Source organism: Bufo bufo, chromosome 1 (genome assembly GCF_905171765.1).
Source record: "Bufo bufo chromosome 1, aBufBuf1.1, whole genome shotgun sequence".
Classification (NCBI taxonomy): domain Eukaryota; kingdom Metazoa; phylum Chordata; class Amphibia; order Anura; family Bufonidae; genus Bufo; species Bufo bufo.
Window position 1 is genome coordinate 813,008,416 of NC_053389.1, and position 128,815 is coordinate 813,137,230.

The 128,815-nt window shown below is 46.1% G+C and overlaps 1 protein-coding gene across 2 annotated transcripts; it reads right to left on the reverse strand.

The window, feature by feature from the left end:
- Window positions 1–29,544: 29,544 nt before the first annotated feature.
- Window positions 29,545–112,555, reverse strand: LOC120986586 (very-long-chain 3-oxoacyl-CoA reductase-B-like). Of its 2 annotated transcripts, XM_040415248.1 has the most exons (12): window positions 112,484–112,555; window positions 112,304–112,388; window positions 103,320–103,366; window positions 103,170–103,245; window positions 101,465–101,575; window positions 100,908–100,975; window positions 100,119–100,163; window positions 96,808–96,842; window positions 78,714–78,795; window positions 74,308–74,373; window positions 57,684–57,833; window positions 29,545–29,896 (listed from the first exon to the last, which is right to left on the reverse strand). In XM_040415248.1, exons 1-12 carry the CDS (start codon window positions 112,508–112,510, stop codon window positions 29,780–29,782), a joined length of 909 nt encoding a protein of 302 aa, XP_040271182.1. In that variant the 5' UTR covers window positions 112,511–112,555; the 3' UTR covers window positions 29,545–29,779. The 2 variants fall into 2 exon arrangements, with proteins under 2 accessions (XP_040271182.1, XP_040271181.1); XM_040415247.1 differs by having other exon boundaries at window positions 29,546–29,896; window positions 112,304–112,551.
- Between the last annotated feature and the right edge of the window lie 16,260 nt (window positions 112,556–128,815).

The following is a 128,815-nucleotide window of genomic DNA, read 5'->3' on the forward strand; positions in this document are numbered from 1 at the left end:
AAAAGATCATCAACTGAATTTGGCTGATACATCAACCATCCACAAAACAATCTACAGTCAGGTCCATAAATATTGGGACATCGACACAATTCTAACATTTTTGGCTCTATACACTACCACAATGGATTTGAAATGAAACGAACAAGATGTGCTTTACCTGCAGACTGTCAGCTATAATTTGAGGGGATTTACATCCAAATCAGGTGAACGGTGCAGGAATTACAACAGTTTGCATATGTGCCTCCTACTTGTTAAGGGACCAAAAGTAATGGGACAGAATAATAATCATAAATCAAACTTTCTTTTTTTAATACTTGGTTGTAAATCCTTTGCAGTCAATTACAGCCTGAAGTCTGGAACGCATAGACATCACCAGACGCTGGGTTTCATCCCTGGTGATGTTCTGCCAGGCCTCTACTGCAACTGTCTTCAGTTCCTGCTTGTTCTTGGGGCATTTTCCCTTCAGTTTTGTCTTCAGCAAGTGAAATGCATGCTCAATCGGATTCAGGTCAGGTGATTGACTTGGCCATTGCATAACATTCCACTTCTTTCCCTTAAAAAACTCTTTGGTTGTTTTTGGAGTATGCTTTGGGTCATTGTCCATCTGCACTGTGAAGCGCCGTCCAATGAGTTCTGAAGCATTTGGCTGAATATGAGCAGATAATATTGCCTGAAACACTTCAGAACTCATCCTGCTGCTTTTGTCAGCAGTCACATCATCAATAAGTACAAGAGAACCAGTTCCATTGGCAGACATACATGCCCACGCCATGACACTACCACCACCATGCTTCACTGATGAGGTGGTATGCTTAGGATCATGAGCAGTGACTTTCCTTCTCCATACTCTTCTCTTCCCATCACTCTGGTACAAGTTGATCTTGGTCTCATCTGTCCATAGGATGTTGTTCCAGAACTGTGAAGGCTTTTTTAGCTGTCGTTTGGCAAACTCTAATCTGGCCTTCCTGTTTTTGAGGCTCACCAATGGTTTACATCTTGTGGTGAACCCTCTGTATTCACTCTGGGGAAGTCTTCTCTTGATTGTTGACTTTGGCACACATACACCTACCTCCTGGAGAGGGTTCTTGATCTGGCCAACTGTTGTGAAGGGGGTTTTCTTCACCAGGGAAAGAATTCTTCGGTCATCCACCATAGTTGTTTTCCGTGGTCTTCCGGGGTCTTTTGGTGTTGCTGAGCTCACCGGTGCGTTCCTTCTTTTTAAGAATGTTCCAAACAGTTGTTTTGGCCACGTCTAATGTTTTTGCTATCTCTCCGATGGGTTTGTTGTGTTTTTTTCAGCCCAATGATGGCTTGCTTCACTGATAGTGACAGCTCTTTGGATCTCATCTTGAGAGTTGACAGTAACAGATTCCAAATGCAAACAGCACACTTGAAATTAACTCTAGACCTTTTATCTGCTCATTGTAATTAGGATAATAAGGGAATAACACACACCTGGCCATGGAACAGCCGAGAAGCCAATTGTCCCATTACTTTTGGTCCCTTAACAAGTGGGAGGCACATATGCAAACTGTTGTAATTCCTACACCGTTCACCTGATTTGGATGTAAATACCGTCAAATTAAAGCTGACAGACTCCAGTTAAAGCACATCTTGTTCTGACTTTTATGACCGGTCAGTCACGCTGAAAACTGGTCTAAAATGGATTTCTGCCCATAACTCTACACAGGAGAATGCCCGTCCAATAATTGTGGGCTCATTTTTCAGCTCTCAGTATTGGGGTCACAGGGTTACCAAACACGGGGTGTCCACGTGACCCAATCAGAACTGATTTTCTGAGCCAGGATTTAACATAAGTGGGTGTTTTTTGGTATGTGTGGCACCGTCACCACCTGACCGTTAAAATGGCGTACCTCAATAATCTCTATTGAGCTGTATTTTCGAGTTATGACCGGAGTAAGATTTTGGGATTTTCCCAATGACAGCGAGGTATGGAGAGAAGCTTGCCCCCACTTTCCGGAAGCGTGCCCCTATCCTATCATAAAGTAATAAACCCCTTTAAAGCTGTCCACTATACAGGCATGTTTATATAAGTGTCGTGGAGGCCAGTAATCGTTGTCACCTCTGGGTCAGGGACTAAGAAGTTTATGGCAGTGGTCTGGTTTTGGATGTGGGGGAAGATGAAGAGGGAGAGAAGGGACAGTTATTTGTTTGAATAAGGGGGAGCTCCGAGTCCCCAGAACACAGGCCAAGCACTCATGCTCAGTGTGCCACATATAGAGCCAAAAATCGTAGAATTGTGTTGATGTCCCAATATTTATGGACCTGACTGTATACTTTTTGCTAAGGAGAAAAATAATGGTTGCCCTCTACAAGGCACAAAAAATCTGAAGTTCCCCACCATGACAAAAGAGAAATTGCATCAGAACTTTCCTCCATAAACCAGACATTACAGTCGACCAGAACATCCAGAAATATCAAAAACTGAATATCTACCAAAACATTTCCATGAATCCCCCATAAACTAAGGACAAACCATTCTTTCAATCTACAAAAAATTTTAATTGACATTTGTTCACAATAAATAAATAAAAAAAGCCACCACCAAGGCCAGTTCTAAACAAAGCAGAAGGCTACCAACATCTACCAAAATGTCCACACCACTGTAGCAATACCCCTACCTACAAACATTTTCTAAAAACATATCTCCACTTCTCCGCAATGGCAAAGAATTCACTTACCTGTAGGCTTCGTTGGACACCAGACCCCATGGTTCCTACCATGTACCTTACCCCCCTTTGCCCCAATATGTTATGGTGCATGCAGGCCCTTAACAAAACCTCTAGGAAAGCCGATGTTTTTCAAGACTGCACGTCACCTGAAGGGTCTTGAATTCACGTCCACTCTGGCTCTCTGTGCAGATAAGATAATGATATTTAGTCATGAGGTTGGAGGGTTCTTGAGCTGACTGGACAAGCTCCACCAGTTTACTGTGGATGTTAAGAGGGGGAGCTCATAGGGACATTGTGGAAACTAAGGGATATTAGAGGCAAGAGTTAGCAAAATGTGCAGTTATTTCCAGTCTTACACCATTTAGAGGTCCCAGCCAAGTACTGTAATCTGATGCAAATTTTCCAAACACAATTCTATGGTGGAAAATTTGTAGTGGTTTTATAAATAAACCTCATGGCATTGGCTGTGATACTGTTTAATCTTGGTAGAGCAGTTACACTTGGGCACTATATGGCTTTTTTTATGTATGCGAGTATTAAATGTTTTAAACTGTAGATTGCACAGCATCATGCGGTGCAATAAGGTTCTATCTGGGCACTATGTAGCTCTTTTACGTTTGCAGTGTCACTGTTGTACGGATGCTATAGGTCTGCTGTATGGCAGTATTATCTAGTACAGTGATGCCCAATCTACGGCCCGCGGGCCACATCCGGCCCGTGAAGCTGTGTCATGCGGCTCGTGCAGTGTCCAAAAGCAGAGCTTGCACACAGTTGCAGAAGAGACGCGCCGGTGCCGCCATTCCTAATTATACTGTAGGGCAGTACTATTATTAGTTTTGCGGCGACTTAAGACCCCAACTCCCCACACCGGCCCGTACAGACCACCTCTGGACTCTCAGCCAGGCATCAGAGCACATCGATGGAGAAGGTGAGGACAAGTCAGATGGGAGCAGGAGGTCTATGGAGGATGTGACTGGCGAGGTGTGGTAGTGGTGGCAGTGATTGGACCTGAGCCTATTTCTTAATATGTGATCACTATGTCTGGTGCCCGTGTGGGCCGCCTGGGTTGCTCCTCAGGACGCGCTAAGCAATATTAATGAGGGAGAGAGGACTCATAATATTGCAGCACAAGCAAAATTTATTCCATGTCTAGTGCGGGCCTCAGACGAAAAATGGTTGGGCACCACTGGTATAGTGCAACAACACACTATTTGGACACTTTATAGATCAATACATCACTGCTATTACACCAGCAACACTATGTGATCATTCTATGGATTTATATTGGCATCCTAGTATTATGAAATGTCCTACTAAGATAAAGATAAGCATGAACTGGATTTGTCAAAAATTTAGAAAATTTCTTCTGCCAAACAAATCTGAACTTCTGACGATTCACTTTGGACAAATCGCATGAAACTGTGCTCGCCATCTTACTTTTACAGGGCAGAGAAATTTTATTCTGCTGTATGATATTCTCACTTATGTCTCGTTTTCTAAATGTCATGAAGTTCTGTTCTATAACATTTAGCACTTCTGGCCAGCTGTCCATTTTTCCCCTCAAAAAAGTGTCATCTTCCATAATCTCTCAAAAAAAAGCCATTCATGCCTGTGTTGGAGAATGTGTGTCGCTCCTAGAAATTGTCGCAGAGCAGCACAAGGTGCACGCCAACCTGGGCATGTGGAGCAGCTGTTACAGGCATGGACAGGTCTTTCTTGGTCCACTGGGTCTATGTTTGTCGTGGCAGTGTCAGTGCAGCACAAGGCCAGGTCTTATTGACAGCTCCAGATTTGTGTCAGTCTGTTTCCCACATCAGGCACATTTTTACCTCCTCCATATCCTCCTCAATGAAAATCTGCCCATCCCCAAAAGAAACAGGGCAGAGCATTGCTTCCACTATTTTTGCCCATTCTTCTTTGCAAAATAGATCGCGCTCAGTCAGATTGGATGAAGAGCATCTGTGAATAGCAATTTTCATGTCTTGCCTCAGATTCCCCATTGGATTTAGGTCTGGACTGTGACTGGGCCATTCTAACACATGAATATGCTTTGATCTAATTCAGGCATGCTCAACTTGTGGCCCTCCAGCTGTTTTAAAACTACAACTTCCACAATGCCCTGCTGTAGACTGATAGCTGTAGGTTGTTCGGGCATGCTGGGAGTTGTAGTTTTGCAACAGCTGGAGGGCCGCAGGTTGAGCATGCCTGATCTAATTCATTCAATTTTAGTTCTGGCTGGATGTTTAGGGTCGTTGTCATCCTGGAAGGTGAACCTTATAGCCTATATAGTCTTCCCAAATCGACCAAGGGGTGCAACTTGTCTCTCACTATATTGGTATATCTGCAATATAGTCCAGTTTCAACAGATGATCAGTATGTCCTTGCTGTGTGATGGGAAACCTGAATTTTGTTGCTCCCACCACATGCAGAGAGGTCTGTAGCCTCAATGTAAGTGCATTTACCTACTCTGCCGGGTGCCCGGAACTACTTCCTCTGTGGCTGTTTAACCTTCTGTAGAATCCAGTAGCTTTTTCCCTTAAAGGGCTTGTGCAAAAAAAAAGATGGGGGGGGGGGGGAGTAATTTGTATACTACAAATTACAACCTGTTCTCACATTTTCCTATTGGCTCAGTATGTTATTAGGTTGATTCCAAAGTGAAAGGTCACTGGTTTGAATTTAGGAGCAGCCATGAAGAACATTTCCCAAGAAAAGAGAAACAGCATCATCCATCTCATCGATAACGGTATCTTGGCCAAGAAAATTGCCAAACTGCATCATGTGAGCACCATGAAAGTTGGAAGAATACGAAATGAGGTCCGTCCATCAATTCCAGAGCCGAGAGGTGGACGTCAAGGCAAAATATCAGAGTCAACAAGTCGGCTCATCATAAGGTCTATCAGTTCTGGTGCGACAGACACGGTAGTGGAGGTGGCTCTTATGCTTCATAATAGAGAGATCACAGACATCCATGCAAGCACCGTGCGACACGCATTACACAAGTCTGGAATGGTGGCCAGAAAAAAGGTGAAGAAGCCTCCACTTCAATATCGTCATAAGAAGCGTCAGTGTATTTGCAAGGCTCTGTGGAAAAGGTTAATGAATACTGAGAGACTGTTAGGACTTTGAATGAGATACTGGTAATTTTCCACAGCTGGAGGAAAAAACCCAGACTTGTTTACCACCGAAACCAGACAGCCTGACCTTTTGAATGTCTGGTTTTGCTATTATTATGTCTGGAAACTTGTTTTTGTCTGGAAAAACTGCTGTGTCATCGCCATTGAGGCTCTAATGTAAGACAGAAAGTGTTACAATGTATCTGTTTGTGCTGAGCTTCTCCACTCCACCCCTCCCACTAGAAGGTTCTAGTCTAGATTAGGCTACTTTCACACTAGCGTTCGGGGCTCCGCTCGTGAGCTCCGTTTGAAGGGGCTCACGAGCGGCCCCGAACGCATCCGTCTGGCCCTAATGCATTCTCAGTGGAGGCGGATCCACTGAGAATGCATCCGTCTGCCAGCGCTCAGCCTCCGCTCCGCTCAGTGAGCGGACACCTGAACGCTGCTTGCAGCGTTCGGGTGTCCGCCTGGCCGTGCGGAGGCGAGCGGATCCGTCCAGACTTACAATGTAAGTCAATGGGGACGGATCCGCTTGAAGATGACACTATATGGCTCAATCTTCAAGCGGATCCGTTCCCCATTGACTTTCAATGTAAAGTCTGAACGGATCTGCTCAGGCTACTTTCAGACTTAGAAAATTTTCTAAGTAATAATGCAGACGGATCCGTTCTGAACGGATGCAAACGTCTGCATTATCGGAGCGGATCCGTCTGATGAAACATCAGACGGATCCGCTCCGAACGCTAGTGTGAAAGTAGCCTAAAACTGTATTTAAGGAGAGCAGTCAGAGCCCCTAGTGTGCTGCAGTTACGGACCAGTGCTTGGAGGGAAGACTCATGCCAGCTTTCATGAGTAACCAGAAGAAGACACTGAGATGGGGACGCTGAGCCACAGACCATGGGTCACAAGCCCTGTGACCAAGGAGCCACCCGGACTACTGAGCTACCTACCGATTGTGGGCCTTTGACCAGGATGCCAGCCTTCTGAAGAGAGAGAGGGACAGCTAGCTCAGTGCTTTCCTCAGTATCAAACCCTTCTTCTGCCAGGGAGGAGACTGGAGAAGCCAACTCTATGCCTTGCCTGTATTCTTTTGCACCTGAATTCCTCCAGTGAAGAAGCACCCTGATTTACTGCAGTCCCTGACTCTCTGGACTTATATTCCATTGGGGTGCACCAGGTCTTACCATCCCTTCTGGAGTGCAGCAACATGTGGTGACACCTCAATGGTGTCCGGGGGACCCAGCGTAGTGTTGGGGCCACCCCAAACACAGCCACTGCAATTGCACCATCAACCATGCATTTACCCATAGCTGTATACACTCACCTAAAGAATTATTAGGAACACCATACTAATACAGTGTTGGACCCCCTTTTGCCTTCAGAACTGCCTTAATTCTACGTGGCATTGATTCAACAAGGTGCTGATAGCATTCTTTAGAAATGTTGGCCTATATTGATAGGATAGCATCTTGCAGTTGATGGAGATTTGAGGGATGCACATCCAGGGCACGAAGCTCCCGTTCCACCACATCCCAAAGATGCTCTATTGGGTTGAGATCTGGTGACTGTGGGGCCATTTTAGTACAGTGAACTCATTGTCATGTTCAAGAAACCAATGTGAAATGATTGGAGCTTTATGACATGGTGCATTATCCTGCTGGAAGTAGCCATCAGGGGATGGATACATGTTCTCATTCTGTTTACGCCAAATTCGGACTCTACCATTTGAATGTCTCAACAGAAATAGAGACTCATCAGACCAGGCAACATTTTTCCAGTCTTCAACAGTCCAATTTTGGTGAGCTCGTGCAAATTGTAGCCTCTTTTTCCTATTTGTAGTGGAGATGAGTGGTACCCGGTGGGGTCTTCTGCTGTTGTAGCCCATCCGCCTCAAGGTTGTGCGTGTTGTGGCTTCACAAATGCTTTGCTGCAGACCTCGGTTGTAACGAGTGGTTATTTCAGTCAACGTTGCTCTTCTATCAGCTTGAATCAGTCGGCCCATTCTCCTCTGACCTCTAGCATCCACAAGGCATTTTTGCCCACAGGACTGCCGCATACTGGATGTTTTTCCCTTTTCCCACCATTCTTTGTAAACCCTAGAAATGGTTGTGCGTGAAAATCCCAGTAACTGAGCAGATTGTGAAATACTCAGACCGGCCCGTCTGGCACCAACAACTATGCCACGCTCAAAATGGCTTAAATCACCTTTCTTTCCCATTCTGACATTCAGTTTGGAGTTCAGGAGATTGTCTTGACCAGGAGCACCCCCCTAAATGCATTGAAGCAACTGCCATGTGATTGGTTGACTAGATAATTGCATTAATGAGAAATAGAACAGGTGTTCCTAATAATTCTTTAGGTGAGTGTATGTCAGTGTCACTCTGACATTATTTAGTATGTATCTGGGGTTGTGGGTCGTATTAATCACCTAGGCAGGATAACGATGCAACTGTCTATTCTTTTGTCCACAATGTTACAGCAAATGCAGATAAATGGCCCGGATAAGCTGCACCCCTGGACACTTGGGCGGACACCCTCCGAGATCCAGTCCTAGATATCCCAAACTGGGACCCGTAGTCCCACTGCCCTGTACCAGGCTCTAACCACTGTCTCCCAATGTTTTAGGTTGTCCCATAGCTTAATTATCACCCACTGGTATATTTTGCAGTCACAGCCGATGCTTATCCAGACCACTGACACGATGTCCAAATCATGTAGATGGATCTAACTGCAACAACCCCATTATCTCCCAGTTAATGTCCTAAGTACCCCAATACTGACTCCGGATACAATTGCTCACTGTTTGCAACAGAATGCTATTGGGGTGCTGGCAATAAGCCTATAAACTGTAGAACAAAGTTTGTTTTTTTGTTTTCTTTTTTTTTTAAGTTGGCTGAATTTCTTTGTCTTGAGAGGGGTTTTGTAAGGCAGAACTAGCTGCCAGCAGCAGATGTATTAAATGCAGACCAGCCCCAAACCCTCTCAAAAATTTCACCGATCAATTTACCTAAAATCTACTCAAATCTCCCTATTCTCTCGCTGTAGAGTATTTAGTACAGCAATATTACTGGGTTGTGTCTGCAATTGCTTTTTGTCAGACACTGCCACAAGACACAGCCTTCCAGTTCAGAAGCTGAACACAGAAAGGTGTTCTATGAGCTCAGCAAAGGACATTCCGGAATTTTGCCCCTGACTGGCTGATCCAGGCTGTCAGCCTCTGAGCCAATCAGGTCAAGCCCCCCCACACTTCATCCCAGTGTCATGTAGCTCATTTTCTCACTCCATCATGCTTTTACCCACCAATATTTACAGTAAAATGGCGCTGAACACCGTTCTTATGCGATTTATCCAATACAAAATCAAAAACGTTTCGGATTTTTTTGGCGGACAAACTTTGGTGAAATTCTAAATCAATCTGATTTGTTTGGAATCGATTGGCTCATCTCTCATTTGGAACCAAATCAAATCTTTTGATAGATTTAATAGAATCGGACATGAGAAAAATTTCAAGAAATCTGCTAATCTCTGTACTAAGTTATTTGCAGAATTAACAGGTAAATCAGCTCAAAGCTGTTATGGCGGCACTATAAATAGTCCACTCAGTCGTATTAGTCTTATTCAAAAGGTTATTCGTGAGGTATAAATAATGCTCACTCTTTTGAAGCTTTGCTTGTATTTTTCAGTCCTTTTATTCATATAAATAAATCCCTATAATGCATAGTAATCCTGAGAACTCTGAACTGATTGCTACCCCACATTACAATACAATAGCTTTATATGCAGATAGAGTCAAGTGCTCCAATATATTCGCGATTGCGCTAATCGGCAGTGATTAGAATATTTTTTCGCACTACGTGCAACTTCCCATTTAGCAGGTCTGACTACAGATTACTGATCGGTGCACTAAGTATTCTTGTGAACTTGACATTGCTTCCTTCTCATTGGCCCACAAGCAAGAAGCAGAGAGGAATCATGTGTTCAAATGGAAAAATATGCCGAATATTCGATATAACGAATATATAGCACTATATTCAAAATATTAGTGAATTCTCGAAGGGGCGATATTCGCGATAAAAATTTGCTATTCGAATATTCGTGCTCAACACTTATTAATATTAAAAATAATAATAATAATAATACAGAGGGGGAAATAATAATAATAATAATACAGAGGGGCCAGTATTAGTGTTGATCGAGCACCAAAGTGCTCGGTTGCTCTGGCCGAACACATCAGGATGCTCGGGTGCTCTACCGAGCACCCGAGTAGAATGGAAGTCAATGGGAGAACCCGAGCATTAAACCAGGCACCCCCTGCTCTGAAGAGGGGAGGGTGTCTGGTTCACATGAAAAGGTCAGAAATTGATGGAAACACCACCGAAATGGTTCGGGAACAGCATGGGGAGGATGTCTGGATGCATCTTGGACTCCCAGGTCGCTGCTGGGAAGTTGTTCGATGTTGTCCGAGTAGTACGCCAATTTTACAGACTGACAATAATACGCACCAAACCGAAGATAAAATCGATTTTAGAGGAAAAATTGTTAGGAAATGTTCTTTCCTGTATATTTACTTGTATATAAAGTGCAAGTGCTGCCAAAAATTACAAGGAAGAGGCACTCCGATACAACCTGTATATCACATAAAGGAGGGCCTTATTCACATTGTGGTACAATAGTTCAGGTAGTGGGACTCCTACACTCATAAAGTCTATGCACTAAGTGAAAAGGCTGCCAAAAATTACAAGGAACCGGCGCTCCAATACACCCTTTGTTACACATAAAAGAGGGCATCATGCACACCCTTGAAAAATTATGATTGATGGCCTGCTGGTGACCTTCAAAAACATTTGGAGAAAGGGCCTGCTGATCTGACCATCTAAAACATTATGGGCGAGGGCCTGCTGCCGAGCTGACCATCTTAAACATTATGTGTGAGGGCCTGCTGCTGAGCTGACCATCTTAAACATTATGTGTGAGGGCCTGCTGCTGAGCTGACCCTCTAAAACATTATGTGTGAGGGCCTGCTGCAGAGCTGACCCTGTAAAAGATTGTAGGTGAAGGCCTGCTGTTGAGCTGACCCTATAAAAAATTATATGCGAGGGCCTGCTTGTGAGCTAAACTTGTAATAGATTTTAGGTGCGGGCCTGCTGGTGAGCTGACCCTGTAATAGATTTTAGGTGCGGGCCTGCTGGTGAGCTGACCCTCTAAAACATTATATGCAAGTTCCTTCAGGTGAGCTGACCCTGTAAAACATTGTAGGTGAGGGCCTGCTGGTTAGCTGACCCTCTAAAAAATTATATGCGAGGATCTGCAGCTGAGCTGACCCTGTAACACATTATATGCGAAGGGCATTATATGCGACGAATAAGCATGTTGATATGATGGAAGAGGAAGATGAGAAAAGGAAGATTCAACCATATACCCTTTTTTGTGGCGGAAGGGGTGTATGGGAATACAGTGTATTCAGTACATTATAAACAACACATTTAAAGTGCCTTTATGTTCAGCCGCTTTCCTCTGGTGGAGTCGAGAAGTCATGGTCAATCCAGGCCTTGTTCATTTTTATAAGAGTCAACCTGTCAGCATTTTCAGTTGACAGGCGGATACGCTTATCTGTTATAATGCAACCAGCAGCACTAAATACACGTTCAGGCAGACGGCAGGGCAGGCCAGCACCTCCAAGGCGTACAGCGCCAGTTTGTGCCACGTGTCCAGCTTAGGCCTCTTTCACACTTGCGTTGTTGGGATCCGGCATGCACTTCCGTTGCCGGAGGTGCCTGCCGGATCCGGAAAAACGCAAGTGTACTGAAAGCATTTGAAGACGGAACCGTCTTCCAAATGCTTTCAGTGTTACTATGGCACCCAGGACGCTATTAAGGTCCTGGTTGCCATAGTAGGAGCGGGGAGCGGGGGAGCGGTATACTTACAGTCCGTGCGGCTCCCGGGGCGCTCCAGAATGACGTCAGAGCGCCCCATGCGCATGGATGACGTGATCACATGGATCACGTGATCCATGCGCTTGGGGCGCCCTGACGTCACTCTGGAGCGCCCGGGGAGCCGCACGGACGGTAAGTATGCTGCTCCCCCGCTCCCCACTACACTTACCATGGCTGTCAGGACTTTAGCGTCCCGGCAGCCATGGTAACCACTCTGAAAAAGCTAAATGTCGGCTCCGGCAATGCGCCGAAACGACGGTTAGCTTAAGGCCGGATCCGGATCAATGCCTTCCAATGGGCATTAATTCCGGATCCGGCCTTGCGGCAAGTGTTCCGGATTTTTGGCCGGAGCAAAAAGCGCAGCATGCTGCGGTATTTTCTCCGGCCAACAAACGTTCCGTACCGGAACTGAAGACATCCTGATGCATCCTGAACGGATTACTCTCCATTCAGAATGCATTAGGATAATCCTGATCAGGATTCTTCCGGCATAGAGCCCCGACGACGGAACTCTATGCCGGAAGACAATAACGCAGGTGTGAAAGAGCCCTAAGACACCCAGTAGTTGTAAGGCACTGAGGGATCATTGAGGACGCTGACACGGTCTGATATGTACTCCTTCACCATCTTCCAAAATTTTTCCCTCCTTGTGACACTAGGCCTCGCATTAGGGTAAGGGTGCTGGCGGGGTGTCATGAAACTGTCCCAGGCTTTGGAGAGTGTTGCCCTGCCTCTGTTGGAACTGCTGTGTGTTCCCCTTGTCTCCCCTCCTCGGTTGGCCAAGGAAGTACGGACTCTGCAGCCAGCGTTGTCAGATGGAAATTTTTGGAGCAATTTTTCAACAAGGATCTTCTGATATTGCACCATTCTGCTCGTCCTCTCCACCAGCTATCTTTGAAGCCGGGGTCGAGAAGTGTGAACATCCAGTAATCAGTGTTGTCTAAAATGCGTATAACGCGCAGGTCGCGGGAAAGGCAGCCTAACATGAAGTCAGCCATGTGTGCCAGAGTACCAACAGGCAAGACTTCACTGTCGTCATCAGGAGGATCACTCTCAATCTCCTCATCCTCTTCCGCCCACCCACGCTGAACAGATGAAATTAAACTTCCATGGGTACTACCCTCTGTAGCGGAGGCAACTGTCTCCTGCTCCTCCATGTGAATAGCGTAAGCTGACTAGAAAGGCGACGACCATGTTGCAGCTGGTATTCCACTAGTGCCTCTACTGCTCACAAAGCCTGGCCAACATGTGGAACGTGGAGTTCCAGCGCGTGCTCATGTCTCACAACAGCCGGTGAGCTGGCAATTGCAAGCGCTGCTGCAGCATTGACAGACCGGCTGAAACTGTCGATGACTTGTGGAAATGGGCACACACGCGGCGCACCTTCACCAGTAGCTCAGGCAAATTGGGGTAGGTTTTGAGAAACCGCTGAACCACTATGTTTAAGACGTGGGCTAAGCATGGGATGTGTGTGAGCTTGCCGAGCTCCAAAGCCGCCACCAAGTTACGGCCATTATCAGACACAACCATGCCTGGTTCTAGGTTGAGTGGCGAGAGCCACAGCTCAGTCTGGTCTCTTATCCCCTGCCACAACTCTGCGGCGGTGTGCTGTCCCCTAAGCATATCAGCTTCAGCACGGCCTGTTGCCGCTTCCCCACTGTAGTGCTACACTGCTTCCAGCTACCGACTGATGACTGATGACCGGAGGTGGAAGTGGAGGAGGAGGAGGCAGAGGAGGAGGAGGAGAAATGGGGGTTGGAGCCACTAACGTAGGTGCTGACGGAAACCCTGATCGACGTAGGGCCCGCAATTCTTGGCGTCGGTAGCACCTGTGCCATCCCAGGGTACGACTCTCTCCCGGCCTCCACAACATTCACCCAGTGTGCCGTCAGGGAAATGTGGAGTCCCTGGCCGAATGTACTTGTGCATGTGTCCGTGGTTAAGTGGACCTTCCCAGTAACTGCGTTGGTCAGAGCTTGTGTGATGTTACAGGACACATGTTGGTGTAAGGCGGGCATGGCACACCTTGAAAAATAGTGGCGGCTGGGTACTGCGTAACGCGGGATGGCCGCCGACATCAGGCTGCGGAAGGCCTTAGTGTCCACGAGCCTAAATGGACACATTTCCATGGCCAGTAATTTGGAAAGCTGCACATTTAGTGCTATGGCCTGTGGGTGGGTGGTTGGGTATTTGTGCTTGCGTTCAAATGCCTGGGGTAAGGACATTTGTATGCTGCGCTGGTGGTGCTTGTGATGGTCCAGGTGCAGGACTGGAGGCATCCGGGCCTGCGCCTTGGACAGGGGATTGACCAGCACGTAACACAGGGGAAGAGGAGGCAGTGGTGTGACCCGCAGACACAGATTGTGGACCCAGGCGTTCGGCTCACCTATTACAGTGCTTTGATGCCATGTGGCGGATCATTCTGGTGGTGGTGAGGTTGCTAGTGTTCACGCCCCAGCTAATTTTTGTATGGCACAGGTTGCAAATTACAATTCTTTTGTCGTGCGCACTTTCCTCAAAAAAGCGACAGACTGCAGAACACCTACCCCTTGGCAAGGGAGATTTCCACAAGGGGGTGCTCCGGAGAACAGTTGCGGGCCTGTTTGGTGTGGCCCGCCTTCTCCCTTTTGCCACCCCACTGCCTCTTCCAGTCTGTTGCGGTGCAGAAGATCCCTCCCCCTCTGTACTGCTGTCCTCACTCGGCTTTCCACCTTCCCAGGTTGGGTCAGTGATTTCATCGTCCACCACCTCCACTTCCTCACTCTGCTCATCCTCCTGGCTTGTTGACCTAACCACTACCTCAGTGATTGACAACTGTGTCTCATCCCCTTATCAACCTCTTGAGACAGTAATTCCTGTTGAGTTATTGGCAACTGTGTCTCATCATCATCCACCTCAATAAACAGCAATTGCCGTTCACCACCGTCATCCTCTTGTGATTGTGGATGATCAAGAGTTTGGGAATCAGGGCACAAGATCTTTCGCTCTTCAAGCGTGCTTGGCGAGAGGGCCAAATCAAGGAATGGCGCTGAAAAGAGCTTCTCGGAATATCCGAGTGTGGGATCACTTGTTTGCCCAGACTCTCCATGGTGGGAGGAAGAAGGGTCAGGGTGAGGATTCTGTTGACCAGACTCTTGGCTACTGAGACTGGACTTGGTGGAAGACAGGGTGGTACTTAACCGAACTGGAAGCATTATCTGCTGCAATCCAACCGACCACATGGTCGCACTGGTCTGACTTCAAGAGTGGTGTCCTGCGCCGTCCTGCAAACTGCGACATAAAGCTAGGTATCGTGGATGATTGTTTTTCTTGTGCCCTGGCAGCAGGCACAGTTTCACAGGCACAGATGTGGCGCAGCTAATGTCACTGTCAGAAGCGGACACTGTGTATTCAAAAAGTACACTGGATGTCACAGATATTTTTTTGATGCACACACTTTCCACTGGAGATGTGGCGCAGCTAATGTCACTGTCCGCAGCGGACCCGTCTACGAAAAAAAGGACACTTCTGGCCCCCTCCATGTTAAACCAGCCATAAACGACACTGACACGTATCTTTCTTTATAAACTTTATTGTCATTGTTGGATGGTAGTCGGCCACAGCTATTTATTAACGGCATAAACCTAAACCAGACCCGTTCTATCTGCCGGCCGCTGGTCTCCCAGCGGGCAGTTACGCCAATTTTCTTATTCCAACATTTAACTCTTCTTTACCTGCCGCCAGCTGTGACTTACACAATCTTCCCCGAAGTTCGGGCCATAAACACATGACACTCCAAAACCTTCTGAAACATAAAAACCTGCTAACCGAGAAACCATCTTCGTACGTAACCACATGAGGGATGGAGGGACACAGCGCTTCTGCCAAGAGGAAGATGAGGGGTGGGACAGAGCATTTTATACGCCCAGAACACTATCCGCCCCTTCCTGTACAGCCGGATTTCCACATTAACCCCACAACCACTGGATTAACTCTGACCAGCCACACCAGGGGTCCGTAACTACCCCAAACGGGATAGGGAACACGGGGGGGGGGGGGGGGGGGGGAGTCTACATCACAGGAGGGTATGTCCATCCAAATATCTGTTTTGGGGGGGTGGATATAGAATTTGGCCCACACTGCCGCAGACCGGCCCCAGACTTCAGGTCACACTGTTTGTGTCCTGAATTCTGGGGCCTCACATCCATCTACTACATTATCTGTACTCAGAGAGTTATCACTGTGTTATCTGTGGTGTTACATAGGACTGCAGGTGACATCTACTACATTATCTGTACTCAGAGAGTTATCACTGTGTTATCTGTGATGTTACATAGGACTGCAGGTGACATCTACTACATTATCTGTACTCAGAGAGTTATCACTGTGTTATCTGTGGTGTTACATAGGACTGCAGGTGACATCTAATCCATTATCTGTACTCAGAGAGTTATCACTGTGTTATCTGTGATGTTACATAGGACTGCAGGTGACATCTACTATATTATCTGTACTCAGAGAGTTATCACTGTGTTATCTGTGATGTTACATAGGACTGCAGGTGACATCTACTACATTATCTGTACTCAGAGAGTTATCACTGTGTTATCTGTGGTGTTACATAGGACTGCAGGTGACATCTAATCCATTATCTGTACTCAGAGAGTTATCACTGTGTTATCTGTGATGTTACATAGGACTGCAGGTGACATCTACTATATTATCTGTACTCAGAGAGTTATCACTGTGTTATCTGTGGTGTTACATAGGACTGCAGGTGACATCTAATCCATTATCTGTACTCAGAGAGTTATCACTGTGTTATCTGTGATGTTACATAGGACTGCAGGTGACATCTACTACATTATCTGTACTCAGAGAGTTATCACTGTGTTATCTGTGGTGTTACATAGGACTGCAGGTGACATCTAATCCATTATCTGTACTCAGAGAGTTATCACTGTGTTATCTGTGATGTTACATAGGACTGCAGGTGACATCTACTACATTATCTGTACTCAGAGAGTTATCACTGTGTTATCTGTGGTGTTACATAGGACTGCAGGTGACATCTAATCCATTATCTGTACTCAGAGAGTTATCACTGTGTTATCTGTGATGTTACATAGGACTGCAGGTGACATCTACTATATTATCTGTACTCAGAGAGTTATCACTGTGTTATCTGTGATGTTACATAGGACTGCAGGTGACATCTACTACATTATCTGTACTCAGAGAGTTATCACTGTGTTATCTGTGGTGTTACATAGGACTGCAGGTGACATCTAATCCATTATCTGTACTCAGAGAGTTATCACTGTGTTATCTGTGATGTTACATAGGACTGCAGGTGACATCTACTATATTATCTGTACTCAGAGAGTTATCACTGTGTTATCTGTGGTGTTACATAGGACTGCAGGTGACATCTAATCCATTATCTGTACTCAGAGAGTTATCACTGTGTTATCTGTGGTGTTACATAGGACTGCAGGTGACATCTACTACATTATCTGTACTCAGAGAGTTATCACTGTGTTATCTGTGGTGTTACATAGGACTGCAGGTGACATCTAATCCATTATCTGTACTCAGAGAGTTATCACTGTGTTATCTGTGATGTTACATAGGACTGCAGGTGACATCTACTATATTATCTGTACTCAGAGAGTTATCACTGTGTTATCTGTGGTGTTACATAGGACTGCAGGTGACATCTAATCCATTATCTGTACTCAGAGAGTTATCACTGTGTTATCTGTGATGTTACATAGGACTGCAGGTGACATCTACTACATTATCTGTACTCAGAGAGTTATCACTGTGTTATCTGTGATGTTACATAGGACTGCAGGTGACATCTACTACATTATCTGTACTCAGAGAGTTATCACTGTGTTATCTGTGGTGTTACATAGGACTGTAGGGAACATCTACTACATTATCTGTACTCAGAGAGTTATCACTGTGTTATCTGTGATGTTACATAGGACTGCAGGTGACATCTACTACATTATCTGTACTCAGAGAGTTATCACTGTGTTATCTGTGGTGTTACATAGGACTGTAGGGAACATCTACTACATTATCTGTACTCAGAGAGTTATCACTGTGTTATCTGTGGTGTTACATAGGACTGCAGGGAACATCTACTACATTATCTGTACTCAGAGAGTTATCACTGTGTTATCTGTGGTGTTACATAGGACTGCAGGTGACATCTAATCCATTATCTGTACTCAGAGAGTTATCACTGTGTTATCTGTGATGTTACATAGGACTGCAGGTGACATCTACTACATTATCTGTACTCAGAGAGTTATCACTGTGTTATCTGTGGTGTTACATAGGACTGCAGGTGACATCTAATCCATTATCTGTACTCAGAGAGTTATCACTGTGTTATCTGTGATGTTACATAGGACTGCAGGTGACATCTACTACATTATCTGTACTCAGAGAGTTATCACTGTGTTATCTGTGGTGTTACATAGGACTGCAGGTGACATCTAATCCATTATCTGTACTCAGAGAGTTATCACTGTGTTATCTGTGATGTTACATAGGACTGCAGGTGACATCTACTATATTATCTGTACTCAGAGAGTTATCACTGTGTTATCTGTGATGTTACATAGGACTGCAGGTGACATCTACTACATTATCTGTACTCAGAGAGTTATCACTGTGTTATCTGTGGTGTTACATAGGACTGCAGGTGACATCTAATCCATTATCTGTACTCAGAGAGTTATCACTGTGTTATCTGTGATGTTACATAGGACTGCAGGTGACATCTACTATATTATCTGTACTCAGAGAGTTATCACTGTGTTATCTGTGGTGTTACATAGGACTGCAGGTGACATCTAATCCATTATCTGTACTCAGAGAGTTATCACTGTGTTATCTGTGATGTTACATAGGACTGCAGGTGACATCTACTACATTATCTGTACTCAGAGAGTTATCACTGTGTTATCTGTGGTGTTACATAGGACTGCAGGTGACATCTAATCCATTATCTGTACTCAGAGAGTTATCACTGTGTTATCTGTGATGTTACATAGGACTGCAGGTGACATCTACTATATTATCTGTACTCAGAGAGTTATCACTGTGTTATCTGTGGTGTTACATAGGACTGCAGGTGACATCTAATCCATTATCTGTACTCAGAGAGTTATCACTGTGTTATCTGTGATGTTACATAGGACTGCAGGTGACATCTACTACATTATCTGTACTCAGAGAGTTATCACTGTGTTATCTGTGATGTTACATAGGACTGCAGGTGACATCTACTACATTATCTGTACTCAGAGAGTTATCACTGTGTTATCTGTGATGTTACATAGGACTGTAGGGAACATCTACTACATTATCTGTACTCAGAGAGTTATCACTGTGTTATCTGTGATGTTACATAGGACTGCAGGTGACATCTACTACATTATCTGTACTCAGAGAGTTATCACTGTGTTATCTGTGGTGTTACATAGGACTGTAGGGAACATCTACTACATTATCTGTACTCAGAGAGTTATCACTGTGTTATCTGTGGTGTTACATAGGACTGCAGGGAACATCTACTACATTATCTGTACTCAGAGAGTTATCACTGTGTTATCTGTGATGTTACATAGGACTGCAGGGAACATCTACTACATTATCTGTACTCAGAGAGTTATCACTGTGTTATCTGTGATGTTACATAGGACTGCAGGGAACATCTACTACATTATCTGTACTCAGAGAGTTATCACTGTGTTATCTGTGATGTTACATAGGACTGCAGGTGACATCTAATCCACTATATGTACTCAGAGAGTTATCACTGTGTTATCTGTGATGTTACATAGGACTGCAGGTGACATCTACTACATTATCTGTACTCAGAGAGTTATGACTGTGTTATCTGTGATGTTACATAGGACTGCAGGTGACATCTACTACATTATCTGTACTCAGAGAGTTATCACTGAGTTATTAGTGATGTTACATAGGACTGCAGGGAACATCTACTACATTATCTGTACTCAGAGAGTTATCACTGTGTTATCTGTGATGTTACATAGGACTGCAGGTGACATCTAATCCATTATATGTACTCAGAGAGTTATCACTGTGTTATCTGTGGTGTTACATAGGACTGCAGGTGACATCTAATCCATTATATGTACTCAGAGAGTTATCACTGTGTTATCTGTGATGTTACATAGGACTGCAGGTGACATCTACTACATTATCTGTACTCAGAGAGTTATGACTGTGTTATCTGTGATGTTACATAGGACTGCAGGTGACATCTACTACATTATCTGTACTCAGAGAGTTATCACTGAGTTATTAGTGATGTTACATAGGACTGCAGGTGACATCTACTACATTATCTGTACTCAGAGAGTTATCACCGTGTTATCTGTGATGTTACATAGGACTGCAGGTGACATCTACTACATTATCTGTACTCAGAGAAGTATCACTGTGTTATCTGTGATGTTACATAGGACTGCAGGGAACATCTACTACATTATCTGTACTCAGAGAGTTATCACTGTGTTATCTGTGATGTTACATAGGACTGCAGGGAACATCTACTACATTATCTGTACTCAGAGAGTTATCACTGTGTTATCTGTGATGTTACATAGGACTGCAGGGAACATCTACTACATTATCTGTACTCAGAGAGTTATCACTGTGTTATCTGTGATGTTACATAGGACTGCAGGTGACATCTAATCCACTATATGTACTCAGAGAGTTATCACTGTGTTATCTGTGATGTTACATAGGACTGCAGGTGACATCTACTACATTATCTGTACTCAGAGAGTTATGACTGTGTTATCTGTGATGTTACATAGGACTGCAGGTGACATCTACTACATTATCTGTACTCAGAGAGTTATCACTGAGTTATTAGTGATGTTACATAGGACTGCAGGGAACATCTACTACATTATCTGTACTCAGAGAGTTATCACTGTGTTATCTGTGATGTTACATAGGACTGCAGGTGACATCTAATCCATTATATGTACTCAGAGAGTTATCACTGTGTTATCTGTGGTGTTACATAGGACTGCAGGTGACATCTAATCCATTATATGTACTCAGAGAGTTATCACTGTGTTATCTGTGATGTTACATAGGACTGCAGGTGACATCTACTACATTATCTGTACTCAGAGAGTTATGACTGTGTTATCTGTGATGTTACATAGGACTGCAGGTGACATCTACTACATTATCTGTACTCAGAGAGTTATCACTGAGTTATTAGTGATGTTACATAGGACTGCAGGTGACATCTACTACATTATCTGTACTCAGAGAGTTATCACCGTGTTATCTGTGATGTTACATAGGACTGCAGGTGACATCTACTACATTATCTGTACTCAGAGAAGTATCACTGTGTTATCTGTGGTGTTACATAGGACTGCAGGTGACATCTAATCCAATATCTGTACTCAGAGAGTTATCACTGTGTTATCTGTGGTGTTACATAGGACTGCAGGTGACATCTAATCCATTATCTGTACTCAGAGAGTTATCACTGTGTTATCTGTGATGTTACATAGGACTGCAGGTGACATCTACTATATTATCTGTACTCAGAGAGTTATCACTGTGTTATCTGTGGTGTTACATAGGACTGCAGGTGACATCTAATCCATTATCTGTACTCAGAGAGTTATCACTGTGTTATCTGTGATGTTACATAGGACTGCAGGTGACATCTACTACATTATCTGTACTCAGAGAGTTATCACTGTGTTATCTGTGGTGTTACATAGGACTGCAGGTGACATCTAATCCATTATCTGTACTCAGAGAGTTATCACTGTGTTATCTGTGATGTTACATAGGACTGCAGGTGACATCTACTATATTATCTGTACTCAGAGAGTTATCACTGTGTTATCTGTGGTGTTACATAGGACTGCAGGTGACATCTAATCCATTATCTGTACTCAGAGAGTTATCACTGTGTTATCTGTGATGTTACATAGGACTGCAGGTGACATCTACTACATTATCTGTACTCAGAGAGTTATCACTGTGTTATCTGTGATGTTACATAGGACTGCAGGTGACATCTACTACATTATCTGTACTCAGAGAGTTATCACTGTGTTATCTGTGGTGTTACATAGGACTGTAGGGAACATCTACTACATTATCTGTACTCAGAGAGTTATCACTGTGTTATCTGTGATGTTACATAGGACTGCAGGTGACATCTACTACATTATCTGTACTCAGAGAGTTATCACTGTGTTATCTGTGGTGTTACATAGGACTGTAGGGAACATCTACTACATTATCTGTACTCAGAGAGTTATCACTGTGTTATCTGTGGTGTTACATAGGACTGCAGGGAACATCTACTACATTATCTGTACTCAGAGAGTTATCACTGTGTTATCTGTGATGTTACATAGGACTGCAGGGAACATCTACTACATTATCTGTACTCAGAGAGTTATCACTGTGTTATCTGTGATGTTACATAGGACTGCAGGGAACATCTACTACATTATCTGTACTCAGAGAGTTATCACTGTGTTATCTGTGATGTTACATAGGACTGCAGGTGACATCTAATCCACTATATGTACTCAGAGAGTTATCACTGTGTTATCTGTGATGTTACATAGGACTGCAGGTGACATCTACTACATTATCTGTACTCAGAGAGTTATGACTGTGTTATCTGTGATGTTACATAGGACTGCAGGTGACATCTACTACATTATCTGTACTCAGAGAGTTATCACTGAGTTATTAGTGATGTTACATAGGACTGCAGGGAACATCTACTACATTATCTGTACTCAGAGAGTTATCACTGTGTTATCTGTGATGTTACATAGGACTGCAGGTGACATCTAATCCATTATATGTACTCAGAGAGTTATCACTGTGTTATCTGTGGTGTTACATAGGACTGCAGGTGACATCTAATCCATTATATGTACTCAGAGAGTTATCACTGTGTTATCTGTGATGTTACATAGGACTGCAGGTGACATCTACTACATTATCTGTACTCAGAGAGTTATGACTGTGTTATCTGTGATGTTACATAGGACTGCAGGTGACATCTACTACATTATCTGTACTCAGAGAGTTATCACTGAGTTATTAGTGATGTTACATAGGACTGCAGGTGACATCTACTACATTATCTGTACTCAGAGAGTTATCACCGTGTTATCTGTGATGTTACATAGGACTGCAGGTGACATCTACTACATTATCTGTACTCAGAGAAGTATCACTGTGTTATCTGTGGTGTTACATAGGACTGCAGGTGACATCTAATCCAATATCTGTACTAAGAGAGTTATCACTGTGTTATCTGTGATGTTACATAGGACTGCAGGTGACATCTACTACATTATTTGTAAAAAGGGGCTTGGTCACAGGTTGGGGGGGAGGGGCGCAATACTTGGCTTGCTCCCGGTGCTGGCAACCCACGCTACGCCACTGGGTCGTGGTATACTACAGGTGGAGCAACAGTGGATGACTGAAGGCACTAAAAATAGGACAGTCACTGATTTAATGTCATGTTTGCTATATTGTCTGATTGATAAAAAATTCAAAGACCACATGGAATGTAAAAGGATTTAATCATCCTCAATAGCGACCATAGGAATTCAGAGAACTACTGTGCACGAGTAATGCAACTGCCCTGGATGAGAGTGCGGTCTAACAGTCCTGTGCTTGAGATTACAGTAAGAAGGAAAGTAGTACATGGAAACTCTACAGGTATGGCAAACATCAAAACCAATGCTTTATAGCAGCTCATCTGTTGAACAGAGCTTGGTAGTAATATGGTAGCCATATTTTTGAACATAGGGGGAGGTATTACCGGCAGTTATATTCTTGTACATAGGAGCAGTATTATAGTAGTTATATTCTTGTACATAGGAGCAGTATTATAGTAGTTATATTCTTGTACATAGGAGCAGTATTATAGTAGTTATATTCTTGTACATAGGAGCAGTATTATAGTAGTTATATTCTTGTACATAGGAGCAGTATTATAGTAGTTATATTCTTGTACATAGGAGCAGTATTATAGTAGTTATATTCTTGTACATAGGAGCAGTATTATAGTAGTTATATTCTTGTACATAGGAGGCAGTATTATAGTAGTTATATTCTTGTACATAGGAGCAGTATTATAGTAGTTATATTCTTGTACATAGGAGCAGTATTATAGTAGTTATATTCTTGTACATAGGAGCAGTATTATAGTAGTTATATTCTTGTACATAGGAGCAGTATTATAGTAGTTATATTCTTGTACATAGGAGCAGTATTATAGTAGTTATATTCCTGTACATAGGAGGCAGTATTATAGTAGTTATATTCTTGTACATAGGAGGCAGTATTATAGTAGTTATATTCTTGTACATAGGAGCAGTATTATAGTAGTTATATTCTTGTACATAGGAGGCAGTATTATAGTAGTTATATTCTTGTACATAGGGGCAGTATTATAGTAGTTATATTCTTGTACAGAGGAGCAGTATTATAGTAGTTATATTCTTGTACATAGGAGCAGTATTATAGTAGTTATATTCTTGTACATAGGAGCAGTATTATAGTAGCTATATTCTTGTACATAGGAGCAGTATTATAGTAGTTATATTCTTGTACATAGGAGCAGTATTATAGTAGTTATATTCTTGTACATAGGAGGCAGTATTATAGTAGTTATATTCTTGTACATAGGAGGCAGTATTATAGTAGTTATATTCTTGTACATAGGAGCAGTATTATAGTAGTTATATTCTTGTACATAGGAGCAGTATTATAGTAGTTATATTCTTGTACATAGGAGCAGTATTATAGTAGTTATATTCGTGTACATAGGAGGCAGTATTATAGTAGTTATATTCTTGTACATAGGAGCAGTATTATAATAGTTATATTCCTGTACATAGGAGCAGTATTATAGTAGTTATATTCCTGTACATAGGAGCAGTATTATAGTAGTTATATTCTTGTACATAGGAGCAGCATTATAGTAGTTATATTCTTGTACATAGGAGGCAGTATTATAGTAGTTATATTCTTGTACATAGGAGCAGTATTATAGTAGTTATATTCTTGTACATAGGAGCAGTATTATAGTAGTTATATTCTTGTACATAGGAGGCAGTATTATAGTAGTTATATTCTTGTACATAGGAGGCAGTATCATAGTAGTTATATTCTTGTACATAGGAGCAGTATTATAGTAGTTATATTCTTGTACATAGGAGCAGCATTATAGTAGTTATATTCTTGTACATAGGAGGCAGTATTATAGTAGTTATATTCTTGTACATAGGAGCAGTATTATAGTAGTTATATTCTTGTACATAGGAGCATTATTATAGTAGTTATATTCTTGTACATAGGAGCAGTATTATAGTAGTTATATTCTTGTACATAGGAGGCAGTATTATAGTAGTTATATTCTTGTACATAGGAGGGAGTATTATAGTAGTTATATTCTTGTACATAGCAGTATTATAGTAGTTATATTCTTGTACATAGGAGGCAGTATTATAGTAGTTATATTCTTGTACATAGGAGCAGTATTATAGTAGTTATATTCTTGTACATAGGGGCAGTATTATAGTAGTTATATTCTTGTACATAGGAGGCAGTATTATAGTAGTTATATTCCTGTACATAGGAGCAGTATTATAGTAGGTATATTCTTGTACATAGGAGCAGTATTATAGTAGTTATATTCTTGTACATAGGAGGCAGTATTATAGCAGTTATATTCTTGTACATAGGAGCAGTATTATAGTAGTTATATTCTTGTACATAGGAGGCAGTATTATAGTAGTTATATTCTTGTACATAGGAGCAGTATTATAGTAGTTATATTCTTGTACATAGGGGCAGTATTATAGTAGTTATATTCTTGTACATAGGAGCAGTATTATAGTAGTTATAATCTTGTACATAGGAGCAGTATTATAGTAGTTATATTCTTGTACATAGGAGGCAGTATTATAGTAGTTATATTCTTGTACATAGGAGCAGTATTATAGTAGTTATATCCTTGTACATAGGAGCAGTATTATAGTAGTTATATTCTTGTACATAGGAGGCAGTATTATAGTAGTTATATTCTTGTACATAGGAGCAGTATTATAGTAGTTATATTCTTGTACATAGGAGGCAGTATTATAGTAGTTATATTCTTGTACATGGGAGCAGTATTATAGTAGTTATATTCTTGTACATAGGAGCAGTATTATAGTAGTTATATTCTTGTACATAGGAGGCAGTATTATAGTAGTTATATTCTTGTACATAGGAGCAGTATTATAGTAGTTATATTCTTGTACATAGCAGTATTATAGTAGTTATATTCTTGTACATAGGAGGCAGTATTATAGTAGTTATATTCTTGTACATAGGAGCAGTATTATAGTAGTTATATTCTTGTACATAGGGGCAGTATTATAGTAGTTATATTCTTGTACATAGGAGCAGTATTATAGTAGTTATATTCTTGTACATAGGGGCAGTATTATAGTAGTTATATTCTTGTACATAGGAGCAGTATTATAGTAGTTATAATCTTGTACATAGGAGCAGTATTATAGTAGTTATATTCTTGTACATAGGAGGCAGTATTATAGTAGTTATATTCTTGTACATAGGAGCAGTATTATAGTAGTTATATTCTTGTACATAGGAGCAGTATTATAGTAGTTATATTCTTGTACATAGGAGCAGTATTATAGTAGTTATATTCTTGTACATAGGAGCAGTATTATAGTAGTTATATTCCTGTACATAGGAGGCAGTATTATAGTAGTTATATTCTTGTACATAGGAGGCAGTATTATAGTAGTTATATTCTTGTACATAGGAGCAGTATTATAGTAGTTATATTCTTGTACATAGGAGGCAGTATTATAGTAGTTATATTCTTGTACATAGGGGCAGTATTATAGTAGTTATATTCTTGTACAGAGGAGCAGTATTATAGTAGTTATATTCTTGTACATAGGAGCAGTATTATAGTAGTTATATTCTTGTACATAGGAGCAGTATTATAGTAGCTATATTCTTGTACATAGGAGCAGTATTATAGTAGTTATATTCTTGTACATAGGAGCAGTATTATAGTAGTTATATTCTTGTACATAGGAGGCAGTATTATAGTAGTTATATTCTTGTACATAGGAGGCAGTATTATAGTAGTTATATTCTTGTACATAGGAGCAGTATTATAGTAGTTATATTCTTGTACATAGGAGCAGTATTATAGTAGTTATATTCTTGTACATAGGAGCAGTATTATAGTAGTTATATTCGTGTACATAGGAGGCAGTATTATAGTAGTTATATTCTTGTACATAGGAGCAGTATTATAATAGTTATATTCCTGTACATAGGAGCAGTATTATAGTAGTTATATTCCTGTACATAGGAGCAGTATTATAGTAGTTATATTCTTGTACATAGGAGCAGTATTATAGTAGTTATATTCTTGTACATAGGAGGCAGTATTATAGTAGTTATATTCTTGTACATAGGAGCAGTATTATAGTAGTTATATTCTTGTACATAGGAGCAGTATTATAGTAGTTATATTCTTGTACATAGGAGGCAGTATTATAGTAGTTATATTCTTGTACATAGGAGGCAGTATCATAGTAGTTATATTCTTGTACATAGGAGCAGTATTATAGTAGTTATATTCTTGTACATAGGAGCAGCATTATAGTAGTTATATTCTTGTACATAGGAGGCAGTATTATAGTAGTTATATTCTTGTACATAGGAGCAGTATTATAGTAGTTATATTCTTGTACATAGGAGCATTATTATAGTAGTTATATTCTTGTACATAGGAGCAGTATTATAGTAGTTATATTCTTGTACATAGGAGGCAGTATTATAGTAGTTATATTCTTGTACATAGGAGGGAGTATTATAGTAGTTATATTCTTGTACATAGCAGTATTATAGTAGTTATATTCTTGTACATAGGAGGCAGTATTATAGTAGTTATATTCTTGTACATAGGAGCAGTATTATAGTAGTTATATTCTTGTACATAGGGGCAGTATTATAGTAGTTATATTCTTGTACATAGGAGGCAGTATTATAGTAGTTATATTCCTGTACATAGGAGCAGTATTATAGTAGGTATATTCTTGTACATAGGAGCAGTATTATAGTAGTTATATTCTTGTACATAGGAGGCAGTATTATAGCAGTTATATTCTTGTACATAGGAGCAGTATTATAGTAGTTATATTCTTGTACATAGGAGGCAGTATTATAGTAGTTATATTCTTGTACATAGGAGCAGTATTATAGTAGTTATATTCTTGTACATAGGGGCAGTATTATAGTAGTTATATTCTTGTACATAGGAGCAGTATTATAGTAGTTATAATCTTGTACATAGGAGCAGTATTATAGTAGTTATATTCTTGTACATAGGAGGCAGTATTATAGTAGTTATATTCTTGTACATAGGAGCAGTATTATAGTAGTTATATCCTTGTACATAGGAGCAGTATTATAGTAGTTATATTCTTGTACATAGGAGGCAGTATTATAGTAGTTATATTCTTGTACATAGGAGCAGTATTATAGTAGTTATATTCTTGTACATAGGAGGCAGTATTATAGTAGTTATATTCTTGTACATGGGAGCAGTATTATAGTAGTTATATTCTTGTACATAGGAGCAGTATTATAGTAGTTATATTCTTGTACATAGGAGGCAGTATTATAGTAGTTATATTCTTGTACATAGGAGCAGTATTATAGTAGTTATATTCTTGTACATAGCAGTATTATAGTAGTTATATTCTTGTACATAGGAGGCAGTATTATAGTAGTTATATTCTTGTACATAGGAGCAGTATTATAGTAGTTATATTCTTGTACATAGGGGCAGTATTATAGTAGTTATATTCTTGTACATAGGAGCAGTATTATAGTAGTTATATTCTTGTACATAGGGGCAGTATTATAGTAGTTATATTCTTGTACATAGGAGCAGTATTATAGTAGTTATAATCTTGTACATAGGAGCAGTATTATAGTAGTTATATTCTTGTACATAGGAGGCAGTATTATAGTAGTTATATTCTTGTACATAGGAGCAGTATTATAGTAGTTATATTCTTGTACATAGGAGGCAGTATTATAGTAGTTATATTCTTGTACATAGGAGCAGTATTATAGTAGTTATATTCTTGTACATAGGAGGCAGTATTATAGTAGTTATATTCTTGTACATGGGAGCAGTATTATAGTAGTTATATTCTTGTACATAGGAGCAGTATTATAGTAGTTATATTCTTGTACATAGGAGGCAGTATTATAGTAGTTATATTCTTGTACATAGGAGCAGTATTATAGTAGTTATATTCTTGTACATAGGAGCAGTATTATAGTAGTTATATTCTTGTACATAGGAAGCAGTATTATAGTAGTTATATTCTTGTACATAGGAGGCAGTATTATAGTAGTTATATTCTTGTACATGGGAGCAGTATTATAGTAGTTATATTCTTGTACATAGGAGGCAGTATTATAGTAGTTATATTCTTGTACATAGGAGCAGTATTATAGTAGTTATATTCTTGTACATAGGAGCAGTATTATAGTAGTTATATTCTTGTACATAGGAGGCAGTATTATAGTAGTTATATTCTTGTACACAGGAGTAGTATTATAGTAGCTATATTCTTGTACATAGGAGCAGTATTATACAGTAGTAGTTATATTCTTGTACATAGGAGCAGTATTATTGTAGTTATATTCTTGTACATAGGAGGCAGTATTATTGTAGTATATTCTTGTATACAGGGAATTATTATGAATATGTATCAGGCGGTAGTACCATAGTCTGCAGTTCTCTAGGTTGATTTGTATTATGGAAGTTACAAACAAAAAAAACGAATACAACAATTATTTTTTTCCTCCTTTCCATACAATGTAATTTATTTCTGATCTGTAGACCACTTGTAGGCATAGCATTTTCTTCTTCTCTCTTCTACTTCTGCTTTTCTCTCCTTTTCGCCTGTATAGATTTTTGCGCGTTCTTAGCAAATATTCCCATCAGTTTGGAGCCGAAGAGGTAGTCTGATGCAATTAGGTTCAGAATGTAACTCTGCAGGAAGAAGTTGTAGCCATTAGAATGTGAGCTTATATGTCCTCAATTTACAATTAATGCTGCTAGATGGCAGTATGTGTACTGGTCAGGCTGAGGGGACTGATCGTTCTATCATGCTTTGTTATTATTTATTGTTTTTGTGTCATTCATTTATTGGTACTGTCTATACAGTTGTGTTCAAAATAATAGCAGTGTGTTTCAAAATCCTTCTAATAGCTTTTATTTCCATCCACACAAAGGCATTGGGAACACTACACATTCTATTCCAAATCAAAACATGAAGAAAAATATATCAAATTTGTGTTGTTCCTCCAAAAAATTTTTTTAAGAAAAGTGAATATTAGACTGTTCAGAAAAATAGCAGTGTTTGTATTCTTCTTTACAAACTCAAACATTCACTATATAAACTGAACAATGTTTGAAGATTTTGCTTTCCTTTGAATCCCTTCACTAATATTTAGTTGTATAACCGCTGTTTCTGAGAACGGCTGGACGTCTGTGTTGCTCGGAGTCAACCACCTTCGGGCCCCTGTGAACAGGTAATTCCAGCCCAGGATAATTGAACTACAGTTCGTCTCTATTTCTTGGTTTTGCCTCAGAAACTGCATTTTTGATGTCACCCCACAACCTCTTCAGCACATGTCTTTTTTCCAACAGTGGGACTTTGTGGGGGCTTCTTGCAGATAGCTTGGCTTCACATCGGCGTCTTCTAATTGTAACAGGACTCACAGGTAACTTTAGACCTTCTTTCATCTTCCTGGAGCTGATTGTTGGCTGAGTCCTTGCCATTTTGGCTATTCTTCTATCCATTCGAATGGTAGTTTTTCATTTTCTTCCACGTCTTTTAGGTTTTGGTTGCAATTTTATAGCATTTGCGATCATTTTAGCTGAGCAGCCTATCATTTTCACCAATCCTTTATATGTTTTCCCCTCTCCAATCAACTTTTTAATCAAGGTACGCTGTTCTTCTGGAACGACCCATTTTCCTCATAATTTCAGAGAGAAATGCCCTGTAACCAGCATGTACAACATTTGCTGCCTTCCTTCCTTAAATAAGGGCAATAATTGCCACCTGTTTTTCAAAGAATGAATGACCTCACTCCATGAACTCCACACTGCTATTATTTTGAACATGCCCCTTTAAATAAGTGATTGAATTACAGAGAATCAGCAGCATGCATGTCATGACTGTTGGGTCTGTTGGGTTTCTATTACTCTACTACAGCTACTAGTAAATTATTTGCCATGTAGAAATATAATTTCTACCAAAAACAGTGATTGATCAGGTTAGTGATGTCTGACTGCTATTATTTTGAACACAACTGTATGAAAGGGATGCACATGTATAAAGCAGAACAAGTACAATCAGCATGATCAAGACGAGTTACAAAATTCTACAGAGGAGAGAGGACCCTGCCTGTGAGAGCTTACAATCTACATAGATGGTGGAAGGACACAGTAGGTGAGGGTAGAAGCTGCTGATATGGCGGTATAGAGGCAGCAGGGTCACTGTAGGTTGTAGGCTTGTCTGAAGAGATGGGTTTTCAGATTTCTTTTAAAGGTTTCCATGGTAGGTGAGAGTCTGATATGTTGGGGTAGAGAGTTCCAGAGCATGGGGGCTGCACGGGAGAAACCTTGGAGGTGATTGTGTGAAGATGAGATAAGAGGAGAGGAGAGAAAGAGATCTTGTGAGGATCGGAGAAGGTACCGGGAGATCTGGTCACAGATGTATGGAGGGGACGGGTTGTGGATGGCTTTGTATGTCATTGTAAGTGCTTTGCACTGGATTCTCTGGGCAATGGGAAGAAAAAAGAGACGAGAGACTAACGAGGGTAGAGAGAAGAGAGACCGGAGAGTAACGAGGGGAGAGAGAAGAGATGGGAGAGAGAAGAGACGGGAAAGTAACGAGGGGAGAGAGAAGAGACGGGAGAGTAACGAGGGGAGAGATAAGAGACGGGAGAGTAACGAGGGGAGAGAGAAGAGACGGGAGAGTAACGAAAGGAGAGAGCAGAGACGGGAGAGTAACGAGGGGAGAGAGAAGAGATGAGAGAGTAACGAGGGGAGAGATAAGAGACAGGAGAGTAACGAGGGGAGAGAGAAGAGACAGGAGAATAACGAGGGGAGAGAGAAGAGACGGGAGAGTAACGAGGGGAGAGAGAAGAGACGGGAGAGTAATGAGGGGAGAGAGAAGAGACGGGAGAGTAACGAGGGGAGAGAGAAGAGACGGCAGAGAATTGTAGGTAGTGAGAAGAGACGGAAGAGTAACGAGGGGAGTGAGAAGAGACTGGAGAGTAACGAGGGGAGAGAGAAGAGACGGCAGAGAATTGTAGGTAGTGAGAAGAGACGGAAGAGTAACGAGGGGAGAGAGAAGAGACGGGAGAGTAATGAGGGGAGAGAGAAGAGACGGGAGAGTAACGAGGGGAGAGAGAAGAGACGGCAGAGAATTGTAGGTAGTGAGAAGAGACGGAAGAGTAACGAGGGGAGTGAGAAGAGACTGGAGAGTAACGAGGGGAGAGAGAAGAGACGGCAGAGAATTGTAGGTAGTGAGAAGAGACGGAAGAGTAACGAGGGGAGAGAGAAGAGACGGGAGAGTAACGAGGGGAGAGAGAAGAGACGGGAGAGTAATGAGGGGAGATAGAAGAGACGGGAGAGTAACGAGGGGAGAGAGAAGAGACGGGAGTGTAACAAGGGGAGAGAGAAGAGACGGGAGAGTAACAAGGGGAGATAGAAGAGACGGCAGAGAATTGTAGGTAGTGAGAAGAGACGGAAGAGTAACGAGGGGAGAGAGAAGAGACGGGAGAGAATTGTAGGTAGTGAGAAGAGACGGAAGAGTAACGAGGGGAGAGAGAAGAGATGGCAGAGTGACGAGGGGAGAGAGAAAAGAGATGGGAGAGTAACGAGGGGAGAGAAAAGAGACGGTAGAGTAAGCAAGTAGAGACGGCAGAGTAATGAGGGGAGAGAGAATAGACGGCAGTGACGAGGGGAGAGAGAAGAGACGGCAGTGACGAGGGGAGATAGCATAGAAGGGAGAGTAACGGGAGGAGAGGTGGATTAGTTGGGCGGCAGCAGGGGTGCACCACCAATGAGGCCAGGTGAGGAGATCGCCTCAGGCAGCACCAGGTAGGGGCAAGAGAGGGGCAGCAGAAGGCCATGGGCAATGAGCGCTTTCATTGTGGCAAAGGGATTAGGTTTAGAAATTGGCATTTGGGGGGAAGGGGCGCTGTTTAAGTTTTTGTCTCAGGCAGCAGAAAGGCTAGGTGCACCTCTGGGTGTCAGAGCTGAGGATAGATTGGAGGGGTGTGAGGGTGCTAGATGGGATTCCACTGAGGGGGATGTGACAGTAGTCTAATGATGTCATCTAGGGCCGTGTGAGATTTTGCGCCAGATCTTCAAGCAAGATAACGGGGGTCAGCCCATCGCGAGCAAATGAAGTGAATCAGGTAATTTTTATTTTTTTATTTTACATGCGATCATGTATAAACGTGGCATCTGAGGGGTTCAATGATGGGGGCGGTGCAATCGCTGTTCCCTGTCACTGCACCCACTACAAGTAATTTGTCACAAAGCGATTTTTTTTTTTTTTTATTCGGCGAAGGAGCTGAATAGAATTTTACAATAATTCGCTCATCTCTAGTGATGATCATACTTACCTGGTTCCCACCGCTGGGTCCTGTCTCTGTTGCTCCTGGGCCGGCTCTTCTGCAGGAGCCCGTGCAGAAAATGGGAGTGGTAGTGGCCCTGATGAAGTGTTGTATCATGGTGTACTCCCTCAGGCTGTTGCTGCCTGGCGGGAAGGCGCAGTAGGAAGGTGAAATGAAGAATTGAAGAATGAGGCCAGAAGTAAAAGTATAAAAGTCTTTCATTGCACAGTGTAAAATATAACTTGTTTACATCCAGCAGTAGTTTGTACAAAGTGCAGTTTCTATCCCCATATGAGGAGGTATTCTGACTGGATAAGGGGCAAATAGTAGCACCTCCAATGTGCTGTCTTGCAGATGACTCTCCCTTGAGCATCTGTCTAACAGCTAAACGCTGGCATTTGTGGCTATATGTGTCCACTGTGTAATGCAGGCTTTAAGTTTGTCTGACCTGGCTTTATTTAGATGAAAGGTGTCTGAACCATTGTCCCTCACCGGCAGCAGGGTCTGTAAAGCTGTGGCTTGCTGTTCACTCTGCTGACTGTAAAAGCTGTAGCTTTTCAGTTATCCTGATGCTGTTGCAGTCTCTCTGCAGTAGTAGTCTCACAGGAGGGGAAGAACTGGGTGGTTAACTCTGTCCCTGACAAACATACCGCATCTGCTGGTGTACATACATAACAATAATAAAGCATAACCACTGCAGACATCCCCAGGTCTGGGGTACTGCACTTCCTCTCCCTTCATCGCTAAAATCAACCTCTGTCGGATCTCAAGATCACAGATCTCGTGTAGCCCTGGCCCTATGACTCCGTTATATTGCAACCAAGCTTTGAGCCTGGGATTAGATCCCTCATCGTTTTTGATTAAAACGGTTCACACCGGTTTTCTGAGAATACAGGATGTTTTAACATCAGGGAAGCTGGCTTCATTTGAGGCCTTGCGTACGAGCTCTACCTTTTGTCTGGTCTCGTGGTTAGGATACGCTCAGTTGAGTTAATTTTTTTGGAGCCACGTTCTCCAACACCGTGACTGGTCCTCTGACGGGGTTTGACAAGATGTACTTACAATCAGGGGTTAGAAGGGGTACTTTGTCCGCATTGTATCAGGTTCTCTTAGACTTATGTAGCGTGGACAGGGCCCCATTCTTTGACAGGTGGGAATCTGATTTACAGGTCCAATTCACGAAAGAAGATGTTCTCAAAATATGTATGTTCTCCCATGGAATATCGAAAAGAATTACAAAATTCTCCAAATACATTGCACCATATGTTTCCCTCAGTGTCGGATTTGTGCTGGCGATGCGAGAGAGAAAGGGGTTCTCTATTATATATTTGGTGGAGATGCTATGAAATTTTCTCCTTTTGGGATCGAGTATTACAAGTATATGCCAAATACTCTGATAAGACAATTCCAAATACTCCTCAAGTAACCCTACTCTCTCTTATACCGGGCTCCTTGGCTCAAGTTAAGAAAGGGGTTCTAAGGCATTTTCTGACTGCAGCGAGAATGGCAATTCCCAGGCATTGGAAGACCAGATTTCCACCCTCTGTGAGGGGGCTAAGGAACGTCAGCATATTTTACGTATGGAAAAACTGATTGCGGATCAGCAGGAGAGGTCAGAGGTATTCATGGGTAGATGTTACCCCCTGCTCACTTTTCTGGATTCTTCTGAGTGTCGGAACATGCTGTGACCCTTTTCGTGTACACAGGCTAGGCGGGTGCTCATGACCCTTCCCCTCCCATGACTTCCACTTTTTATTTACATTTTCCATTTTTATGGTATATATACAAGACACATCAACGTCCCAAAATAGCGGAAAAATAGAAGATATATCGCAGTTTTAGATTTTATTGCAGTTAGCGCTGTTTATTATCTATAGAATGACTTTGACTCAATATGTAATTATACATTGTTGCATACTGGTGTGCAAATGCTCAATCCTGATTTACATGATTGTCTGATGCCATATCTACAGTCAGGTCCATAAATATTGGGACATCGACACAATTCTAACATGTTTGGCTCTATACACCACCACAATGGATTTGGAATGAAACAAACAAGATGTGCTTTACCTGCAGACTGTCAGCTTTAATTTGAGGGTATTTACATCCAAATCAGGTGAACGGTGTAGGAATTACAACAGTTTGCATATGTGCCTCCCACTTGTTAAGGGACCAAAAGTAATGGGACAGAATAATAATCATAAATCAAACTTTCACTTTTTTTAATACTTGGTTGCAAATCCTTTGCAGTCAATTACAGCCTGAAGTCTGGAACACATAGACATCACCAGACGCTGGGTTTCATCCCTGGTGATGCTCTGCCAGGCCTCTACTGCAACTGTCTTCAGTTCCTGCTTGTTCTTGGGGCATTTTCCCTTCAGTTTTGTCTTCAGCAAGTGAAATGCATGCTCAATCGGATTCAGGTCAGGGGATTGACTTGGCCATTGCATAACATTCCACTTCTTTCCCTTAAAAAACTCTTTGGTTGCTTTTGCAGTATGCTTTGGGTCATTGTCCATCTGCACTGTGAAGCGCTGTCCAATGAGTTCTGAAGCATTTGTCTAATTATGAGCAGATAATATTGCCTGAAACACTTCAGAATTCATCCTGCGGCTTTTGTCAGCAGTCACCTCATCAATAAATACCAGAGAACCAGTTCCATTGGCAGCCATACATGCCCACGCCATGACACTACCACCACCATGCTTCACTGATGAGGTGGTATGCTTAGGATCATGAGCAGTTCCTTTTCTTCTCCATACTCTTCTCTTTCCATCACTTTAGTACAAGTGGATCTTGGTCTCATCTGTCCATAGGATGTTGTTCCAGAACTGTGAAGGCTTTTTAGATGTTGTTTGGCAAACTCTAATCTGGCCTTCCTGTTTTTGAGGCTCACCAATGGTTTACATCTTGTGGTGAACCCTCTGTATTCACTCTGGTGAAGTCTTCTCTTGATTGTTGACTTTGACACACATACACCTACCTCCTGGAGAGTGTTCTTGATCTGGCCAACTGCTGTGAAGGGTGTTTTCTTCACCAGGGAAATAATTCTTTGGTCATCCACCACAGTTGTTTTCCGTGGTCTTCCAGGTCTTTGGTGTTGCTGAGCTCACCGGTGCGTTCCTTATGTTTAAGAATGTTCCAAACAGTTGTTTTGGCCGCGCCTAATGTTTTTGCTATCTCTCTGATGGGTTTGTTTTGTTTTTTTCAGCCTAATGATGGCTTGCTTCACTGATAGTGACAGCTCTTCGGATCTCATCTTGAGAGTTGACAGCAACAGATTCCAAATGCAAATAGCACACTTGAAATGAACTCTGGACCTTTTATCTGCTCATTGTAAATGGGATAATGAGGGAATAACACACACCTGGCCATGGAACAGCTGAGAAGCCAATTGTCCCATTACTTTTGATCCCTTAACAAGTGGGAGGCACATATGCAAACTGTTGTAATTCCTACACCGTTCACCTGATTTGTATATAAATACCCTCAAATTAAAGCTGACGGTCTGCAGTTAAAGCACATCTTGTTTGTTTCATTTCAAATCCATTGTGGTGGTGTATAGAGCCAAAAATGTTACAATTGTGTCGATGTCCCAATATTTATGGACCTGACTGTATGTGAGATGGCGAAACATCTCTCCTTGTCTGAACATTGTTTGTGTAAATTAAATTAAATGTTCTGGACTGAAATTCTGCTGTTTGGCCACAAGATGACGCTGTTTCCTAAACACAGCTACAGACTGCACATATATCTCCATATTCATGAGAGAGGTGGAGTTTACACAGAGTCTGGAGAGAAAAGAAGGAGGGAGCAGCCATCTTAGAGGGAGGTGAAGCTAAGGAGCTGTGTGAGCAAAGAATCTGATGGCATCCAGGTGTGAGAGCATCCCTCAGTGACCAGAGCTGCAGCTAAGTGAAGCTGATCGTGTCCAAGACCATGATCCTGTCCAGGGGAAGGAGGATTGCTGCCAGGAACGCTGATGAGAGCAGAGAAACAAAGAAACATACACTGGAGTACCGCATGCCTGTTGGAGAGACATTTGTTCTATTCAGAGTCACCATCGGATGCAAAGCAGACCCAGGTTGGTGAGATCGTGTACGCACCTCATTACAGTGTTGGCACCTAGAGACTGAGACCAGGCCTGTAGTTAGATAGGGTTTCTGTTTGTGTCAGGCCACAAGTGTTACTACTGTTCATTTCAAGGACTCCATAACTTAAAGTGAGATTTCACATTGGAGAGCTGAAAAAATTCTCACAAACTCAAGCCAGGCTGGCGTTTTTGCTCAGGGGGAATACTCAGGCACGTGCTACAAGACCAGTTATGGGAGGGGGAATACTATAGAACACTGTAAGATTGTAAGCTGTTGTGCTGCACCGCAGGATAGCCCGTGACACACACCCATACAGTGGTTCTTGTTTTTAGGGTAATAACAGGTAAGGTGTTGCAGTTTAGTTGTGCCTGCCAGTAGGTAAATTACTGCACTTTCCTCTTTCATCCATCGGAGGGCGCCGTGCTGTGCAGCACAAGGGTCTCAGCCTTTAGGCTGGGTGTATGTAAAATTATTGTATGTTACCAGCATTTGTGGTTGTGTTTATTGCCACATTTAAGTAAAATTCTGTTTTGGCAAAAGCTGGTGTTGGGGTTGCTTTCCTTGTTCGTGGCTTCACTGTATCCTGGGGAGCCCACCCCAGTACACGGCTTACATCTTGGTGTAGTCAGCAGGATACAGCGACCCTTATGGACGGCAACGCGGCAGAAAATCTTCCCCCGGCGCCGATCCAGGACCCAGCTCAGGATGTGCCAGTGCAAGGCCAACTTGCCCCAACACCACTGATACAGCTTGTCCCCGCCATGCATGTAGGGTACATCCCCGTGGGGGCACTGTTGCATCATATGCCAAATTTTGATGGTAAAAATAGCACATTGCGGGACTGGACTGAAAGGGTGCTAAGTGCGGTTAGAATGTGTAACCTGACCCCCGAGCTGCGGGCAGAGGTTGCATTGGGGGCTCTAGAGGGTGACGTCAGATGGACAGTGATGGTAAGGCCCGAATCCAAGAGAGACACCCTAGAGAAAATATTCTCCCTGCTGGAGAGAGACCCTGATACAGTACTCCAATGCCCTACAGGCAGTGGCGTACTGCCAATATAGGCAGACCAAGCCGTTGCTATGGGGCCCGCGGCACAGGGGGGCCCGGAGAGCATGAAAGGCTCCGCCCCCTACTCTGCACAAGACAGTGACAGTGTATTCATAGTTTCAGGCGGCATTCTTGAACTTCTCCCTTCGGCTCCAACCCCACCCATTGTTCGGGCTGCATCTCCCTCCCAGGCAAGGATCCTGCTGCTGCTGATTGGCCAGTGTATCAGGCAGCAGGCGCAGCGCAGCCAGGCACACATAGAGACTAGGGTGGCCACTGGCTTCACGGATCTCGCCGGCCACGCCCCCAAAACTTACAAACCACGCCCACCTTCGTGAAGCCACGCCCCCATCGCCTGCCGGGAAACGGGCGGAGGAGAGGTAAGAACTTGTGGAGGGGTCATGGGTGTCCTGGAGGGACAGTAGTAGTTATTAACGGTAACCCCTTTCAGCAGTACCCTATTCACAGTATTTATTAACCCTTTTCAGCAGTCCCCTGAGGGCTTAATAAATACTGTGAATGGGGAACTGCTGAAAGGGGTTAATAAATACTGTGAAAGTGTGAAGGGCCTTCACATAAACCCTTTTCAGCAGTCCCTCATTCACAGTATTTAACCCTTTTCAGTCCCCTCTTCACACTTATTTATTTCCCCCTTTCAGCTGTTCCCAGGACCCACACAGTAGGTATTATTAACCCCTTTCAAAATTACCAGCGCCTGCCCTTCCCCCCTTTGAGCAATCCCCGACGGCCCACAGCACAGACCAGGGAGTACCTCAGCGCAGCTGCGCTCCTCAGAGTCTGTTCCTCCACTTCCTGCGTGGCCGTGCCTGCACAAACCAGAATTGACTGGCGCGATGCAGGAGCTGCCGGACGTGCGACTGATGTCGGTGCGCTCTACGCCGTGATGTGAGTGATCCTTAAAGTGCCCCGTACTCGTCGAGTCTAGAGTCGCTGATGACCACAAAAAAGGAGGACTTCTGGCCGTCCGTCCTGGCCTTGTTCCGGACGGAGGACCAGGAGTCTAAAAACCGGACGTCTGGTCACCCTAATAGAGAAGTGCACTCAGCGTGGCAGAGTTATCCTCTGCGCTCACGTGCTGCCCGCCATCTGCCGCCCGCCCTCAAGACAGTCATCAGCCAGTGAGTGCCCCCCAGCCCTGGCCCATACTGAAGGACTGGTCAGTGAACACAGAAGTGTGCCACAGTAAGAGGACAGCAGCAGACTTAATATAAAGCTCATATATGGTATTGGTTGGATATGGGTATTCTTGATAGGGGGAGGGCAGCAGCAAGCAGTGGGGTTTGGGGGGAAGGGGGCCCTGTAGGATCATAGAGGACTCAGGAGGACAGTGTGCTTTCCCCCCCCCCCCCCCCCCCCTCACTCCCCGGGGAGAAGAGGGTGGAAGCACACTGTCCTCCTGAGTCCTCTATGATCCTACAGTCACCTTGCAGGGGCGGGGGGAGAATATGATTGGAGGCTATGTGCACACTTAGCATCAGCAGCAATGAGTTAAAGGGGTTATCCAACCCCTATAATGCCCCCCAAAATGCTCGGGTTAGGCACCTTACTTACCTCATTCCCCAGCACCCGCATTGCTCCTGATGCCCACACAGCCGCCACTGCCTCCCTCCCGTCACGCAGATTAATACATCCAGCGACATAGGGGGGAGCAGCCAATAGCAGGCCACAATGGGAACGAGCCTCCCTAGCATCGCGGGTGACGCTAGGGAGGCTCATTTCCGACGCAGCCTGCTATTGTCTGCTCCCCCCCATTGGGCATAAGTATTAACTGTATGCGGTGCCTGGGCAATTTGGGGGGCATAATAGGGATTAGATAGCCCCTTTAACCCTTAGGATACCCGAGGTTTTTTCATTTTTGCATTTTATTTTTCCTTCCCTATCTTCCTTGAGCCATAACTTTTTTTTGTGGGAAAACCCCACAATCTTTCCACCTTTTTAGGGGTTTTGTTCCTACAGCTTTACCTTTGTGGCAAAACTGACCTGTGCCCTTCATTCTCTGGGTCAGTACGATTACAACGATACCACATATGTATAGGTTTTTTATGTCTAAATAGTGTAAAAATACATTTACACTTTGATAAAAAAAAATTTTTTACTTTTTTACATCACCATATTCTGACCCCCATAACTTTTTTATAGTTATATGATCTACTGAGCTGTGGGGGGGCTAATTTTTTGCGGGATGAACTGTAGTTTTTATTGATACCCTTTTGGAGTGTGTGTGACTTTTTAAATCACATTTTATTACATTTTTTGGAGTGAGAGAAGTGATGAAAAAATGGCGCTGGTAACAAAGCTGTGTCAGGCTTTACCGCAGTGGGCACAGGCAGGAGGAGTGATATATATGCGGGCTCCTTCCCTGCACTTGTTCAGTTGTGCTCGCATACATATGGCGCCCTGTGCCCACTCTGCTAAAGCCTGACATCACCCATTTATGCCCGACTTTACCAAAGCAGACAGGCAGGAGCAGTGATGTGTGCTGTACATGGCTGAGAGCCTTACTCCCATACAGAGAGAGAATGGATTATAAAGCGCTATAAGCACCTGAATTCAGCACCTATTTCTTAAAGGGACACTGACAGGCCAAATCAGCATATATAGTTAGATATATGACATTGCAGGTCTTATACAGTATCCCCCCTGTCCACCTTATAAAGAGCGAAATATAAAGTTTTATAACCTGCTTGTCCAGTCACTAATCTGCCCAAGGGGCGGCGTTTCATGTGAAAATGCGCCCAGCCACCCTTCCCAACTGCCGTTCTGAAGCCCCGCCCAGCTCATCAATATTCACTTCGCTGGGCGGCGGCCAGAACTCTCCCCAGTCCCGATCCTGCGCATGGGCAATTCAATTGTCCGGGCATCGTTCATGCCCAATCTTCTGCGCCTGCGCCCCGCCGTGGTTAGATCGCGCCTGCGTACACACACAGCCTGCCTGCGTCTTCGAGGCAGCTGCAGCCTCAGCCTCAGCCATGCACTGTTCAGAGCAGCGCTTCAGAGCGCTGCTCACTCACATCGTCAAAGGGGTTAATTATAGACAATTGAATTGCCCATGCGCAGGATCGGGACTGGGGAGAGTTCTAGCCGCCGCCCAGCGAAGTGAATATTGATGAGCTGGGCGGGGCTTCAGAACGGCAGTTGGGAAGGCTGGCTGGGCGCATTTTCACATGAAACGCCGCCCCTTGGGCAGATTGGTGACCGGACAAGCAGGTTATAAAACTTTATATTTCGCTCTTTATAAGGTGGACAGGGGGGATACTTATATGCTTTTAAAAGACTGTATAAGACTTGTAATGTCATATATATAACTATATATGCTGATTTGGCCTGTCAGTGTCCCTTTAAAGGTTTCTAACGGTTTCAGTAGAACATGTATACATTTTTTTATTGGCAAATGGGGGTGTGGCAGGGGAGGAGCCAGGAGGTGGGATGGGCCAGGGGTGGGTAGTGGGCGGGGTTGGGGGCCCAATTCAGACTCTTGCTATGGGGCCCAGTGATTTCTGTGTACGCCCCTGCCTACAGGAGATGCTAAATGAAATACAGTGGCGAGATCCAGAGGCCATGGGAGCCTTCCGGGAGGTGGACTGGCTACTACGAGACTAGTTCATAGTGGGGCTCTCCAACAAGTTCTTACAGGACAAATTGGAAGAGATGACCTAGATGATGGCCAACATGACATTCTACAGTGTCTACCTAGCCGCCGTAGAGAGAGAGTTAGAGCACATGCCTGTGGTGGCGAGAGTAGTGAGTAGCACCCATGCTACAGGGGACCGGTTGGGGTCGGAAGACTCAGAGTCCTTAAAGGATGTGGTCCCGGCCATGCAGACAGAATTGAGAGAACTTCGGATGGAAGTATCCTAGATGAAGGCAGAATCTCCCCGGCCTCGGGAAATGACCCCAGCACCCCGCGCCGCTCCACCCGGGATAACTCAGGCACAGGAGTACGTCAAAAGGGGGTCCGTCTGTTGGGCTTGTCGACAGTACGGCCATATGACCAGAGAGTGCTCAGAACAGATGAAGTCAGAGCCGACATCCTGCAGCGGTACACCAGAAGCTAAGCCCTATGTGAGAAGAACACGACCTGTATACCAGCAGCCTTGTTATGGAAGCAGAGTTGGAAGGCCAGAAGGTATGCTGACTAGTTGATACAGGGTCAGAGTGCACCCTTATGCCTCTGGAGTTCTTCGAAAGACACTTTGGACATATGGTGGAGCCAGAAGACGGGAGTGCCAATAACAGAGAGATGGACGTCCGAGAGATAGTCTGGATGCAGGTACGATTGTTTGGGCAAGATGTCGGCAAGAAGGGGGTCGTGCTGGTGGACCATTTGTCCCAGATAGCAATGAATGTGACACTAGGTATGAATGTGCTGAGAGACCTAGACCATAAACTCTATGAAAAAGAAGGGCTGAAGAATTGACAACGGGCCACCACACACCGGCCAACCCAGAAGGTTCTACAGCAGATGGTGAGGAGCTGTAGTCTGCGAAAGAGCAACATGTCCGGTCGGCCCATTGGACATGTGAGGGTGCCGCGGAGGACCCCGGTGAAGATCCCACCTCAACAAGAACAAATATTGATGCTGCCAGTGGGGGCTGAACAACAGCTGAATGGACTGGCGGTCCTGATTGAGCCCGCTTACCAAGAGGAAATGCAGACTCGCCCACTGGTAGCCCGGGCCCTCACTATTATGAAGGATGGATGTGTGCCTGTACGCTGCCTCAACGTTGAAGACTGGGGCTTCACGATACAACCAGATAGGAGATTAGCCTGGACCTATGCTGTGGAGGTCCATCAAAGGGAGACCCCAACAGCGGAGTGTAATGGTCGAGTGATTACGGCCCGGATGGGGGTGGACTGCAAGACCCTGACTCCAGGACAACAGAAGTTGCTGGAAGACACCCTTTGGGAATCTCAGGAGGAGTTCTCGAGACATGTTGAGGACTTCGGGTGTGCTCCCTGCTCAGATCAGAGAACGTTACCGGCAGATCCCACCTAAAATGTACCAGGAGGAGAAGGACATGGTGGCAAGCATGTTGGAAAACCGGGTGATCCAGGAGAGTCAAAGTCCTTGGGCTGTTCCAGTATTCTTGGTGTGGAAGAAAAATGGGAGTCTCCGATTCTGCGTGGATTATCGGAAGCTGAATTCCCAGACCGTCCGGGATGCCTACCCCCTTCCGCGGATTGAGGAGTCGTTGTCCGCCCTGAGTCATGCAAAGTTCTTCTCAACTCTTGACCTGCCCAGTGGGTATTGGCAGGTAGCGGTGGCCAAGTGGGACAAAGCGAAGACCGCCTTCATCCTACCTATGAGACTCTACGAGTTCAACTGGATGCCATTCGGCCTTTTCAATGCCCCGGAAACATTCCAGCGGTTGATGGAGCACTGTCTGGGAGATCTCAACTTTGAGTCAGTATTGATATACCTGGACGACATAGTAGTGTTTGGGGCCTCCTTTGAGGATCACCTCCAGAAGCTGTGACAGGTCCTAAGACAGCTGTGAGACCATGGGCTCAAGATCAAGCCCAAGAAGTGCCAACTGTTTTGACAGCAGATAGAGTATTTGGAACATTTGGTCACCCAGGAGGGGGTAAAGCCGGCCCCCAGCAAGGTGGAGGCCATCCAGAAGTGGCCCCAGCCAAATACACTACAAGAGGTGCGGGCGTTCGTGGGACTGGCCGGCTACTACAGGAGGTTTATACCCAAATTTGCTCATTTGGTGGGCCAGTTAAACAAGTTATAAAGGGGCACTGCGGGGGGGGGGGGGGGGGGGGGGGGGGGCGAAGAATCATCCCAAATATGGACCCTGGCAACAAGAGGCATTTGAAGCAGTGAAGGAGGAACTGACAAGTGCCCCGATTCTGGCTTATGCGCGGTTCGACACCCCATTCCTGCTGTACACTGACGGAAGTCTACATGGTCCATCCCAAATCCAGGATGGACGTGAGAGAATCAATGCCTATGGCAGCCGGTCTCCGAGGGAGTCAGCGTACAACCCTGACAACTACAGCTCCTTTAAATTGGAACTACTGTCACTGGTGTGGGCCATGACCGAAAGGTTTGAAGAGTACCTGACAGGTGCAGAGGTGACCATGATGACAGACAACAACCCGTTAGCACATCTGGAGAATGCCAAGCTCGGTGCGCTTGAGCAGAGGGGGTTGGCTCGCCTTTCTAAGTACCAATACCGCATCAAGTCCCGGTCAGGTAGGTACAACGGCAACGCCGACGCACTCTCCCGAGTCCCTGTGGGGTTGTCGGCTCATAGTGCCGATGAGGAGTTAGAGGACACAAATTCCTGACCTTGGTCATTTACCCATGTTCCAGGACGTGGCACATTCAAGTGGGGTGGCATCCGCGATGCCAATGGTGCTGGGAAAGAAGTTGGCTGATAGGGAGATCATCCAGAATGACTGCCCGGAACTGTGGAAAGTGAAAGTATGGGTCCAGAACAAGATCTGGCCTCGGCCAGAAGAGCGGGCCCGTCTGACTTCAGAGGGCCAAAAGTAGTTGAGGCAGTGGGATAAGCTTACTGTTACCCAGGGCCTCCTGTGTCGGACCACAAACTTGCAATCAGAGTTGCAGTACTGGCGACAGATTGTCATCCCCATGTCATTGGGACCGGAGGCTGCCCGGGAAGCCCATGAGAGGGGTGCCCATTTTGGGAGCGATAAAACATTTAAGTGGCTCCAACAGCTGGTATACTGTCCAGATTTGGCAGATATAGTGGCCGAGGCATGTCTTAAGTGTCGGCCCTGTGTGCTGGGTAAGAGTACTGAACAGCGGGCTCCTGTCCAGGCCATCCGAACCCCAGCGTCTCTACAGCTCCTTATGATCGATTATGTACAGATTGGGTACTCTACCTCGGGACACTGATACTGTTTAGTCATGACAGATCATTTCACTAAGTATGCAGTGGCTGTACCCACCAGAGACCAGATGGCAGAGTCTGCCGCTGAAGCTGTCTGCAAATACTTTATACAGGTGTTCGGGTGTCCACGGAGGATACATTTGCAGTGTCCCACTCAGTGATGGACGTGGGCACTTCAAACTTTTCATATATGTATCTAATGTATTTCTGTATATCACTGTAATTCCTATTAACAGGTTGTTAGAGGTCATTACATCTATTCGCCCCTAGGTGGTGATGGCAGCACTCATATATATATATATATATGTATCTTAATTCCAAATGACTGTCTTACTGCGTCCCACCTCAGCAGCGATGGCGCGCTGTGAGAGACCCTGCTTATGCAGTTCAACAACCCGACCACGTTCAAAAAGGGTGAGTTTTTTTGCCTTTGCCATCACAACGTGTGACTACCTGACAGAAAATGACAATGAATCCACATCTTTGCAAAGATTTGGCCTTTTAAAGGCATGTGGTCCTAAACTTTGGATCAGCTGAAAAACAGCCTGTTTCAGTTTATTCGTTGTTTTCATTAAATTGAATGCTCAAAAAATGTTTTGTCTCACTCCCATTTCTTCTTGTTGCATGTTGAAGCTCTACTTGGAACCTTGTTAAGATCCAGCCATGATACATAAGATTTTTTGCCATTTTTCAAGTGGTCTTAAACTTTTGATCAGGACTGTAGTTTGGGGTTTTGCTAAGGAAGAGAGAGGAAGTTGGTGATAGAGGAGAGTTGCTAGTGAGAGGAGCAGAATCAGTCTAGTCCACCATGTAGCTCCAAATATAGCCTCTTGGCTCTGGCTAGGCCAAGGGAGCACCAAGAACAAAGACAGTATTACAGCAGCATAGCACAGACCAGTGAGTCTACGTCTGGTATAGAGATAGTCTAGTGGAAGTTAGAGCTAATTTAGCCAATGGACGTCACAAACAACAGTGACCAGGAGAAACCTAAAAGTACCTGGGCACATCCAGATGATTAATGCGCAAAGTTATCCTTTACCACATGCCTCTATGGACATAGTAGATGTGCTGCTACGCTGTTAAAATCTAAATAGTTTAATTCATATGATATTCTATATTTGGTTATATGCTCCCATCTAGTGGCTGTTTTTGGTAATGCACTTGTTTTTCTGGTTCGTGATATCTGTGATTCATTTCATTGCTCCACCCCTTCTCCTGTGTACCTCACTTCCTGTTTCTTCATACTGCTCCAGACATATGCACAGGTACACATGTATTCTCATGTACGCTTACAAAAGCATCATCTTTTGACAACACAATACCGGAATCCATCTGTTCTGCTGTACTCTGTTATCTGGCTTACAGAATAAAGCAACTTACACGGATAAACTCGGTGTTGGTGAGTTCAAGCTATCTAATAAGGATTGTCCGCAGTGATTATATCTGCTTATACAGGCCAGGCATAGAGGACTCACTAGGGATAAATCGCTATTACAACAATCGGAGTCAGAATAGTCAAAAGATGCATAGAATTCCTACAGCCTGCTGTGTATATGTGTGTGCCTAATCTGCAATCAAGCTCAGTGCCATCCGCCATCTTGTGAAAGCACATGGTCGCACAAGCTTACTGCACTTCAAGTGAATGTTCAAAACTGTTTCTCTACATTGCACTGTATTACCTCACCCAGTGGCGTACCGCCAATAGAGGCAGGGTATGCCACTGCTATGGGGCCCGCGGCACCGGGGGGCCCGGAGCGCTCGGAAGGCCCCGCCCCCTGCAACTGCGCTCACTGCAGGCTCAGAGGCGGTCTGTCTGCACACTTATAATTGGCTCCCAGCGCCGCCGATAATACCCCCCCCCCCGTCTGACTTCTCATTGACTCACTGTGCACTCCCTAGGACCCAGCCGCGCTCCCTCGGCTCGTGCGTCTGCTGCGCCTGCACTGCTTCACATACTGGGCCAATCAGCATTAGCAGTGTGTTAAGATCCTGCTGCTGATTGGCCCAGCCAGTGCAGGCAGCAGGCGCGCACCCGGCATGGAAGAACTTTAGAGTGAGTTGTGCTGCCCGGCCGCGACAGACGCCAGTGCCACCCAAAACCATCATCTCACAGCCAGTCCGGACCTGTGCCACTGCCAGCCGTCGTCCACACAGTAGGACTATCTTTACAACCGGGATCATTAATGAAAAAAATGTCTGTAGTGTACTAATAACAGTCTGTACTAATAACAGTCTCTTAGCACTGGCGTAACTAGAAATGACTGGGCAGTGGGCCCCACAGGAAATTTTTGAACGGGCCCCCCCCAGCTGTTTGGCACCTCTGACCGGCAGAGACACTTGACTTCTTCCCTAATACAGTCCAAATTCTAATTATCATCCAAAAGACAAGTCATGGAAATATATGTATACTGTAGTATGATATTTTGACAGTAAAGGTAAGAATAAAGGTCTTCTGGTTAGTACAGTATACTTTCTATATTTCCATGACTTGTCTATTGGACGATAATTGGACTGTATTAGGGAAGTCAAGTGTCTCTGCTGGTCAGAGGTGCCGGACAGCTGGGAGGGGGGCAATTCAAAAATTTCCTGTGGGGCCCGTTCAAAAATTTCCTGTGGGGCCCAGTCATTTCTAATTACGCTAGTGCTAATAGAGACTGTATAAAATGTTCCAGGTCCAGAACTTCATGTATAGGACTTTCTGAGGGCAGCAACAAGCAGAGTTCCTGTGGGGGTGGGCGGTACTGTAGGCTCATAGAGGACTCAGGAATGTGCCACCCCCCTCGCCCCCCCATGAACTCTGCTTGCTGTTAAAGGGAACCTGTCACCTCAAAAACACAAATAAAACCGCCAGCATTAGTCGTCCCCAGTCTGTTCATAATTAGAGATGAGCAAATTTCATATTTTAAAATTCGTTCACGCTTCGTTTGGTGGTAAATAGTGAATTGTATTATGGATTCCGTTACCATGGACCATAATGCAATTCCATGATGGAATGCATAACTGAATGCCTTTATAGGCAGCTTTATAGGCATTCCATTATTCATTCTGTCATAATAGAAGTCTAGGGCCTGCATAACGGATCCGTCCGGTTTGCGTTATTCTGGAGTCCTCAGTAGGTCATGTATACATTTCTTTATTGGCAAATGGGGGTGTGGCAGGGGAGGAGCCAGGGCAGGAGGTGGGATGGGCCAAGGTAGTGGGCGGGGTTAAGGGGCCCAATTCAGATTCTTGCTATGGGGCCCAATAATTTCTATGTACGCCCCTGACCTCACCTGTCTAAGCTGCTGTTCGTCTTCTTAAAGAGACAGTACCATTTTTCGCAAAATACTCAGCCTTCTTGCAGGAGTCTAATATAGAGGATTCTTCAGCAGAACTGACCAGGACTGATGCACTGAACCAACAAAGGGATCTCGCAGTGCAAAATGCTAAGTTTTAGGCAGAACTCTGCATTACTCAACTGCAGGAGACCAGCTCTCACAGATCCACCACAACCAAGCGCACTGCACTTTCTTCCAGATCCTCTAGTTCCAGAAGATCAACATTAAGCGATAAGTTAATAGAGGCCCGCGCTGATGCCGAATCCAAAAAGGCGCAAAGCTCCTTTACAAGAAAGCAAGCATAGATGGAAGGTCAAACGGCAGCTCATCAAGCAGAGATGGCAGCTCGTCAAGCAGAGATGGAAGCTCAAAGGGCAGCTCAACAAGCGGAGATGGCAGATCGTCAAGCAGAGATGGAAGCTCAAAGGGCAGCTCAACAAGCAGAGATGGCAGCTCAACAAGCCAAGATGGAAGCTCAAAGCAAAGCTCTCCAAGCAGAGGCAGATTCACAAATAAAGATTCTGCAAATGGAAGAGGAGGAAGCAGCATCCCTAGCAAGGCTGAAAGTCCTTGAACAAGCAATGGGACAAAGTACTAATTCAGACTGCCTTATACCAGTAGAACTGGAAGATCCAGCTGAACGCACCAGTGAATACGTTCTAAAGCATAACATCTGCAAAGATACAGATTCATCTCCTGTACCTCCTATTAACACTGTTCTGACTCTCAGCGCAGAGACCTCTCAGCTCTATATGTCTGAGCCTCTTCAAGTCTACAACGCAAGTACATCTATGCAGCAAACCGGATCAACTCATGTCAATAACAAGGTGACTTCCAGTGATAAGCCGCAACTCAAACAAAAGCCAGCACAAGCCTTAGAGACTACACCACAGTTAAACGCTCATGCACCATCATTTTACACTGGTAAACCTCACCCTACATCACCAGAGAACTTTCACACCCAAGGGGTTCCACAAGTTACTTTGACACCAAGGAGTGAGAGACCAGACATAAATGACTTTGCCAGATACATGGTACGCCATGAGCTCATTAACACCAGCCTCTCAAGGTTTGACGACTGTCCAGAGATTAACCTTCAAGGCTACTATTGCCGATCTCAACCTTACTGCTAAGGAAGTACTTGATTTGCTCATAAAGTGGCTGGGACCAGAATCTGCAGGTCATGTTAAAAGACTCAGAACAGTATATGTTGATCACCCAGATGCAGGTCTTGTTGCTGCATGGGCAAGACTTGTGCAAGCCTATGGTAGCTCTGAAGCCATAGAAAGCGCTCTATTCAAGAGACTGGAAAACTTCCCAAAAATAGGGAACAAAGACTATCGCAAGCTCCAAGATCTAAGTGACCTCCTCATGGAGCTAGAGTTGGCAAAGACTGACCCACGTCTACCTGGACTAAGCTTCTTGGACACCGCTCATGTTGTCAACCCAGTGGTGTCTAAACTGCCATACGGCCTACAAGAGAAATGGGCACAACAGGGCTCAAGATACAAAAGAGACTATAATGTATCCTTCCCTCCATTCTCATACTTCTGCAGGTTCATTAGTGATCAAGCCTGGATAAGAAACTATCCCAGCTTTAGCTTCAGTGAACCCAACCTGCCTGCTACATCCTCACCATCATCAAGGTATAATAACACAGCAGCTAAACGTAGAGACTTAAATAGAGCAATATCTGTTAAAAGGACAGACATCTCACCCTTCAAACCTCACCTTCTGATCAGGGCATTGTGGATGACAGAGATAAAGACCCTAATCGTCTAAGACCCAGATCCCTGGTTAAGCCTAAATTCTTTGAGATCTTTGGCATAGAGGGTCACGCAACACCATATACTCTCAGAACCTGTTCTGGTCGTGTTGAGACCTTCAACAGAAGGGTTGATGTATTCATGGTGTCTCATATCAACGAGGAAGAGGGCATACAACTACCAACGTTAGTCGAGTGCGACCAGATACCAGACGAAAGTTAAGAGATTCCCACTCCAGAAGCCGCATATCAACATCCTCATTTAAGGCACCTTGTTGATGAGATTCCTGCAAAGGACAAGAGTGCTGAAATCTTAGTCCTGTTAGGAAGGGACATTCTCAGAGTACATAAAGTACGCGATTAGTGCAATGGGCCTGACAACGCCCCTTATGCACAAAGACTTGACCTAGGCTGGGTAATAGTGGGCGATGTATGCTTGGACAGGATGTGTACGCCATCTGAGATCTACTCCTTCAAGACTTACGTGTTGGGAAACGGACGTGCATCCCACTTCAAACAGTGCCCTCACCATTATGAAGTAAAGGAGAAGCTTCTTGACATCATCCAAGTACCTGATGTTACTCCTGTCTTTTGTGATGGCAACCTAGGTACCACAGTGTTTTGTATTACAAGTGAGGACAACAAAATAGCCTTGTCATTTGAAGACAGAGAATTCATCAAAATAGTGGATAAGGAATTATTTCTGGATTAGTATAACAGCTGGGTTGCACCATTACCTCTTCCTACTACAAGGGCCAAACTCCCGACCAATCGTGAACAGGCTTTATCCAGATTCACCTCACTTCAACGAACACTAAGGAACAGGCCTGAAATGAAGGACCATTTCATCGCCTTTATGAAAAGGATCTTTGACAATGATCACGTCGGACCAGCGCCACCACTTCAAAGACATGATGAGTGCTGGTATCTGCCTTTCTTCAGAGTGCATCATCCACGTAAGCTAACAAATCAGGATAGTATTTGACTCTAGTGCCAAGCATCAAGGTATATCCCTAAACGATGTTCTTCTCACTGGCCCGAATCTAACCAACTTATGAGATTTAGAAGAGAACCAGTTGCCATAACTGCTGATACTGAACAGATGTTTCATTGCTTCATTGTACGCGAAGATCATAGGAACTTGCTCAGGTTTCTGTGGCACCGTGACAACAACATGGACAATAAGATTATTGAATACCGCATGAAAGTACATGTTTTCGGAAATAGTCCCTCACCTGCTGTTGCAACATACGGTTTACGAAGGACTGCCATTGATGGAGAAAAGGAGTATGGCGCGGATGCTCGACACTTCGTTTAGAGAGACTTTTATGTTGATGATGGACTTAAGTCTGTACCTTCAGACAAAGAAGCCATAGACCTGCTCCAAAGGACACAAGGTATGCTTTCTGAAGCTAACCTCAGACTACACAAAATTGCCTCAAATAGTGTTGCTGTTATGAAAGCCTTTCAACCTGGTGATCATGCCACAGGGTTTAAGGACTTAAATCTGGGAATGGACATGCCACCTATACAGGGAAGTCTGGGCCTATGGTGGGACTTATTAAAGGACACTTTTAGCTTTCAAGTCAGCTCTACAGACAAGCCATTTACCAAGCGTGGTGTTCTGTCAGTGGTAAACAGCCTATACGATCCAATGGGATTTGTGGCTCCCATCACCATACAAGGTAAAGCCTTACTTAGACAGCTCTCAGAGTCTCTTAAAGATTGGGATGCTCCACTGCCATCTGACAAGCTTTCAAAGTGGGAGTCCTGGAAGCAATCTCTACACGCCTTAGATGGAATCCATATACCACGCTGCTACACCTCAGCTTCCCTTGCTACGAGCCAGAGAAAAGAGCTTTACATCTTCTCAGACGCATCTACTGAGGCCATAGCGGCTGTTGCCTACCTCAAGATGAGAGACTCTTCTAATCAAACCCACATAGGGTTTCTGTTTGGGAAAGCTAAGTTAGCACCTAAGCCTGAGCACACAATTCCTAGGCTTGAACTTTGTGGGACTGTGCTAGCTGTAGAAATTGCAGATTTCATATATAACGCAAGCTAGACATTCAGATGATGACACCAAATTCTACACAGACAGTAAGGTTGTTCTGGGCTACATATACAACCAGACTAAACGTTTCTATGTCTACGTCAGCAACGGTGTAGAAAGAATCAGGAAATCATCTAACACCTGAATAATGGCAGTATGTCCTATCTGAAATTAATCCTGCAGATCATGCTACTAGGCCAGTGTCTGCAAGTGTATTTGCAAATTATTCCTGGTTAACAGGTCCTGAATTCCTTCTGGATCACACAGAAGAGACCACGGCTGATGTATTCGGTCTTCTAGAACCTGACAAGGATCCAGAGAACCCAACTATCCTTACCCCAGCTATCCTGCTTACCCAGAAGCTTGGGTCCTTTCCTGTTCCACCTGGAAACTTTAAAGATGGAAATCTGTGCTATGATCAATGGAAGCGAGTACAAAACCTTGCCAACTGCTTCTGGAATCGTTGGAAGATGGAGTATCTTTCCCCTCTGCAAGGACGCAGAAAATGGCAATGACAGGGCCCTAACATATAAGTTGGAGATCTCATTCTGCTCAAGGACCAGCAAGCCGAAAGAATCGAGTGGCCTATATGACTTATTGTGAAGAGCGTTCCTAGTGATGATGGTAAGGTACGCAAGGTGGGGGTGAAAGTTGCAAGACAAGGGACTGTAAAGACTTTCATCAGGCCTATCACGGATCTTATTCTGCTCTTGCCCTTTGGAGAATGAACCTATTTGCTTAGGCTGCTTAATCCTGCCTGAAACTTTAAGCAAGAAGTGTTTGAACTTTACTTGTTACACTTGAAACCTTGCCTTTTAGTTGTTGCATTATATGTCTGTTCTCTTTATGTTTTTAAGGTCCTTAGACATCAAGCAAATTGCACTGTTGTTTATTTGCAATTATATAACTACTGTTATGGTTTAAATAGTGACATTTTCAATGCCAGACGGGGAGTGTGCTGCTACTCAGTTAAAATCTAAATAGTTTAATTCATATGATATTCTATATTTGGTTATATGCACCCATCTAGTGGCCGTTTTTGGTAATGCACTTGTTTTTCTGGTTCGTGATATCTGTGATTCATTTCATTGCTCCACCCCTCCTTCTGTGTACCTCACTTCCTGTATCTTGTTACTGCTCAGCCATATGTACAGGTACACATGTATTCTCATGTACGCTTACAAAAGCATCATCCTTTGACCGCACAATACCGGAATCCATCTGTTCTGCTGTACTCTGTTATCTGGCTTACAGAATAAAGTAACTTACATGGATAAACTCGGTGTTGGTGAGTTCAAGCTATCTGATAAGGATTTTCCGTAGTGATTATATCTGCTTATACAGGCCAGGCATATAGGTCTCACTAGGGATAAATCGCTATTACAACAATCAGAGTCAGAATAGTAGACCTTAATTCTTCAGTGAGCATCCTTTCCAAAGAATGCAGCAGAAGATTGATGCCTGCCATTAAGGAGCCGCCCTGTGGATTGCTATTGACCAGTAAGAGTTATTATATCCAGTACCTGAAGGCTAAACAGTGGACAAAGTATAGATACATATAGAAAGAAGGGAAAACTCCTCACATTACAATTGCCAAGCCTGTAATAAGGAATACAGCTGGACCAATATCTACACTATTGCTTCACCATACTGCTTAAGTAAAGTTCAACTGTTTTACTATCATCGATTTCTCATCCTTTATACCACCAACCTTTGCACCTAACGGTGCTGGCGTCACAAAAATCCTGGGGTCCCAGCCTCCATATCACACAAAACACCTATACTATCAAGGGCACCTAAACTACCATCTGGCTGGTGATCCCTGTACTAGAGAGTGCCCCGGAGGATTTAGTGCTGTCTTCCCCTTCACTGCACACCGGCCCAGGGAGGCTCTGCTTACCGTGAGTGCAAAGAACTACTACCCCCATTGGACCACAGTAGCTCACATGTTGCCCCTGCGGCCCGGTCGCTGCACATTCGGACCAGGAGGCATGTTTTCAGGGTACTCTAATGAATGAGTTGTACCAACTGTATGGGATCGAACGTTCCTGCACCACCCCCAGGGAAATGGGGAGTGCGAGCGGTTCAACCGCACCTTGCTCCAGATAATGCAGACTCTGGAGGACAGCCAAAAGGATCGGTGGCCCGAGTACCTACCTAAACTGATGTGGGCCTATAACAACAGGGTACTCAGTACCACTGGATACTCCCCACATATGCTCATGTTTGGGAGAGCCGGACATGAGATTGAAGATCTCCAAATGCCCGATCCGATGGAGCCACCACCGAGAAATACCACCGCATGGGTGCAAGAGCACCGCCGCCGGATGAGAGAGATCCACAAGATTGTGGGGGAGCGCCTGGGACAAGTGGTACACCCTAACCCAAGACCAGTGCAGAGGCATGGCTATGCCCCGGGTGATCGAGTGATGGTCAAAGCCAAGCGGCTGTCTGGGAAGTTGGGTGGGCAGTGGGAGGTGGTCCCATACACGGTGAAGAGGAGGGTAGACCCTGCAATCCTAGTCTATGAGGTAGAGCCAATAGGGACTTGGGGGCCCACACAAAACTTGCCTCCTCCTGCTCAGAGTACAGAGGAAATACCCTTAGAGGAAGAGGAGGAATGGTGTGTTGTCCCTGCCCCTGTACCCACAGAGGCTCCAGCCATGGCAAGCAGTCAGGAGCCCCTCTCCCATTAAATGTGCCTGACATCTCCAGTGCTTCTGAGCCTATTACTCTACGAAGGTCAACGAGGCCCAATGCTGGTGTGCCCTTATGCCCAGGATGAGTTTGTATGGGGAGGCTTGCCGAGTTTGACACTCTAATGGGGTGGCATGTGAGATGGGGAAACATCTCTCCTTGTCTGAACACTGTTTGTGTAGATTAAATTAAATGTTCTGGACTGACATCCTGCTGTTTGGCCACAAGATGCCGCTATTTCCTAAACACATCTACAGACTGCACATATATCTCCATATTCATGAGAGAGGTGGGGTTTACAAAAAGTCTAGCGAGAAGAGAAGGATAGAGCAGCCACCTTAGAGGGAGGTGAAACTAAGGGATGGTGATGAGCGGCAATGGCAATATTTGTTTTCGCGATATTTCGTGATTTTTTTGCATAATATTTGTAATAAATTCGCGAATTCTAAAATTCGTCATCTCCAGTCATTATTTTCACGATTGCGCAAATCAGCACTAATGATGCTCATATTTTTTGCGCAATACATACACCATCACATTTTATCAGGTCTGAGTACTTATTAGTGATTGGTGCATTAAGTATTGTTGTGACATCACAGCACTATGTCTGTAGCATGTATGTATGGACAGCAGAACCTATCACACTACCTAACACCCTGCACTGGAACCTATCAGCTACACTATATCACTATCTAACCTACACTATCTCCCACTAACTATCTGTATTATATATATATATATAAGCTAACTATCTAATGTAATTGGATAAGGAATAGGATCCAGATGAAAGCACAGAGCACAGCAATGTCACTGCTCTTTCTCTCAGAACTGCAAAAAAACTGCAGAAAATGGCTGCTGGGGAGGTTCTTATAGGCAACTTTCCTACTGGTTGCTAGGAATGCTGCTAAGCTCAGACAAAGATATTGCAGCCTTCTCATTGGCCCACAAGCAAGAAGGGAGGTTACTGATGAGAAATAAATCTAGAATATTCGCGATTACGAATATATAGCACTGTATTCTACATCTTCACGAATTCTCGTAGTGCCGATATTCGCGCTAAAAATTTGCGATTAGAATATTCGCGATCAACACTACTAAGGAGCTGTGTGAGCAGAGAATCTGATGACATCCAGGTGTGAGAGCATCCCTCAGTGACCAGAGCTGCAGCTAAGTGAAGCTGATCGTGTCCAAGACTCTGATCCTGTCCAGAGGAAGGAGGATTGCTGCCAGGAACGCTGATGAGAGCAGAGAAACAAAGAAACATACACTGCAGGACCGCATGCTTGTTGGAGAGACATTTGTTCTATTCAGAGTCACCAGTGGATGCAGAGCAGACCCAGGTCGGTAAGATCGTGCACGCACCTCATTACAGTATTGGCGCCTAGAGACTGAGACCAGGCCTGTAGTTAGTTACCGTAGTTAGGGTCTCTGTTTGTGTCAGGCCACAAGTGTTACTACTGTTCATTTCAAGGACTCCATAACTTAAAGTGACATTGCACATTGGAGAGCTGATAAACTTCCCACAAACTCAAGCCAGGCTGGCGTTTTGCTCAGAAGGAATACTCAGGCATGTGCTACAGGACCAGTTATGGGAGGGGGAATACTTTAGAGCATTGTAAGAATGTAAGCCGTTGTGCTGCACCGCAGGCTAGCCATTACCATACACCCATACAGTTATTTTTGTTTTTAGGGTAATAACAGGGTAGGTGTTGTAGTTTAGTTGTAAATTACTGCACTTTCCTCCTGCATCCATCGGAGGGCGCCGCGCTGTGCAGCACAAGGGTGTATGTAAATTGAGTGTATTTTTCCAACATTTGTGGTTGTGTTTATTGCCACATTTAAGTAAAATTCTGTTTTGGAAAAAGCTGGTGGTGGAGTTGCTTTCCTCGTTCGTGACTTCACCCCAGTACACGGCTTACATCTATATGGGTCCTGCATGACCTCATGGGATGCTTGTTCTACTATTTGATTTGTTAGATTTAAACATAAATCAATCTCTGTCAATGGGATGTTGACTTCAGCGATTAAGTGAGAGGAAGAGCCGTCCCGGGAGTGACAGAGACTGATCCCAGAGGAGGAGACCAGGTAAGTATGATCTCCACAGCGGGTCAGCCACCCTGGGGGGGGGGGTCTTCATTAGTCTTGGACAACCCCTTTAATGCTCATAAAGCACAAATACACCTGTATCCGCTATCACTTAAGCCGATGACTGAGGACTCAATGACTCAACTTCCACCGAATCCTCTAGTCACCTCCCAAACTGCACTCTGAATTCATTACCTGAATTGAATGGGAGAGGCAGCCACTGGTGCGATGGGTGTACCCCACTGTGTTCAGCGCCTCCCTGGCAAAATCCTCTGCAGTCTTCATAAGAATATTATTCGGTACATTCTCCGTCATGTTGGTGGAAACCATAAGGGGCATCACAGACTGTGGGCACACAAGAAGGCAAGCCATTATCAATGGTGTATCTAATCCTATCCTGTGTGATACTGTCTGCTGAGCTGTGTATCTAATCCTATCCTGTGTGATACTGTCTGCTGAGCTGTGTATCTAATCCTATCCTGTGTGATACTGTCTGCTGAGCCGTGTATCTAATCCTATCCTGTGTGATACTGTCTGCTGAGCTATGTATCTAATCCTATCCTGTGTGATACTGTCTGCTGAGCGGTGTATCTAATCCTATCATGTGTGATACTGTCTGCTGAGCCGTGTATCTAATCCTGTCCTGTGCGATACTGTCTGCTGAGCTGTGTATCTAATCCTATCCTGTGTGATACTGTCTGCTGAGCTGTGTATCTAATCCTATCCTGTGTGATATTGCCTGCTGAGCCGTGTATCTAATCCTGTCCTGTGCGATACTGTCTGCTGAGCTGTGTATCTAATCCTATCCTGTGTGATACTGTCTGCTGAGCTGTGTATCTAATCCTATCCTGTGTGATATTGCCTGCTGAGCCGTGTATCTAATCCTGTCCTGTGTGATACTGTCTGCTGAGCTGTGTATCTAATCCTATTATGTGTGATACTGTCTGCTGAGCTGTGTATCTAATCCTACCCTGTGTGATACTGTCTGCTGAGCTGTGTATCTAATCCTATCCTGTGTGATAATGTCTGCTGAGCCGTGTATCTAATCCTATCCTGTGTGATACTGTCTGCTGAGCCGTGTATCTAATCCTATCCTGTGTGAAACAGTCTGCTGAGCTGTGTATCTAATCCTATCATGTGTGATACTGTCTGCTGAGCTGTGTATCTAATCCTATCCTGTGTGATACTGTCTGCTGAGCCGTGTATCTAATCCTATCCTGTGTGATACTGTCTGCTGAGCTGTGTATCTAATCCTATCCTGTGTGATACTGTCTGCTGAGCTGTGTATCTAATTCTATCCTGTGTGATACTGTCTGCTGAGCTGTGTATCTAATCCTATCCTGTGTGATACTGTCTGCTGAGCTGTGTATCTAATCCTATCCTGTGTGATACTGTCTGCTGAGCTGTGTATCTAATCCTATCCTGTGTGATACTGTCTGCTGAGCTGTGTATCTAATCCTATCCTGTGTGATACTGTCTGCTGAGCTGTGTATCTAATCCTATCCTGTGTGATACTGTCTGCTGAGCTGTGTATCTAATCCTGTCCTGTGTGATACTGTCTGCTGAGCTGTGTATCTAATCCTACCCTGTGTGATACTGTCTGCTGAGCCGTGTATCTAATCCTATCCTGTGTAAAACAGTCTGCTGAGCTGTGTATCTAATCCTATCATGTGTGATACTGTCTGCTGAGCTATGTATCTAATCCTGTCCTGTGTGATACAGTCTGCTGAGCTGTGTATCTAATCCTATCCTGTGTGATACTGTCTGCTGAGCTGTGTATCTAATCCTGTCCTGTGTGATACAGTCTGCTGAGTTATGTATTGTGACGGTAGTAGAAAATATCCTCGTCAAGCATTCCCTTCTTCCCATAAAAGAAAATCACCCAATATTCCACGAGTAGGAATATCCCTGGAATCGCCGAATAATCCACACATGAGTCAACTTAATGCTGGAACAAGACTGATTTACTGGTACACAGAACTCACAATTTATGCAGCAAAAACTCCTCCTCTGGGCCAGGCTAGATAATTGAGTTTTACCAATACACACAGCTCAATTATCTGCTGGCCAGAACATTTACAATTCTTAACAATTTCACACAAGTACTTTCTATCCCACATACAAACATAATCTCAACATCATTGTCCGGTACACGAATACATTCATTCTTGACACTTGGAACCGAACAATATAGTCCTCAAAATAGCAGGGAGAGAATCAAACTGAAGCATATAGGCAATTGCATAAAAGTCCTTCACAATGGCCCCCCTTTTTCTCCCTGCTCCGGCAACTCGGTTGGACCTTTCCTGGTCCAGTAGGGTTGACGGGTTCAGAGCTTTTAGTCCGAGGTTAAATCCGTTTGGCGTGACAATCCATCGGCATTCCCGTTTTGCTTGCCTGGGCGATAATGAATCGTAAAGTCATAGGGCTGTAAGGCCAAGCTCCAGCGTAGCAAACGGGCGTTGTCCCCTGAAACCCGGTTAAGCCACACCAAGGGGTTGTGATCGGTGATGAGAGTGAACGCCCGGCCATAAAGGTAAGGTGTGAGCTTTTTGAGTGCCCATACCAAGGCCAAACACTCTTTTTCAATGGTGGCATAACTGACCTCCCTTGGCAACAGCTTCCGACTCAGGTATGCCACCGGGTGCTCTCCTCCATCCTCCCCGATCTGGCTTAGTACTGCCCCCAGTCCAAACATTGAAGCGTCTGTATGGACAATAAATCTTTTGTTAGGATCTGGGGTAACCAACACCGGAGCATTAACCAGAGCAGTCTTTAGTGCTTGGAAAGCCACCTCGCATTCCGGGGACCACAGGACTTGTCGGGGTAGCTTCTTTTTGGTCAAGTCGGTCAGGGGTTTGGCCAGGGCACTATAGTCGGGTACAAAGCGTCTGTAATAGCCGGCTGTGCCTAAGAAAGCCATGACTTGTGTCTTGGTGTGGGGAGTGGGCCAATTGGCAACGGCCTCGATCTTAGCCGGCTCCGGCCGTTGCTTACCACATCCTACTCGGTGGCCCAAATATTGTACCTCCGCCATACCCAAGTGACATTTGTCGGGTTTCAGGGTCAGCCCGGCCCCCCTGATCCTATCTAATACTACCCCTACGTGCTCTAGGTGCGCTTCCCAGGTATCGCTGTGGATGGCGATGTCATCCAGGTAAGCGCATGCAAAGCTCTGGAGACCCCTAAGTAACTGATCCACCATCCGTTGGAAGGTGGCCGGGGCGTTCTTCATCCCGAACGGCATAACCCGGAATTGGTATAGGCCGAACGGGGTGATGAAGGCCGACTTGGGTATGGCATCTTCTGCTAGGGGAATCTGCCAATATCCCTTGCATAGGTCTATTGTGGTCAGATACTTCCCTGCAGAGATACGGTCAAGCAGCTCGTCCATCCGTGGCATCGGATAGGCGTCTGTAACTGTCTTGTCATTGAGGCGCCGGTAATCTACACAGAAGCGGGTTGTCCCATCCTTCTTTGGCACTAAGACTACCGGCGAGGCCCAAGGACTTTCTGAGGGTTCGATTACGCCTAGCCGAAGCATCTCATCTATCTCCTTCCGCATCCCTTCCCGGACTGCTTCGGGGATACGGTAGGGAGGCTGTCTCAGGGGTGCCTGTCCTGGAGTCTCTACCTTGTGTATGGCTAGGAGTGTGTATCCAGGCTCCTGAGAGAATGTGGCCTGTTTTGTTTCTAGTAAGCGGACAGCTTGATCCCGCTCTTGCGGCTCCAGCTGTTCACCTAGCTGGACTTTCTTTATCTGGGTCATCCCTTCGTTACTGCCCAATAGGTCGGGAAGGGGTAGGGTCTCTGTGTCTTCTCCTGCTGGTGCACAGATAGCGGCTACCTCCTCTGCCCGTTCCTGATAGGCCTTGAGCATGTTGATGTGAAAGGTTCGTTTCACATCTTCATCCTCGCAGCTGGCTATCGTGTAGGTAGTGTCGCATATCTGTCCTATAACTTTATAGGGGCCCTGCCAGGCGGCCTGGAGCTTGTCTGTTCGGACCGGCCTTAATACCATGACCTTTTGGCCTATCTGAAAGCTCCGGTGCCTAGCCCGTCGGTCATACCATACCCTCTGGCGCTGTTGGGCCGCCCGGAGGTTCTCTCGCACTGTCTGGGCTAATTCCTCCATGCGGTCCCTCAGCTCCAGGACATAAGGTACAACCGGGGTCCCCTCAATCTCTGTCTGCCCCTCCCAGTGATCCTTGATGAGATCTAAGGGCCCCCTCACCCGCCTCCCATAGAGAAGTTCGAAGGGTGAGAATCCGGTCGATTCCTGCGGTACCTCTCGGTAGGCAAAGAGAAGGTGTGGCAGGAATCGCTCCCAATCCTTGTATGCCCCCGTGAACGACTTCAACATTTGCTTTAGCGTTCCGTTGAAGCGCTCGCACAGGCCGTTAGTCTGGGGATGGTATGGGGAGCTAGTCAGGGATTTAACTCCACAGGTTTTCCATATCTGCTGGGTTACCTCGGCCGTAAATTGGGTACCTTGGTCGGACAGAACCTCCTTGGGAAAGCCTACTCGGGAAAATACTTTAACTAGGGCCTCTGCTACGGTCTCAGCCTGTATGTTAGAGAGAGCTACCGCTTCGGGGTAACGGGTGGCGTAGTCTACTATGGTGAGTATATACCGCTTGCCGGAACGGCTAGGTTGGGCCAGGGGCCCTATAATGTCCACGGCTACCCTTGTGAACGGTTCTTCAATAATGGGCATGGAAACTAGTTTAGCCTTTGGGTGGTCTCCCTTTTTACCTATACGTTGGCATACCTCGCACGTTTGACAATACGCCCTGACGTCGTCGGACACCCCAGGCCAGAAGAAGTTCTGGGTTATCCGATACCCTGTCTTGCGTATTCCCAAATGGCCTGCCAAGGGTACGTCGTGCCCAATCCTCAATAACTCCTGGCGGTATTTCCGGGGAACTACCAGCTGGCGTTTTTGCTTAGGCCCTGGTGTATTACCCCGGGTCTCGGTGAGCCTGTACAAGCGGCCTTCCTCCCAGATAAATTGCTCCTTCTCTAACCCCCCTTGGCCCCTCCTGGCTTTCTCTCGATACTTTCTGAGGGAAGGGTCTCTGGTCACCTCCCGCCCAAAATCCTCTGGGGTGTCCCAGGGTAGGGGTTCTACAGTCAAGGATAGGTTGGGTTGGCTTACCTGGGTCTCAGTAGGAAGCGGATGGCTCTCGGCAGCGCGACTTTGTGCTCTGGTGGTTACTGCGTGGGCCTCCTGAGCGGGGGTAGAGGCGAACGCCGAAGTCAGGGGGCCAATGTCGTTGCCCAGGATGACTTCAGAAGGTAAGTCTTTCATGACGCCCACATGAACATTGCCAGCTCCCGCACCCCAGTCTAGGTGTACCTGTGCAGTAGGAATACGGTATACTGCCCCCCCTGCCACTCTCACAGCAATTGATTTCCCCGGTTTCTCTGATGCCTTAATAAGGTGTCTTTGTACCAACGTGATGGTTGCCCCACTGTCTCTTAATCCCCGGGCGGTTTTTCCGTTAACCATGACCAGCTGACAATGGTGTTTCCTGTTGTCCGTAATAACAGATTGTACCATGAGGGCTTCGTAAAGGGTGCCCAATGGTTCTTCCTGACCCAGTTCCTGGGGATCCCAAGCCGAGTCTACACAATGGGCTGCTGCTGGTGGGCGGTACCCAGGTCGAGACCAATTTGACCTGGTGTTGTTATCCATGGGGCAATTCTGCTTGTAGTGACCCAGCTGTTTGCACCGGAAGCAGCGTTGTTCATTGTCCTCCTGGCGTGGATAGCGAGGGCTAGATGTCACCGGTCTGTTAGGAGGTTGGTATCTAGCGGCTGGTGGGTGTGAGGGCACCGTTGGTCGTGGAGGTTGTACCCGTGGTGTGACCGGGTTCGTCTGGCGAGTATCCGCATATTCATCCGCCAACTTAGCGGCCTCTGGTAGAGTCATGGGCCTGCGATCTCTCACCCAGTCTTTGACATCCGTCTGGATGTGATTGTAAAATTGTTCCAGGAGCATTAGTTGTAAAATGTCCTCTGCGGAGGTGGCCTGGCTGCTGTTGACCCAGTTAGAGGCCGACAGGGATAACTGGCATGCCCATTCCACGTAAGAGTCTTTCGTGGTTTTGCGTGAGTCCCTGAACTTTTGTCGGTAGGACTCTGGGGTTACTGCATAACGAGCCAGGAGCACTTCTTTAACCCTGGCGTAGCTATGGATCTCCTGCTCTGGCACGGTCCGGAAAGCATCAGAAGCTTTGCCTGACAGTTTGCCTGACAATATTGCGACCCACTCTCCTCTATCTATTCGGTGCAGGTTACATTGTCGCTCAAAATCTGCCAGGTAATTATCAATGTCACAGTCTTTTTCATCAAAAGCTTTAAAAGCGCTAAACGGAATCTTCCTTGTGTCTGCTGTGCTGTACTCACTGTTTGGAGAATGTGCGGCTGCTCGTTGGACTGCTGCCAATTTTAACTGTAGCTCTGCGTCTCTTATTTGTTTAGCCTCCTCCGCTAACAGGTTCATCACTTTCAGCACCACATCCGCTGTTGGGTTCGGACCGAACCATGCTAGCTTCTCTCTCATTGACTTGTTGGCTGGTGATTCCTCCTCCTGAATCACTGGTGTCCCCATCTCTTGTACTGCTGGCGTTGCTGCAACCAAGTTCTCCTGGTCTAGCTCCATTAATTTCTGCTATAATGACCCGCTTGGTTTTGTTGCTAGCAATCCTTCCACGGACTTCCAGTAGTTCTTTAAGTGTATTTCTTTTAAGCAAGGTGTACCAGCCTTCCATTCACTGTTCCCAGTGTCTGCTTGGAATCCTGGTGTAAAGGAAAGTAGAAGGGAAAATCCCGCTGCTGCCAACCAATTGTGACGGTAGTAGAAAATATCCTCGTCAAGCATTCCCTTCTTCCCATAAAAGAAAATCACCCAATATTCCACGAGTAGGAATATCCCTGGAATCGCCGAATAATCCACACATGAGTCAACTTAATGCTGGAACAAGACTGATTTACTGGTACACAGAACTCACAATTTATGCAGCAAAAACTCCTCCTCTGGGCCAGGCTAGATAATTGAGTTTTAAGAATACACACAGCTCAATTATCCTAAAACTCCTCCTCTGGGCCAGGCTAGACAATTGAGTTTTACCAATACACACAGCTCAATTATCTGCTGGCCAGAACATTTACAATTCTTAACAATTTCACACAAGTACTTTCTATCCCACATACAAACATAATCTCAACATCATTGTCCGGTACACGAATACATTCATTCTTGACACTTGGAACCGAACAATATAGTCCTCAAAATAGCAGGGAGAGAATCAAACTGAAGCATATAGGCAATTGCATAAAAGTCCTTCACATGTATCTAATCCTATCCTGTGTGATACAGTCTGCTGAGCTGTGTACCTAATCCTGTACTGTGTGATACAGTCTGCTGAGCTGTGTATCTCATCCTATCCTGTGTGATACAGTCTGCTGAGCTGTGTATCTAATCCTATCCTGTGTGATACTGTCTGCTGAGCTGTGTATCTAATCCTATCATGTGTGATACTGTCTGCTGAGCTGTGTATCTAATCCTATCCTGTGTGATACTGTCTGCTGAGCTGTGTATCTAACCCTATCCTGTGTGATACTGTCTGCTGAGCTGTGTATCTAATCCTATACTGTGTGATACTGCCTGCTGAGCTGTGTATCTAATCCTATCCTGTGTGATACTGCCTGCTGAGCTGTGTATCTAATCCTGTCCTGTGTGATACTGTCTGCTGAGCTGTGTATCTAATCCTATCCTGTGTGATACTGTCTGCTGAGCTGTGTATCTAATCCTATCCTGTGTGATACTGTCTGCTGAGCTGCGTATCTAATCCTATCCTGTGTGATACTGTCTGCTGAGCTGTGTATCTAATCCTATCCTGTGTGATACTGTCTGCTGAGCTGTGTATCTGATCCTATCCTGTGTGATACAGTCTGCTGAGCTGTGTATCTAATCCTATCCTGTGTGATACAGTCTGCTGAGCTGTGTATCTAATCCTATCCTGTGTGATACTGTCTGCTGAGCTGTGTATCTGATCCTATCCTGTGTGATACAGTCTCCTGAGCTGTGTATCTAATCCTAGCCTGTGTGATACAGTCTGCTGAGCTGTGTATCTAATCCTATCCTGTGTGATAAAGTCTGCTGAGCTGTGTATCTAATCCTGTCCTGTGTGATACTGTCTGCTGAGCCGTGTATCTAATCCTATCCTGTGTGATACAGTCTGCTGAGCTGTGTATCTAAACCTATCCTGTGTGATACTGTCTGCTGAGCTGTGTATCTAATCCTATCCTGTGTGATACTGTCTGCTGAGCTGTGTATCTAATCCTATCCTGTGTGATACTGCCTGCTGAGCTGTGTATCTAATCCTATCCTGTGCGATACTGTCTGCTGAGCTGTGTATCTAATCCTATCCTGTGTGATACTGTCTGCTGAGCTGTGTATCTAATCCTATCATGTGTGATACTGTCTGCTGAGCTGTGTATCTAATCCTATCATGTGTGATACTGTCTGCTGAGCCGTGTATCTAATCCTATCCTGTGTGATACTGTCTGCTGAGCTGTGTATCTAATCCTATCCTGTGTGATACTGTCTGCTGAGCTGTGTATCTAATCCTATCCTGTGTGATACTGTCTGCTGAGCTGTGTATCAAATCCTATCCTGTGTGATACTGTCTGCTGAGGTGTGTATCTCATCCTATCATGTGTGATACAGTCTGCTGAGCCGTGTATCTAATCCTATCCTGCGTGATACAGTCTGCTGAGCTGTGTATCTAATCCTATCCTGTGTGATACTGTCTGCTGAGCTGTGTATCTAATCCTATCCTGTGTGATACAGTCTGCTGAGCTGTGTATCTAATCCTATCCTATGTGATACTGTCTGCTGAGCCGTGTATCTAATCCTATCCTGTGTGATACTGTCTGCTGAGCTGTGTATCTAATCCTATCCTGTGTGATACTGTCTGCTGAGGTGTGTATCTCATCCTATCATGTGTGATACAGTCTGCTGAGCCGTGTATCTAATCCTATCCTGCGTGATACAGTCTGCTGAGCTGTGTATCTAATCCTATCCTGTGTGATACTGTCTGCTGAGCTGTGTATCTAATCCTGTACTGTGTGATACTGTCTGCTGAGCTGTGTATCTAATCCTATCCTGTGTGATACAGTCTGCTGAGCTGTGTATCTAATCCTATCCTATGTGATACTGCCTGCTGAGCTCTGTATCTAATCCTGTACTGTGTGATACTGTCTGCTGAGCTGTATATCTAATCCTATCCTGTGTGATGCTGTCTGCTGAGCTGTGTATCTAATCCTATCCTATGTGATACTGTCTGCTGAGCCGTGTATCTAATCCTATCCTGTGTGATACAGTCTGCTGAGCTGTGTATCTAATCCTATCCTGTGTGATACTGTCTGCTGAGCTGTGTATCTAATCCTATCCTGTGTGACACTGTCTGCTGAGCTGTGTATCTAATCCTATCCTGTGTGATACAGTCTGCTGAGCTGTGTATCTAATCCTATCCTGTGTGATACTGTCTGCTGAGCTGTGTATCTGATCCTATCCTGTGTGATACAGTCTCCTGAGCTGTGTATCTAATCCTATCCTGTGTGATAAAGTCTGCTGAGCTGTGTATCTAATCCTGTCCTGTGTGATACTGTCTGCTGAGCCGTGTATCTAATCCTATCCTGTGTGATACAGTCTGCTGAGCTGTGTATCTAAACCTATCCTGTGTGATACTGTCTGCTGAGCTGTGTATCTAATCCTATCCTGTGTGATACTGTCTGCTGAGCTGTGTATCTAATCCTATCCTGTGTGATACTGCCTGCTGAGCTGTGTATCTAATCCTATCCTGTGCGATACTGTCTGCTGAGCTGTGTATCTAATCCTATCCTGTGTGATACTGTCTGCTGAGCTGTGTATCTAATCCTATCATGTGTGATACTGTCTGCTGAGCTGTGTATCTAATCCTATCATGTGTGATACTGTCTGCTGAGCCGTGTATCTAATCCTATCCTGTGTGATACTGTCTGCTGAGCTGTGTATCTAATCCTATCCTGTGTGATACTGTCTGCTGAGCTGTGTATCTAATCCTATCCTGTGTGATACTGTCTGCTGAGCTGTGTATCTAATCCTATCCTGTGTGATACTGTCTGCTGAGGTGTGTATCTCATCCTATCATGTGTGATACAGTCTGCTGAGCCGTGTATCTAATCCTATCCTGCGTGATACAGTCTGCTGAGCTGTGTATCTAATCCTATCCTGTGTGATACTGTCTGCTGAGCTGTGTATCTAATCCTGTACTGTGTGATACTGTCTGCTGAGCTGTGTATCTAATCCTATCCTGTGTGATACAGTCTGCTGAGCTGTGTATCTAATCCTATCCTATGTGATACTGTCTGCTGAGCCGTGTATCTAATCCTATCCTGTGTGATACTGTCTGCTGAGCTGTGTATCTAATCCTATCCTGTGTGATACTGTCTGCTGAGGTGTGTATCTCATCCTATCATGTGTGATACAGTCTGCTGAGCCGTGTATCTAATCCTATCCTGCGTGATACAGTCTGCTGAGCTGTGTATCTAATCCTATCCTGTGTGATACTGTCTGCTGAGCTGTGTATCTAATCCTGTACTGTGTGATACTGTCTGCTGAGCTGTGTATCTAATCCTATCCTGTGTGATACAGTCTGCTGAGCTGTGTATCTAATCCTATCCTATGTGATACTGTCTGCTGAGCTGTGTATCTGATCCTATCCTGTGTGATACTGTCTGCTGAGCTGTGTATCTAATCCTATCCTGTGTGATACTGTCTGCTGAGCTGTGTATCTAATCCTATCCTGTGTGATACTGTCTGCTGAGCTGTGTATCTAATCCTGTACTGTGTGATACTGTCTGCTGAGCTGTATATCTAATCCTATCCTGTGTGATACTGTCTGCTGAGCTGTGTATCTAATCCTATCCTATGTGATACTGTCTGCTGAGCCGTGTATCTAATCCTATCCTGTGTGATACAGTCTGCTGAGCTGTGTATCTAATCCTATCCTGTGTGATACTGTCTGCTGAGCTGTGTATCTAATCCTATCCTGTGTGACACTGTCTGCTGAGCTGTGTATCTAATCCTATCCTGTGTGATACAGTCTGCTGAGCTGTGTATCTAATCCTATCCTGTGTGATACTGTCTGCTGAGCTGTGTATCTGATCCTATCCTGTGTGATACAGTCTCCTGAGCTGTGTATCTAATCCTATCCTGTGTGATAAAGTCTGCTGAGCTGTGTATCTAATCCTGTCCTGTGTGATACTGTCTGCTGAGCCGTGTATCTAATCCTATCCTGTGTGATACAGTCTGCTGAGCTGTGTATCTAAACCTATCCTGTGTGATACTGTCTGCTGAGCTGTGTATCTAATCCTATCCTGTGTGATACTGTCTGCTGAGCTGTGTATCTAATCCTATCCTGTGTGATACTGCCTGCTGAGCTGTGTATCTAATCCTATCCTGTGCGATACTGTCTGCTGAGCTGTGTATCTAATCCTATCCTGTGTGATACTGTCTGCTGAGCTGTGTATCTAATCCTATCATGTGTGATACTGTCTGCTGAGCTGTGTATCTAATCCTATCATGTGTGATACTGTCTGCTGAGCCGTGTATCTAATCCTATCCTGTGTGATACTGTCTGCTGAGCCGTGTATCTAATCCTATCCTGTGTGATACTGTCTGCTGAGCTGTGTATCTAATCCTATCCTGTGTGATACTGTCTGCTGAGCTGTGTATCTAATCCTATCCTGTGTGATACTGTCTGCTGAGGTGTGTATCTCATCCTATCATGTGTGATACAGTCTGCTGAGCCGTGTATCTAATCCTATCCTGCGTGATACAGTCTGCTGAGCTGTGTATCTAATCCTATCCTGTGTGATACTGTCTGCTGAGCTGTGTATCTAATCCTGTACTGTGTGATACTGTCTGCTGAGCTGTGTATCTAATCCTATCCTGTGTGATACAGTCTGCTGAGCTGTGTATCTAATCCTATCCTATGTGATACTGTCTGCTGAGCCGTGTATCTAATCCTATCCTGTGTGATACTGTCTGCTGAGCTGTGTATCTAATCCTATCCTGTGTGATACTGTCTGCTGAGGTGTGTATCTCATCCTATCATGTGTGATACAGTCTGCTGAGCCGTGTATCTAATCCTATCCTGCGTGATACAGTCTGCTGAGCTGTGTATCTAATCCTATCCTGTGTGATACTGTCTGCTGAGCTGTGTATCTAATCCTGTACTGTGTGATACTGTCTGCTGAGCTGTGTATCTAATCCTATCCTGTGTGATACAGTCTGCTGAGCTGTGTATCTAATCCTATCCTATGTGATACTGTCTGCTGAGCTGTGTATCTGATCCTATCCTGTGTGATACTGTCTGCTGAGCTGTGTATCTAATCCTATCCTGTGTGATACTGTCTGCTGAGCTGTGTATCTAATCCTATCCTGTGTGATACTGTCTGCTGAGCTGTGTATCTAATCCTGTACTGTGTGATACTGTCTGCTGAGCTGTATATCTAATCCTATCCTGTGTGATACTGTCTGCTGAGCTGTGTATCTAATCCTATCCTATGTGATACTGTCTGCTGAGCCGTGTATCTAATCCTATCCTGTGTGATACAGTCTGCTGAGCTGTGTATCTAATCCTATCCTGTGTGATACTGTCTGCTGAGCTGTGTATCTAATCCTATCCTGTGTGACACTGTCTGCTGAGCTGTGTATCTAATCCTATCCTGTGTGATACAGTCTGCTGAGCTGTGTATCTAATCCTATCCTGTGTGATACAGTCTGCTGAGCTGTGTATCTGATCCTATCCTGTGTGATACAGTCTGCTGAGCTGTGTATCTAATCCTATCCTGTGTGATACTGTCTGCTGAGCTGTGTATCTAATCCTATCCTGTGTGACACTGTCTGCTGAGCTGTGTATCTAATTCTATCCTGTGTGATACTGTCTGCTGAGCTGTGTATCTAATCCTATCCTGTGTGATACTGTCTGCTGAGCTGTGTATCTAATCCTATCCTGTGTGATACTGTCTGCTGGGCTGTGTATCTAATCCTATCCTGTGTGATACTGTCTGCTGAGCTGTGTATCTAATCTTATAATGTGTGATACAGTCTGCTGAGCCGTGTATCTAATCCTATCCTGTGTGACACTGTCTGCTGAGCTGTGTATCTAATCCTATCCTGTGTGATACTGCCTGCTGAGCTGTGTATCTAATCCTATCCTGTGTGATACTGTCTGCTGAGCTGTGTATCTAATCCTGTACTGTGTGATACAGTCTGCTGAGCTGTGTATCTAATCCTATCCTGTGTGATACTGTCTGCTGAGCTGTGTATCTAATCCTGTCCTGTGTGATACCGTCTGCTGAGCCGTGTATCTAATCCTATCATGTGTGATACAGTCTGCTGAGCTGTGTATCTAAACCTATCCTGTGTGATACTGTCTGCTGAGCTGTGTATCTAATCCTATCCTGTGTGATACTGTCTGCTGAGCTGTGTATCTAATCCTATCCTGTGTGATACCGTCTGCTGAGCTGTGTATCTAATCCTATCCTGTGTGATACAGTCTGCTGAGCTGTGTATCTAATCCTTTCCTATGTGATACTGTCTGCTGAGCTGTGTATCTAATCCTATCATGTGTGATACAGTCTGCTGAGCTGTGTATCTAATCCTATCCTGTGTGATACCGTCTGCTGAGCTGTGTATCTATTCCTATCCTGTGTGATACAGTCTGCTGAGCTGTGTATCTAATCCTATCCTGTGTGATACTGTCTGCTGAGCTGTGTATCTAATCCTATCCTGTGTGATACTGTCTGCTGAGCTGTGTATCTAATCCTATCCTGTGTGATACTGTCTGCTGAGCTGTGTATCTAATCCTATCCTGTGTGATACAGTCTGCTGAGCTGTGTATCTAATCCTATCCTGTGTGATACTGTCTGCTGAGCGGTGTATCTAAGCCTATCCTGTGTGATACTGTCTGCTGAGCTGTGTATCTGATCCTATCCTGTGTGATACTGTCTGCTGAGCTGTGTATCTAATCCTATCCTGTGTGATACAGTCTGACCTGTGTATCTAATCCTATCCTGTGTGATACTGTCTGCTGAGCTATGTATCTAATCCTGTACTGTGTGATACTGTCTGCTGAGCGGTGTATCTAAGCCTATCCTGTGTGATACTGTCTGCTGAGCTGTGTATCTGATCCTATCCTGTGTGATACTGTCTGCTGAGCTGTGTATCTAATCCTATCCTGTGTGATACTGTCTGCTGAGCTGTGTATCTAATCCTATCCTGTGTGATACTGCCTGCTGAGCTCTGTATCTAATCCTATCCTGTGTGATACTATCTGCTGAGCTGTGTATCTAATCCTATCCTGTGTGATACTGTCTGCTGAGCTGTGTATCTAATCCTATCCTGTGTGATACTGTCTGCTGAGCCGTGTATCTAATCTTATCCTCTGTGATAGTCTGCTGAGCTGTGTATCTAATCCTGTCCTGTGTGATACTGTCTGCTGAGCTGTGTATCTAATGCTATCCTCTGTGATACTGTCTGCTGAGCTGTGTATCTAATCCTATCCTGTGTGATACAGTCTGCTGAGCTGTGTATCTAATCCTGTCCTGTGTGATACAGTCTGCTGAGCTGTGTATCTAATCCTATCCTGTGTGATACTGCCTGCTGAGCTGTGTATCTAATCCTATCCTGTGTGATACAGTCTGCTGAGTTATGTATCTAATCCTATCCTGTGTGATACAGTCTGCTGAGCTGTGTATCTAATCCTATCCTGTGTGATACTGTCTGCTGAGCTGTGTATCTAATCCTATCCTGTGTGATACAGTCTGCTGAGCTGTGTATCTAATCCTATCCTGTGTGATACAGTCTGCTGAGCTGTGTATCTAATCCTATCCTGTGTGATACTGCCTGCTGAGCTGTGTATCTAATCCTATCCTGTGTGATACTGCCTGCTGAGCTGTGTATCTAATCCTATCCTGTGTGATACTGTCTGCTGAGCTGTGTATCTAATCCTATCCTGTGTGATACTGTCTGCTGAGCTTTGTATCTAATCCTATCCTCTGTGATACTGTCTGCTGAGCTGTGTATCTAATCCTATCCTGTGTGATACTACCTGCTGAGCCGTGTATCTAATCCTGTCCTGTGTGATACTGTCTGCTGAGCTGTGTATCTAATCCTGTCCTGTGTGATACAGTCTGCTGAGCTGTGTATCTAATCCTATCCTGTGTGATACTGCCTGCTGAGCTGTGTATCTAATCCTATCCTGTGTGATACTGTCTGCTGAGCTGTGTATCTAATCCTATCCTGTGTGATACTATCTGCTGAGCTGTGTATCTAATCCTATCCTGTGTGATACTGTCTGCTGAGCTGTGTATCTAATCCTATCCTGTGTGGTACTGTCTGCTGAACTGTGTATCTAATCCTATCCTGTGTGATACTGTCTGCTGAGCTGTGTATCTAATCCTATCCTGTGTGATACTGTCTGCTGAGCTGTGTATCTAATCCTATCCTATGTGATACTGTCTGCTGAGCCGTGTATCTAAACCTATCCTGTGTGATACTGTCTGCTGAGCTGTGTATCTAATCCTATCCTGTGTGATACTGTCTGCTGAGCTGTGTATCTAATCCTATCCTGTGTGATACAGTCTGCTGAGCTGTGTATCTAATCCTATCCTGTGTGATACAGTCTGCTGAGCTGTGTATCTAATCCTGTCCTGTGTGATACAGTCTGCTGAGCTGTGTATCTAATCCTATCCTGTGTGATACTGTCTGCTGAGCCGTGTATCTAATCCTATCCTGTGTGATACAGTCTGCTGAGCTGTGTATCTAATCCTGTCCTGTGTGATACAGTCTGCTGAGCTGTGTATCTAATCCTATCCTGTGTGATACTGTCTGCTGAACTGTGTATCTAATCCTATCCTCTGTGATACTGTCTGCTGAGCTGTGTATCTAATCCTGTACTGTGTGATACTGTCTGCTGAGCTGTGTATCTAATCCTATCCTGTGTGATACAGTCTGCTGAGCTGTGTATCTAATCCTGTCCTGTGTGATACAGTCTGCTGAGCTGTGTATCTAATCCTATCCTGTGTGATACTGTCTGCTGAGCCGTGTATCTAATCCTATCCTGTGTGATACAGTCTGCTGAGCTGTGTATCTAATCCTGTCCTGTGTGATACAGTCTGCTGAGCTGTGTATCTAATCCTATCCTGTGTGATACTGTCTGCTGAACTGTGTATCTAATCCTATCCTCTGTGATACTGTCTGCTGAGCTGTGTATCTAATCCTGTACTGTGTGATACTGTCTGCTGAGCTGTGTATCTAATCCTATCCTGTGTGATACAGTCTGCTGAGCTGTGTATCTAATCCTGTCCTGTGTGATACAGTCTGCTGAGCTGTGTATCTAATCCTATCCTGTGTGATACTGTCTGCTGAGCCGTGTATCTAATCCTATCCTGTGTGATACAGTCTGCTGAGCTGTGTATCTAATCCTGTCCTGTGTGATACAGTCTGCTGAGCTGTGTATCTAATCCTATCCTGTGTGATACTGTCTGCTGAACTGTGTATCTAATCCTATCCTCTGTGATACTGTCTGCTGAGCTGTGTATCTAATCCTGTACTGTGTGATACTGTCTGCTGAGCTGTGTATCTAATCCTATCCTGTGTGATACAGACTATCTATTGATAGCATGTCTCCTGTGTTCCCGGAGAAGCACTATAACCCCCATCAGGCACGGTCGGTATTCCCAGTAGATCACACATTACCTGCACTGTGATCCCTTTCGATTTGTATTCTATGTTAAGCGCTCGGGAAAAGTAATCGACGAAGACCTGGAGGAAAAGAGAAAGTGATCGGGAGGAGTCTTGGCACCTCATCAATGAGAGGACATCTCCTTCTGCAGCTCTTATATCAGGAGAGACACACACAGGATAGTGATGGCCTTGCGGTTCGCCCGGCCGAACATGAGAATATATGGAGATGTTCGCGCGCGCCATATTCTTTTGCGTTGGCCGAACATTGACCCATGACACATCCATCAGGTGGTACAGGACAGCCAATAATGAAGTTTCAGCACATGGACATACCCCCTACCCTATAAATAAACCTGATCTGGCCGCCATTTTACATTCTGTGTTTTGCCAGTGTAGGGAGAGGTTGCTGTGTGGAGCAGGGACAGGCTGTTAGGGACACCAAACGCTAGCTAATAGGGCCACAAAGGTCCTTATAAGGACTGGTATAGGTGTGCTATCGATAGGTGTGACTTACTGAGGGGTGTAATATACTTATAATATACTTTCTAACATAGAAAGTATATTATAGTGCATTTGTATTGTGCAGCAGTTGTGTGCGGTTCTGCTGTGATACCGCAGCTACACAGAGTGCCAAACGCTATTGGAGCAAATCATTTCTACAGGTGTGATTTACCTGTTGCCCCCCAAATAAAAAGATTGAAACAGGGGTGTTATATACCAATAATATACTTTCTATATAGTGCATTTAGGTAGTGCAGCAGTTGTGTGCGGTTCTGCTGCGATACCGCAGCTATATAGAGGGACAAACGTTATTGGAACAACTAATTGCAACGGGTGAGATATACCAGTTGCCCCCCCCCCCAAAAAAAAAAACTAATTTAGGGGTGTGAAATACTGCTCATCTATAGGGACTTTGTCAAAGGGTCACTTTGAAAATAACAGGCAGAGGAAGAGGCAGGTCATTCCGCAGGGGTGGTAGTGGTCGGGCAGGTGACCAGGCCGGAGCCTAAGTGGGAAGTTGGAGAAGGTGCGTGCGATTACTTGAAAGAACACATCCAGACTTGGTTGAGTGGCGCACTCAGCCTTCCGCTTCTGCACCCTCCTCATCCTCTGTATCTGCGCCGTCCTCACTCTCTGCTGTGTGCACCCCCAAAGACACCACCACCACCATAGCCCCTCCACACGAGTCACAGGAATTATTTTCCCATCCATTCCCAGACCTTACCGATGCGCAGCCATACTTGACATCGGATCAGGAAGAGGAGGTAGCACCGGCCGCCACCCAGCGTTCTGACGACAGTACCCAGATCAGCCCAAGGAGGGAGGTCCCCGCTGTGGTTGCCTACTCCGAGATCTCTAATGTCAGTGGTGGTGAAGGTGAGGATGATGATGCGTCGATAGACGTCACGTGGGTGCCCACAAGAGAGGAAGAGGAGGGGAGTTCAGAGGGAGAGATGGAGCAGCAGATAGGGACGAGAAGCAGGCAGAACTCGCAGGGCACAGGAGGCAAAAAGCAGACGGCAAATGTATCTGGAGCGAGCCATCCACCATGCACGGTCACATCTGGCGCTCCCAGGATGCCGGCACATGGCTCCGCAGTGTGGGCTTTATTTAACGTGTGCGCTGCTGATAATAGTGTTGCCATCCGCAGCCTGTGCTGTCAACACATAAGTCACAGTAAGCCCAACACTCACCTAGGGATGACAGCCTTAAGAAGGCACCTGGCCTCCCATCACCGAGCACAGTGGGAGCAACACTGTCAGAACCCACAAAGCCACACTCCCGGCGCTCCACGTCCTGCCTCTTCTCCTTCTCCTCTTTCCTCCCATCTGTCCTCCACTCCACCTTCCACCGTGCCTGGAAAAAGGCAGGCTTCCGTGGCCCAAATGTTCGAGCGTAAAAAGATGATGACGCCGGATAACCCTCTTGCCCAACGGCTGACCGCTGACTTGTCGGAACTGCTAGCCTGCCAACTACTGCCATATAAACTGGTGGACTCGGAGGCCTTTAGGAAGGTCCCCGGAAGGAAATATTTCTCCCAGAAGGGCGTCCCAGAGCTATATGGCCACGTTAAGCGGCTAGTGAATATATCTCTGGCACACAGTGTCAGTGCCAAGATACATCTGACCACAGACACGTGGTCTAGCAAACATGGGCAGGGAAGGTACATAACTTTTACTGTCCACTGGGTGAACTTTCTGACGGCCGTCAAGCATGTAACCCGTGGCACCCATGTGGATTTGGTGTTACTGGCACTGCCATGGATTGCATGCAGGCCTGCCTCTTCTTCTCCTCCTCCTCCTACTCCATCCCCCGTCTCCTCCTTGGCTGACTCCTCCTTTTCCACTGCTACCGCCTCTACTGCTGCAGCCCCCCAAGCTCCCCAGAACCTATTCGACGTCCCAGGTGAGACATTGCCATGCTGTGCTGCGGATGTTGTGCCTGGAAGCCAAGAGCCACACCGGTCCTGCACTCCTTTCATCTCTGCGGTCACAGGCCGATCAGTGGAAGCAGGCCAGGAAAATCTCTGGCCATTTTAGAAGATCATACACGCCCATGGCTCGCCTTGCTGACATTCAGCGGCGACACCACTTGCCCGGCAGACGTCTGATTTGTGACTGCCCGACGCTCTGGTAATCCACCTTCTATGTGCTTGATAGGTTGCTCCAGCAGACTACCTGTACGAACTCTGCAGCAGGACAGGTTCTGGGGAGCTTGGTTTCTTTTCACCGCGCCAGTGGCTGCTCAGGCGTGACGCATGCAGACTTCTGCGGCCGTTTGATGACATCACCAAACTGGTCAGTCGCAGCCAGGGCGCCATCAGTGACATCATACCTCACGCCTTCTTTCTGTAGGCTGCATTGCGTTGTGTGTCAATGAGCAAGCCATCGAGGAGCAGGAAGATGAGGAAGTCGCAATGCTGAATCCATTCCCAGGGGGGCTACTCCATCTGAGACAAGTCAGCAGGAGTCTGAAGAGGAGTCAGAGGAGGATGGTGTCTGGGGGGAGGAGCAGGAGGAGCAAGAAGAGCAGGCTTTGAGGGGGACTTCAAACTTTTCAGGGATCCCTAGTGTTGTCCGTGGCTGGGGGGAGGAGACCGAGGACGACATTCTCCTGGGCAATGAGCAGGAGCCAGGGCGCTCCACCGCTTCCAATTTAGTGCAAATGGGGGCCTTCATGCTCCAGTGTCTGCAGAGGGACCCCCGTATAAAAATCATAAAGGGCAAGGACCAGTGCTGGGTGGCAACGTACTTAGACCCCGGTACAAACACAAAATGGCAGACATGTTACCAGCATCACAGAGGGCTGGAAAAATGCAGCATTTCTAGGCCTTGCTGCGAGAGATGCTGCATTCTGCTGTTGCGAGCGCTGGCAGAGGAATTTCCACCCACAGCGAAACAGGTGCGGGTACCAATCCTACCGCGCCTGCAAGAAGAGGGCGGTTATGAGATCATTCTTGCAGCCAACCCATCGACAGCCGCCCTCCGGATCCAGCCTCAGGGAATGCCTAGGCCGACTACATCGGGTTAACGGCCGATGTGGACCCTCTGAAAAGCAAGGAACCCCTGGACTACTGGGTGTGCAGGCTTGACCTGTGGCCAGAGCTGGCACAATTTGCCATGGAACTCTTGGCTTGCCCTTCGTCGAGTGCCCTGTCCGAAAGGACGTTCAACGCAGCAGGGAGGATCGCGACCGATAAGCGCACTTGCCTAGCTCATGACAGTGTGGACTACCTCACATTTCTGAAAATGAATGAGGCATGGATCTCGGAGGAATTCAACACCTGTGACCACCACGTGTAATTGAATTTCCTCAAGCCAGCCCACAATAATCCGCCACAACAAAGAATGGTCCTTGTCTTATGTATATACAGTGGCATAAAAGGTCTTTTCTGTCAGGTGAATGTCAAATTTTTGGGGCCTCTACTCCAGTGGCCTACCGTAAAAATTTTATCCAGTGACCACCTAATGTACCTCCAGCCACAGGATCACAAGTTCTTTTGTATCAGGTGAATGCCTAATTTTTGGGGCCTCTACTCCAGTGACCTACAGTAACATTTTTATCCAGTAAACGCCTAATGTACCTCCAGCCACATCAGCCAAAGTTCTTTTCTGTCAGGTGAATGCCAAATTTTGACCTGAAGTTTTTTCAGGTTCGTCTGCCATTAAAGTGAATGGAGCCCGCTGCGAATGCGCGGTTCGCGAACATTTGATCGTGAACGTGCGTTCGCTAATCGTCCCGGCCGATGTTCGTCCATCACTACACAGGAACACCTAAAGCCACTCATTATGTAAATGAGGTTGTCACAGCTCCGCCTTATTTGAAATAACTGTTCAGTCCCTTGACCTGTATCGATAGAGGAACCATGGAGAGAAAGAACAACTAGTCTATCAGATGCCCCACAGAGGGCGAGATACCTTGGTGGCAGAGTAGATGTTTATCAACGGGTAAGGGTGACAACCAAGTTCAGACGACACGTTTATTATCAATCCTCTCGTCCTGGGAAACAGAACAGAAGAGAATGTGAACAATCAAATGTTCAATGGCCATCCAACCACACTGCTGTCTACACAGTCCTATCATCATCCAACCACACTGCTGTCTACACAGTCCTATCATCATCCAACCACACTGCTGTCTACACAGTCCTATCATCATCCAACCACACTGCTGTCTACACAGTCCTATCATCATCCAACCACACTGCTGTCTACACAGTCCTATCATCATCCAACCACACTGCTGTCTACACAGTCCTATCATCATCCAACCACACTGCTGTCTACACAGTCCTATCATCATCCAACCACACTGCTGTCTACACAGTCCTATCATCATCCAACCACACTGCTGTCTACACAGTCCTATCATCATCCAACCACACTGCTGTCTACACAGTCCTATCATCATCCAACTACACTGCTGTCTATACAGTCCTATCATCATCCAACCACACTGCTCTCTACACAGTTCTATCATCATCCAACCACACTGCTGTCTACACAGTCCTATCATCATCCAACCACACTGCTGTCTACACAGTCCTATCATTATCCAACCACACTGCTGTCTACACAGTCCGATCATCATCCAACCACACTGCTGTCTACACAGTCCTATCATCATCCAACCACACTGCTGTCTACACAGTCCTATCATCATCCAACCACACTGCTGTCTACACAGTCCTATCATCATCCAACCACACTGCTGTCTACACAGTCCTATCATCATCCAACCACACTGCTGTCTACACAGTCCTATCATCATCCAACCACACTGCTGTCTACACAGTCCTATCATCATCCAACCACACTGCTGTCTACACAGTCCTATCATCATCCAACTACACTGCTGTCTATACAGTCCTATCATCATCCAACCACACTGCTCTCTACACAGTTCTATCATCATCCAACCACACTGCTGTCTACACAGTCCTATCATCATCCAACCACACTGCTGTCTACACAGTCCTATCATCATCCAACCACACTGCTGTCTACACAGTCCTATCATCATCCAACCACACTGCTGTCTACACAGTCCTATCATCATCCAACTACACTGCTGTCTTCACAGTCCTATCATCATCCAACCACACAGCTGTCTACACAGTCCTATCATCATCCAACCCCACTGCTGTCTACACAGTCCTATCATCATCCAAAAACACTGCTGTCTACACAGTCCTATCATCATCCAACCACACAGCTGTCTCAGTCCTATCATCATCCAACCACACAGCTGTCTACACAGTTCTATCATCATCCAACCACACAGCTGTCTTCGAAATCCCGATCATCATCCAACCACACAGCTGTCTACACAGTCCTATCATCATCCAACCACACAGCTGTCTCAGTCCTATCATCATCCAACCACACTGCTGTCTATACAGTCCTATCATCATCCAACCACACTGCTGTCTACACAGTCCTATCATCATCCAACCACACTGCTGTCTAAACAGTCCGATCATCATCCAACCACAGTGCTGTCTATACAGTCCTATCATCATCCAACCACACTGCTGTCTACACAGTCCGATCATCATCCAACCACAGTGCTGTCTATACAGTCCTATCATCATCCAACCACACTGCTGTCTATACAGTCCCGATCATCATCCAACCACACTGCTGTCTACACAGTCCAATCATCATCCAACCACACTGCTGTCTACACAGTCCTATCATCATCCAACCACAGTGCTGTCTATACAGTCCTATCATCATCCAACCACACGGCTGTCTATACAGTCCTATCATCATCCAACCACACTGCTGTCTACACAGTCCTATACTCATCCAACCACACTGCTGTCTACACAGTCCGATCATCATCCAACCACAGTGCTGTCTATACAGTCCTATCATCATCCAACCACACTGCTGTCTATACAGTCCCGATCATCATCCAACCACAGTGCTGTCTACACAGTCCTATCATCATCCAACTACACTGCTGTCTATACAGTCCTATCATCATCCAACCACACTGCTGTCTACACAGTTCTATCATCATCCAACCACACTGCTGTCTACACAGTCCTATCATCATCCAACTACACTGCTCTCTACACAGTTCTATTATCATCCGACCACACTGCTGTCTACACAGTCCTATCATCATCCAACCACACTGCTGTCTACACAGTCCTATCATCATCCAACCATACTGCTGTCTACACAGTCCTATCATCATCCAACCACACTGCTGTCTACACAGTCCTATCATCATCCAACCACACTGCTGTCTACACAGTCCTATCATCATCCAACCACACTGCTGTCTACACAGTCCTATCATCATCCAACCACACTGCTGTCTTCACAGTCCTATCATCATCCAACCACACAGCTGTCTACACAGTCCTATCATCATCCAACCCCACTGCTGTCTACACAGTCCTATCATCATCCAACCACACTGCTGTCTACACAGTCCTATCATCATCCAACCACACAGCTGTCTCAGTCCTATCATAATCCAACCACACAGCTGTCTACTCAGTCCTATCATCATCCAACCACACAGCTGTCTTCACAGTCCCGATCATCATCCAACCACACAGCTGTCTACACAGTCCTATCATCATCCAACCACACAGCTGTCTCAGTCCTATCATCATCCAACCACACTGCTGTCTATACAGTCCTATCATCATCCAACCACACTGCTGTCTACACAGTCCTATCATCATCCAACCACACTGCTGTCTACACAGTCCAATCATCATCCAACCACAGTGCTGTCTATACAGTCCTATCATCATCCAACCACACTGCTGTCTACACAGTCCGATCATCATCCAACCACAGTGCTGTCTATACAGTCCTATCATCATCTAACCACACTGCTGTCTATACAGTCCCGATCATCATCCAACCACAGTGCTGTCTACACAGTCCTATCATCATCCAACTACACTGCTGTCTATACAGTCCTATCATCATCCAACCACACTGCTCTCTACACAGTTCTATCATCATCCAACCACACTGCTGTCTACACAGTCCTATCATCATCCAACCACACTGCTGTCTACACAGTCCTATCATCATCCAACCACACTGCTGTCTACACAGTCCTATCATCATCCAACCACACTGCTGTCTACACAGTCCTATCATCATCCAACCACACTGCTGTCTTCACAGTCCTATCATCATCCAACCACACTGCTGTCTACACAGTCCTATCATCATCCAACCCCACTGCTGTCTACATAGTCCTATCATCATCCAACCACACTGCTGTCTACACAGTCCTATCATCATCCAACCACACAGCTGTCTCAGTCCTATCATCATCCAACCACACAGCTGTCTACACAGTCCTATCATCATCCAACCACACAGCTGTCTTCACAGTCCCGATCATCATCCAACCACACAGCTGTCTACACAGTCCTATCATCATCCAACCACACAGCTGTCTCAGTCCTATCATCATCCAACCACAATGCTGTCTATACAGTCCTATCATCATCCAACCACACTGCTGTCTACACAGTCCTATCATCATCCAACCACACTGCTGTCTACACAGTCCGATCATCATCCAACCACAGTGCTGTCTATACAGTCCAATCATCATCCAACCACACTGCTGTCTACACAGTCCTATTATCATCCAACCACACAGCTGTCTCAGTCCTATCATCATCCAACCACACTGCTGTCTACACAGTCCTATCATCATCCAACCACACAGCTGTCTCAGTCCTATCATCATCCAACCACACAGCTGTCTACACAGTCCTATCATCATCCAACCACACAGCTGTCTTCACAGTCCCGATCATCATCCAACCACACAGCTGTCTACACAGTCCTATCATCATCCAACCACACAGCTGTCTCAGTCCTATCATCATCCAACCACACTGCTGTCTATACAGTCCTATCATCATCCAACCACAGTGCTGTCTACACAGTCCGATCATCATCCAACCACAGTGCTGTCTACACAGTCCTATCATCATCCAACCACAGTGCTGTCTATACAGTCCTATCATCATCCAACCGCACTGCTGTCTACACAGTCCTATCATCATCCAACCACACTGCTGTCTCAGTCCTATCATCATCCAACCACACTGCTATCTACACAGTCCGATTATCATTCCAACCACAGTGCTGTCTATACAGTCCTATCATCATCCAACCACACTGCTGTCTACACAGTCCGATCATCATCCAACCACACTGCTGTCTACACAGTCCGATCATCATCCAACCACACTGCTGTCTATACAGTCCTATCATCATCCAACCACACAGCTGTCTCAGTCCTATTATCATCCAACCACACTGCTGTCTACACAGTCCGATCATCATCCAACCACACTGCTGTCTACACAGTCCTATCATCATCCAACCACAGTGCTGTCTATACAGTCCTATCATCATCCAACCACACTGCTGTCTATACAGTCCTATCATCATCCAACCACACTGCTGTCTACACAGTCCTATCATCATCCAACCACACTGCTGTCTTCACAGTCCCGATCATCATCCAACCACACAGCTGTCTCAGTCCAATCATCATCCAACCACAGTGCTGTCTATACAGTCCTATCATCATCCAACCACACTGCTGTCTACACAGTCCTATCATCATCCAACCACACTGCTGTCTACACAGTTCTATCATCATCCAACCACACTGCTGTCTACACAGTCCTATCATCATCCAACCACACTGCTGTCTACACAGTCCTATCATCATCCAACCACACTGCTGTCTACACAGTCCTATCATCATCCAACCACAGTGCTGTCTATACAGTCCTATCATCATCCAACCACACTGCTGTCAATACAGTCCTATCATCATCCAACCACACTGCTGTCTACACAGTCCTATCATCATCCAACCACACTGCTGTCTACACAGTCCGATCATCATCCAACCACAGTGCTGTCTATACAGTCCTATCATAATCCAACCACACAGCTGTCTACACAGTCCTATCATCATCCAACCACACAGCTGTCTTCACAGTCCCGATCATCATCCAACCACACAGCTGTCTACACAGTCCTATCATCATCCAACCACACTGCTGTTTACACAGTCCCGATCATCATCCAACCACACAGCTGTCTACACAGTCCTATCATCATCCAACCACACAGCTGTCTCAGTCCTATCATCATCCAACCACACTGCTGTCTATACAGTCCTATCATCATCCAACCACACTGCTGTCTACACAGTCCTATCATCATCCAACCACACTGCTGTCTAAACAGTCCGATCATCATCCAACCACAGTGCTGTCTATACAGTCCTATCATCATCCAACCACACTGCTGTCTACACAGTCCGATCATCATCCAACCACAGTGCTGTCTATACAGTCCTATCATCATCCAACCACACTGCTGTCTATACAGTCCCGATCATCATCCAACCACACTGCTGTCTACACAGTCCAATCATCATCCAACCACACTGCTGTTTACACAGTCCTATCATCATCCAACCACAGTGCTGTCTATACAGTCCTATCATCATCCAACCACACTGCTGTCTATACAGTCCTATCATCATCCAACCACACTGCTGTCTACACAGTCCTATACTCATCCAACCACACTGCTGTCTACACAGTCCGATCATCATCCAACCACAGTGCTGTCTATACAGTCCTATCATCATCCAACCACACTGCTGTCTATACAGTCCCGATCATCATCCAACCACAGTGCTGTCTACACAGTCCTATCATCATCCAACTACACTGCTGTCTATACAGTCCTATCATCATCCAACCACACTGCTGTCTACACAGTTCTATCATCATCCAACCACACTGCTGTCTACACAGTCCTATCATCATCCAACCACACTGCTCTCTACACAGTTCTATCATCATCCAACCACACTGCTGTCTACACAGTCCTATCATCATCCAACCACACTGCTGTCTACACAGTCCTATCATCATCCAACCATACTGCTGTCTACACAGTCCTATCATCATCCAACCACACTGCTGTCTACACAGTCCTATCATCATCCAACCACACTGCTGTCTACACAGTCCTATCATCATCCAACCACACTGCTGTCTACACAGTCCTATCATCATCCAACCACACTGCTATCTTCACAGTCCTATCATCATCCAACCACACAGCTGTCTACACAGTCCTATCATCATCCAACCCCACTGCTGTCTACACAGTCCTATCATCATCCAACCACACTGCTGTCTACACAGTCCTATCATCATCCAACCACACAGCTGTCTCAGTCCTATCACAATCCAACCACACAGCTGTCTACACAGTCCTATCATCATCCAACCACACAGCTGTCTTCACAGTCCCGATCATCATCCAACCACACAGCTGTCTACACAGTCCTATCATCATCCAACCACACAGCTGTCTCAGTCCTATCATCATCCAACCACACTGCTGTCTATACAGTCCTATCATCATCCAACCACACTGCTGTCTACACAGTCCTATCATCATCCAACCACACTGCTGTCTACACAGTCCTATCATCATCCAACCACACAGCTGTCTCAGTCCTATCATAATCCAACCACACAGCTGTCTACACAGTCCTATCATCATCCAACCACACAGCTGTCTTCACAGTCCCGATCATCATCCAACCACACAGCTGTCTACACAGTCCTATCATCATCCAACCACACAGCTGTCTCAGTCCTATCATCATCCAACCACACTGCTGTCTATACAGTCCTATCATCATCCAACCACACTGCTGTCTACACAGTCCGATCATCATCCAACCACAGTGCTGTCTATACAGTCCTATCATCATCCAACCACACTGCTGTCTATACAGTCCCGATCATCATCCAACCACAGTGCTGTCTACACAGTCCTATCATCATCCAACTACACTGCTGTCTATACAGTCCTATCATCATCCAACCACACTGCTCTCTACACAGTTCTATCATCATCCAACCACACTGCTGTCTACACAGTCCTATCATCATCCAACCACACTGCTGTCTACACAGTCCTATCATCATCCAACCACACTGCTGTCTACACAGTCCTATCATCATCCAACCACACTGCTGTCTACACAGTCCTATCATCATCCAACCCCACTGCTGTCTACATAGTCCTATCATCATCCAACCACACTGCTGTCTACACAGTCCTATCATCATCCAACCACACAGCTGTCTCAGTCCTATCATCATCCAACCACACAGCTGTCTACACAGTCCTATCATCATCCAACCACACAGCTGTCTTCACACTCCCGATCATCATCCAACCACACAGCTGTCTACACAGTCCTATCATCATCCAACCACACAGCTGTCTCAGTCCTATCATCATCCAACCACACTGCTGTCTATACAGTCCTATCATCATCCAACCACACTGCTGTCTACACAGTCCTATCATCATCCAACCACACTGCTGTCTACACAGTCCGATCATCATCCAACCACAGTGCTGTCTATACAGTCCTATCATCATCCAACCACAGTGCTGTCTATACAGTCCTATCATCATCCAACCACACTGCTGTCTATACAGTCCCGATCATCATCCAACCACACAGCTGTCTCAGTCCTATCATCATCCAACTACACTGCTGTCTACACAGTCCTATCATCATCCAACCACACTGCTGTCTACACAGTCCTATCATCATCCAACCACACAGCTGTCTCAGTCCTATCATCATCCAACCACACTGCTGTCTACACAGTCCTATCATCATCCAACCACACAGCTGTCTCAGTCCTATCATCATCCAACCACACAGCTGTCTACACAGTCCTATCATCATCCAACCACACAGCTGTCTTCACAGTCCCGATCATCATCCAACCACACAGCTGTCTACACAGTCCTATCATCATCCAACCACACAGCTGTCTCAGTCCTATCATCATCCAACCACACTGCTGTCTATACAGTCCTATCATCATCCAACCACACTGCTGTCTACACAGTCCTATCATCATCCAACCACACTGCTGTCTACACAGTCCTATCATCATCCAACCACACTGCTGTCTATACAGTCCTATCATCATCCAACCACAGTGCTGTCTACACAGTCCGATCATCATCCAACCACAGTGCTGTCTACACAGTCCTATCATCATCCAACCACACTGCTGTCTACACAGTCTGATCATCATCCAACCACAGTGCTGTCTATACAGTCCTATCATTATCCAACCACACAGCTGTCTACACAGTCCTATCATCATCCAACCACACAGCTGTCTTCACAGTCCCAATCATCATCCAACCACACAGCTGTCTACACAGTCCTATCATCATCCAACCACACAGCTGTCTCAGTCCTATCATCATCCAACCACACTGCTGTCTACACAGTCCTATCATCATCCAACCACACTGCTGTCTACACAGTCCTATCATCATCCAACCACACTGCTGTCTACACAGTCCTATCAACATCCAACCACACTGCTGTCTACACAGTCCTATCATCATCCAACCACACTGCTGTCTACACAGTCCTATCATCATCCAACCACACAGCTGTCTTCACAGTCCCGATCATCATCCAACCACACAGCTGTCTACACAGTCCTATCATCATCCAACCACACTGCTGTCTATACAGTCCTATCATCATCCAACCACACTGCTGTCTACACAGTCCTATCATCATCCAACCACACTGCTGTCTACACAGTCCGATCATCATCCAACCACACTGCTGTCTACACAGTCCTATCATCATCCAACCACACTGCTGTCTACACAGTCCTATCATCATCCAACCACAGTGCTGTCTATACAGTCCTATCATCATCCAACCACACTGCTGTCTATACAGTCCTATCATCATCCAACCACACTGCTGTCTACACAGTCCTATCATCATCCAACCACACTGCTGTCTACACAGTCCGATCATCATCCAAACACACTGCTGTCTATACAGTCCTATCATCATCCAACCACACTGCTGTCTACACAGTCCTATCATCATCCAACCACACTGCTGTCTACACAGTCCGATCATCATCCAACCACACTGCTGTCTATACAGTCCTATCATCATCCAACCACACTGCTGTCTATACAGTCCTATCATCATCCAACCACACTGCTGTCTATACAGTCCTATCATCATCCAACCACACTGCTGTCTACACAGTCCGATCATCATCCAACCACAGTGCTGTCTATACAGTCCTATCATAATCCAACCACACAGCTGTCTACACAGTCTTATCATCATCCAACCACACAGCTGTCTTCACAGTCCCGATCATCATCCAACCACACAGCTGTCTACACAGTCCTAGCATCATCCAACCACACAGCTGTCTCAGTCCTATCATCATCCAACCACACTGCTGTCTACACAGTCCTATCATCATCCAACCACACTGCTGTCTACACAGTCCTATCATCATCCAACCACACTGCTGTCTACACAGTCCTATCATCATCCAACCACACTGCTGTCTACACAGTCCTATCATCATCCAACCACACAGCTGTCTTCACAGTCCCGATCATCATCCAACCACACAGCTGTCTACACAGTCCTATCATCATCCAACCACACTGCTGTCTATACAGTCCTATTATCATCCAACCACACTGCTGTCTACACAGTCCTATCATCATCCAACCACACTGCTGTCTACACAGTCCTATCATCATCCAACCACACTGCTGTCTACACAGTCCTATCATCATCCAACCACACTGCTGTCTACACAGTCCTATCATCATCCAACCACACTGCTGTCTACACAGTCCTATCATCATCCAACCACAGTGCTGTCTATACAGTCCTATCATCATCCAACCACACTGCTGTCTATACAGTCCTATCATCATCCAACCACACTGCTGTCTACACAGTCCGATCATCATCCAACCACAGTGCTGTCTACACAGTCCGATCATCATCCAACCACACTGCTGTCTATACAGTCCTATCATCATCCAACCACACTGCTGTCTACACAGTCCTATCATCATCCAACCACACTGCTGTCTACACAGTCCGATCATCATCCAACCACACTGCTGTCTATACAGTCCTATCATCATCCAACCACACTGCTGTCTATACAGTCCTATCATCATCCAACCACACTGCTGTCTATACAGTCCTATCATCATCCAACCACACTGCTGTCTACACAGTCCGATCATCATCCAACCACACTGCTGTCTATACAGTCCTATCATCATCCAACCACAGTGCTGTCTACACAGTCCGATCATCATCCAACCACACTGCTGTCTACACAGTCCTATCATCATCCAACCACACTGCTGTCTACACAGTCCTATCATCATCCAACCACACTGCTGTCTACACAGTCCTATCATCATCCAACCACACTGCTGTCTACACAGTCCTATCATCATCCAACCACACTGCTGTCTACACAGTCCTATCATCATCCAACCACACTGCTGTCTACACAGTCCGATCATCATCCAACCACACTGCTGTCTATACAGTCCTATCATCATCCAACCACACTGCTGTCTACACAGTCCTATCATCATCCAACCACACTGCTGTCTACACAGTCCGATCATCATCCAACCACACTGCTGTCTATACAGTCCTATCATCATCCAACCACACTGCTGTCTATACAGTCCTATCATCATCCAACCACACTGCTGTCTATACAGTCCTATCATCATCCAACCACACTGCTGTCTATACAGTCCTATCATCATCCAACCACACTGCTGTCTACACAGTCCGATCATCATCCAACCACACTGCTGTCTATACAGTCCTATCATCATCCAACCACAGTGCTGTCTACACAGTCCGATCATCATCCAACCACACTGCTGTCTACACAGTCCTATCATCATCCAACCACACTGCTGTCTACACAGTCCTATCATCATCCAACCACACTGCTGTCTACACAGTCCTATCATCATCCAACCACACTGCTGTCTACACAGTCCGATCATCATCCAACCACACTGCTGTCTACACAGTCCTATCATCATCCAACCACACTGCTGTCTACACAGTCCTATCATCATCCAACCACACTGCTGTCTACACAGTCCTATCATCATCCAACCACACTGCTGTCTACACAGTCCTATCATCATCCAACCACACTGCTGTCTACACAGTCCGATCATCATCCAACCACACTGCTGTCTATACAGTCCTATCATCATCCAACCACACTGCTGTCTATACAGTCCTATCATCATCCAACCACACTGCTGTCTATACAGTCCTATCATCATCCAACCACAGTGCTGTCTACACAGTCCGATCATCATCCAACCACAGTGCTGTCTACACAGTCCTATCATCATCCAACCACACTGCTGTCTACACAGTCCGATCATCATCCAACCACAGTGCTGTCTATACAGTCCTATCATAATCCAACCACACAGCTGTCTACACAGTCCTATCATCATCCAACCACACAGCTGTCTTCACAGTCCCGATCATCATCCAACCACACAGCTGTCTACACAGTCCTAGCATCATCCAACCACACAGCTGTCTCAGTCCTATCATCATCCAACCACACTGCTGTCTACACAGTCCTATCATCATCCAACCACACTGCTGTCTACACAGTCCTATCATCATCCAACCACACTGCTGTCTACACAGTCCTATCATCATCCAACCACACTGCTGTCTACACAGTCCTATCATCATCCAACCACACAGCTGTCTTCACAGTCCCGATCATCATCCAACCACACAGCTGTCTACACAGTCCTATCATCATCCAACCACACTGCTGTCTATACAGTCCTATTATCATCCAACCACACTGCTGTCTACACAGTCCTATCATCATCCAACCACACTGCTGTCTACACAGTCCGATCATCATCCAACCACACTGCTGTCTACACAGTCCTATCATCATCCAACCACACTGCTGTCTACACAGTCCTATCATCATCCAACCACAGTGCTGTCTATACAGTCCTATCATCATCCAACCACACTGCTGTCTACACAGTCCTATCATCATCCAACCACACTGCTGTCTACACAATCCTATCATCATCCAACCACACTGCTGTCTACACAGTCCGATCATCATCCAACCACACTGCTGTCTATACAGTCCTATCATCATCCAACCACACTGCTGTCTATACAGTCCTATCATCATCCAACCACACTGCTGTCTATACAGTCCTATCATCATCCAACCACACTGCTGTCTACACAGTCCGATCATCATCCAACCACACTGCTGTCTATACAGTCCTATCATCATCCAACCACAGTGCTGTCTACACAGTCCTATCATCATCCAACCACACTGCTGTCTACACAGTCCGATCATCATCCAACCACACTGCTGTCTATACAGTCCTATCATCATCCAACCACACTGCTGTCTACACAGTCCTATCATCATCCAACCACACTGCTGTCTACACAGTCCGATCATCATCCAACCACACTGCTGTCTATACAGTCCTATCATCATCCAACCACACTGCTGTCTATACAGTCCTATCATCATCCAACCACACTGCTGTCTATACAGTCCTATCATCATCCAACCACAGTGCTGTCTACACAGTCCGATCATCATCCAACCACAGTGCTGTCTACACAGTCCTATCATCATCCAACCACACTGCTGTCTACACAGTCCGATCATCATCCAACCACAGTGCTGTCTATACAGTCCTATCATAATCCAACCACACAGCTGTCTACACAGTCCTATCATCATCCAACCACACAGCTGTCTTCACAGTCCCGATCATCATCCAACCACACAGCTGTCTACACAGTCCTATCATCATCCAACCACACTGCTGTCTATACAGTCCTATTATCATCCAACCACACTGCTGTCTACACAGTCCTATCATTATCCAACCACACTGCTGTCTACACAGTCCGATCATCATCCAACCACACTGCTGTCTACACAGTCCTATCATCATCCAACCACACTGCTGTCTACACAGTCCTATCATCATCCAACCACAGTGCTGTCTATACAGTCCTATCATCATCCAACCACACTGCTGTCTATACAGTCCTATCATCATCCAACCACACTGCTGTCTACACAGTCCTATCATCATCCAACCACACTGCTGTCTACACAGTCCGATCATCATCCAACCACACTGCTGTCTATACAGTCCTATCATCATCCAACCACACTGCTGTCTACACAGTCCTATCATCATCCAACCACACTGCTGTCTACACAGTCCGATCATCATCCAACCACACTGCTGTCTATACAGTCCTATCATCATCCAACCACACTGCTGTCTATACAGTCCTATCATCATCCAACCACACTGCTGTCTATACAGTCCTATCATCATCCAACCACAGTGCTGTCTACACAGTCCGATCATCATCCAACCACAGTGCTGTCTACACAGTCCTATCATCATCCAACCACACTGCTGTCTACACAGTCCGATCATCATCCAACCACACAGCTGTCTATACAGTCCTATCATAATCCAACCACACAGCTGTCTACACAGTCCTAGCATCATCCAACCACACAGCTGTCTCAGTCCTATCATCATCCAACCACACTGCTGTCTACACAGTCCTATCATCATCCAACCACACTGCTGTCTACACAGTCCTATCATCATCCAACCACACTGCTGTCTACACAGTCCTATCATCATCCAACCACACTGCTGTCTACACAGTCCTATCATCATCCAACCACACAGCTGTCTTCACAGTCCCGATCATCATCCAACCACACAGCTGTCTACACAGTCCTATCATCATCCAACCACACTGCTGTCTATACAGTCCTATTATCATCCAACCACACTGCTGTCTACACAGTCCTATCATTATCCAACCACACTGCTGTCTACACAGTCCGATCATCATCCAACCACACTGCTGTCTACACAGTCCTATCATCATCCAACCACACTGCTGTCTACACAGTCCTATCATCATCCAACCACAGTGCTGTCTATACAGTCCTATCATCATCCAACCACACTGCTGTCTATACAGTCCTATCATCATCCAACCACACTGCTGTCTACACAGTCCTATCATCATCCAACCACACTGCTGTCTACACAGTCCGATCATCATCCAACCACACTGCTGTCTACACAGTCCGATCATCATCCAACCACACTGCTGTCTATACAGTCCTATCATCATCCAACCACACTGCTGTCTATACAGTCCTATCATCATCCAACCACACTGCTGTCTACACAGTCCGATCATCATCCAACCACACTGCTGTCTATACAGTCCTATCATCATCCAACCACACTGCTGTCTACACAGTCCTATCATCATCCAACCACACTGCTGTCTACACAGTCCTATCATCATCCAACCACACTGCTGTCTATACAGTCCTATCATCATCCAACCACACTGCTGTCTATACAGTCCTATCATCATCCAACCACACTGCTGTCTATACAGTCCTATCATCATCCAACCACAGTGCTGTCTACACAGTCCGATCATCATCCAACCACAGTGCTGTCTACACAGTCCTATCATCATCCAACCACACTGCTGTCTACACAGTCCGATCATCATCCAACCACACAGCTGTCTATACAGTCCTATCATAATCCAACCACACAGCTGTCTACACAGTCCTATCATCATCCAACCACACAGCTGTCTTCACAGTCCCGATCATCATCCAACCACACAGCTGTCTACACAGTCCTAGCATCATCCAACCACACAGCTGTCTCAGTCCTATCATCATCCAACCACACTGCTGTCTACACAGTCCTATCATCATCCAACCACACTGCTGTCTACACAGTCCTATCATCATCCAACCACACTGCTGTCTACACAGTCCTATCATCATCCAACCACACTGCTGTCTACACAGTCCTATCATCATCCAACCACACAGCTGTCTTCACAGTCCCGATCATCATCCAACCACACAGCTGTCTACACAGTCCTATCATCATCCAACCACACTGCTGTCTATACAGTCCTATTATCATCCAACCACACTGCTGTCTACACAGTCCTATCATCATCCAACCACACTGCTGTCTACACAGTCCTATCATCATCCAACCACACTGCTGTCTACACAGTCCTATCATTATCCAACCACACTGCTGTCTACACAGTCCGATCATCATCCAACCACACTGCTGTCTACACAGTCCTATCATCATCCAACCACACTGCTGTCTACACAGTCCTATCATCATCCAACCACAGTGCTGTCTATACAGTCCTATCATCATCCAACCACACTGCTGTCTATACAGTCCTATCATCATCCAACCACACTGCTGTCTACACAGTCCTATCATCATCCAACCACACTGCTGTCTACACAGTCCGATCATCATCCAACCACACTGCTGTCTATACAGTCCTATCATCATCCAACCACACTGCTGTCTACACAGTCCTATCATCATCCAACCACACTGCTGTCTACACAGTCCGATCATCATCCAACCACACTGCTGTCTATACAGTCCTATCATCATCCAACCACACTGCTGTCTATACAGTCCTATCATCATCCAACCACAGTGCTGTCTACACAGTCCGATCATCATCCAACCACAGTGCTGTCTACACAGTCCTATCATCATCCAACCACACTGCTGTCTACACAGTCCGATCATCATCCAACCACACAGCTGTCTATACAGTCCTATCATAATCCAACCACACAGCTGTCTACACAGTCCTATCATCATCCAACCACACAGCTGTCTTCACAGTCCCGATCATCATCCAACCACACAGCTGTCTACACAGTCCTAGCATCATCCAACCACACAGCTGTCTCAGTCCTATCATCATCCAACCACACTGCTGTCTACACAGTCCTATCATCATCCAACCACACTGCTGTCTACACAGTCCTATCATCATCCAACCACACTGCTGTCTACACAGTCCTATCATCATCCAACCACACTGCTGTCTACACAGTCCTATCATCATCCAACCACACAGCTGTCTTCACAGTCCCGATCATCATCCAACCACACAGCTGTCTACACAGTCCTATCATCATCCAACCACACTGCTGTCTATACAGTCCTATTATCATCCAACCACACTGCTGTCTACACAGTCCTATCATTATCCAACCACACTGCTGTCTACACAGTCCGATCATCATCCAACCACACTGCTGTCTACACAGTCCTATCATCATCCAACCACACTGCTGTCTACACAGTCCTATCATCATCCAACCACAGTGCTGTCTATACAGTCCTATCATCATCCAACCACACTGCTGTCTATACAGTCCTATCATCATCCAACCACACTGCTGTCTACACAGTCCTATCATCATCCAACCACACTGCTGTCTACACAGTCCGATCATCATCCAACCACACTGCTGTCTACACAGTCCGATCATCATCCAACCACACTGCTGTCTATACAGTCCTATCATCATCCAACCACACTGCTGTCTATACAGTCCTATCATCATCCAACCACACTGCTGTCTACACAGTCCGATCATCATCCAACCACACTGCTGTCTATACAGTCCTATCATCATCCAACCACACTGCTGTCTACACAGTCCTATCATCATCCAACCACACTGCTGTCTACACAGTCCGATCATCATCCAACCACACTGCTGTCTATACAGTCCTATCATCATCCAACCACACTGCTGTCTATACAGTCCTATCATCATCCAACCACACTGCTGTCTATACAGTCCTATCATCATCCAACCACAGTGCTGTCTACACAGTCCGATCATCATCCAACCACAGTGCTGTCTACACAGTCCTATCATCATCCAACCACACTGCTGTCTACACAGTCCGATCATCATCCAACCACACAGCTGTCTATACAGTCCTATCATAATCCAACCACACAGCTGTCTACACAGTCCTATCATCATCCAACCACACAGCTGTCTTCACAGTCCCGATCATCATCCAACCACACAGCTGTCTACACAGTCCTAGCATCATCCAACCACACAGCTGTCTCAGTCCTATCATCATCCAACCACACTGCTGTCTACACAGTCCTATCATCATCCAACCACACTGCTGTCTACACACTCCTATCATCATCCAACCACACTGCTGTCTACACAGTCCTATCATCATCCAACCACACTGCTGTCTACACAGTCCTATCATCATCCAACCACACAGCTGTCTTCACAGTCCCGATCATCATCCAACCACACAGCTGTCTACACAGTCCTATCATCATCCAACCACACTGCTGTCTATACAGTCCTATCATCATCCAACCACACTGCTGTCTACACAGTCCTATCATCATCCAACCACACTGCTGTCTACACAGTCCTATCATCATCCAACCACACTGCTGTCTACACAGTCCTATCATTATCCAACCACACTGCTGTCTACACAGTCCGATCATCATCCAACCACACTGCTGTCTACACAGTCCTATCATCATCCAACCACACTGCTGTCTACACAGTCCTATCATCATCCAACCACAGTGCTGTCTATACAGTCCTATCATCATCCAACCACACTGCTGTCTATACAGTCCTATCATCATCCAACCACACTGCTGTCTACACAGTCCTATCATCATCCAACCACACTGCTGTCTACACAGTCCGATCATCATCCAACCACACTGCTGTCTATACAGTCCTATCATCATCCAACCACACTGCTGTCTATACAGTCCTATCATCATCCAACCACACTGCTGTCTATACAGTCCTATCATCATCCAACCACACTGCTGTCTACACAGTCCTATCATCATCCAACCACACAGCTGTCTACACAGTCCTATCATCATCCAACCACAGTGCTGTCTACACAGTCCTATCATCATCCAACCACACTGCTGTCTACACAGTCCTATCATCATCCAACCACAGTGCTGTCTACACAGTCCGATCATCATCCAACCACACTGCTGTCTACACAGTCCTATCATCATCCTGAAGGTACAATACCTTTAGGATATAACAGTGTGCATACATTAGACACGTACCTCTCTATCATTTTTGGAAGCACAATCCTGGTCATCTGGAATATAAGAAGAAAGGTACTTTATTAGGTGACCCTTCAGGGGCAGAGACATATAGCTCATTGTTATATCATCACACAGTGGTGGGGGGGGGGGGGGGGGGGGGAGGGACAGACTCATAGCTCCTTCTATATGTATCACCCTGCAGGAGGAGGAGCAGACTCATAGCTCCTTCTATATGTATCACCCTGCAGGAGGAGGAACAGACTCATAGCTCCTTCTATATGTATCACCCTGCAGGAGGAGGAGCAGACTCATAGCTCCTTCTATATGTATCACCCTGCAGGAGGAGGAGCAGACTCATAGCTCCTTCTATATGTATCACCCTGCAGGAGGAGGAGCAGACTCATAGCTCCCTTCTATATGTATCACCCTGCAGGAGGAGGAGCAGACTCATAGCTCCTTCTATATGTATCACCCTGCAGGAGGAGGGGCAGACTCATAGCTCCCTTCTATATGTATCACCCTGCAGGAGGAGGAGCAGACTCATAGCTCCTTCTATATGTATCACCCTGCAGGAGGAGGGGCAAAGTCATAGCTCCTTCTATATGTATCACCCTGCAGGAGGAGGAGCAGACTCATAGCTCCTTCTATATGTATCACCCTGCAGGAGGAGGGGCAGACTCATAGCTCCTTCTATATTTATCACCCTGCAGGGGGAGGGGCAGACTCATAGCTCCTTCTATATGTATCACCCTGCAGGAGGAGGGGCAGACTCATAGCTCCTTCTATATGTATCACCCTGCAGGAGGAGGAGCAGACTCATAGCTCCTTCTATATGTATCACCCTGCAGGAGGAGGAGCAGACTCATAGCTCCTTCTATATGTATCACCCTGCAGGAGGAGGGGCAGACTCATAGCTCCTTCTATATGTATCACCCTGCAGGAGGAAGGGCAGACTCATAGCTCCTTCTATATGTATCACCCTGCAGGAGGAGGGGCAGACTTATAGCTCCTTCTATATGTATCACCCTGCAGGAGGAGGGGCAGACTCATAGCTCCTTCTATATGTATCACCCTGCAGGAGGAGGGGCAGACTCATAGCTCCTTCTATATGTATCGCCCTGCAGGAGGAGGGGCAGACTCATAGCTCCTTCTATATGTATCGCCCTGCAGGAGGAGGAGCAGACTCATAGCTCCTTCTATATGTATCACCGTGCAGGAGGAGGGGCAGACTCATAGCTCCTTCTATATGTATCACCCTGCAGGAGGAGGGGCAGACTCATAGCTCCTTCTATATGTATCGCCCTGCAGGAGGAGGAGCAGACTCATAGCTCCTTCTATATGTATCACCCTGCAGGAGGAGGGGCAGACTCATAGCTCCTTCTATATGTATCACCCTGCAGGAGGAGGGGCAGACTCATAGCTCCTTCTATATGTATCGCCCTGCAGGAGGAGGAGCAGACTCATAGCTCCTTCTATATGTATCACCCTGCAGGAGGAGGGGCAGACTCATAGCTCCTTCTATATGTATCACCCTGCAGGAGGAGGAGCAGACTCATAGCTCCTTCTATATGTATCACCCTGCAGGGGGAGGGGCAGACTCATAGCTCCTTCTATATGTATCACCCTGCAGGAGGAGGAGCAGACTCATAGCTCCTTCTATATGTATCACCCTGCAGGAGGAGGAGCAGACTCATAGCTCCTTCTATATGTATCACCCTGCAGGAGGAGGGGCAGACTCATAGCTCCTTCTATATGTATCACCCTGCAGGAGGAGGGGCAGACTCATAGCTCCTTCTATATGTATCACCCTGCAGGAGGAGGGGCAGACTCATAGCTCCTTCTATATGTATCACCCTACAGGAGGAGGAGCAGACTCATAGCTCCTTCTATATGTATCACCCTACAGGAGGAGGGGCAGACTCATAGCTCCTTCTATATGTATCACCCTGCAGGGGGAGGGGCAGACTCATAGCTCCTTCTATATGTATCACCCTGCAGGAGGAGGGGCAGACTCATAGCTCCTTCTATATGTATCACCCTGCAGGGGGAGGAGCAGACTCATAGCTCCTTCTATATGTATCACCCTGCAGGAGGAGGAGCAGACTCATAGCTCCTTCTATATGTATCACCCTGCAGGAGGAGGGGCAGACTCATAGCTCCTTCTATATGTATCACCCTGCAGGAGGAGGGGCAGACTCATAGCTCCTTCTATATGTATCACCCTGCAGGAGGAGGGGCAGACTCATAGCTCCTTCTATATGTATCACCCTGCAGGAGGAGGGGCAGACTCATAGCTCCTTCTATATGTATCACCCTGCAGGGGGAGGGGCAGACTCATAGCTCCTTCTATATGTATCACCCTGCAGGAGGAGGGGCAGACTCATAACTCCTTCTATATGTATCACCCTGCAGGAGGAGGAGCAGAGTCATAGCTCCTTCTATATGTATCACCCTACAGGAGGAGGAGCAGACTCATAGCTCCTTCTATATGTATCACCCTGCAGGAGGAGGGGCAGACTCATAGCTCCTTCTATATGTATCACCCTGCAGGAGGAGGGGCAGACTCATAGCTCCTTCTATATGTATCACCCTGCAGGAGGAGGAGCAGACTCATAGCTCCTTCTATATGTATCACCCTGCAGGAGGAGGGGCAGACTTATAGCTCCTTCTATATGTATCACCCTGCAGGAGGAGGAGCAGACTCATAGCTCCTTCTATATGTATCACCCTGCAGGAGGAGGGGCAGACTCATAGCTCCCTTCTATATGTATCACCCTGCAGGAGGAGGGGCAGACTCATAGCTCCTTCTATATGTATCACCCTGCAGGAGGAGGAGCAGACTCATAGCTCCTTCTATATGTATCACCCTGCAGGAGGAGGGGCAGACTCATAGCTCCTTCTATATGTATCACCCTGCAGGAGGAGGGGCAGACTCATAGCTCCTTCTATATATATCACCCTGCAGGAGGAGGGGCAGACTCATAGCTCCTTCTATATGTATCACCCTGCAGGAGGAGGGGCAGACTCATAGCTCCTTCTATATGTATCACCCTGCAGGAGGAGGGGCAGACTCATAGCTCCTTCTATATGTATCACCCTGCAGGAGGAGGAGCAGACTCATAGCTCCTTCTATATGTATCACCCTGCAGGGGGAGGAGCAGACTCATAGCTCCTTCTATATGTATCACCCTGCAGGAGGAGGGGCAGACTCACAGCTCCTTCTGACTAGATGGGCCAAATGGTTCTTATCTGCCGACACATTCTATGTTTTTATGTCTGTATCACCCTACAGGGGGAGGGGCAGGCATATAGGCAGCTTTGACACTCACTTGTACAGTTGACATCATGTTACAGTTCATAATGGCCGTTAAACTCTGCAAAAAAAAATAATATATTATATATATATATACACACACAGATTTTACTATACATGTTACTGACCATGCAGATTCTACATCAGGACACACTACTGCACAGCCCCATTAGATGATGAAGAAATCAGATAGAGAACCATTAATACATGACAGGAAGAGGTTTCTGTATTCTTGGATTTATCTGATATTTCTGGAGCTCCTAGAAGTATTTTTATCAAAACATATTTTAATGAAATATTGCACATTATAGAAGTTGTACTGCTCTGCATGCTCCAGCGATAGTTGAGGTGTATTGAGGTGAGATTGGGTATCAGGGGCATATCTAGGATTTCATCAACAGTAGGGGGAAGGGGGGATGTAAAAATATTATTGTGGCTATGTCCAGATTGAGAGGACTTGGCACACTCGTTTTCCCCTCATTCTAATGGCAATAATCTCCACAGAGACGAGTTGTCGCTGGGAGAAGTCTTCATAGTCACCTGGGTTGGGTGGAGAAGAAAAGGAGGTAAACAACTCATCTCTGATTTGTTTTCTTTACTTACTTTTCTTCTCCATCCAATACAGGTGATAATGACAACTTCTCCCAGTCACAACTCCCAGTCTCTTTGGAGTTTGCTATCTAGATGCCTTTGAGCACTTGCTTTTCCAGCACCATCCTCACCTTTGACCACCTTCTAAACAAATATCCTATCATGCTTTTAAACTAAGAAATTGCCCTCTAGTACCTCTGTCCATCACACTCACCTGGTTGACATCAGGAACACCAAGAAACCTACCCGGGGTCGTATTGTATGCCATCCCAACATTATTGACTGTAACAAAAAATCCAAAAATTAACTTCTGAGAACCCCTATAATGGTCCTGGGCCACCTGGGACCAAAAGGCCGGTTTTGCCCTCCACACCCATTCCATGACCCTTGGTTCAACCCCTACCTTTTTAATAATGCAGTTCCAGTTGAAAAAAATAATTCTTTCCAACCACTGGCAAAGGCGATGGAGGCAACCAGGGCTGGGCCCACAACTGCCACATCGTCTACAGCCCTATACTCAGAACAAGGGGCTCATCGCTTAATCCTCAGATCAGTCTTCCCATCCTTGTTTGCAAACATTGGACCCAAGAGCAGTTTCCAAAGACTATACTATGTATATGCTTGAAGAAGAACAAGGAAGGGCAGACAGAAAAAATGGAGAAATGCAAGAAGCAGTGATCTGAAAAGAACTGTTTCTGACCACATTAAATAAAAAGTTTACAGGACCCTGGCCAGACGAGATCCAAACTCTACATCGAAGAATGGTATTACCAAGGATGCCAATGTCCAGATTCTTCAACTCATTCTCAACTTTTGGATAAATTTCAGGTCCTCCTGTGAAATCCAACTGGATGATTTTGGTTTTACGTCTGGTCTGTTGCTCTGTGAAAGTTACAAACATCTGTAAGTGCCATGGTTTCTGAGAAGAAATATTCTGCTACTTATCCACAAGCCTAAAATGCACAAGAAAATCAGTGATGCTCCTGTACCCAGAGACCTCATTGACCAACCATATGCCTATGTACTAACCTCACTGCCACAATTATCCTGACTATATCTATAGTCTTCATTTGTCATATAAGCATCTGGAGACCTTGTTCATCTTGTCTGTATCTAGAAACCGCAATATTTGTGTTCACTGAAAAACTTTCCACCACTTTACATTGGTCTGCAGTTAGGAACCAATGTTTAGTAGTTAAGACTGTTCTAGACTGCATGACTAAGCCATGGCCCATGGACCCTAGGCCACCAGCCTTTTGGCCAGGGTACCAGCCTACTAAGAAAGAGGGACAGATAGCTCAGACCTTTCCTTAGCATGAATCCTTCTTCTGCCAGAGAGAAGACTGGAGGAGCCAGACCTATGCCTCGGCTGTATTGTTCTGCACTTATGTTCATACAGTAAAGAAGCACACTTGTTTACTGCAAACCCGGACTCTCTTGACCTTTCCTATTGGGTGCACCATGCCTTACCATCCTTTCTGGAGAGCAGCAACACATTGTGACATCTCAATGTTGCCCAGGGGATCCAACATAGCATTGGGGGCCACCTCAAACCCAGTCACTGCACACTAACTATGACATACCTGTCCCCGCCATACATCTGTGACCTGATCTCCTGGTACCTTCCCACACTCAGTCTCCGATATTCACAAGACGTCCTTCTCCACTCTCCGCTTATCTGCTCTTCAAACCGCCTCCAAGATCTCTCCCGTGCATCCCTCGTACTCTGTAACCCCAACATATCAGACTCTCACCTACCATGGAAACCTTTAAGAGGAACCTGAAAACCCACCTCTTCAGACAAGCCTACAAGCTACAGTAACCATGCTGCCGCATTACCGCTATATGAACACAATTACCCTCACCCAGTATATTGTGGGCAGGGTCTTCTCTACTTCTGTACCATTTTGTAACTCATCTTGTTCATGCTTATTGTACTTGTTTTATATTATGTATGCCCTACATTTATCCTGGGAGGACCTTGATAAAAGATAAATCAAGTCATTTGATCAAGCTAGGACGAATGTTCTGGTGCCGATATGGTAATAAAGGTCTCCACATACCAGCAGCAAGAACGAGAAATCCAGAGAATTCTCCTCCTCTCTCCATCTGGAGCTCTTCATTATCTGATCAGTATCTGTAAAGGAACAAGAAGCACTCCATATTTGGAGTTTTCTTTCAACCTATCAAGATCTCCAAACTGAGGAAGGACTTTAGATATTAGCATGATGAATGAATGCTCTCTAAACTTCTCTGTATCTGGACACCTCGTTGATCCTGTCTAGATGAGAATCAGATAAATATCTCCAGATAGAGATGGGTGAAGAAAGACTCTAGATACTGCCAGGATAAATGTAGACTCCAGAATTCTTGATCACCCTGAGTATATCATTGTACTCATGTTTTCCAGAACTCCCTCCATCCCTGCAAAATCTAGAAGGCCCCATTATGAGATCTCTCCAAATACTTTTCTTACCTATGCCTGCTGCAACATTTTTCAGTTTTTCCAGAGTCCGGCTAATAAGGACAACATCAAAACCCCTTTTGGCCAACTATGTAGAAGACACAGATGTGTTAGGAGATACAAGTGACAGAGACCTAGAGCGATGGACAGATATCTACTGACCTCCACAGCATAGGCCTTCCCGATTCCATCTGTTGCTCCAGTTACCACTGGAAAAATAAAGCAGTTAAAAAAGTGTTTTGTTCAAAAGTTTGTATAGTTTTTTTTTGTAAGGTCTGAGAACGCATTAGGTGCAAACATTTGGGCTGCTTTCCAGTAGTACGTTTTTGGATCATAAGTACTTAATGCAAGCTTAATATATCATGGTCTGTGCAAATGTACAGTACAGACCAAAAGTTTGGACACACCTTCTCATTCAAATAGTTTTCTTTATTTTCATGACTATGAAAATTGTAGATTCACACTGAAGGCATCAAAACTATGAAGTAACACATGTGGAATTATATACATAACAAACAAGTGTGAAACAACTGAAAATATGTCATATTCTAGGTTCTTCAAAGTAGCCCCCTTTTGCTTTGATTACTGCTTTGCACACTCTTGGCATTCTCTTGATGAGCTTCAAGAGGTAGTCCCCTGAAATGGTTTTCACTTCACAGGTGTGCCCTGTCAGGTTTAATAAGTGGGATTTCTTGCCTTATAAATGGGGTTGGGACCATCAGTTGCGTTGAGGAGAAGTCAGGTGGATACACAGCTGATAGTCCTACTGAATAGACTGTGTAGGGGGTTAGCTCTTCACCGGGGGTCATTCTCAAAGATACGCCTTTAGGACACCAGGTTTCAGGTCCAAACAGTGTATTTATTGTGCACACTCCAACCAATACAGGTTATCATGAAGTCGCAGATTCACCTAACACATGTGACATCCACATAAAATAATAAACACTCGTCCGTCCAGGCTCTAACTAAACATAAAGTTTCCTGACTCACCTAGGTCCCAGTTCACACCCTGTGAACTCATGCAGCTTTTGTCAGCCAATGTCCCACAGCCTCCTGGCTGTACAGAGCACAGTACGCCCACTGTCTCCAGTTCAGTATTTCTTGTGGGGGATTGGGGCTCAGTAGTCTGCCTGACTATGGCCCTGCGACCCTCCCAGGCGTCGCTGCGTCCCCCAACTCCAGGCTATCTCCCAGCCCTGTGGTCCCTCAGCCTTGCCCAGCTGAGACCACACAGACAGAGCCTCCAAGCCTCTGTCCACAGGTAACACAGTTCCCCCTTTCTGACACTCTGGGAGGTGCCTTATGCCAGGCTGATTACCTCCAGCTTCTCTCACCTGTGGTGGAACAGGGGTGTGGACCACACTATCCACCCCTTCCTTGCCTCTAACCTGAGTGAGACCTGTCACTGTCTCACATATCCCCCCCCCCCCTTTGTTCAAGCCCGTGAGGGTGAACACCTGCATAACCACGGGAGGCTGGTGAGAGGGCATCCACCTGGCCTGGACGTGGGGAACAGCCACCCACCCTGCTCTTTGGCTGCTCCCAATAAGAACCGGCCCAGCTTGGCTTTACAGCCACACTAAGTAACCCAGTGTCAGCGAGCACTAGCTGCCGCTGACTCATAAAATTACCGGTTCTTATTTCACCGAGGCCAGGAACCTCGGTGACACGTACCTTCCCTTTGTTCTGCCAGACCCACGCCAGCAGAGCTTGGTTTATCACTAAAACTAACATCTTGCCTAACCGAAACTGCCTAAAGGCCTCATGTGCCCATCTCATGACCAGATACTCTTTTCCTATTCTTTCCCGAGTGATAATGATGCGCTGTCGTATATTTTGCTCTCCCTCTTTTTAGATCCTCTGGCTCCTGTACATGCGCCTCACGTCCTTTCTTGGACTGCTGCAGCTCTTGCCTGAACTGTTCCGAGTCATGGTCATATCCCAACACTTTCTCCTTTGCTTTGCAGGGCTCCTTCAGCAGAGCATGCTTGCCCCTACTCGCTTCTTTTACGTGCATCTGGGTCACTTCTTCCTTCTTTCCAACAGTAGTTACTCCAGCTACTATGACAGTTTTAGAGACCTCTGCTTCTTTAGCGGCTTTTTCCACTTCGGCCGCGGCTCCCTTTGGCTTAACTTTGGTCTCTGCAGAACCTGGGGACTTCATGTCAACCAACATATCGGCCTTAACTTTTTCAGTCTTTGTCTTCTTGAAGTCTCCAGTCTCTTTGACCGCCTTCTCATCCTTCTCGGACATGGCACCCTAAACTTACCCTGTTAACCCCTCCCCCTCTTTCTCATCGAGGCAGGAGGCACCAGGGTCTTCAGCAGACTCCTCCTCGTCTTCTGTCATTTTCTCCAGAGGCTCACCTAGGACCCTGTTCTCATTTTGTGGAGGAGTCAGGAGATACAGCCCATTGTAATAGCCCGGATCCGAAAACTGATCATTCACCTCCTCGTACTTCTTCCCCAGCAGGCTGCTGGCTATTTGGAAGGCCTTGTATGCAGAGGGGACGTCTTCCAGGCCTAGGCTACACGCTACCACGGGTCTGTGGTCTTCGGCATCCACATCAGCCCCATCATCTGGTTTAGCAGAAGCATCTTCCATCTTCTCTGCCACAGCCAGCACCACAGTGCCACCCTCTCCAGTCCCATTTTTAACAGGCTCTGGCTTCTTGACGTCTTCCAGAGAACTCTCCTCTTCAGGTTTCTCACCTTCCACCTGCTGCTCGAGAGCACACTTAGATTTCTCCAACTCATCTTTTAAGCTCATGAGATTTTCAGTCTCTGCTCTGAGTTGCTTGTTCAGCCTCTCCAATTCAGCATGCTCCTCAATAGAGATGGCCCGAACTATCCGACGGCGAACAGTTCCCGGCGAACATAGCTTGTTCGCGTTCGCCTCTGCCGGGCGAACACATGCGATGTTCGGTCCGCCCCCTATACATCATCATTGAGCAAACTTTGACCCTGTACCTCACAGTCAGCAGACACATTCCAGCCAATCAGCAGCATACCCTCCCTCCCAGACCCTCCCACCTCCTGCACAGCATCCATTTTAGATTCATTCTGAAGCTGCAGTCTTAGTGAGAGGAGGGAGACTGTAACTGCTGCTGATTTAATTGGGAAATCGATAGCTAGGCTAGTGAATTCAGTGTCCACTCCAGTCCTGAAAGACTCATCTGATCTCTGCTGTAAGGACAGCGTCCTGACAGCACCCCAAAAAGCCCTTTTTAGGGCTGCAACATTAGTCTGCTTTTTTTTTTTCCTTTATATACATATTGCAGTTGCCTGGCCTGCCTGTGTGTGAGGAGCTGCAGGCCCACAGACTGTAGTGTGCCCACTGCCAGTGCTCACCCCTGTCATTCCGTGTGGCACAGGACTTTGCTTAAAAAAAGGCACTTAATTTTTACACTTTAATCTAAGGTTAGTTGCCTGCCAGTGTGTGTCAGGCTGACTTCCACTGACTGTAGTGTGCCCACTGCCAGTGCCCACCACTCATACCGGCTGGCACAGGACTTTGCATAAAAAAGGCATTTAATTTTTACACTTTAGTGTAATTTCAGCTGCTTGCCTGCTGCTAGTGTGTGTCAGGCCGACTTCAACTGACTGTAGTGTGCCCACTGCCAGTGCCCACCCCTGTCATCCCGAGTGGCACAGGACTTTGCTTAAAAAATAGGCACTTAATTTTTACACTTTAATCTAAGGTTAGTTGCCTGCCAGTGTGTGTCAGGCCGACTTCAACTGACTGTAGTGTGCCCACTGCCAGTGCCCACCCCTGTCATCCCGAGTGGCACAGGACTTTGCTTAAAAAATAGGCACTTAATTTTTACACTTTAATCTAAGGTTAGTTGCCTGCCAGTGTGTGTCAGGCTGACTTCCACTGACTGTAGTGTGCCCACTGCCAGTGCCCACCACTCATACCGGCTGGCACAGGACTTTGCTTAAAAAAGGCATTTAATTTTTACACTTTAATGTAATTTCAGCTGCTTGCCTGCTGCTAGTGTGTGTCAGGCCGACTTCAACTGACTGTAGTGTGCCCACTGCCAGTGCCCACCCCTGTCATCCCGAGTGGCACAGGACTTTGCTTAAAAAATAGGCACTTAATTTTTACACTTTAATCTAAGGTTAGTTGCCTGCCAGTGTGTGTCAGGCTGACTTCCACTGACTGTAGTGTGCCCACTGCCAGTGCCCACCACTCATACCGGCTGGCACAGGACTTTGCATAAAAAAGGCATTTAATTTTTACACTTTAGTGTAATTTCAGCTGCTTGCCTGCTGCTAGTGTGTGTCAGGCCGACTTCAACTGACTGTAGTGTGCCCACTGCCAGTGCCAACCACTGATACCGGGTGGCACAGTAGCTTGCCGATAAATAAGGCATTTAATTTTTAGACAGTAGTCTAAATTCAGTTGCTTGCCTGCTGCCAGTGTGTGTCAGGCCCGCTTCCACTGACTGTAGTGTGCCCACTGCCAGTGCCAACCACTGATACCGGGTGGCACAGTAGCTTGCCGATAAATAAGGCATTTAATTTTTAGACAGTAGTCTAAATTCAGTTGCTTGCCTGCTGCCAGTGTGTGTCAGGCCCTCTTCCACTGACTGTAGTGTGCCCACTGCCAGTGCCAACCACTCATACCGGGTGGCACAGTAGCTTGCCGATAAATAAGGCATTTAATTTTTACACTTTAGTGTAATTTCAGTTGCTTGCCTGCTGCCAGTGTGTGTCAGGCCCGCTTCTACTGACTGTAGTGTGCCCACTGCCAGTGCCAACCACTGATACCATCTCCCCGTTCGAAAAATCTATTCAATAAATGGCACCCAGATTGGGGACGTTAGAGGGATTAAACTGATGAGAATAGTACTACAGAAAATACCACTCATATCGGGTGTGACAGTAAATTGCACGGCGCAGACGCAGTCACCGTGGATAAAAACAAAGGGGAGGGAGCCAGCGTTTTTTTAACCATCTCCCCGTTCGAAAAATCAATTCAATTGACCTTTCGGGGACCCTTGGTGTTGTACGTGGCTGGGTGGAGGAAGAAACCTTCAATGACATCACCGGGACGTGGCTAGCTTGGTATCCAACCTTGTGCAAATGGGGAGTTTGCGGTTGTGCAAATGAACTGTTTGCGGTGCATTAAAAGGGGAGTTTGGTCTGTCAATGTCTGTGATGCGGGCGTAACCCTTACACTACCTGATCGATACAACATCATACCTGATCGTATACACACACTGGATGTTTTAAAGCACGTTATTCCAAACAATTTAGGAATGTTAGTTGATTTATGCCCTTTATGGATTAAAACCCGACTCTGCGTCCACTACGTAATTTTCCATGGGAGTTTTGCCATAGATCCCCCTCCGGCATGCCACAGTCCAGGTGTTAGACCCCTTGAAACAACTTTCTCATCACTATTGTGGCCAGAAAGAGTCCCTGTGGGTTTTAAAATTCGCCTGTCTATTGAAGTCTATGGTGGTTCGCCCGGTTCGCCAGTTCGCGAACATTTGCGGAAGTTCTCGTTCGCTGTTCGCGAACTGAAAATTTTATGTTCGCGACATCACTACTCCTCAAGCGCTTCTTCCAGGGCTTTAGCCAAGGAGAGGGTCTTGGTCTCCTTTTCCCAAGCATCAGTCTCTGTTTGGTCACTTTTTTCACCATATCGAGCCGAGATGTATTTCTCTTCAGCTAGGAGCCAGTCACACTTCTCCTGTTTCTTCGCTGGATTAGACATAACTTGCTTCTGGTGGTCCAGGTCCACCATCAGATCATCCAATCCTCGCTGAAGTTTGTTCTTGGTTTTCTCCACCTTTTTGTATGTCACACCCTGTTTCTCCAGGCGCTGAACCACCAACTCCATGTTTTTCAGCAGTTTCTTTTCAGCTTTTTGCACAAGCTTGTGGGAAGTGCCCCGCTTTTTGGCCTCCGGTTCCAGCTGCTCCTTGCTCGGCTCTGCTGCAGCAGATGTAGGAGTATCAACATTCTCTTTCTGGCTCTCCTTCTTTGCCCTTTCTGAAGCCTTCTTCAGTTGCTCTGTGAAGACAGCTAGTCCCGTCTCTAACGTTTCTAGGGAGCGTGAGGAGAGAGAGAGATCATCCTCCTGTTTGCAGCTGTACTGTCGTGTCAGGTCACCTACAACTGTCTGGATATGGGCTTCAGACCTTAGGCTGACGTCACCCGACTTAATTCTCGTCTCGCCAGATATAACTGTCTGGTTGCTACTAGTAACCACCTTTGTTTCGCAGGACCTTGACATGGTAGCTTCACTCTCTGGGTTGCTATCGGTCACAGCACATACGTCACCTATACCGCTCGTGTCATTATTAATTCTGACCTCTAGGGGCACCGATGAGCTAATCCTCACCTGGGACACTTCCTTAGTAACCAACCAACATTGTGGAGACTGCATTTCCACCTCTGGTACGTGCGGTACACCCTCTAGCCCTATCATATTTTCCTGCACCTTCAAACACTGAGCTGGAGCTGGGCTTTGCTCCACACTACTTATATGCATGTCTTCAAACCTTTTGATTACGTCATATCGCGCTTCATGAAACATATAAAATAAAGTTTTATCATCATTTACATTTTTACCACCAGGGGGCGCTTCTCCCCTGACCACAACCTGCAATGGAAAAGTCATATCACTGTCACCACATATTTCATATGACATCATATTTTCCTTATGCATTTCCGCACTTTTGTCACCATCACTTTGCACTTGACCAGCACCATTGTTTCCAATGGTCAATATTCTTTCCCCATGCAGGTCAAAGTGCAGCTCTCTTAGATCCTCACTTAAAGGGACAGGTACAGGTTCTGCAGGAGTTTCGTCACTATCTGCAGAAGTGTCTACCTTACCCCACAGCACCAAACCGATATCACGGCCCAACACTCCCTCATGCATGAGCGTATCTGTAACATCAAATTCATCAGTCTCTGTTCTCATTGGAGTCTCACGCTCAGTGAAAATCAGTGGATAGTCCTTATCCGCACAACTGTCCAGCACCTTTACTTATCAGCAGGGACACCTGCCCGCATCCTCCACCAATTGTGGGGGTTTAGCTCTTCACCGGGGGTCATTCTCACAGATACGCCTTTAGGACACCAGGTTTCAGGTCCAAACAGTGTATTTATTGTGCACACTCCAACCAATACAGGTTATCATGAAGTCGCAGCTTCACCTAACACATGTGACATCCACATAAAATAATAAACACTCGCCCGTCCAGGCTCTAACTAACACAGAGTTTCCTGACTCACGTAGGTCACAGTTCACACCCTGTGAACACATGCGGCTTTGTCAGCCAATGTCCCACAGCCTCCTGGCTGTACAGAGCACAGTATGCCCACTGTCTCCAGTTCAGTATTTCTTGTGGGGGGATTGGGGCTCAGTAGTCTGCCTGACTATGGCCCTGCGACCCTCCCAGGCGTCACTGCGTCCCCCAACTCCAGGTTATCTCCCAGCCCTGTGCTCCCTCAGCCTTGCCCAGCTGAGACCACACAGACAGAGCCTCCAAGCCTCTGTCCACAGGTAACACACTACCCCCTTTCTGACACTCTGGGAGGTGCCTTATGCCAGGCTGATTACCTAAAGCTTATCTCACCTGTGGTGGAACAGGGGTGTGGACCACACTATCCACCCCTTCCTTGCCTCTAACCTGAGTGAGACCTGTCACTGTCTCACAACTGTTAGAATTTGTATTATGGCAAGAAAAAAGCAGCTAAGTAAAGAAAAACGAGTGGCCATCATTACTTTAAGAAATGAAGGTCAGTCAGTCAGCCGAAAAAATTGGGAAAACTTTGAAAGTAAGGGCTATTTGACCATGAAGGACCTGAACCCAATCGAGATGGTTTGGGGTGAGCTGGACCGCAGAGTGAAGGCAAAAGGGCCAACAAGTGCTAAGCATCTCTGGGAACTCCTTCAAGACTGTTGGAAGACCATTTCAGGGGACTACCTCTTGAAGCTCATCAAGAGAATGCCAAGAGTGTGCAAAGCAGTAATCAAAGCAAAAGGTGGCTACTTTGAAGAACCTAGAATATGACATATTTTCAGTTGTTTCACACTTGTTTGTTATGTATATAATTCCACATGTGTTAATTCATAGTTCTGATGCCTTCATAGTCATGAAAATAAAGAAAACTCTTTGAATGAGAAGGTGTGTCCAAACTTTTGGTCTGTACTGTATGTGCAACCTTCCAGCGTAAGGTCTAAAACTCAATTAGCTCATCAGGTCTTCTTAATCCCCAGCTTTCACGTCAACATGTCCACATGAGCTTTTTCACCCTTGTAGGCATAAAATATTACTGGAGTGAATCCAACTTTCAGGATCTTTGTAGGTTGATGTTGTCATACGGCCACATTCGAAGGGTGTAAGAATGATGCATCTTAATGTCCGTATTATGGTCATACAGCCTAGACTTTGTACGAGTCAAAATATCTAAACCCAGATTCTAGGGTAATCTAAATTTGATTTGTATAAACTATTTTGGGGGTTTGTCTGAGTTTCAATGTCGTAATTTGGACTCTACGAAGATATGCTTTCATTGTGGCTGACGGAGCTTGGGGCCATAAGACAGCAAAGCAAGAGGTATTAATCATGCATTCACCTAAGATATGAGAGGCCAGGAATCCAGAGGATTTTTACTACTTTGGCTAATCATTAATTAACTCAAACTATGAACTTTACCTATCAGGGTTGTAGTATACATAGAAGGGAGTGGAGAAGATGCAGAAGCTGATAAAAGTCCAAGGCAGAGGGTAACAACAGACAATCACAAAGAACCATGTTGATATGGTGCAAGATGATGAAGCGGTTTATGTAACTTTACACAAGGCCTATAAAAGTATTCCCATCCCTTGCATTTTGTAAGGCACGGCAGCGAGGATTCAAAGAGGCCATGACACAAAATTAATAAATGCATAAGTACAGTATACACAGCCCTTTAAGTCAGGATTTAGTAGACAAATTCTCAACTGGAGCAAAGTTTAGACTCCCACCATGGCGGTTTGCTCTTGCATCCAGAATTTCTATGCATTCTGCAGCATTTAACCTTGTGTAGTGAAGCTTCTCCACCATGTCCTCATTGATTACTCTAAACCTCTAGGAAAAGGGAAGGAAAGGAACCATGCATGTCCCCTCTCAGTCACTCACCTGCCCAGCCTCCATACTTTTTAAGGTCCGTGCTCCACACCCTGGAGAGGATATGAACTCTGAATCCTTTCAGGAGTTTCCATACCTGTTTGAGAATTATGTAGGTTAAAGCCAGGTGACCCAGCAGATTGAGCCCCTGAGGTATTAGAAGGTCCATCTGCTCCATCATGTAGTTCCTACATAAATGTCACCAGCGTTTATCTGCATGTAAACTTTAACCAGTCCCACCTCCGGCTAGCAGCAGGACTCTTCAGATGATATCCCATCTGTACGTGCAGAGGTCACAGAGGTGGAGTTAGCAGAGTCTCAATAAAAAGACTAAAATTAACAGCACCTCCAGTGAATTCCACACATTGGGGCACATTTATTAAGGCGTTTTAGACGCCAGTTTCAATAAAGCCCCACAGCTGGCGGAGGATCCACCGAAGTTATGAAGAGGCGCCGCCCTCTCCATAACTTCGGTGCATCCAGCTCCAGTTCTAAATGTAAGGCAGCTTCCTAGCTCTCTTACATGTAGACCTTTTTCATGGCCTGACAGCCTGTCCCCTTCTGCACCCACAATTTTAGAACTGGCATGAGCGGGGAAAAGTCGCGGATAACGGCGCAACTAACCGTTACGCCACCTGCGCCTGAAATACGCCTAATATAGGTGTATTTCAGTATAACAAATGGCCCCTATTGATTAGAGCACAACGCTCCTCCCTGGTGGAAGGTGTCAAGATGAGCTAGAGCTACCAGCAGAACTGTCCAACAACACAGGTTAGATCCCCATGGGTGAAGGATCTGTTGATGGAATCCACACCCCTGTTGACAACTTTTTATCCAAAAATAGCCACATTGTTGGGAAGCATACCTGTAGTGTACGGGAACTGTAATACCCGTCACTACCAAAGTGTCACTTGGTGTGCTGTCGTCCCTCCTAATTATGGGGAAATTGTTGTATGCCAGTTTTATAAAATGTAATGTAATGTGTGTATTTCCCTGTCACTGAAACTTGCACTTACAGGCCGGCTAGGGGTGTCATTCCAGCTCTTAGGCATTAGAGGGAGCTAGGGAGCCCTAGTTTATATAAGGGCCAGACAAGGAAGGGAAAGTCAGTGTAACCTGATCTAGTGTGGAGTGCAGAAGTCACTCTAGACCACAGCTCAGAAGTTTCTAGAGCCTGAGGAAGTTTCCAGAAGCTGAGAGAGACAGAGGCAAAGATCAGGAAAGCAAGAGGTACTCAGAAAGACAGAGGAGGTACTTATAAAAGCTATAGCCAAGGATATAAAGCCAGAACTAGGTTAATGGGCCTTGGTGAAGATATGCTATATTCCAGGATCAGACAGAATTAGAGTGCTAGCTCCTGTGCTGCAAGTCCTGTGTTCAACACTCTGTAATTACCCTGCTGTAACTGAATTGCCTGCATCGACCGAATTGCAAAATCGACTGTATGCCAAGGAACTGCGATTCCACTATTGTCTCTGCTGGAAAACTACTAAAGTTGGAGTTCTGTTTTAATACTACGTTTCCTCAATTTATTCCTGCATCCGCAAACGGCGTGCCACCGTTTACTTGGCACTGGCGTCACGAACTATTCCTACCTATACCTGCCCTTGCAGAGAGTCAGCTGTACCAGGTTAGTGTATATTGCACTACTACACTCAGAAACACCTACTACGCACAACTTGAGTACACAGCACCTCTCTTTTGGCGTGTCACGAACAGGATACGCACGCTTTCTAGTGCAAGAAGCGTGAACTTTGTGCCTTATACAGTTGCCCTGTGACCAAAGTGACAATTTGCCTGTTTTATTCAAGTGGACTTTGTGGACTGAAAATCGTACCCAAAGTGTACCAAAAACCTCTAAAAAGCGCTGTGCAGTGTTGCGCTACCCAGAGGAAGAAAATCGCCGCATTGGAGTGTGGTTTTGTGGACTTTTTACAATCCTGCTTGCTGTCAGTGAATGGACAGCGTTTTGCTAAAGATGGCCACCGGCTGCCTGGAGTAAAGTTTCCCGCGCCGCTGAGGACATTCGTGGGCGGATCCCTGCAAAGACACAGAGAATCCCGCCCTCTTCATCATCGCACCGCTGCGGCCCTGCTTCTCCTGCGTCACCGCGGTCTCAGGACGTCCGGAACCTCGCGAGACTTGGCCTGCGCAAAACCAGCGATACCGGTAAGCACTTGTAACCGGAGGGAAGGGGATTGTTCCAGCCCCTTTAGTCGCCAGCGGCCACCTCTCAATAGACTACCATGTCAGAGCCAGGAGTGCCTGAGCAGCCGGCCCCGGGAGAGCTTGCGGCTCCTAATCATCCTACAGCCCCCAGCATGATGCCCTTTACCATGCCTTACTATTTCGGGGCCCCATGGTTCCCCCGCTACAGGGGAGAGACCCATACCCTAAGGGACTTTAAAGAAAAGTTGCTGGCACTATTCCGATTGTACCCTATAAATGCCGACCAGCAAATGGAAATCATGCTGGCGCAACTGGAGGGAGCTGCCCGCAGGGAAGTGTTATCATGGCCTGCTACTGAGCGGAGTACTCTAGAACAGATCTTCACCCGCCTCAGAGCCACTTTTGAAACTAGGACTGCCTCAGAGATAAAGATGCACTTCTTTGGCAAGAAACAGAAGCCCGGTGAGTCCCTCCGTGACTTTGCCCTATCACTTCAGGAGGCTTTAGGGGCTGTAATTCAGATAGATCCCAAAGAGGCTGATAACCAGGACCAGACCCTGAGGGAACAATTTATCAACGGGGTGTCTAGTGAACAAATAAGGACCCAATTAAAGATGCTGTCCGCCCAGCACCCTAACAGTGCCTTTCTGGACTTTAAAGAACTGGCTATAAAAATTCTGGGGTCCACAGTATCTCCTGAGTTGAGCGCCCTATCTGACTCATCAGCCTGCAAGCCAAAACCGCTTATCACTAACCAAGCTCAGGCCGGTCAAGCTGTTCAAGTGTCAGCTACTGATACTATTGCCATGCTGACAGAGCAAGTAAATCACCTCACTAAAAGTTTAGAGAAAGTGTGCAGAAAAATAGAGGAATGGGAAAAACCCATAATGACAGAAGAAGAATTCCTGTCATCTCCTAGGCCGTTCCCACCTCCTTACCAAGAGACTCACCCCAGGGATCCTGGGAGGCGTAATAGAGGTCGCAAGAAGCCCGTGTGTACATACTGCAAAAAGCTGGGACACACAGAATCCACGTGCTGGCAGTTAAACGGGCAACCCCTGAGGCTGAGGACCACCCCTCGGGAGGTAGAACACTAGGTCCAGAGGATCCAAATTGGATGCCACGTTATGTAGGATCCCATCCTAAAATCAATATAGAGATCAACGGGGTCCCCTTTGAAGCCCTATTAGATACTGGGTCTCAGGTCACTACTATTCAGCTGCCTGCATTTGAAAAGTTCTGGGACACCAACCAGTTGACCCAACCGCCTGAATCCTGGGTGGAAATTATCGCCAGCAATGGCAAACCAGTAAAGGTTCATGGATACTGGGAACCCACCCTGCAGGTGGGAGAAGTAACCCTGCCTCAACAGGGACTGATCGTAGTACAGGCCGGTGACAGAGGAGGACATCCTGTCATTCTAGGCACCAATGTTTTCAAAAACTGTTATTCAGAAATACTTGCTGTATTACATCAGACTTTGCCCACTGCTTCCTCTGCATCCAGGAGGGTGATTCAAAAGACTATTACTGTGTTAAGTGCCCAGCAGAGGTTTGCTAATGGGAAAGGAGAAATTTGTACTGCCAGGATCCGTGATATTAAGTGACTTTGCCTCCTAATTCTCAAACTCTTTTGTGGTGTCGTGCTGTCCTGGGAGTCGAAGGCCGAGATTATCCAGCCCTGGTGGAACCACTCCAGATGGAGGATTATCCTTATGTGAGAGCTGCCAAGTGCCTGGTGAACGTCTCCCAAGGTAAAGTACCTGTCCGTCTGATTAACCTGAGTGATCATCCTGTTGCGCTTACTAAGCATTGCCGTGTTGCCCAGCTGTCCCAGGTGTCCTTCCAAGACATCATTCGTCTTCCAGTGACAGAAAAGCCGCCAGCTGCAGACAGCAGATGTTCGCCGGTGACCCAGCCACAAGTGCCCTGGTGGGAAGAGCTCCATGTAGGGGACGAGACTACCCCCCGACATCAACAAGAAGGGATTCTACAGCTTGTCAAAGAGCACCACCAGGCCTTCAGTAAGCATGCTACTGACTATGGAGAGGTTAGTGTCATACAACACACCATACCTACTGGCTCTCATCCTCCTATCAAGGAGAGATACAGACCCTTACCACCTACTTCATATCAGACTGTAAAGGAAATGATCCAAGAAATGAAAGACTCTAATGTGATCCGGGACAGCCGTAGTCCGTGGGCTGCACCCCTGGTTCTTGTAAAGAAGAAGGACGGTAGTATCCGTTTCTGTGTGGATTATAGGAAAATTAATCAAATAACCCACAAAGATGCATACCCACTGCCCCGCATTGAGGAGTCACTAACTGCTCTGGGCTCCTCTGCCTATTTCTCCACATTGGACTTGACCAGCGGCTACTGGCAAGTACCCATGGCCCCTGCAGATAGAGAAAAGACTGCCTTCACTACTCCCATGGGCCTGTTCGAATTCAATTGTATGCCGTTCGGGCTATGTAATGCCCCAGGAACTTTCCAGAGACTAATGGAACGGTGTTTGGGTCACAAAAACTTCGAAACAGTGCTGCTGTATCTTGATGACGTCATTGTGTACTCAAAAACATATGAGGACCATCTGAAACATTTGGCAGAAGTATTTGAAATCCTTATCAAATATGGCTTGAAGGTAAAGCCATCCAAGTGTCACCTGCTCAAACCTGCAGTAAGATACCTGGGGCATATAGTAAGCGGAGAGGGAGTGCAACCTGACCCTGATAAATTGGCAGCTGTCTGTAATTGGCCAGTTCCTACTACTGTCAAAGAGGTGAGGAGTTTCCTGGGTTTTGCCGGCTACTATAGACGTTTTATCCCCCATTTTGCTCAAATAGCTGATCCTATCCAGGAGCTCTTGAGGGGGCAACCCAAAAAGAGTCCTAGAACTCCTGTGCCCATTGAGTGGAATGAGAAAAGAGAGATAGCGTTCCAATTGCTAAAAAAGAAACTGACCGAGCCTCCTGTGTTAGGTTATCCAGATTATAGCAAGCCCTTCCATCTCTATACTGATGCTAGCAAGCGAGGCCTGGGAGCTGTGTTAGCCCAGATCCAAGAGGGAAAAGAGAGAGTGATAGCATATGCAAGCCGCTCCCTGAAAGGAGCTGAGAAAAATGACCAGAATTATAGTTCCTTCAAACTAGAGTTCCTGGCATTAGTGTGGGCGGTGACAGAAAAATTCAAGGATTATCTAGCCGCCACCCCGTTCATTGCATTCACTGACAATAACCCTCTGGCACATCTCAATACAGCTAGATTGGGGGCCTTGGAGCAGAGATGGGCCTCTCGCCTTGCCAACTATAATTTCTCTGTAAAGTATCGTGCTGGACGCACTAATGATAATGCTGATGCTTTATCCAGACTTCCCACAGAGACAGCTCCTGATGATGTACGAGATGCTTGGGAAGATGTAGAGATGCCGGCTTTCTATAACAAGTTTGCTCAACAGGACCAGGCTCGAGCTACCAATAACAGAGCTGCAGTTCCTTCACCCTCCAGTAGGCCTGATCCTAAAGAAGAAAGGTGGGTGAAACTACAGTCTGAAAGTAGAGTGCTGGGTGAGTTGTTGGACTTCATTACTAGTGGCAGAGCCCCTGAGAGGATCCGGCGTAAGAGTGCAGATCCTGAGCTCATCAAACTGTGGAGACAGCGCCATCAACTCTTCATACAAAAGGGCCTATTGCTACGGAGAAGCCTAGACCCAGTGTCCAACGAAAGAGTACACCAGATCCTCATACCCCGACGAGATGCAGGTATGGTGTTGGAGATGTACCACAATCAATCCGGTCACTTTGGGGTCCAAAAGACTGAAGCTACTATCCGCCAGCGGTTTTACTGGGTAGGCATGAGAGAAGACATGGAGAAGTGGTGTCGAGAGTGTGTAGCCTGTGCCTTGAAACGAAGTGAGCACCATGATCAGAGGGCACCACTGAGACCTATTGTAAGTACTCGTCCTCTTGAACTTGTCGCCATCGACCATGTAAAACTGGAGCCTAGTCGCTCAGGGTATGCTTATGCCATGACTATTATTGACCATTTCACAAAGTTTGTTGTAGCAGTGCCTGTGAGAGACCAGACAGCCAAGACTACAGCCGAAATGTTCTGGAAGCACTTTCTCCTGCCCTATGGATGTCCAGAAAAGATCCTCACCGATCAAGGACCTGCTTTTGAGTCCCATCTGTTCCATGAACTGTGCCGCTTACACAACTGTAAGAAGATCCGGACGACGGCCTACCATCCTCAAGGTAACGGATTATGTGAAAAAATGAATCAGACCTTGATAGAGATGCTGAGGGCCGTGCCTCCTGAGAACAGAGGAGATTGGCCCAGTCTGTTGCCACAGCTCATGTTCACATACAATCATACCATACATTGTTCCACCGGGTATACCCCTTTTTACTTGATGTTTGGGCGCCAAGGAACATTGCCTGCTGATCATTCATTGGACATACATGTGCCTGATTGCATTAACCCATTACCTAACACCGACTGGGTTGCTGAGCACCAAAGGCGATTAGATGCAGCCAAAGCCATTGTTCAGGAACGTATGGACCTTGCTAGAGACCGACAGCAGAGAGACTATGATCAGGCAGCCCATGCAGAACCCTTGACCATAGGGGCCGTGGTATGGTTAAAGAATAACCGTCGTACCAGCAAATTGGACAGTAAGTGGGAGCGAAGTCCCTATGTTGTCACTGCAATCCCAAATGTTGGAACTCACACTTATGAGATCACCCGGGAAGACAAGGGATCCCAAATTGTACACCGAAACCGGTTGAAGCTCTGCCTGACACCAGAACCTAGTGCCGAGAGTTCCGGATCTGAATATCTTGTGTCAGAGTCAGCAATACCGCCCGAGGATCCTATGCAGGCTGTCAGTAATCTCAGGTATGACGCTGATCCCATGCATTGGCTTCTGACACCGTGGTTGAACTTGCTGGTGCCTGCTCCGGCACCTACTGTAGTTTTACCTCCAGAAGAGCCGGTTCAAGATGCCCTGGATCCAGTTCCCCCTGTAGTGGATATTGTTGTTCCTGTTGTTCCAGTTGTTCCTGTTGTTCCAGTTGTTCCTGACCGAGGTCTCACGGATGGAGACCCTCCTGTTGCTCCTCTCCCTTCTACCTCGTTGCTAAGGGAAGAGGAGACCCCTGTGTTGAGAAGGTCTACCCGGATGACCAGGGGACGTCCGCCAGTCCGTTTAGGAGACTTTGATTATTCTGGTGGTGTCTCCTCCCAAACAGTTGCCACGGGCAATACCTTGTTGGACATTTGTGCGCAAGAATGGACTCCCCCACGTGAGCCCTTGCCTGTGCTACACCCACAGGAAACCCCTGGGTAGTTCCGTTATTATGCTGTCATTTTATTGTGCAACTTCATACTAAGGAAATGTGCCCAGAGATGGACTCCACCGCCTGAGAGCCTCTGTGATTTAATAAGAAATAACCTGGGTACGGACTCATGTTTGTTATTTGAGCCTCCAAGAACTTTTATACCGTTTTCTACTGTTTTATCATGGACTTATTCATTGTCATGGACTATCCTGGTTCTAATGTTACGCTGTGCCAGGTCAGCGCCCCCGTTCCATTCACTATCCTGAGAGAAGAGAACGACGCCCCTTGTCACCACCCTTCATCTTTGCCAATTGGACCTGATGTAAATGTAAATGCAGATGAATTACATGTATGTATGCCTGCATGTCTCTATTTTCTATTTCAGGTAGAGATTCCAGTTGGGCGACCCATGATGGAGTACGAGGTCGTACTCAGCTTAAAGCAGTGGGGTATGTAGTGTACGGGAGTTGTAATACCCGTCACTACCAAAGTGTCACTTGGGGTGCTGTCGTCCCTCCTAATTATGGGGAAATTGTTGTATGCCAGTTTTATAAAATGTAATGTAATGTGTGTATTTCCCTGTCACTGAAACTTGCACTTACAGGCCGGCTAGGGGTGTCATTCCAGCTCTTAGGCATTAGAGGGAGCTAGGGAGCCCTAGTTTATATAAGGGCCAGACAAGGAAGGGAAAGTCAGTGTAACCTGATCTAGTGTGGAGTGCAGAAGTCACTCTAGACCACAGCTCAGAAGTTTCTAGAGCCTGAGGAAGTTTCCAGAAGCTGAGAGAGACAGAGGCAAAGATCAGGAAAGCCAGAGGTACTGAGGAAGACAGAGGAGGTACTTATAAAGCTATGGCCAAGGATATAAAGCCAGAACTAGGTTAATGGGCCTTGGTGAAGAATTGCTACATTCCAGGATCAGACAGAGTTAGAGTGCAAGCTCCTTTGCTGCAAGTCCTGTGTTCAACACTCTGTAATTACCCTGCTGTACTGAATTGCCTGCATCGACCGAATTGCAAAATCGACTGTATGCTGAGGAACTGCGTTTCCAATATTGTCTCTGCCTGCAAACTACTAAAGTTGAAGTTCTGTTTTAACACCACGTTTCCTCAAATTATTCCTGCATCCGCAAACGGCGTGCCACCGTTTACTTGGCACTGGCGTCACGAACTATCTTTACCTATACCTGCCCTTGCAGAGAGTCAGCTGTACCAGGTTAGTGTATATTGCACTACATCACCCAGAAACACCTATTGCACACAACTTGAGTACACTGCATACCCTCTAGAGCAGGGATCCTTAACCTGCGGCCCTCCAGCTGTTGTGAAACTACAACTCCCACCATGCCCTTCTGTAGGCTGATAGCTGTAGGCTGTCTGTGAATGATGGGAGCTGTAGTGTTGCAACAGCTGGAGGGCCGCAGGTTGAGCATGCCTGCTCTAGAGGACCGTTTTTTTTTGTTTTTTTTACAAAAAGGTACAACCACAGCTTGGAAAACAAGAATTTCTAAGTGTTCTGTGCAAAAGTTTATGCACCCTTCCAGGTGTTCTCATTTGAGACATTGGTAGCGTATCGCTAGCGATATGCCACCAATAGAGATGGCCTTGCGGCGAACTTTGCTCATTCGCGGTTCGCCGAACATATGGCGATGTCTGCCGGCGCCATATTCTTTTGCATTGTGCCGAACTTTGACCCATGACACATCCATCAGGTGGTACAGGACAGCGAATTGAGACATTTCAGCACTTGGACGTACCCCCTACCTTATAAATAAACCCGATCTGGCCGCCATTTTACATTTAGTCTTTTGCCAGTGTAGGGAGAGGTTGCTGTGTGGAGCAGGGACAGGCTGTTAGGGACACCAAACGCTAGCTAATAGGGCCACAAAAGTCCTTTTAAGGACTGGTATAGGTGTGCTATCGATAGGTGTCACTTACTAAGCGGTGTAATATACTTATAATATGCTTTCTAACATAGAAGAGTATATTATAGTGCATTTGTATTGTGCAGCAGTTGTGTGCGGTTCTGCTGCGATATTGCAGCCACACAGAGGGGCAAACGTTATTGGAACAAATAATTGCAACTGGTGTGATATACCTGTTGCCCCAAAATAAACTGATTAAGGGGTTTGATATACCTGCTTCCAGATAATACTCATTAAGGGGTTCTATATACCTGCTTCCACAAATACTGCTCTTCCATAGGGACTTTGTCACAGGGTCATTTTGAAAATGACAGGCAGCGGAAGAGGCAGGCTGTTTCGCAGGGGTGGTACGGGTCGGGCAGGTGCACCAGGCCGGAGCCTAAGTGGGAAGTTGGAGAAGGTGCGTGAGATTACATCAAAGGAGTTGGTTGAGTGGCTTACTCAGCCTTTCGCTTCTGCACCCTCCTCACTCTTAGCTGTGTGCACACCACCACCATAGCCCCTCCACTCGAGTCAGAGGAATTATTTTCCCATCCATTCCCAGACCTTACTAATGTGCAGCCATTCTTGGCATCGGATGAGGAAGAGTTGGTACCCACGGCCGCCACCCAGCGTTCTGACGACAGTACCCAGATCAGCCCAAGGAGGCTGGTCCCCGCTGTTGCTGCCTACTCCGAGATCTCTAATGTCAGTGTTGGTGAAGGTGACGATGATGACGTGTCGATGGACGTCACTTGGGTGTCCACAAGAGAGGAAGATGAGGGGAGTTCAGAGGGCGAGACGGAGCAGCAGAGAGGGAGGAGAAGCAGGCCGAACTTGCAGTGCACAGGAGGCAAAAAGCAGACTGCAAATGTATCTGGAGCGAGCCATCTACCATGCACGGTCACATCTGGCGCTCCCAGGACGCCGGCACATGGCTCCCCAGTGTGGTCAGCTTCTGACTATAGTGTTGCCATCTGCAGCCTGTGCTGTCAACGCATAAGTCGCGGTAAGACCGACACTTACGTAGGGTTGACCACCTTAAGAAGGCACCTGGCCTCCCATCACCGAGCCCAGTGGGAGCAACATTGTCAGAACTCACAAAGCCACAATCCCGGCGCTCCACGTCCTGCCTCTTCTCCTTCTCCTTCTCCTCCCATTTGTCCTCCACTCAACCTTCCACCGTGCCGTCATCCCGTTCATCTGGCAAAAGGCAGGCTTCCGTGGCCCAAATGTTCGAGCATAAAAAGTAGATGACGCCGGATAACCCTCTTGCCCAACGGCTGACCGCTGGCTTGTCGGAACTGCTAGCCCGCCAACTACTGCCATATAAACTGGTGGACTCAGAGGCCTTCAGAAAATTTGTGGCCATTGGCACACCGCAATGGAAGGTCCCCAGAAGGAAATATTTCTCCCAGAAGGGCATCCCAGAGCTATATGGCCATGTTCAGCGGCTAGTGAATATATCTCTGGCACACAGTGTCGGTGCCAAGATACATCTGACCACAGACACGTAATCTAGCAAACACAGGCAGGGAAGGTATATAACTTTTACTGCCCACTGGGTGAACCTTCTGACGGCCGTCAAGCATGCAACCGGTGGCACTCGTGTGGATTTGGTGTTACCGCCACGGATTGAATGCAGGCCTGCCTCTTCTTCTCCTCCTACTCCATCCTCCGTCTCCTCCTCGGCTGACTCCTCCTGATCCACTGCTACCGCCTCTTCCGCTGTGCCCCCCAAGCTCCACAGAACCTATTCGACATGCCAGGTGATATGTTGCCATGCTGTGCTGCGGCTGTTGTGCCTGGAAGCCAAGAGCCACACCGGTCCTGCACTGCTTTCATCTCTGTGGTCACAGGCCGATCAGTGGCTAACCCCGCTCAATTTGACAGTTGGTAAAGTAGTGTGTGACAACGGTGCCAATCTGCTGAGCGCCCTGAAACAGGGCAAAATGACACACGTGCCGTGCATGGCACACGTCCTGATCTTAGTCATGCAGCGCTTCGTTGCCAAATACCCCGGGGTCCAGGACCTCTTCGGCAGGCCACTAAAATCTCTGGCCATTTTAGATCAATGGCTCGCCTTGCTGACGTTCAGCGGTGACATCATTTGCCCATCAGACGTCTGATTTGTGACAGCCCAACGTGCTGGAACTCCACATTGTATATGCTTGATAGGCTGCGCCAGCAAAAACGTGCCGTTAACGTCTAGCTGTACGAACTCTGCGGCAGGACAGGTTCTGGGGAGCTTGGTTTCTTTTCATCGCGCCAGTGGTTGCTCATGCGTGACGCATGCAGACTTTTGCGGCCGTTTGATAAGATTATCAAACTGGTCAGTCGCAGCCAGGGCACTATCAGTGACATCGTACCTTACGCCTTCTTTCTGGAGCGTGCATTGCGTCGTGTCATTGATCAAGCCGTCGAGGAGCAGGAGCAGGAAGATGAGGAAGTCGCAATGCTGAATGAATTCCCAGGGGGGGCTACTCCATCTGAGACAAGTCAGCAGGAGTCTGAAGAGGAGTCAGAGGAGGATAGGGCCTGGGAGGGGGGGGGGGGGAGGAGCAAGAAGAGCAGGCTTCAAAAACTTTTCTGGGATCCCTGGTGTTATCCATGGATGGGGGGAGGAGACCGAGGATGACATTTTCCTGGGCGATGAACAGAAGCCAGGCCGCTCCACCGCTTCCAATTTAGTGCAAATGGGGGCCTTCATGCTCCAGTGTTTGAAGAGGAACCCCTGTATAAAAAGCATAAAGGGCAAGGACCAGTACTGGGTGGCAACGTACTTAGACCCCCGGTATAAACACAAAATGGCGGACATGTTACCACCATCACAGAGCAGCATTTCCAGGCCTTGCTTCGAGAGATGCTGCATTCTGCTGTTGCGGGCACTGGCAGAGGAATTTCCACCTCTTTCCACAGAGAAAGAGTTGCGAGTACCAATCCTACAGCACATGCAAGAAGAGGGCGGTTTGAAGATGTGTTGGTCACTTCGGATATGAGATCATTCTTGCAGCCAACCCATCAACAGCTGCCCTCTGGATCCAGCCTCAGGGTACGCCTAGACCAGTGGTGGGCAACCTTTTTTGTCAACTGAGCCAAATATCGCCAAAACCACGATTGGAATTTCTTTCGAGAGCCACATTTTTAAAACCTAAAATATTGCATCAACAGTACCAGTGAGGACTATTAGGCTTATGCACACGACCGTGTGCCCGCAAAAAAGTAGCGCATGCTGAAGTGAATGGGTCCATGATGCGGGCTGCACACGGCTGTGTGCAGCCCGCATCAAGGACCCATTCACTTCAATGGGTCCAGGATCCGGGCGCATGCACTACTTTTTTGCGGTGCGGAGGCACAGCCAGAAGCACCACGGAAGCACACTGTAGCACTCATATTCCGGATCCTGGACCCATTGAAGTGAATGGGTCCATGATGCGGGCTGCAGCATCATGGACCCATTCACTTCAGCATGTGCTACTTTTTTGCGGTGCGGGCAGTCGGATGCGGATCGCGAACCCCATTCAAGTGAATGGGTCCGCGATCCTCATGCAGCTGCCCCATGGTCTGTGTCCGTGCATTGCGGACCGCTATTTGTGGTCCGCAGCACAGGCACGGCGCCCTTACATTCGTGGGCATGAGGCCAGAGTGTGTTTTTGAATACTTTTATATGTACTTTCTTTTATTTGGATCTTGATTATTATTTCATTTTATCTTTATCATTTTTTACTTTTCTTAAACTTGTCTGCAGATGTGGGATGTAATGTGGATGACGCACTTATGGGGATATCTGTGGATGACGCACTTATGGGGGATATCTGTGGATGACGCACTTATGGGGGATATCTGTGGATGACGCACTTATGGGGGATATCTGTGGATGACGCACTTATGGGGGATATCTGTGGATGACGCACTTATGGGGGATATCTGTGGATGACGCACTTATGGGGGATATCTGTGGATGACGCACTTATGGGGGATATCTGTGGAGGGCGCACTTATGGGGGATATCTGTGGAGGGCGCACCTATGGGGGATATCTGTGGATGACGCACTTATGGGGGATATCTGTGGATGACGCACTTATGGGGGATATCTGTGGATGACGCACTTATGGGGGATATCTGTGGATGACGCACTTATGGGGGATATCTGTGGATGACGCACTTATGGGGGATATCTGTGGATGACGCACTTATGGGGGATATCTGTGGATGACGCACTTATGGGGGATATCTGTGGATGACGCACTTATGGGGGATATCTGTGGATGGCGCACTTATGGGGATATCTGTGGATGACGCACTTATGGGGGATATCTGTGGATGACGCACTTATGGGGGATATCTGTGGATGACGCACTTATGGGGGATATCTGTGGATGACACATATATAGCATAAGATGCTATATATGTGTCATCCACAGATATCCCCCATAAGTGCCCTCCACAGATATCCCCCATAAGTGCCCTCAACAGATATCCCCCATAAGTGCCCTCCACAGATATCCCCCATAAGTGCCCTCCACAGATATCCCCCATAAGTGCCCTCCACAGATATCCCCCATAAGTGCCCTCCACAGATATCCCCCATAAGTGCCCTCCACAGATATCCCCCATAAGTGCCCTCCACAGATATCCCCCATAAGTGCCTTCCAGTAAGTAATGTATTAGTGGGGGGAAGGAAGGGGGCAGGGACACTTGCGGTGGGGCCGGTGCAGTGCACACACCGGGGGCAGCTCCTACCTTTCTGCTGCAGGACATTTCGTTCCTCCTGAGCGGCGGCCTCTTCACCACTCCACCCCTCCTCACAGTGGGCAGCCGAACTAGAGCCGCGCCTCCTGCCCCGCCATGCACCTCCTGCCCCGCCTGCCTGCTTCATCCATAAAGTGGAAGGAGCAGACAGACGGGGCAGCAGGCGCATGACGAACAATTTACAAGCAGTCTGAGCGGCGCGATATGGCTGCGCGGCCGCCCACCCGCCAGCCCGAACCAAAGAGCCGCAGTGAAAGATCAAAAGAGCCGCATGTGGCTCGCGAGCCGCGGCTTGCCGACCACTGGCCTAGACCAACAGGTGTCCGACTACATTGGGTTAACGGCCAATGTGGACGCTCTGAGAAGCGAGGAATCCCTTGACTACTGGGTGTGCAGGCTTGACCTGTGGCCAGAGCTGGCACAGTTTGCCATGGAACTCTTGGCTTGCCCCTCGTCGAGTGTCCTGTCCGAAAGGACGTTCAGTGCAGCAGGGGGGTATCGTGACCGATAAGTGCACTTGCCTAGCTCACGACAGTGTGGACTACCTCACATTTCTAAAAATGAATGAGGCATGGATCTCGGAGGAATTCAACACCTGTGACCACCACGTGTAATTGAATTTCCTCATGCCAGCCCACACATATCCGCCACCACGCAGAACAAATAATGGTCCCTGTCTTATGTAAATACAGCGGCATAAAAGTTTTTTTCTGTCTGGTGAATGCCTAATGTTTGGGACCTCGGAGGAATTCAACACTTGTGACGACCACTTGTTATCGAATTTCAACTATTATCATTTGGAGTTTTTTCAAGAGGGGGGATTTCATTAGCCATGTTTTTAATCCAATTTTATATTTTTTGTTCTTTTAAACAGCTGCTGCCAAGGCCAATAAGATAATGGGTTGCATCAAAAGGTGCCCGTGATAAGAACATAGTCCTACCACTTTACAAATCGCTAGTCAGACCACACATGGAGTACTGTGTACAGATCTGGGCTCCTGTGAACAAGGCAGACATAGCAGAGCTGGAGAGCGTTCAGAGGAGGGCAACTAAAGTAATAACTGGAATGGGGCAACTACAGTACCCTGAAAGATTATCAACATCAGGGTTATTCACTTTAGAAAAAAGATGACTGAGGGGAGATCTAATTACTATGTATAAATATATCAGGGGTCAGTACAGAGATCTATCCCATCAGCTATTTATCACCAGGACTGTGACTGTGACGAGGGGACATCCTCTGCGCCTTGAGAAAGTAAGGTTTGTACACAAACATAGAAGAGGACTCTTTACGGTAAGAGCAGTGAGACTATGGAACTCTCTGCCTGAGGAGGTGGTGATGGTGAGTACAATAAAGGAATTCAAGAGGGGCCTGGATGTATTTCTGGAGTGTAATAATATTACAGGCTATAGCTACTAGAGAGGGGTCGTTGATCCAGGGAGTTATTCTAATTGCCTGTTTGGAGTCGGGAAGGAATTTTTATTCCCCTAAAGTGAGGAAAATCTGCTGACAATGTGGCACCCAACCAGGAAAGGTTGTGCACCCCTGCTCTAGATCAACTTGCAGGATAACAGGCCGAACTGGATGGACAAATGTCTTTTTTCGGCCTTATATACTATGTTACTAAATGTATTTGTACTGGCCAACAGTAAAATTGTTATACGGTGATCACCTAATGTACCTCCAGTCACATTATCAGTTGTTCTTTTCTGTACGGTGAATGAATAATTTTTGGGGCCTGTAGTCCACTGACCTGCAGTAAAATTAATATCCATTGACCTTCTAATATATCTCCAGCCACATAATCACTTGATCTTTTCTGTAGGGGGAATGCCGAATTGTTGGGGCCTCGAGGTAATTCAACTCCTGTGACGACCACATGTTATCGAATTATCGTTTGGGGTTTATTCAAGAGGGGGAATTTCGTTAGCCATGTTTTTAATCAAATTTTATATTTTTAGTTCTTTTAGGGCACTTTCACACTTGCGGCAGAGGAATCCTGCCAGCAGTTCCGTCGCCGATCCATCAAAACGTATGGAAACTGATGGCATTTGTAAGCCTGATTAGGATCAGGATCCGTCTTACAAATGCATTGAAATGCCGGATCCGTCTTTCCGGTGTCATCTTGAAAAATGGATCGGGCGTTTATTTTTTTCATATTTTTTTTAGTCTGCGCATGTGCAGACCAGAAGGACGGATCCGGCATTGCGGTATTTTGAATGCATAATACATTCCTATGGAAAAAAAAAACGCTTGATCCGGCGTTCAGGCAAGTGTTCCGTTTTTTGGGCCGGAGATAAAACCGTAGCATTCTTCTGAACTTATGGAACTGGTGCTAACACGTGACCAAAAAGAATATGT

Coding starts and splice junctions, on each gene's coding strand:
- LOC120986586 (XM_040415247.1), bottom strand. CDS start 112,472: ATGATGGAGCAGATGGACCTTCTAATACCTCAGGGGCTCAATCTGCTG. Junction 96,843..100,118: donor ACATGATGTCAACTGTACAA/GTGAGTGTCAAA, acceptor CTTATATTCCAG/ATGACCAGGATTGTGCTTCC. Junction 29,897..57,683: donor GCCTCTCCCATTCAATTCAG/GTAATGAATTCA, acceptor TTCTTCCTGCAG/AGTTACATTCTGAACCTAAT.